The sequence below is a fragment of the Haliotis asinina genome, chromosome 5, assembly GCF_037392515.1.
Source record: "Haliotis asinina isolate JCU_RB_2024 chromosome 5, JCU_Hal_asi_v2, whole genome shotgun sequence".
Classification (NCBI taxonomy): domain Eukaryota; kingdom Metazoa; phylum Mollusca; class Gastropoda; order Lepetellida; family Haliotidae; genus Haliotis; species Haliotis asinina.
The window spans coordinates 47,189,668-47,333,846 of record NC_090284.1 but is presented as its reverse complement, the minus strand read 5'-3'; the positions used below and the strand labels follow the sequence as shown (position 1 = coordinate 47,333,846).

General features: G+C 39.0%; 5 protein-coding genes across 7 annotated transcripts; 2 read left to right on the top strand and 3 right to left on the bottom strand.

The window, feature by feature from the left end:
* Positions 1-32,066: 32,066 nt before the first annotated feature.
* LOC137284639 (uncharacterized) lies at positions 32,067-68,979 on the bottom strand. Its single transcript, XM_067816530.1, has 8 exons — positions 68,654-68,979; positions 45,827-45,941; positions 45,171-45,481; positions 44,541-44,568; positions 44,090-44,114; positions 42,781-43,118; positions 35,502-35,995; positions 32,067-34,614 (listed from the first exon to the last, which is right to left on the bottom strand). The coding sequence occupies exons 2-8, from the start codon at positions 45,916-45,918 to the stop codon at positions 34,538-34,540; spliced, it is 1,365 nt and encodes a 454-aa protein (XP_067672631.1). The 5' UTR covers positions 45,919-45,941; positions 68,654-68,979; the 3' UTR covers positions 32,067-34,537.
* A 5,234-nt stretch (positions 68,980-74,213) lies between these two features.
* On the bottom strand, positions 74,214-85,902 carry LOC137283554 (cilia- and flagella-associated protein 184-like). 3 transcript variants are annotated; one of them, XM_067815115.1, is made up of 12 exons: positions 85,860-85,902; positions 84,652-84,850; positions 84,187-84,360; positions 83,438-83,715; positions 82,771-82,912; positions 81,377-81,504; positions 80,572-80,722; positions 80,061-80,254; positions 79,810-79,929; positions 77,019-77,111; positions 76,303-76,440; positions 74,214-74,801 (listed from the first exon to the last, which is right to left on the bottom strand). In XM_067815115.1, exons 1-12 carry the CDS (start codon positions 85,872-85,874, stop codon positions 74,556-74,558), a joined length of 1,878 nt encoding a protein of 625 aa, XP_067671216.1. In that variant the 5' UTR covers positions 85,875-85,902; the 3' UTR covers positions 74,214-74,555. The 3 variants fall into 3 exon arrangements, with proteins under 3 accessions (XP_067671216.1, XP_067671218.1, XP_067671217.1); XM_067815117.1 differs by having other exon boundaries at positions 84,712-84,850; positions 85,860-85,891; XM_067815116.1 differs by having other exon boundaries at positions 84,703-84,850; positions 85,860-85,882.
* Positions 85,903-88,131: 2,229 nt separating this feature from the next.
* On the top strand, positions 88,132-95,145 carry LOC137283563 (thymidine kinase, cytosolic-like). The gene is made up of 7 exons (XM_067815127.1): positions 88,132-88,322; positions 89,757-89,788; positions 90,456-90,569; positions 91,178-91,271; positions 91,978-92,067; positions 92,750-92,869; positions 93,226-95,145. The coding sequence occupies exons 1-7, from the start codon at positions 88,260-88,262 to the stop codon at positions 93,406-93,408; spliced, it is 696 nt and encodes a 231-aa protein (XP_067671228.1). The 5' UTR covers positions 88,132-88,259; the 3' UTR covers positions 93,409-95,145.
* A 475-nt stretch (positions 95,146-95,620) lies between these two features.
* Positions 95,621-110,197, bottom strand: LOC137284637 (histone acetyltransferase KAT2A-like). Its single transcript, XM_067816528.1, has 17 exons — positions 109,983-110,197; positions 109,437-109,560; positions 108,918-109,063; positions 107,823-107,912; positions 107,210-107,391; positions 106,502-106,693; positions 105,912-106,021; positions 104,307-104,465; positions 103,583-103,728; positions 101,969-102,177; positions 101,590-101,716; positions 100,537-100,647; positions 99,819-99,962; positions 99,269-99,435; positions 98,897-98,963; positions 97,707-97,791; positions 95,621-97,342 (listed from the first exon to the last, which is right to left on the bottom strand). Exons 1-17 carry the CDS (start codon positions 110,169-110,171, stop codon positions 97,149-97,151), a joined length of 2,442 nt encoding a protein of 813 aa, XP_067672629.1. The 5' UTR covers positions 110,172-110,197; the 3' UTR covers positions 95,621-97,148.
* Positions 110,198-112,730: 2,533 nt separating this feature from the next.
* Positions 112,731-143,653, top strand: LOC137284210 (sphingosine kinase 1-like). Its single transcript, XM_067815939.1, has 6 exons — positions 112,731-113,148; positions 135,215-135,364; positions 139,923-140,017; positions 140,505-140,620; positions 141,134-141,354; positions 142,309-143,653. Exons 1-6 carry the CDS (start codon positions 112,731-112,733, stop codon positions 143,280-143,282), a joined length of 1,974 nt encoding a protein of 657 aa, XP_067672040.1. The 3' UTR covers positions 143,283-143,653.
* The last annotated feature ends 526 nt before the right edge of the window (positions 143,654-144,179 follow it).

The following is a 144,179-nucleotide window of genomic DNA, read 5'->3' as shown; positions in this document are numbered from 1 at the left end:
AAAAACATTCAAAAGCTTTTTCCTTTCAGTTTTAAAAAGTTAACGGGGTTGAAAGACGGATTAAGACGACTGTTGGGGAGGGAAACTACACATATGTAGCTTTCAGAAATTTACGTATTTCAAAACCATACATGAGCCCAGTCATGGTAAACCTGTTCATAGCAGTTGCATCTCTTCTGATGTATCTACAAGACGTTTGCACTGATCTCCGATTTGATCATTTCAAGAGGGTAATTGTTGAAGAAAGGACTGACATCTTATGGAATGTAGACAATGTGTCTAGTAAGCTGAAGTGTACAACACTGTGTCTTGCAGAAAGCAAATGTGCTACCGTTGGCTTTGTTGAGGCAAGGGGTTCATGTCAAGCATTTAGTCCTGGCGTACGAACGGCGATGAGAAAACATGGCCTCACTGCATACGATTTGCAAAGAAGTAAGTATTTGTTGTTGATCTTATGAGTCATTTGCAATGGCCGGGTACACACAACGCGTGTTTCAAGAACAGTGTAAATATCGCAGTCCACGGCGGCGGACTTGTGGGTGTTTGTCAACCTCTGTATGAATATAAGGAGCACCCACACCAACCAACCCTCGAATTGTTTTCCCAAAGGAACATTTGCCCCACATTTCGGACTTCATGGTTTATATGTACTCCGCCTACAATGGGCGATCTTTTTGTTGCGAGGGGCGATAACTCTCCTTTCAAAATGATATAAGCGACGGTCCAACTTCTCGCTTCCGATCTGGTGCCCCGAGTCAATGTGCGCTGCAACAACTTGTTACATGTAAAGACAGAACCACGCTTACGCGTTGCCGAGTTCACCTAAACTGAAAAAAAAACTTTTACAAGTTACACAGTTTACATGTATTCATATTATGTTACAGAACCTGGTGGGATGTATGATCCCTGTGTAACTAAAGACCAGTGCCTCATCGATGGTTCCGTATGCTTCAAAGGAAAGTGCATGTGTACCCCAGGTCTCAGCTTCCATAAAGCAGAGCAAACATGCGTCAGGAGTGAGTAATTAATGATAAAGAAATTAATGCTGCTTTGCCAATAAGGGTTGTTCTGGATAGGCACACGCAATCAGGTTCCTGACCTTGAGAGTGTAGGTCGAATTCCAGACTGGATTCAACCCCAAAAGTATTAGAATGTGTACTTCACTGAGACAGTCTAATTCCAAATATAACATGTTATATATGACCACATATTTAATGGAATAGTGTAAATATACATTTCATCTTTGCTAAATCACGCTTATTGATGCATCATTCCGATAACTACCAACTAATGTGGTTAATTGTATGGAATCGTCAACATTCATTATGCTATTTGGTATATATTCATTTTGACGACTTTTTTTATACAAAAGAATTTCTACTGGAACAATAAAGTTTTGTCTTGTCTTGCCTTGTCTTGTCACCATTTTAACGAATCAAGAAAAATAGTCAATTGTGGGTTTACAAAGCTGGATATATAACATTCAAACCACAAAATAGATTTTCATTCTGATCTTGGAAATTATACTTCTTCGAGGTATATAAGAATATATATAGAAGAAGGTGCTTGTATATATAATAATTATATGTCTGTCTATCTGTGTGTGTTTCAGAGTGCAGCCGATATGGGAAGACTATGTCGATTTATGAAGGGTTGAACATAATTGAACACAACACAGCTGGAAAGACATTGCTTTACGGAAAAGAAAGAATGACGCAGCTGTGTATTAAGAAGTGTGCAGCTATTAAAGCCTTTGAGTGTTTGAGTGTAGATATATGTCCCGCCGAATACTACTGCGCTCTCTCGAGCTACGGGTATCTTGATGTAAATGCAAGTTACAGATACACTGAACAAGATGGATGGTACTTTGGAACCCGAGATTGTGCTTGAAAATTTCTATAGCTTTCTAATTGTTAAAGTGTCCTTACATTAGAGTTCGGTACTGAAATCTCTGTTTTGGGCAACGCATTGTACAAACAATATATAATTATATATAAGTACTGTATATATATATATATATTATACAGTATACTTTGCAAAATTATACTATTAGGTTTAAAAACAAACCATAATGGAAATTATCTTTCACTTTCACAAGGATGCATGCGCTTTTTGAAAACGTGCATTTTGTTTTCCTCAAAAAGGTTCATTTCTTTCTTTCATCAGAAATGACTGTTATATGGTCACATGATTGTCACTTTTCACAAGTGAAACCTAAATCTAACAGTCTTGTGTAAGCACGACGCAACAGGAATAGTTACTTTGCTTTAAAAAGCAGTGTCATCATATCTGTAACAATATTTCCTTTAATAGTTAAAACAAAATTAATGATTATGACATCCCTAAATCAGTTACCAGATGAACCTTCTCTAAATGTGGAATTAGTTCAGCCTAACATTTTCACAGCTTCACATCTTAGTTTAACATAGGCTAGCGCTTAACTTTTTATTCCCGGTATATTAAAAAGATGACATGCTACCAATGTGAAATAAATTCGTAGAGTCTTTTGTTTTCCGGTTTGTCTAAACATGACTTCACAGGGGCTTTGTACAACGCTTGATTTTTTCTATTTTTTTTTCAAGAACGAGTACTGGTTCCAAATTAGGCGACCGCCAAATATGATGTTACTAGCAAGTGTAGGTCGTGTCACCTACAAGCAAAACTATAGCACAGATGATTAAATATATTAGAAACCAGCAATTGGGGCATTGCATAGTGCTTATCAGTGGTCCATAGCCACCTCGCGGGTAACGAGATTGGATGTGAGATACGAGAGCTCCGTCAAATTTGAACTTTTTCTCTGCTCATAGTAAGAAGAAGAGACCCTAAAACTAGCACAATCTGCAGTTCAGGGGTGGAAATATAATGGCGTGTGACCTTGTACATACAGAACTAGAATTGGCTATTTTCAAGATAAATGCATCCCCTTCACGTCGTAGAGAGTACAACGAAGGGCCGGCATGTATAATCTCGTGCTGCACGAGGAGCGATCTTAGGCTTTTCCTGTTCAAGTCTCGTCTGTTTATACTGGCAAGTGATGACATCCAGAAATTCCGGTGCCACCGAGGCCACATACGCAACTTGGTGGTGTGGTTTGTTTGTCTGAACTTTTTAAAAAAGTGAAAGATATGCGCCAGGAAATGAAAACCTCAGTAAACTCTCACAGAAAATGACAGCTCGAGGACAATGTCGTCGGCTTGATAGAAGATACCAACCTGAGGAAAACAGTTAACACACTTTCTGAACAACTTGTAATCCTACAGAATAAACACAGAATGAACAGCCTGATATTAGGCAACATTCCAGGGGAGACTGGCCAATCGGATAAGAATATTGAAAATAAAGTGCGGGATGTAATCAGATATTCTTTGGAAATCACAGACGACATTGATATCGTGAATATCAGACGCATATCATCCAAATCTTCAGGAGCTCGTCCTGTTCTAATCACACTAAAGGGCCGGTAACAGAAAGGAGTTACAGGAAAACTGAAAGGTAAACCAGTGAATATATCACAGAACCTGGGTGAGAAAACTGGAGAAACTCGGTGAATATTGAAGACGTGAAGATAAATATGCCCCACTGAGGCTTGACAACTTTACCAACTAAGCAGCACTGGCGAAGAAGTGGTGCCTATCAAAACGTTACCATGGAAACAACAAACCAACCGAGCGAACGCAAACATGAGATAGGTATGTGGCCGAAACCCAGGAGCAATAGAGCGCAAAGTGAGTACAAATATAAAATAATAATAATTTGGAACACGGAGGGCCTAAAGCGAATACTGACTGTTTCCGGAACCTTCGAAACGTCCGTGATTGGATTAGTCGAAACGCCCGTGACTGGATAAGTTGAAACGTGTTCATGGTTCAGACAGATTTGTGTCCCCTTGATACATGCAATTATTTAGTCAAACAGAAGAAGGTAAGAACCATAAGAAATTCAGGAAGTACTTTCCTACTAAGATCCTCTAGCACACAAAGTTACACAGCTGCAATCGACTTCTTTTAATATATTATGGAGACGCAGTTGGTGGGAAATAAATGTTTAAGTTTGATTTTAGGGAAAGTATATTGATAATCAGTTGTAATTGGGGGTACCCAATAAATATTCTGGTTTGTCGTTTTATGGAAGTAATTGAATTGATTCTGCTGTTGAGAAGTATTAGACAGAGGCAGATATTCCAGTCTACTGGATTTCATTACCACAATTTCGTTGGTCATAGTCGTATATCAGATGGTAGAAAGCTTAACATTCCAAGAAAGAAGATAAATGTCCCTTTTGTATTATGCCAGAAGTGGAAAATGAATTTCATTTTTGATTTATATGTTCCTTTTACAACGAAATAAGGCAGAATATTTTACCTAATTATTTTGGGAGTTATCCATCAGATAGATTGTGTGTTCAATTATTCTCTTCCACTAACCGATTGATAATACGACAAATTTTTCTTCTTAACCCCCAAAAGTGAGTGAGTGAGTTTAGTTTTACGCCGCACACAGCAGTATTCCAGCCATATAGCGGCGGTCTGTAAATAATCTGTAACATCCACGAATAAGGTCGAAAACAGGTGGATGTGGTTAAATGTTAATGCATGTCAATTCCATGTTGCATGTTTTGCATTTCATCGATGCCGTGTGCAAAGTGCCTTGTACAAAACATACTAAAGCCTACTTCCTGTAAATGGACATGGGGAATATGTTATATTGATGCATGGTAGGCTGGGTTTTCTATTTGTAGGCACACAAGCTGATTCTGCATTAAATCAGACTTTCTGAGTGATTACATCTGTTATTTCTTTGACAGGTTGATTCTGATATTAGAAAACTAATGCACATTTCAAGGTCATTGTTGGTTCTCTATGTCTTCATATAACCTTAAACGTGTGTCCTCTCTTATTTATTTCTTGAATATACGTGTTCTGTAATATCCATCTCCAGATGTATGAATATTGTATTATTTGCTATCGTAATAAAAACAACAACACACAAACAAACAAAAGCCATGGATGCTGACGTGACCTGGCCACCTACCATCATCAGCGATTATTATATGTTAACATTAGAATTGCACGGGATTACCGATATACTCAGACTGGAAAACTGCCATGCGATTTTGTATGAATATTGTATTATTTGCTATCGTAGTAAAAACAACAACACACAAACAAACAAAAGCCATGGATGCTGACGTGACCTGGCCACCTACCATCATCAGCGATTATTATATGTTAACATTAGAATTGCACGGGATTACCGATATACTCAGACTGGAAAACTGCTATGCGATTTTGAAAAGATACGTATTGCAACTTTTTACAAGTATTTTGGGTTAAAGAACATATATGAGATTCCTGTGATTATCTCGGTTTTGAATTAAAATCGACACATTTTTATTCGCAATAAATGTTTTTCTTCGTTACTCAGTGACAAAACGGCACACTGGAGTACTATAAGTTATATCAAAAAGAAAACCGAATCCCCGACTATTCAACCTAATGTCGAGAGTGTGGTTATCAGAACCAGAACATCCATGTTTAGACCCTTATAATGTAGAAATGAGGATTGACATGCACAATTAGTGGCACTTACTGTCAAGCTCCCAGTGTATTGCAATACGTATCGTAACACGAGTACCTGATTCGCAATATGTTGCAATACAGTTTATTTGCCAATACACAGTCCACGTAAGAAGGTAAACGCCTTACTGCTCTCGTCTTCCCGAGCAAACACTTAAAGGTGTGCCTTGCAACTCCAATTGGAAAATATGTTTATTTATTTTTTCGATTCATGACATTAACAGGAAAGTGTATTGTGTCATATCAAGATTATATAGTGTTTTTCTTTAAGCCTGATACGGGGAGACCGGGACCAATAGTAATATTTATGGGCGCAGCGCAGCACAGCTGTTGAAACCACTTTTTTCACCTAGCACTGGGGCAAATTTAGTGAATCGTTTGAACTCCGATTTCGCGGGCATATTTTCATCGGGTTTTTTTCAACTTTATAGGTTAAATTGGCATATTTGATGATTTGTTTCGGTAAGTGCATTCCGAAAGGTATCAGAATCTGCAAAGTTGTGTTTTACGTTGCATGTGACCTTTCACTTGTCATAAATGGATACCAGTCATTCGGCACTATATAGTACATTGGTATATGTTCTTTAAAATGCGTCGTTACATGAGTTTCCATATTATGTCGCCATTAAGTTATAACTAACTAAATGTGAAGAACAGGTGTTAACAATCGACCCTTTTCACGGAAAGTGCAACAGGTGGATGGGGCAATTATACACCGGAATGGCAAATTGAATAACTATTATAATTTTTAACCATCGAATACAGAGTATTCAAGTAGATCATATTGAGTCAGCCACCGCGACCTCCTCACTGAGAAAGTATTACCTTATGTCACATTTGTTGTAAATGATCACGTTCCAACTGGCATTGTCTGTTTATTGTCTGATCTGATGCTGACACAATATGTAGTCTCGTGTCCAACTACAGTCCACAGCTCGTGGTCTAAGATCACATGAATGACACTGGGGTGCATTATCCAGTATTCCATCACCAATGACGAATCGACTGGGAGCTTTTACAACTTTCTGGGCAGCACATATTGTTCAATGCCGAGTGTAGCAACCTCTTGTACTGATACAGGCGCGTACCCGGCGTCGAACTGTGTCTTCGGACGTCTTGCTTAGGGATCCTACGCCATTCCTTACTGCTGAGCACCTGCCAAAGCGTTCCTTGTTAATGACTAATTTTGGCATTTCTGAATACGATGTCCCAGTTATTCCCAAAGGTGCTCCGTTCGGACAGATATTGATGAACTGGAACTTGCTTTCGTCACGAGAGTTCACTCTTCGCCAGTTTCGCTGCTACCAGTGTGGCACACTCGGATTACATTAGGATTTTTTCACGAAATACGAAATGTACGAAAAGTGCAAATGTTCATAAGGAACAGACACTGTGTTCGAGAAATGTACTTTTAGCTATTATTTGACTTTATTTTGACAAATTTGTCGTGAGTTTTTTTTGTGTGTGTGGCGTTTCTTTTGGACGCTAGTTTATCAAAGGAAATGCTTCAGTGCTTGCAGCAGTTGAGGGACCACAAGTGGTGCTCTTGTTCCTACCTTCTAGTAGGGCTAATGATCTTGCATGAGACCAGTATTACATGTACGGTCGAACCCCGTTTACCCGGACGAGACGTCCGGTTAACTGGATCAAACATCCAAACCATGAAAAGTGAAAGCAAAAAATATTCACGTACGTCTATCAGTAAATCAACAGTCAGTAGTAATAACAGTGAATCATCATAACATATAAGTGTACCGATAATACATGGAAGGCGGAAGCGTGTGGAGCTTCAGATGGTAAGATAGATAGAAAACATAAATCGATGACACAATGTTTCTATTTTGCCAATTGCATATTCTTTTGTTAATTTTAAATGCCCTAAAAACATACGACATCGTATCGAATTTATACTGTCTGCAGAAAGTAAATTTCCGGACGGGATCACATGACTTAGATCATGTGGCAGACTGTTTTTAACTTGCATCGCGATAGATAGCAGGGGTCGATTTATAAGTTTTATATACAGTACAGTTACCGTGTAGTTTCCCTTAATCCTACTTAACATGTGTTTTCGTTACTGATGAGATGTTCTCACACACGCCAAATCCCAATGAACAACCCCCGAGTGACACGCGTCACTAGTGTTTTTAGGGCTAATTAATCAATTCACACCAAATGCCTTCTGATAGATTAAGAAATCACATAGTCGTGCGATAAACGGTACTGACGTGACACATACACATGCACGTTGCACAGATCTCTCCGTCCGGATAACTGGATCATGTTTCAGTGGAAATTAATGAGAATGGTTTGAAAATTCGCCTTCCGGGTCTGTAAGCGCGGGGTCCGGTTAAGCGAGTGCCGTTAATGAACGTAAGTTTCGTTTCACATAAAAATCGTCCGGAAGGCGGGGTTTCCGGATATGTGGGGTCCGGGTAAACGGGGTTCGACTGTACATACGTTCCTGGAGAAATAATGATAATAATAATGAAGGGTTGGTCAGCAAGGATTTTCCAAGCATGAATTGATAAACCAATGCATGACCCTGACACTACAGATTGTACAAGTACACACATGTTACGTTTACAGTACAGGTTGCATGACTGAGGCGGACGAGAAGCGAAGTAAACTATTAACTCGATCCGTGGTTGAACTAATATTAACACAGGAAAACTGTCAAACAAAACCTATATTTTACTGAACAGAAATCGAATAAATTATATAAATATTATACGAGCATATGTCGTGTTGTGTGATCCTAAGAGCACTGGTCACAAGTAAACGTCGAGCACGGAGCGTCATTGGATGAGTGACCTTGTTTGGCAGCTTGACTCCTGTGAGTTTGAGTGATAAATGAGTTCGTTTAAAATTGCCTCTTTTTACATGGGTACCCGGTAGGATAAGTCATGTGACTATTAACCTTCTAGGGCCTCACAGGCAGCTTGGGTTATCAGGGGTAATAATGTGTTCTGATTGTTAGCTATATAAACATTCGCCTGGTGAATGGAGTTTAGCGCACTGTAAAGGCATTTATCATTATGTTACTATCCTCAGTACTTGTCATCCAAAGATACTTTGAGTAGATAAAACCTTGCACAGTTTTCTGCTTCCACAAAATGAGATTAAACAAAATGTTCACCCATTCCTTCCGCTTGTAACAAGACAATCACATAACCTGCGTAGACTACTATTCTATGTCTTCAATTTACAATATTGCCACCAGCAAATAGCTTTAGGTGAAATAAGGAAACTTTGTAGGTTACTTTTAGTCTAGTCTTTCGGCTCCTAATTATATATTTCTTGTTCTATTTATTTTTTAACATACACCATAAATGCACCATTATGAGTACATTTTCCGCCAGTCACTCTTCATCAGTCAGGTTTGGAGAGAAGACACAACTCCCTACAGGAATACAATGTTCATGAGGCATAAATGGAGAAGCATAATTTAGAGACACAGAGGAATGTCCATCTATCAAATTGCTTTGTTAAGAAAACGATTGTAGCCGTTGACTTAAATACCCATACACCCATGACAAAGAAAAAGAAGAATGGGTCCCTGCAAACAGCACACACACCACCACCACCACCACCACAATGCACAATAACTACAAACATGGGTCTTGGTAGAATGAGATCCCAAATGTGTCATCAACTAGCTGAAGCAAAACATAACAGTATTCGAAGCATTCGAATCCGGATAGTTTTTCAGTTACAATGCTACGATACCTGAAAGACTGATCAAGTTTGTGAGTGAGTTTAGTTTCACATCTTACGGAAAGACAGATCGAAAGGCTGTGGAAAGAGGAAGACTGCAAACTCTTGAAGAGAGTTTTATTGATGATACTTACAACACCCGTTGGGCTAATACATTTATGTGCAGCTGACATTGTCCTACCTATTTTACTTTAATGTGGTGGATTTCCAATAGTTGTGAGGCTGATATATTTTCTTTCAGGAAGTGTCGGTTGAAACATCGGCTCTTTAAGATAGATTTACGAGGGGATGATATATGTTCTCATACAATAATGATCTTTAGTAGCCTTTCTATTTTATATGAAACGAATAGTTTAAAGACACACAGAAACCTCGGTAGTTACGCCAGACCCAAAGCTTTTTCCAATGCCGTGATTAAAAAAAAACAAAAAAACATTCAAACGCTTTTTCCTTTCAGTTTTAAAAAGTTAACGGGGTTGAAAGACGGATTAAGACGACTGTTGGGGAGGGAAACTACACATCTGTAGCTTTCAGAAATTTACGTATTTCAAAACCTTACATGAGCCCAGTCATGGTAAACCTGCTCATAGCAGTTGCATCTCTTCTGATGTATCTACAAGACGTTTGCACTGATCTCCGATTTGATAATTTCAAGAGGGTAATTGTTGAAGAAAGGACTGACATCTTATGGAATGTAGACAATGTGTCTAGTAAGCTGAAGTGTACAACACTGTGTCTTGCAGAAAGCAAATGTGCTACCGTTGGCTTTGTTGAGGCAAGGGGTTCATGTCAAGCATTTAGTCCTGGCGTGCGAACGGCGATGGGAAAACATGGCCTCACTGCATACGATTTGCAAAGAAGTAAGTATTTGTTGTTGATCTTATGAGTCAATGGCCGGGTACACACGACGCGTGTTTCAAGAACAGTGTAAATATCGCAGTCCACGGCGGCGGACTTGTGGGTGTTTGTCAACCTCTGTATGAATATAAGGACCACCCACACCAACCAACCCTCGAATTGTTTTCCCAAAGGAACATTTGCCAAGCATTTCGAACTTGATGGTTTATATGTACTCCGCCTACAATGGGCGATCTTTTTGTTGCGAGGGGCGATAACTCTCCTTTCAAAGCGACGGTCCAACTTCTCGCTTCCGATCTGGTGCCCCGAGTCAGTGTGCGCTGCAACAACTTGTTACATGTAAAGACAGAACCACGCTTACGCGTTGCCGTGTTCACCTAAACTGAAAAAAATTTACAATTTACACAATTTACAAGTATTCATATTATGTTACAGAACCTGGTGGGATGTATGATCCCTGTGTAACTAAAGACCAGTGCCTCATCGATGGTTCCGTATGCTTCAAGGGAAAGTGCATGTGTACCCCAGGTCTCAGCTTCCATAAAGCAGAGCAAACATGCGTCAGGAGTGAGTAATTAATGATAAAGAAATTAATGCTGCTTTGCCAATAAGGGTTGTTCTGGATAGGCACACGCAATCAGGTTCCTGACCTTGAGAGTGTAGGTCGAATTCCAGACTGGATTCAACCCCAAAAGTATTAGAATGTGTACTTCACTGAGACAGTCTAATTCCAAATATAACATGTTATATATGACCACATATTTAATGGAATAGTGTAAATATACATTTCATCTTTGCTAAATCACGATTATTGATGCATCATTCCGATAACTACCAACTAATGTGGTTAATTGTATGGAATCGTCAACATTCATTGTGCTATTTGGTATATATTCATTTTGACGACTTTTTTTATACAAAAGAATTTCTACTGGAACAATAAAGTTTTGTCTTGTCTTGCCTTGTCTTGTCACCATTTTAACGAATCAAGAAAAATAGTCAATTGTGGGTTTACAAAGCTGGATATATAACATTCAAACCACAAAATAGATTTTCATTCTGATCTTGGAAATTATACTTCTTCGAGGTATATAAGAATATATATAGAAGAAGGTGCTTGTATATATAATAATTATATGTCTGTCTATCTGTGTGTGTTTCAGAGTGCAGCCGATATGGGAAGACTATGTCGATTTATGAAGGGTTGAACATAATTGAACACAACACAGCTGGAAAGACATTGCTTTACGGAAAAGAAAGAATGACGCAGCTGTGTATTAAGAAGTGTGCAGCTATTAAAGCCTTTGAGTGTTTGAGTGTAGATATATGTCCCGCCGAATACTACTGCGCTCTCTCGAGCTACGGGTATCTTGACGTAAATGCAAGTTACAGATACACTGAACAAGATGGATGGTACTTTGGAACCCGAGATTGTGCTTGAAAATTTCTATAGCTTTCTAATTGTTAAAGTGTCCTTACATTAGAGTTCGGTACTGAGATCTCTGTTTTGGGCAACGCATTGTACAAACAATATATATATATATATATATATATATATATATATATATATATATATATATATATATATATATATATATATATATATATATATATATATATATATATATATATATATATATATATATATATATATTATACAGTATACTTTGCAAAATTATACTATTAGGTTTAAAAACAAACCATAATGGAAATTATCTTTCACTTTCACAAGGATGCATGCGCTTTTTGAAAACGTGCATTTTGTTTTCCTCAAAAAGGTTCATTTCTTTCTTTCATAAGAAATGACTGTTATATGGTCACATGATTGTCACTTTTCACAAGTGAAACCTAAATCTAACAGTCTTGTGTAAGCACGACGCAACAGGAATAGTTACTTTGCTTTAAAAAGCAGTGTCATCATATCTGTAACAATATTTCCTTTAATAGTTAAAACAAAATTAATGATTATGACATCCCTAAATCAGTTACCAGATGAACCTTCTCTAAATGTGGAATTAGTTCAGCCTAACATTTTCACAGCTTCACATCTTAGTTTAACATAGGCTAGCGCTTAACTTTTTATTCCCGGTATATTAAAAAGATGACATGCTACCAATGTGAAATAAATTGGTAGAGTCTTTTGTTTTCCGGTTTGTCTAAACATGACTTCACAGGGGCTTTGTACAACGCTTGATTTTTTCTATTTTTTTTTTCAAGAACGAGTACTGGTTCCAAATTAGGCGACCGCCAAATATGATGTTTCTAGCAAGTGTAGGTCGTGTCACCTACAAGCAAAACTATAGCACAGATGATTAAATATATTAGAAACCAGCAATTGGGGCATTGCATAGTGCTTATCAGTGGTCCATAGCCACCTCGCGGGTAACGAGATTGGATGTGAGATACGAGAGCTCCGTCAAATTTGAACTTTTTCTCTGCTCATAGTAAGAAGAAGAGACCCTAAAACTAGCACAATCTGCAGTTCAGGGGTGGAAATATAATGGCGTGTGACCTTGTACATACAGAACTAGAATTGGCTATTTTCAAGATAAATGCATCTCCTTCACGTCGTAGAGAGTACAACGAAGGGCCGGCATGTATAATCTCGTGTAGCACGAGGAGCGGTCTTAGGCTTTTCCTGTTCAAGTCTCGTCTGTTTATACTGGCAAGTGATGACATCCAGAAATTCCGGTGCCACCGAGGCCACATACGCAACTTGGTGGTGTGGTTTGTTTGTCTGAACTTTTTAAAAAAGTGAAAGATATGCGCCAGGAAATGAAAACCTCAGTAAACTCTCACAGAAAATGACACCTCGAGGACAATGTCGTCGGCTTGATAGAAGATACCAACCTGAGGAAAACAGTTAACACACTTTCTGAACAACTTGTAATCCTACAGAATAAACACAGAATGAACAGCCTGATATTAGGCAACATTCCAGGGGAGACTGGCCAATCGGATAAGAATATTGAAAATAAAGTGAGGGATGTAATCAGATATTCTTTGGAAATCACAGACGACATTGATATCGTGAATATCAGACGCATATCATCCAAATCTTCAGGAGCTCGTCCTGTTCTAATCACACTAAAGGGCCGATAACAGAAAGGAGTTACAGGAAAACTGAAAGGTAAACCAGTGAATATATCACAGAACCTGGGTGAGAAAACTGGAGAAACTCGGTGAATGTTGAAGACGTGAAGATAAATATGCCCCACTGAGGCTTGACAAGCTGCCAGTCGACAACAAACTTTACCAACTAAGCAGCACTGGCGAAGAAGTGGTGCCTATCAAAACGTTACCATGGAAACAACAAACCAACCGAGCGAACGCAAACATGAGATAGAGATGTGGCCGAAACCCATGAGCAATAGAGCGCAAAGTGAGTACAAATATAAAATAATAATAATTTAGAACACGGAGGGCCAAAAGCGAATACTGACTGTTTCCGGAACCTTCGAAACGTCCGTGATTGGATTAGTCGAAACGCCCGTGACTGGATAAGTTGAAACGTGTTCATGGTTCAGACAGATTTGTGTCCCCTTGATACATGCAATTATTTAGTCAAACAGAAGAAGGTAAGAACCATAAGAAATTCACGAAGTACTTTCCTACTAAGATCCTCTAGCACACAAAGTTACACAGCTGCAATCGACTTCTTTTAATATATTATGGAGACGCAGTTGGTGGGAAATAAATGTTTAAGTTTGATTTTAGGGAAAGTATATTGATAATCAGTTGTAATTGGGGGTACCCAATAAATATTCTGGTTTGTCGTTTTATGGAAGTAATTGAATTGATTCTGCTGTTGAGAAGTATTAGACAGAGGCAGATATTCCAGTCTACTGGATTTCATTACCACAATTTCGTTGGTCATAGTCGTATATCAGATGGTAGAAAGCTTAACATTCCAAGAAAGAAGATAAATGTCCCTTTTGTATTATGCCAGAAGTGGAAACTGAATTTCATTTTTGTTTTATATGTTCCTTTTACAACGAAATAAGGCAGAATATTTTACCTAATTATTTTGGGAGTTATCCATCAGATAGATTGTGTGTTCAATTATTCTCTTCCACTAACCGATTGATAATACGACAAGTTTATCTTCTTAACCCCCAAAAGTGAGTGAGTGAGTTTAGTTTTACGCCGCACACAGCAGTATTCCAGCCATATAGCGGCGGTCTGTAAATAATCTGTAACATCCACGAATAAGGTCGAAAACAGGTGGATGTGGTTAAATGTTAATGCATGTCAATTCCATGTTGCATGTTTTGCATTTCATCGATGCCGTGTGCAAAGTGCCTTGTACAAAACATACTAAAGCCTACTTCCTGTAAATGGACATGGGGAATATGTTATATTGATGCATGGTAGGCTGGGTTTTCTATTTGTAGGCACACAAGCTGATTCTGCATTAAATCAGACTTTCTGAGTGATTACATCTGTTATTTCTTTGACAGGTTGATTCTGATATTAGAAAACTAATGCACATTTCAAGGTCATTGTTGGTTCTCTATGTCTTCATATAACCTTAAACGTGTGTCCTCTCTTATTTATTTCTTGAATATACGTGTTCTGTAATATCCATCTCCAGATGTATGAATATTGTATTATTTGCTATCGTAATAAAAACAACAACACACAAACAAACAAAAGCCATGGATGCTGACGTGACCTGGCCACCTACCATCATCAGCAATTATCATATGTTAACATTAGAATTGCACGGGATTACCGATATACTCAGACTGGAAAACTGCCATGCGATTTTGAAAAGATACGTATTGCAACTTTTTACAAGTATTTTGAGTTAAAGAACATATATGAGATTCCTGTGATTATCTCGGTTTTGAATTAAAATCGACACATTTTTATTCGCAATAAATGTTTTTCTTCGTTACTCAGTGACAAAACGGCACACTGTAGTACTATAAGTTATATCAAAAAGAAAACCGAATCCCCGACTATTCAACCTAATGTCGAGAGTGTGGTTATCAGAACCAGAACATCCATGTTTAGACCCTTATAATGTAGAAATGAGGATTGACATGCACAATTAGTGGCACTTACTGTCAAGCTCCCAGTGTATTGCAATACGTATCGTAACACGAGTACCTGATTCGCAATATGTTGCAATACAGTTTATTTGCCAATACACAGTCCACGTAAGAAGGTAAACGCCTTACTGCTCTCGTCTTCCCGAGCAAACACTTAAAGGTGTGCCTTGCAACTCCAATTGGAAAATATGTTTATTTATTTTTTCGATTCATGACATTAACAGGAAAGTGTATTGTGTCATATCAAGATTATATAGTGTTTTTCTTTAAGCCTGATACGGGGAGACCGGGACCAATAGTAATATTTATGGGCGCAGCGCAGCACAGCTGTTGAAACCACTTTTTTCACCTAGCACTGGGGCAAATTTAGTGAATCGTTTGAACTCCGATTTCGCGGGCATATTTTCATCGGGTTTTTTTCAACTTTATAGGTTAAATTGGCATATTTGATGATTTGTTTCGGTAAGTGCATTCCGAAAGGTATCAGAATCTGCAAAGTTGTGTTTTACGTTGCATGTGACCTTTCACTTGTCATAAATGGATACCAGTCATTCGGCACTATATAGTACATTGGTATATGTTCTTTAAAATGCGTCGTTACATGAGTTTCCATATTATGTCGCCATTAAGTTATAACTAACTAAATGTGAAGAACAGGTGTTAACAATCGACCCTTTTCACGGAAAGTGCAACAGGTGGATGGGGCAATTATACACCGGAATGTCAAATTGAATAACTATTATAATTTTTAACCATCGAATACAGAGTATTCAAGTAGATCATATTGAGTCAGCCACCGCGACCTCCTCACTGAGAAAGTATTACCTTATGTCACATTTGTTGTATATGATCACGTTCCAACTGGCAATGTCTGTTTATTGTCTGATCTGATGCTGACACAATATGTAGTCTCGTGTCCAACTACAGTCCACAGCTCGTGGTCTAAGATCACCTGAATGACACTGGGGTGCATTATCCAGTATTCCATCACCAATGACGAATCGACTGGGAGCTTTTACAACTTTCTGGGCAGCACATATTGTTCAATGCCGAGTGTAGCCACCTCTTGTACTGATACAGGCCCGTACCCGGCGTCGAACTGTGTCTTCGGACGTCTTGATTAGGGATCCGACGCCATTCCTTACTGCTGAGCACCTGCCAAAGCGTTCCTTGTTAATGGCTAATTTTGGCATTTCTGAATACGATGTCCCAGTTATTCCCAAAGGTGTTGGGTGATATTGATGAGCTGGAACTTGCTTTCGTCACGAGAGTTCACTCTTCGCCAGTTTCGCTGCTACCAGTGTGGCACACTCGGATTACATTAGGATTTTTTCACGAAATACGAAATGTACGAAAAGTGCAAGTGTTCATAGGAAACAGACACTGTGTTCGAGAAATGTACTTTTACCTATTATTTGACTTTATTTTGACAAATTTGTCGGGGTTTTTTTGTGTGTGTGTGGCGTTTCTTTTGGACGCTAGTTTATCAAAGGAAATGCTTCAGTGCTTGCAGCAGTTGAGGGACCACAAGTGGTGCTCTTGTTCCTACCTTCTAGTAGGGCTAATGATCTTGCATGAGACCAGTATTACACGTACAGTCGAACCCCGTTTACCCGGACGAGACGTCCGGTTAACTGGATCAAACATCCAAACCATGAAAAGTGAAAGCAAAAAATATTCACGTACGTCTATCAGTAAATCAACAGTCAGTAGTAATAACAGTGAATCATCATAAGATATAAGTGTACCGATAATACATGGAAGGCGGAAGCGTGTGGAGCTTCAGATGGTAAGATAGATAGAAAACATAAATCGATGACGCAAAGTTTCTATTTTGCCAATTACATATTCTTTTGTTAATTTTAAATGCCCTAAAAACATACGACATCGTATCGAATTTATACTGTCTGCAGAAAGTAAATTTCCGGACGGGATCACATGACTTAGATCATGTGGCAGACTGTTTTTAACTTGCATCGCGATAGATAGCAGGGGTCGATTTATAAGTTTTATATACAGTACAGTTACCGTGTAGTTTCCCTTAATCCTACTTAACATGTGTTTTCGTTACTGATGAGATGTTCTCACACGCGCCAAATCCCAATGAACAACCCCCGAGTGACACGCGTCACTAGTGTTTTTAGGGCTAATTAATCAATTCACACCAAATGCCTTCTGATAGATTAAGAAATCACATGGTCGTGCGATAAACGGTACTGACGTGACACATACACATGCACGTTGCACAGATCTCTCCGTCCGGATAACTGGATCATTGTTCAGTGGAAATTAATGAGAATGGTTTGAAAATTCGCCGTCCGGGTGTGTAAGCGCGGGGTCCGGTTAAGCGAGTGCAATTAATGAACGTAAGTTTCGTTTCACATAAAAATCGTCCGGAAGGCGGGGTTTCCGGATATGTGGGGTCCGGGTAAACGGGGTTCGACTGTACATACGTTCCTGGAGAAATAATGATAATAATAATGAAGGGTTGGTCAGCAAGGTTTTTCCAAGCATGAATTGATAAACCAATGCATGACCCTGACACTACAGATTGTACAAGTACACACATGTTACGTTTACAGTACAGACTGAGGCGGACGAGAAGCAAAGTAAACTATTAACTCGATCCGTGGTTGAACTAATATTAACACAGGAAAACTGTCAAACAAAACCTATATTTTACTGAACAGAAATCGAATAAATTATATAAATATTATACGAGCATATGTCGTGTTGTGTGATCCTAAGAGCACTGGTCACAAGTAAACGTCGAGCACGGAGCGTCATTAGATGAGTGACCTTGTTTGGCAGCTTGACTCCTGTGAGTTTGAGTGATAAATGAGTTCGTTTAAAATTGCCTCTTTTTACATGGGTACCCGGTAGGATAAGTCATGTGACTATTAACCTTCTAGGGCCTCACAGGCAGCTTGGGTTATCAGGGGTAATAATGTGTTCTGATTGTTAGCTATATAAACATTCGCCTGGTGAATGGAGTTTAGCGCACTGTAAAGGCATTTATCATTATGTTGCTATCCTCAGTACTTGTCATCCAAAGATACTTTGAGTAGATAAAACCTTGCACAGTTTTCTACTTCCACAAAATGTGTTTAAACAAAATGTTCACCCATTCCTTCCGCTTGTAACAAGACAATCACATAACCTGCGTAGACTACTATTCCATGTCTTCAATTTACAATATTGCCACCAGCAAATAGCTTTAGGTGAAATAAGGAAACTTTATAGGTTACTTTTAGTCTAGTCTTTCGGCTCCTAATTATATATTTCTTGTTCTATTTATTTTTTAACATACACCATAAATGCACCATTATGAGTACATTTTCCGCCAGTCAGGTTTGGAGAGAAGACACAACTCCTTACAGGAATGCAATGTTCATGAGGCATAAATGGAGAAGCATAATTTAGAGACACAGAGGAATGTCCATCTATCAAATTGCTTTGTTAAGAAAACGATTGTAGCCGTTGACTTAAATACCCATACACCCATGACAAAGAAAAAGAAGAATGGGTCCCTGCAACCAGCACACACACACCACCACCATCACCACAATGCACAATAACTACAAACATGGGTCTTGGTAGAATGAGATCCCAAATGTGTCATCAACTAGCTGAAGCAAAACATAACAGTATTCGAAGCTAATACATTTATGTGCAGCTGACATTGTCCTACCTATTTTACTTTAATGTGGTGGATTTCCAATAGTTGTGAGGCTGATATATTTTCTTTCAGGAAGTGTCGGTTCAAACATCGGCTCATTAAGATAGATTTACGAGGGGATGATATATGTTCTCATACAATAATGATCTTTAGTAGCCTGTCTATTTTATGTGAAACGAATAGTTTAAAGACACACAGAAACCTCGGTAGTTAATAATGTATCGACAGAAAGCAATCCCAAATGTGTCATCAACTAGCTAAAAAGACTGACAACGCCAGACCCAAAGTTTTTTCCAATGCATGATTAAGAAAAAACAAAAAACCCATTCATATGCTTTTCTCTTTCAGTTTTAAAAAGTTAACGGGGTTGAAAGACGGATTAAGACGACTGTTGGGGAGAGAAACTACACATCTGTAGCTTTCAGAAATTTACGTATTTCAAAACCTTACATGAGCCCAGTCATGGTAAACCTGCTCATAGCAGTTGCATCTCTTCTGATGTATCTACAAGACGTTTGCACTGATCTCCGATTTGAAAATTTCAAGCGGGTAATTGTAGAAGAAAGGACTGACATCTTGTGGAATGTAGACAATGTGTCTAGTAAGCTGAAGTGTACAACACTGTGTCTTGCAGAAAGCAAATGTGCTACCGTTGGCTTTGTTGAGGCAAGGGGTTCATGTCAAGCATTTAGTCCTGGCGTACGAACGGCGATGGGAAAACATGGCCTCACTGCATACGATTTGCAAAGAAGTAAGTATTTGTTGTTGATCTTATGAGTCATTTGCAATGGCCGGGTACACACGACGCGTGTTTCAAGAACAGTGTAAATATCGCAGTCCACGGCGGCGGACTTGTGGGTGTTTGTCAACCTCTGTATGAATATAAGGAGCACCCACACCAACCAACCCTCGAACTGTTTTCCCAAAGGAACATTTGCCAAGCATTTCGAACTTGATGGTTTATATGTACTCCGCCTACAATGGGCGATCTTTTTGTTGCGAGGGGCGATAACTCTCCTTTCAAAGCGACGGTCCAACTTCTCGCTTCCGATCTGGTGCCCCGAGTCAGTGTGCGCTGCAACAACTTGTTACATGTAAAGACAGAACCACGCTTACGCGTTGCCGTGTTCACCTAAACTGAAAAAAAATTTACAATTTACACAATTTACAAGTATTCATATTATGTTACAGAACCTGGTGGGATGTATGATCCCTGTGTAACTAAAGACCAGTGCCTCATCGATGGTTCCGTATGCTTCAAGGGAAAGTGCATGTGTACCCCAGGTCTCAGCTTCCATAAAGCAGAGCAAACATGCGTCAGGAGTGAGTAATTAATGATAAAGAAATTAATGCTGCTTTGCCAATAAGGGTTGTTCTGGATAGGCACACGCAATCAGGTTCCTGACCTTGAGAGTGTAGGTCGAATTCCAGACTGGATTCAACCCCAAAAGTATTAGAATGTGTACTTCACTGAGACAGTCTAATTCCAAATATAACATGTTATATATGACCACATATTTAATGGAATAGTGTAAATATACATTTCATCTTTGCTACATCAAGCTTATTGATGCATCATTCCGATAACTACCAACTAATGTGGTTAATTGTATGGAATCGTCAACATTCATTATGCTATTTGGTATATATTCATTTTGACGACTTTTCTTGATACAAAAAGAATTTCTTCTGAAACAATAAAGTTGTCTTGTCTTGCCTTGTCTTGTCACCATTTTAACGAATCCACAAAAATAGTCGATTGTGGGTTTACAAAGCTGGCTACATAACATTCAAACCACAAAATAGATTTTCATTCTGATCTTGGAAATTATACTTCTTCGAGGTATATAAGAATATATATAGAAGAAGGTGCTTGTATATATAATAATTATATGTCTGTCTATCTGTGTGTGTTTCAGAGTGCAGCCGATATGGGAAGACTATGTCGATTTATGAAGGGTTGAACATAATTGAACACAACACAGCTGGAAAGACATTGCTTTACGGAAAAGAAAGAATGACGCAGCTGTGTATTGAGAAGTGTGCAGCTATTAAAGCCTTTGAGTGTTTGAGTGTAGATATATGTCCCGCCGAATACTACTGCGCTCTCTCGAGCTACGGGTATCTTGATGTAAATGCAAGTTACAGATACACTGAACAAGATGGATGGTACTTTGGAACCCGAGATTGTGCTTGAAAATTTCTATAGCTTTCTAATTGTTAAAGTGTCCTTACATTAGAGTTCGGTACTGAAATCTCTGTTTTGGGCAACGCATTGTACAGACAATATATATATATATATAGTGAATAAAAGGTTAAGCTCCATCTAGTATACTTTGCAAAATTATACTATTAGGTTTAAAAACAAACCATAATGGAAATTATCTTTCACTTTCACAAGGATGCATGCGCTTTTTGAAAACGTGCATTTTGTTTTCCTGAAAAAGGTTCATTTCTTTGAAAAGTGAAAATCAGAAATGACTGTTATATGGTCACATGATTGTCACTTTTTGACAAGTGAAACCTAAATCTAACAGTCTTGTATAAGCACGACGCAACAGGAATAGTTACGTTGCTTTAAAAAGCAGTGTCATCATATCTGTAACAATATTTCCTTTAATAGTTAATACAAAATTAATGATTATGACATCCCTAAATCAGTTACCAGATGAAACATTTCCACAGCTTCACATCTTAGTTTAACATAGGCTAGCGCTTAACTTTTTATTCCCGGTATATTAAAAAGATGACATGCTAGCAATGTGAAATAAATTGGTAGAGTCTTTTGTTTTCCGGTTCGTCTAAACATGACTTCACAGGGGCTTTGTACAACGCTTGATTTTTTCTATTTTTTTTTCAAGAACGAGTACTGGTTCCAAATTAGGCGACCGCCAAATATGATGTTACTAGCAAGTGTAGGTCGTGTCACCTACAAGCAAAACTACAGCGCAGATGATTAAACATATTAGAAACCAGCAAGTGGGGCATTGCATAGTGCTTATCAGTGGTCCATTACCATCTCGCGGGTAACGAGATTGGATGTGAGATACGAGAGCTCCGTCAAATTTGAACTTTTTCTCTGCTCATAGTGAGAAGATGGGACCCTAAAACTAGCACAATCTGTAGATCAGGCGTGGAAACATAATGGCGTGTGACCTTGTGCACACTGAACTAGAATTGGCTATTTTCAAGATAAATGCATCTCCTTCACGTCGTAGAGAGTACAACGAAGGGCCGGCATGTATAATCTCGTGCTGCACGAGGAGCGGTCTTAGGCTTTTCCTAATCGGGTAAGAATATTGAAAATAAAGTGAGGGATGTAATCAGATATTCTTTGGAAATCACAGACGACATTGATATCGTGAATATCAGACGCATATCATCCAAATCTTCAGGAGCTCGTCCTGTTCTAATCACACTAAAGGGCCTGTAACAGAAAGGAGTTACAGGAAAACTGAAAGGTAAACCAGTGAATATATCACAGAACCTGGGTGAGAAAACTGGAGAAACTCGGTGAATATTGAAGACGTGAAGATAAATATGCCCCACTGAGGCTTGACAAGCTGCCAGTCGACAACAAACTTTACCAACTAAGCAGCACTGGCGAGGAAGTGGTGCCTATCAAAGCGTTACCATGGAAACAACAAACCAACCGAGCGAACGCAAACATGGGATAGAGATGTGGCCGAAACCCATGAGCAATAGAGCGCAAAGTGAGTACAAATATAAAATAATAATAATTTAGAACACTGAGGGCCTAAAGCGAATACTGACTGTTTCCGGAACCTTCTCAATGACTATGACGTGACTGGATTAGTCGAAACGTCCGTGATTGGATTAGTTGAAACGTGTTCATGATTCAGATAGATTTGTGTCCCTCTGATACATGCAATTATTTAGTCAAACTAGACAGAAGAAGATAAGAACCATAAGAAATTCAGGAAGTACTTTCCTACTAAGATCCTCGAGCACAGCTGCAATCGACTTCTTTTAATATATTATGGAAACGCAGTTGGTGGGAAATAAATGTAACTTTAAGTTAGATTTTAGGCAAAAGTATATTGATAATCAGTTGTATTCGGATGTACCCAATAAATATTCTAGTTTGTCGTTTTATGGCAGTAATTGAATTGATTCTGCCGTTGAGAAGTATTAGACAGAGGCAGATATTCCAGTCTACTGGATTTAATTACCACAGTTTCGTTGGTCATAGTCGTATATCAGATGGTAGAAAGCTTAACATTCCAAGAAAGAAGATAAGTGTCCCTTTTGTATTATGCCAGAAGTGGAAACTGAATTTCATTTTTGTTTTATATGTTCCTTTTACAACGAAATAAAGCAGAATATTTTACCTAAATATTTTGGGAGTTATCCATCAGATAGATTGTGTGTTCAATTATTCTCTTCCACTAACTGATTGATAATACGACAAATTTTTCTTCTTAACCCCCAAAAGTGAGTGAGTGAGTTTAGTTTTACGCCGCATACAGCGACGATCTGTAAATAATCTGTAACATCCACGAATAAGGTCGAAAACAGGTGAATGTGGATAAATGTTAATGCATGTCAATTCCATGTTGCATGTTTTGCATTTCATCGATGCCGTGTGCAAAGTGCCTTGTACAAAACATACTAAAGCCTACTTCCTGTAAATGGACATGGGGAATATGTTATATTGATGCATAGTAGGCTGGGTTTTCTATTTGTAGGTACACAAGCTAATTCTGCATTAAATCAGACTTTCTGAGTGATTACACCTGTTTGACAGGTTGATTCTGATATTAGAAAACTAATGCACATTTCAAGGTCATTGTTGGTTCTCTATGTCTTCATATAACCTTAAACGTGTGTCCTCTCTTATTTATTTCTTGAATATACGTGTTCTGTAATATCCATCTCCAGATGTATGAATATTGTATTATTTGCTATCGTAATAAAAACAACAACACACAAACAAACAAAAGCCATGGATGCTGACGTGACCTGGCCACCTACCATCATCAGCAATTATCATATGTTAACATTAGAATTGCACGGGATTACCGATATACTCAGACTGGAAAACTGCCTTGCGATTTTGTATGAATATTGTATTATTTGCTATCGCAATAAAAAAAACAAACAAACAAAAACCATGGATGCTGATATGGTCACGTGACCTGGCCACCTACCGTCATCAGCCATGCGATTTTGAAAAGATACCTATTGCAACTTTTTACAAGTATTTTGGGTTAAAGAACATATATGAGATTCCTGTGATTATCTCGGTTTTGAATTAAAATCGACACATTTTTATTCGCAATAAATGTTTTTCTTCGTTACTCAGTGACAAAACGGCACACTGTAGTACTATAAGTTATATCAAAAAGAAAACCGAATCCCCGACTATTCAACCTAATGTCGAGAGTGTGGTTATCAGAACCAGAACATCCATGTTTAGACCCTTATAATGTAGAAATGAGGATTGACATGCACAATTAGTGGCACTTACTGTCAAGCTCCCAGTATATTGCAGTACGTATCGCAACACGAGAACCTGAATCGCAATATGTTGCAATACAGTTTATTTGCCAATACACAGTCCACGTAAGAAGGTAAACGCCTTACTGCTCTCGTCTTCCGGAGTAAACACTTAAAGGTGTGCCTTGCAACTCCAATTGGAAAATATGTTTATAATGTTTTTCGATTCATGACATTAACAGGAAAGTGTATTGTGTCATATCAAGATTATATAGTTTTTTTTTCTTTAAGCCTGATACGGGGAGACCGGGACCAATAGTAATATTTATGGGCGCGGCGCAGCGCAGCACAGCTGCTGAAACCACTTTTTTCACCTGGCGCTGGGGCAAATTTAGTGAATCGTTTGAACTCCGATTTCGCGGGCATATTTTCATCGGGTTTTATTTTCAACTTTATTGGTTAAATTGGCATATTTGATGATTTGTTTCGGTAAGTGTATTCCGAAAGGTATCAGAATCTGCAAAGTTGTGTTTTACGTTGCATGTGACCTTTCACTGGTCATAAATGGATACCAGTCGTTCGGCACTATATAGTACATTGGTGTATTGGCTTTAAAATGCATCGTTACATGAGTTTCCATATTATGTCGCTATTAAGTTATAACTAACTAAATGTGAAGAACAGGTGTTAACAATCGACCCCTTTCACGGAAAGTGCATCAGGTGGATGGGGCAATTATACACCGGAATGTCAAATTGAATAACTATTATAATTTTTAACCATCGAATACAGAGTATTCAAGTAGATCATGTTGAGCAATAGATGTCAATTACCAACTGCTTTTTGGTAGCTTTTTCAGTTGTTGTATTTGATTGGTGTATTTTAAATAACATGTGGAAATGATATTGAATTGCATCAAGGAATATATGGTCTTTATCAAAGCAAAGTCAAACTTTCTATAAGGCATACAATGTAAGTCAACACCTTAATTGTTATGTGTATACTAAGGAAACTATTAAAGCAGGAAAACTGGACAAAGTTTTACCAATATTTTACAACGGTATGTGTTATTGAAAACTGGAAATGTACAGACCAACTGACCACTCAATGTTAAAACTGTCAAGGATCACAGAAATAACGAGCATCGAGTTAATTCGTGGCCATTATCTCTAGAGCTAACAGAGCCAAGGTGCAATGTATCTGTCTTTACCGCTGTTGTAGTTCACCGTGGTCAAATCACGTTAGGAGACTTAGCTCGCTTGGCTAGAGACATGACTATACACAACACGACACCTGATTAAATAAACAAGGAGTTTAATGCACAGCAGTCACAGGATGATTTGTTACATAATCAGTCAATAACGGAATGATATACAATTAATTATTAGAATACGGCGACATCGCAATCAGCTGTTAAAGCATGTAAACATTACATGCAGATTTGTTACACATACAACACTAATCGCGATACACATTCAAAAGTATACAAGGGCAAACGAGGGCAAACATGTCGGGGTCATTTGTTTTCATGCAATGTGCACTTGGTAAAATTTCACTTAATCATGGTGACATCATGAACAATGTTATGACGTCACGCTGCTTCTAAGAAGCCGCCTACTCGATACAGCGATGATGAGAAGCCTGCCTTGAAAAGTAAAATATGACGTATTTTCATCACTTAAAGCCTTTGTTAGAATGCAAAATTATATTCGTTCTCATGTCATACGATGTCAACGGTCTAAGCATCAGCATATTCCTTGTTCAGGTTCAGAAAGTACCAGAATGTAGGCGGTTGTGTCGTAAACGTAGATGTGTTCATATTTATTTTCTATGAAGGTGTATGTATTCCAGTTACGAGAAATGTCGTCAAATAATGTTTTATAAAAGTTACCAACGTCACAGCAGTTTCCATGGAAACGAACCCCACATGTTTTAGAAATCAATGATAAATGATAACTTCACTGCTGGTTTGATAAATGATAATTATTATTATTTATTAAACGGTTTTCAGGCTTCATGAACGAAGGTCACTCTAAATTCTGTCGCCAGTGCCTATTTAATGGATGAGAAAAGGTTCGAAAATGTGGGTCATAATTTAGGTACGTTAGACATACCCGTTAGAACTAAAAAAACACCATTTAAAATTTGGGGGATTTTTCACTGTAAATGTGTAACCTTAGATCAGCTGATGAAGAGGAGAGTTGGCGATTTTAAATCGATTATATAAACTGATCAGCAAAACAAAGTATACCAAATGTTACCATTTCTCAGACTTTAAAGAAATAGTTTTGTAGGTAAATTATTCACTGAAGCGTGTCGCCTAAACGAAGCAATTTGATCGCTGCAGTGAAGTCACGTGCACGTCGTGAATAAAACACGGGAGTGCTGAATTGTATAAACCATAATTTTGGACCTCTGTCAGAGTTTCACATACACTAAGGGTATAAAAGTTAATGTGCGGACAGGTTACACATGCAGTTTGAGAAAGATCACCACAGACATGCCACGACTATCAGCAGCTGATGTGAGGGCCATGAGTATGCTCCAGGAAGGGTCGACACACGCCAAAGTCACAAGAACCTTCGTCAATAAACTGCTGCAAAGTTATAAGCAGACACAGGACAGACCAAGAAATGGGCCGGGAGACCGCGCGTTACAACAGCTGAAGACCGGCATTTGATGACGTTAACGTCATCAGCGGCGAATTGCCCTGATCACTGTGTCAGTCAATACATGGTGGTTAGCCGTCCTCCTGCAGGAGGCATCGATATCATAGCCTACAGACCCTTCAAAGGACTGGTGTTGACCCCTGAACACAGATTTCATGGACTGCGTAGGGTCGGACTTTTTCGTCGTTGATAGCGTCAAGACTGGGTTCGTGTACTGTTCAGCGACGAAAGCCAGTTTTCGCTATTCGGTTCTGATGGACGTGCACGTGATGGAGGTGAACGTTTGGCTGCTTGCATTGTCCATGAGGTTGCACCTTACAGTAGCGTAATCGCGTGGTCTTCCAGCATGGCCGTGTTCGCCCTCATACTGCCAAGACTGGCCGATTTTCTGGTGAAAAATGAACGTTCTACGTGACCAGCACATTCTCCAGAGATGTCCCCGATCGAGCACATGTTGGATGCACTAGACAGAAACGCGCGGTAACGCCCTAACCCACCACAGAATAGACAGCAACCTGGGCAAGTTCATCTGAACGAATGACGTAGCATAGCACCTTGTCTGACATCAAACGCCTTCGGTTAGAAGGAGGCTGTGTACCTGTATTGATGCAAGGGATGGACATCCTGGATGCGAAAGTGATGGCAGTGAGCATTTATTGTGTGTAAGCATTACCTGCGACTGAAACTGTTTTTCAGGACCCCCAGTGAACGTGCGCATGTCTGACTCCGCGCGTGTCTGTCGTATACGTGTAATGCTTAGCTCAGGTTGGGTAAAGATGCTGTTTAACACCACCACTGGGTTGTGTTTGTGTGCCTGGGTTCTCTGGGCCAATGATAATGACCCCTTGAAAACCTTGTATACTTTCTTTTGCTGGTCCGTTTATAAGGACGAATTTACATCGCAACAGACATGAATATTCCAAGGATCTTTTTCAAAGATAAAGAAACTGCTGTTGTCATTGAAATTTGCAGTTTGATAGTGATGTCGATTTTGCCACAAACATCTTAGATTTTCCGATCAAGTCGAAAAGATATAACAGTTACTCTTATTAACAAGTCAAAAAAGAATAAAAAGCCTGGGGTGGACAGGTTGTTTGATTATAGAATTTGTAAAATGATTTCTCAAAGTAATACGTCTGTACATGTAATAATTTTTACTGTATACTATGGCTATACGAACTTCTTAAGCCCATTATCAACACATTGGCTACGATCAAAGTTAAGAATTCTTAGGGCTACGAACATTTCGAGAATAAGGGCCCTTGTATGTTAAGTAGTGTCTATAGTTTCAGCGAGGGGCCATCCCAGAAACTCATGGCGAAGATCAACCATGGAGGAAATGTCAAAAGCTGGTAACTCCAAGGGCACCATTGTACAACACGTCCAGAGCCGAGTCAGATGGCGATCGATAGTCTGTGGCCTATGCTATACCAAGGCGAGAATGCATACGTCAAGGAAGTCATTGTTCAGTCATCAATACATGTGTAAAGTGTTTTTAGCAGCCTCAAAATAACGTAATATTGGAGAGGAATGTTGGGTTGAGAGATAATGATATGTTTGTGTTACATTGTGCGAGGTTAATTTTCCGCCACACTCAGCAATATTCCAGATATATGACGCTGGTCTATAAATAATCGAGTTTGTATCGGGCAATCTAGTGATCAACAGCATGAGCATCATTAGAAAGGAAGGACGTTCCCTTCAGTTTCTCTTCAAAGTTTCTGTTTCAAAAGGAGAAAGATGATGTGCAGTGTTTACGCAGTGCTGAATCCGTGCGTTAAGCCGAACGGGAACGATTCTGATGCACGTACTTCCAATTAAGTGTGTAGGTCCTGAGATATTGCCTGAAGCGGCGTAAAAGTAAAGCCACTCATCCAATCAAGTGTGTGTTGCACCAGGGATGTGTTCAAAGTTCCTTTGTATTCTGTTTTTTTATCCATTCATGAATACGCTTAACAAACTAAACAGTTGTCATTGTGGTATTCAACTTCACAATGAAACGTCCATGAAACGTTTAAGATATTTAAGTGACTACATCTTAAGGATAATCTTTAATTTGGCATCTATCGGTAAACAGATCCGGGTTTTGTTGAGTCCCTGTCGGTAAAACCATACGGGTTTGAATTTGTCCCTGTCGGTAGATTGATCCGGCGACTAAGGTCGACGAAAGCATCTGGCTCATACTCACTGTGGTGATTAACTCTTAAAACGAGACAAGGTGCCAAGAAAAAATTGAATTGTGGCAAGTACAGTCCCACGCTGCTGCATTTTATCAAGGTTCGACTAACCTCTCAACTATTCGCTGATGATATTTTTATGCACTGGAATGGCAAAAAGTGTTTCCAAGATTTGATATACCTGTTAGAATTATATTATGAGAATGGGAAACGTTAAGTAAACAGAGGAGAAACCCAGAATGGTTGTGTTAAGCAAGAAAAGCAAGCCATTAAGAAAAGAGATACGGTTTCGGGAAGGGAACATATTACATACTACTATGTCTTATAAATGCATTGTACATTAGATTTTGCATTTACAAAGAAATTATCATTGAATGGGGATACCAGTAAGTCAGAAGCTAAAATAGGGAATCTTTCCATAGCACACATTTTTCAAGATATTGGATTCTAAAATTTCTCCTCTTCTATTATATGACTTAGCAACTTGCAATTGTCTCTTTATGGCTCGAAAGCTGTTGCACTTATACACGTATTTGCTTGTAAACGGTTTCCTGACATAAAAAATGTACTTCATATGTTATAATTTGCTGTGAATGTGGGAGAGACCCTATTTGGGTTTCTTCAGTGTCAGAAAGTTAAAAAGAACTGGATGAAAGGAGATTACAAATCACATATATAGGTTGCATAGAAACTGTAACAACGTCTTTATTATATATATTATGTGCCGTGGTCCTGGCACGGAACTTTTTTTCACAGTGATAAAATAATACCTCTGTAAATGTTATCTGAGAATATATTCGATTTATATTCCCTCTTCTAGATACAAGTATACTGTCAATATATGTATGAGGAACTGTCAGTCTACACAGGCTGTCAGTGTTGGACAACAGGGTTAGTACAGCAAAACGTCAGATCCACTTCACTTCCACCTTTCTGTGTTCGTCGAACGATTCAGGAGCATTGCCCTTCTTCTCACTACACTGCACGAAAACGCGATGCAGGTATCGTTCACACAGGTATCGTTCACACAGGTATTTTCCGAAAAGCTGCTGCAGTCATTCACATCTATGTAGCTCAAAGCCACAAGTCAACACTATCACTGAGATTATATCCCAAAACTGTTTAATGCTTTGTTTTCACCACGAGTCTTGTCAAGAGGACCATCAGACTCTGAGTGCAAAAGTCCGACATGACAGGCACGTATGTGTGTGCTCGTATGTGTAGTTTCGTACCAGTTTGCACATTTAACGATCCTATGTCATTGCATAATCAACACCTCAAGACGACTTACAGAAGCATCATTTTAACTTATATACTCAGTCCATATGAACACGCAAGACTCACGAAATCTGGAATAGCTCCACGGATTGATATGTGAAGTATATACTTATGATGCATTTGAGATAATGATTCAAAATGATTTAAGAAGACATGTAAACATCATTAAATTTCATTCACGATAATGTTAATGCGCGAGAGAGGTTTAACTGGTGTAGGGGTCAAACAGGAAAGTCAATAACGGGAGTGACCGCCATTTGCATTGACACATGCGGTGCATCGTCTTCGCATGGAGTTTCTCTGGATAGTGTTCTGAGGGACAGCATTCCAGTCCTGACCAAGGACAACCTCAAGTTTTCGGATGTTGTCCATCAGGCGTCGACGTGAAAGACGTCGTCCAGTTTCATCCCATATGTGCTCGATCGTGGAGAGGTCGGGTGACAGAGCTGACCACTGAAGCACGGGGATGTTCTGCTGTGCAAGCTACTGCATGGATACCTTTGCAAGGTGTGCCCTAGCGTTGTCCTGTTGGAACGTGTGGACATCGTGGTGTTGGTTGAAGAACGGCACGACATGGTTCTGCAGCACCTGGTCCCAGTAGTAGACGGCGTTCACCCTTCCTCTGTAGATATGGAGAGGGGTTCTGTGACGGTAACTTGTTCCACCCCACACCATAACGCTTCACCACCCCAACGGTCCGTCTGAACGACACAATCGGCGTTATAACGTTCACCACGTCTCCGCCAAACACGTATACGGCCATCTGCGTTCCTTAAGTGAAATCGTGACTCGTCAGAAAAAAATGACACCGTGCCATTGTCGTAGTCGCCAGTTCTGGTGCCTGTTTGCCCACTGTAGACGCTGGTTTCAGTGACGATTCGTCAATATGGGGCCGAAATAAGGACGTCGTGCATGCAGGCCTGCAGCTCGCAGACGGTTCCGTACGGTGTTGGGGTGAATGAATCCACGTCGTCCTTGGACTTGAGGAGCCGTTCTTGTCGCTGGTAGTGTTCGGTCTCGGACATGATCCCGTACGATCTGACGGTCCTGACGTGCCGTTGTCACACGTTGTTGACCCGGTCGAGGACGGTCCCGAGTGCTCCCCGTTTGCAGAAATCTTTGATGGAGTCTTGCGATCGTTGTGTGTGCGCAGTGTAGTCGTCTGGCAATTTCCCTGGTGCTGGCTTGTGCTGACATGCTTATGGCACGTTACCGTTCAGGGACTCTAAGTCACGGCATCGTGTCGGCGTTTCACAAGTGCCAGTGAAGAAGTGAAATTTTATTCGGATTCACATGCTTTTAAAGGCAATGTGTGCACAAGTTCAGAGTGAAATTCATTTTTCCCGTGGTGTGCGTGCAAAATGTTGCGTTTTTGCGAAAATGCCTAGCGTTACCGTTAACATGAAATTCTCGCATTTCTTGCACCTGGCATGTCGGGTGACGTGACTGTAGTGTTGCTGTTGTATAAAAATTATATTGAAGTTCATTTGAACATTAATATTGACCTTTTTCAAGTGGTGCGTTTTCATGTGTACTCAGTATATTATATCTTTATATGGATGTTAGAAGGTATGAAAAAGCATAAAAAAACGGTGATTAATAAAATATTTTATTAGAGACTTTTGTTTACATGAAGTACACATTTACATATATTAGCAAATCATATATACGAGATATGTGGGATGCCTATCACTACGCATAACCGGAAATAGTTATTTAGGGAGTCAGTCCTTGATGAATATACCACCAGAGATATTTGACATCATCCTCATCTTTTCGGATGGTCAAGCTTTCGGCCATCAGCAGGTTCTGGCCTTTACGGTGAGTAAGTATGGTTTTACACCTCCTTTAGGAATATCCCAGCAATATCACGGTGGGGTCACCAGAAATGGGTTTCACACATTGTATTCCTGCGAGGAATCAAGCCTCGGTCTTCGGAGTGACCCTCGAAGGTAAATAGGTTTGACCTACAGAGAATCCGATGATTTCAAATCCACCAACCCCCCATTATAATATTATTGAATACGCTTCTTTTATTGGTCATCTTGAACAGGTAATCCATTCCGTATACAACTTCGAACCAATACGGCAAGGCTCATAAATGGCACGTGTTGTTATCGTCCTTGGATTGTCGTCAGTGATCTGAGATTATGCATATATGTGAGGGATTTGTTATTATGACTAAATGAACTACAGGAGATCACTATGCTGACGTATAAACTAAACCACCGGACATAAGAAGGAAAATGTTTGATGGAGACTGTCGCACCCCTCCCCCCGACTCACCCAACACGGAACATTAACATTACCTTAAATTACCATAAATGTGGCGTTCAGTCATTTTCAAAAAGGGGTGGGGTGTGTGTGTTAAAGCCCCATCGCCCACCCACCCCTTGGACCCCTCCACTGATTATACTAGAAACAAACATGACAAGGATATTTAATTTAATTCTCTTTCCGTGACCTGCAAACCTTCCGGAATGACACGAAGAGTTACGAATCTATGCGATGGTGATGTATGAGATGCAGGTATCATAACTGTGTTGGTTTCTTAACTTTGCAGCGTTCGTCTTCTTTTGTCCGACAGTTTATTGCAATAGTAATTCAGCAGTATTACAGACAGAAGTATATTCAATGGCATATTTAGACATGATGATCAGCTTTTGCTGCAGTACGACCGTATTATTGACATGATATCTACATACAAACAAAATTCAAAACATCATGAACATGTCTAATATGATACATAAAAGCCCACGTGTCGGGTTGTTTTTATTCTTTTCAGAACTGTGACGAATGGACACGTCTACATACAAGCTAGTTTCAGTACATTATGTACATGTCTAATATGATACATAGAAGCGCGTGTTGGAATTTTTTCAATCTTTTTCAGATCTGTCACCTGTTTTAAACTTTCGGAGTGCTGAAATGTTGCATTAACACCCGCAAATTATCTGCAAGGGTATTATTTTCCCATTATACATGTCTGTTCGTTTTGGCAGGTCTAACGAAGACTGTCAATCCAAGTGCAAATTGAAAATATACCTCGTGTCACTGTAGATTAAATATCTCTTATGATTTGGAAACTTAGCGCCAAATTTGAATTTTTTTAAATAACAGGAGGTGTATTTCCATCCCCAAACGGATATATTAAACTCTTTGGTGTTAAGGAAGATCTTGAAAAGGCACTGCATATGAGTCCAAACGTTTTGACAGGGATTTCAGTCTAAAGTAAGGAAGCACTGATAGCAATATATCAACAACTGTGGTGTTATTCTTGACACATTTTCAAGCACAGTTGAAGATTACTCATTGAACGTATGTAGAGCGGCCACTTTGACCGTAAAAATTAAATTAAGAAATAACACCATAAAGAAAAGCAGCAAGACTCGTAAGTTTAGTACTGATTATGACGTCACACGACCACTGTGACTCAGAAAATATGATGTAAGAGTGGGCTACAGATTCAAAGTTATCTATTGTCAGTAAACCTGAAATACGATCTTTTCGTTGATGTCTACCGCATTTTCTGAGGCAAATGATTCGTTATACTTTTGTGAATATTGCGCGCAAAGCAACTAACAATTGTGCATATTCGAGACTACCAACCGGCAGTGAGAGAGAAGTAAGCTGTGATGCGGATTTTTTTTATCAGAGGTGGTTATTGTTGTGATTTGAAACCTCTCATTGACCAATCAAAATCGAGTATTTTCCAAATTCAAGTTAGAATGTTAAATTGCGTAACAGAAATCTTTCATACCGTTCGCGTCACCACATTTGTTGAGTGAGTGAGTGAATTTTGTTTTAGGACATTTGGGGAGGAAATCCCCGAATGGCGCATGATCACATTTCTTGTAAAACACGTATGGCGACGCATGAAAAATAACCTGTGATGGATGCCGATTGCTTATCAGTAAATGAGCAAGTGAGTACGTTTTACGCCACTTTATGTGATATTCTTGCAGTTTCACGGCGGAGGTTTCACCCACAGTATCCATGTTGGGAATTACATTAAGAAAGGTACCATGTTCACTATTGTATGTTACCTCAGTACATACGTCAGTCTACTTGTTCCTCTTAGCTCTTGAAAACAATGCCCCGGCATTTCGTAGCCATGAAGGTCTTCGTTTAGACTTTATAACTGAAACAAGTGAAAATAAATAAGGGGTTATAAAATATGTACAACAGTTGACTTCACTTATGTCAAAGTTTCCTACAAGAAGAATACGTGGGCTTTTGTATTTTAAAAAAACACACCACCTACTATGGCATGTATGACACACCTTGTCTAAACAAATTAGAGTGAGTGAGTGAGTTTAGTTTTACGCCGCACTCAGCAATATTACAGCTATATGGCGGCGGTCTGTAAATAATCGAGTCTAGACCAGACAATCCAGTGATCAACAACATGAGCATCGATCTGCGCCATTGGGAACCGATGACATATGTCAACCAAGTCAGCGAGTCTGACCACCCGATCCCGTTAGTCGCCTCTTACGACAAGCATAGTCACCTTTTATGGCAAGCATGGGTTGCTGAAGACTTATTCTACCCCGGGACCTTCACGGGTAAACAAATTAGAGGACTCGAAACATAGCAGTTACTATAAATAGAATAGAAAAAAAATCCATGGAAACATCTCGGAAACAGAGACGAAACCAGTCTACAGGATAGCAGTTTCAATACACTGTGTCATATTCGTCATGATACAGACATGAATTTTCGGGAATCAGCAAATTGATGACGATAATAAATGTGAGCTCAAAAGTCGACCGCGATTTACGTTTAGAGTTGTGAATATAAATAAATATTTCTCCTTCAGGTTACAAAGTTTGATATATTGTATTTATTGAAATGATGGTCTTGCACACAACGAAAACGGAAACTGTGTTATTTTTTGTTATTTGTCACACGCTGAAAAACAACTCACATACATGAAAAAGTTTCCATGCCGTGACGGAAGTTTTCCTAGCGGAGTTATTTTCAATACGGGATTCATAATGTCGCGGGAAAGTAGCATCTACCTACCTCTATGGTCATAGCTGTGGCTTTCCTTTATCCTTTTCTTAGATCCCTGTTGATAATCACCCTCTACAGTGTACAGGTTCGGCTGAGTTGGCCCTACGCCACCAGCATGGAGGTTCGGCGGTGGCCACACAACGGACGGGTCAGTCACAGTGTCCAGCGGGTCAGGTAAGGTGTCACGAGAATATGGCGAGATTTGGTTCACATCCGGGGAACTTACTGACGGAGCAAACGTGCCCATGGCAGGATATCCCGAGGAGGGTTCGGCAACGTATCCGCCTCTAACATCTCTGTGTTTGGAGCTGACGGAGTACATGTCGTTGGTAAAGTAGTATTGTTTGACTGGATGAGTGGGGATGTTGTCGTTTGGGACTTGAGGCTCGGACATGCTTCTAACGAAGACAGCCTCGTCCTGTTCCATCGGGGGCGTGTATGCCCTGTGTGGAGTTTTGGTGTGATGTCTTGTCACTGCCGGGAGGAGTCCCTCCGGTAGTTCGCTGTGAGAAGAAACAGGTGGATGAATGAGTGAATATGACTTTACTCCTATAACCATTTGAGATTACTAAACGGGTTTCAAGCATTTTAACCCACCCTTATCCCACCTCATATGTTTTACATAGTTACCTTTATGCAACCTTTAGCTATATTCCAGGCTGAGTAATTCACAGCGGGTGACATCAGATGTGGGCATCATACATTGCACCTACATGGGAAATCGAAACGTCTTCGGCATTGTGAGCGCGTTAACCTCTAGGCTACCCCTACCACCCCGTGTGTTTTATATATCCATGTTATTTTGGATTGTCTCAAAGCTAAGCCAAAATGGCGAATGCCCTTACGGTATGTATCCAAATATACTGTAGGTTATGATACGCTGGGACCGAATTGTATACCGAATTGAACTGGGTATTCGACGTGATATCTCGAGCTTCAACGTGTCTGTTTGGTTCACAGTAATCAGTTCTCTTTTTTCATAGCAATAAATGAGCCTTTATGAAACGCCAGGTTGTGTAAGATTTAGACATAAAAATGTAATTATACTAGATACATGAAAGAAGCTGTTTGGCCAAACAAACAAGACAGAGCCAGCTGTCACGAGACACCTTTACACACACACGTACACACTCCCATTCTTTAACATTGCACTGAGGCAACCTTTACACACACACGTACACACTCCCATTCTTTAACATTGCACTGAGGCAACCTTTACACACACACGTACACACTCCCATTCCTTAACATTGCACTGAGGCAACCTTTACACACACACGTACACACTCCCATTCTTTAACATTGCACTGAGGCAACCTTTACAAACACACGTACACACTCCCATTCTTTAACATTGCACTAGGTTACCTTAGTGACTTACGATCACCTTCATGATTCGATGAAGGAGGCCCAGGTATTTAACAATAAGTGGCATCACATGTACTTCCTGCAGAGCAGCTCCGCACTCCCGGGAAAGAGTGTAATGATTATGGGACCGAAAGTGATTTGTCGCCATATTTCAATGACACACGTTGTACGCTATATGTCGTCACCATCATCATCGTCATCGTCATCATCATCATCATCATAACGGTCATTATCATAATTAGGATGATCATTTTCGCTATTCCTGCATATTAATGCAAATACATTTTCTATGAAATGTATTGAAACCTCTAGTTCTACGGTAAATGTATTTCCGCTGTAAGCTGGTGAATCCCCTCCAAGTTTGTTCATGGCAAGGGCCTCTTATCAAAATAAGTAATATATCTTGGGCATGATTGTGACATGCAGCACATGTGTATTGTTTCACTCAAATACAGCTCGTGGAACGTTAACGGAAGGAGATTTTATGGGTGTTTCGTTTACATCCGTTGTTGGTTGCAGCGATACATTCCACAATTAAGTTTTGCTTGTTGTTTAAAGCTGCGTTCGTCAGTCTTTGTAATGTTAAATAATAAACTAAATTGAGGAAGCGTGTTTTCACGACGTTATGCCACTCCTCGTTTCCAGTGGAACATGAGAATCACTTTATTCTGATAAAGAGTTCATCTAGTTAGGTCTTTAGAGGGACCAGAACCCTGGGCTGTGAACACGGTCTCGAATACCAGAATCCACTCGATAACGGTTCTTTGATATCAGTGCTGTTGTCCATGGATTTCCTGTGATAAAACCCGAATCAGCTTGAGGTTTCTTTCTCCATTAAACTCACCCGCGATGACATCACTAAATACTGTTCAATCCGGCGCTAAGCTCAACTCACCAACTATTCCATCACTTCCGGTACACACAGGAAACACTTGAGTAGTGATTTTACATGCTCGCTGTGGGCCGTCAGGAATATGTATTTCATGTCAAAATGCGGCCGTTGTGAAATATACCATTAGAGAAGTATGGGGAATTTGATTTACGAGACTGATAAAACGCAAATGATAAAACCAAGGAGGAAACAGGTGATGGGAAATGCTGAGAAATCAAGGGGAAATGTGACAATTTATTCCAGTCCCTTGGAAATGTTTCTTCTGTAGGAATACATATTACTTTTTCTCACATGCATTGGCACAGGCTAGCGGTATGCTCGCCAAATGGAATATCCCCTACTTACTTTGAGTGGTACATGTACTGTTGTGCTTTGTGAAGCAGGTTCAATATTTGAAGAGTGTGACGAGTAGTGCCAGGTTTTCAAATGCGACATCCACTCTTTACATGGCGGATTCCACGATGAGTGAGTTCGATACTCACCCGACAGTTTCGTACTTATACACCAGAGGAACTAGTCTACCATGATCACTGACTGCAGTGGTAGTTTGTGTTAGACTGTCCGAATTTACAACATGTCTCGCATCTCGTGCCCTCCCTGCATTTTCATTCAGGCTTAAACGTTTTCTCATCTCAGTATTTGCCCAGCTGTCGTAATTTATCCTCTGAGGCAGTTTCGTCTTTCTTCATCGACATTCGACATTAGAACATTGCTTCCGATGTACAACAATTCAATCTACACAATAAATTCATTCAAATGCTACATCTAAGTGACAAACATTTATGTTGTTCAGGATTTGTGGTTGGTTCGGGTTGGGGTTGAGACGAGAAACACTTAAAACATACGTATGGCCCAACGGAAAGTCAGACAACCCTGGCTCTGAGATCGCACTGCAGCTGATGTGAAGCACTCACCATAGACTTCATTCTAGCTAACGGTGTCGCTATAAATGACAAATGGAATCACCATTGTAGTTTCCGGGCATATTTACGTTGTCAACATGTTATAGCGGCTTTATTGAACATGTGACTTCATGCAAAAGCGTGCAACGTAATTTAAAAAGAAAATGACACCTGGTGTTTAGCTGAAGGTGCCAGGTAAGTACGAATGTGCAGTAAAGCTTTTAGATAAACATACATGTAATAAAAGCAACAAAAAAACATAAACCGAAGTTAAATTAGTTTTATTTAAGCAGCAGTGTCGGTGAGGCATACATAGATGTAGAGGTTATAAAATAAATATAATACACAGATGGGTTACTAGGAAATAAATATGTGCAATAATAAAATTATAAATACACACATGATGCTAAAAGGTAACATATGCAGAGAACAGTGTGGCCATGGCAATGCGTCGATGATGTCATGGATGGTTCTACAAATCAGTGAGATAACATCGAATTGATGCGGTCTTTATCACATATCATATGACTAACAAAGACATTGTATATTCGACTTAACGTACGCACGTGTCTCTCTCTCTCTCTCTCTCTCTCTCTGTGTGTGTGTGTGTGTGTGTGTGTGTGTGTAAAGACATTGTATATTCGACTTAACGTTTGTGTGCATACATACATACATACATACATACATACATACATACATACATACATACATACATACATACATACATACATACATACATACATACATACATACGATTAAATGTGAATTCCTTTTCGTCTGAAGTTTTAAACCTCACCGAACTGTGTTATATCGCAATTACAAATCACATTATTTGTGTCCTGTCACGTTTTGTAAAATACATACATTCACATTGTGTAGTTGAGTAAAATATAGTAATAACTGTATTACTAATGATGCCAAACTTCAGTTCCTCATCATATTATTTTAAAATATATACGAAAAATCGAATATAAGAATACATAAATATCAAATGTATAAATGAAAAAATATTTTTATCCATGACACAATACTACGTTTATATTTTGAAATTCAACTTTTGCTAGAGTTCATATCTGTAAGTTTTGGAACTTATACAATTCACTGTAACTGTAACTTCTGATTATCCTTTGTAGTTGTACAAGGGATGGGGAAGCATAGTGCTTGAAGTGTTCGCTCGTCATGCTAGAGGTCCATGTTCGAATCCATATGGCTACAATGCGGGAAGCACTAAAAATACAAGATGCCTTAGCTTGTGACACAACTTATTAAGTTACCTTTATATCATGGAAATATCGCAACATCTATTTATTAAGGCAATGGACATAGTATGGTATGTATTACCTCCTTTGAATCAGTTATCGACGATCGCAAAAGTAATCATCTGACATAATATACAGCGTAACCTCGTTAATCCAGACATCATGACAATGACTTTTCTGCAGTTTACAGGTGGCTGGATTTTCAATCATGTTGCACAGTAATATATCTAGAGAGAATTTTGTCAGAAATTATATGCTATGTGGGGGTGTCCGCTTTAACGAGATCCGTATGAACGGGGTTCAGCTGATTATGTATTTGCCTTAACGGATTGTACTGGGTTCCTCTCATCTGGGCCGCACTGACAAGATGGGGTTTTGTAAAGCTCTGTATTTGAGAAATTCCAGCTTAGGTTCATAGTCAGACTCCGGTAACGGTGCCTGTATTTCCTCGTTGCTGGAAAGAAAATATATCGACGTAACATCCGGGACCTGTCCTGGTTAGACGTTATTGTGCGCAAAGTGGATTATTAAGTCGCAAGTGAAGCAGTGTAAGATGAGACAAAATGCAACAGACGAGGACCCTTTCAATCATGTCATTACTTGTGTTCCTGCAGGGCCTTGATTATCGGACATTTTTCAACGCTAGGATAGTCGTAAGTTAATGTTAATATACGGCTCTTAGGACTTTCTTAACGCTAGGACAGCCGCTAAAATCTAGGCCCTGTTCATTTTTACTTTCTAGTCTTAGTGCAAGTGGCCTGAACCTGGTACGAGTTTGCAACTTCAAGTAGCCGAGAAGAGTTGCGTATCTTGGTAGCTCTTTTCAGTGGATGACTTCGACGCAACGTTTACGTTTACCATTATCCCTTGATGTGACAAAAGGTTACGATAGCTTTGAGAACCGTTGTCAAGACTGTCAACCTTGTTCAATCTGACTACTTATCGTTCTTGACTGGCGTCACACAAAACTTTAAGCTGACACGCTAACGACTGATACGGTTCTTACAAACAGATTAAACCTGGATTTGGACCAAACATCATCGGATCCTGACACATCAAAGTGAAGGAGGTCTGCACTGGAAATCGCAGCGCTCCAAACCACTCGACACCACCAAGATTCTTACAATAGTAAAATAAAGAGTAAATGTGATTGGATTCAAAGTATCCCCTTTCATAAAAAAATTGATATTCATATTTTTGAATGCATAGCGTCAGAATATGCAAATGGTAAAATACGAACCTTGACTTTCTCAGTATTAGGCCCTGAGAGGTCACAGAGGGATCAGGATGAAAAGAAAACAGCATTTCGTCGTTTTTACAGTAACATTAAGGAGCAATGACTGACGATGTCTGAAGTCATCGCACTAAAACAAACGCGATACATTAAAACCTACAGGAACGTAATGAGACAGACAATTCCAAAAGCACAGCGAGTTCCGATATTGTTTCATAGATCGGTACCGACCATTTTATCTTCCGATAGTCTTAAGATTTCGAAGGAGGAAGATATTAGACAAAAACTCTTTTTTTGAGAATAGAAATAAAAGTTATATTCTGTCCTTCCAACGGAGATCAAATGGACGGCCCTTAGAAGCCGCGGTATATATGAAGCAACAGATATACGTTATATACATAACACATGTGTAGTAGCATGCAGATTACTGTGAAAGTAGCATATGTCCCACTGTCAGTCTTATATGTCTTTAGGGAAGTAGTTTCCTTTGCAATGAAGCAAGGTCGAAATGATATAATCGGACAGTCGCATTAAAACATGCATGAAAGCAAATTTCGTAAATTCAACTGAGTTACGTGAAAGTGTTGCTTTCCAGTAAGCGATATACGGCTGGCAAAAGAAGCATAAACCAGGTTAGGCTCGCTCTTTTGAAATGTTTGATAGCCAAAACCTGATCGGTCGGGACTGCTAGAAGAATAAATTGAGTTGCTACTTTCACAGTTTAACAGAAGAGGCATTGTGCAAATGCAGTGAGAGTCAATATGAACAAAAGCCCATTGTGTCTGTAGTTTCTATGACTTCAAACTTGCACTGACTTGCCGTTCAGTCTCGATGATTTTCCCCTTTAGAACCTAACTCCCCGCTGGAGGCATTGGAGTAAGTGAGTTTAGTTTTACACCGATGTATCAATATTCCATCAATATTACAGCGGGGGACCCCGGTAATAGACTTCACACATTGTACCCATTTTGACATAAGAGCATCCTGAAGGAAGACCTGGGTTATTGACACGCGGTACCAGTCTGACTGTTTGCGTGAACGTTTCCACCAAGTCTGATTTGATGTTCATGCTATCAACCAATGGTTTCTCTAGTCCATGGGTGAAAATTCAAGGTCGGGACGATTTACCTCATAACATCTGCTTGTCACGCCAATCATCCTTCTTTTCACGTTCCCTCAAAGTACGAGGTTAACTACATATTCTATACGGTCAAACCCGATGTGTCGAACTCGTCGGGACCAGGAAAATTAGCCGAGTGTTTGAGAGATAAGTTCAACACAGCCGAGAGTTTGTCTCAACCGATTTCGAGACATTGGGATTCGACTGTATATGTTTTAAATCCACCCTCTGATAGTAAGACAAGTAGTCTACAGACAAAATGAGCTATTGTACATGTACAACACGGATTCAGGAATACAAAATCATCATGCAAATTACAACAGATATATATGCGTATGGGATAAAGAGAATATATACAAGGTGCTGTAAGGACACGAGAGGCCCTCATTAAACTGGACCCTTGCCATTCTGCATGTGTCTTTTTGTTAAGATTTCATGAGTAACTTACGGGTTAACGTCACTTTTCACGTCTAATCTAAATCGTAATCAGGGGGAGGTAAATTCAGCACTGACCCTTCCATTGGCCTCCTTTGTCTTGCACTTGTCACTTCTTGCCTCCAGTCATTGGCTTGTTCAATATCAGCGTAATGTTCTGATGTTGGTTGAGGCACCTCATTGGCTGCTTGAGAAGCAGACGACAGTTTTGGCGAAACTTTTTCTTTCGTAAACAAATATTCTTTGCGAGTCTCGTCAGGGGAGGGAATGACTATGTCTTCAGTGCGGGAACTTCTCTTTTCACGAAATGTAAATTCTTTGTCCGTGTTCACTGACGTGCGTTTGACACTGTCATTTCTTTGTATCTGGTCAGCTGACGCCACTGGACTTTCCTCACCCAGTGTCATCGTCGCAGTCTGGAAGGAACATTGGAGTAAAACTGTATTTCGGAATGTGTCAATCACGGTATAATCTCCATGTCTAGTGTCCCATCTCATCGAAGCAATCTATTCGTCGCACACAACACATTTGTAACACTACAAAATGAGAAACGAAAACAGTTGTGTGAACTGAACTGCGGGCGAAGTCCGCCTTTAAAGCAGGCTTATGACTAGATCTGTCTGTTGACTGCTATGCGAAACACGATCCTTGGAATGTTAACTTTTGTTTTACCTTTATACATATATGTAAACTCAGAAGTTACAAACCAGATATGACCTTAATGTTAATATGTTATTTATCATATCGTTTTGTGAGAATATATTTTCATGCATACAATTTAAATATGCCGACTTTGCCAAAGCTATACAATACATGTACTTGTACTGTTTCTGTATGCATATGTCAACAAGTGCAATTCTTTCATTGTTAGCAGGTATTTTCTGGCATTTTCAAATGTATGTTATAAATGTAAATGCATTCATTTGTGAAAAAAGAGGCGTGTGGTCACATCTACCAACAGAAAATCTAGACATCAGGTACGACTTTTTGTCTGCGACTTTCACATTCATCGTCGCCATATTTCTGTAATAACGACGTCTGTTATCAAACTACTGTTTTTAAACATTTGCTTGGAGCATATTTATCAGCTACTGCTTACCTGCTCCGGGTCAGATGGCATGTCAAATGTCGAATGATATATATATTTCCAAACACATCACAAACATCTAGTTTCCACTATTCTGGACTAAAGAAATTTGTTTATTTATGGGATACCGTAATTAACTGTTCAGCATCAAGAAGAAGATATTTCATTTCAATGATAATATGCCTTGTGCTATAATAAGCACAAACTACATAAATCATGTAAATAGTTTACATATTTTTCTAAAACTGAATGAAATGAAGTGACTGAATCATCTTTTCGCAACATGAGATGGGAACATACCGCTTCTCCTTGGCTTTTCTGCGCCCTGAAAAAAACATCAAAACAATGTCTGTTAAAGTCATAGTCTGTAATAGTTAATCTGTGAGCTGTTTATAGCTGGTATATGTAGTGTTGTCTGAGGTGCCGTGTAATCTCAAATTCTCTTTTTTCAACCAGTTTTTGGAAAGATGCACGCTTTCTTGTGGATGTTCCAATAATCCTCTGCATCAATGGGCTGTGAGTCATTTTGTAATGACTGATTTGATTAATGATTATCAAATCTGTTGGTTTGTTTACCCTCAGTTCGAAAGGTGTTATGGAATTATCAGTGGAACTTAACTGCTGGTTTCACATAGAGTAAGCATAACTGAGTCAGACGATTATAACACCTGATCCTGTTAGGGCTAAGGGACAAAACTCTACACAGAAAGCAGTGCTTTAGACCACTTTGAAACTCGTTCCCTGAACTTACCATAGAGGTAATCTTTCATTTCGCAAACCTGAAAAGGTAATATAATTGATTAACACCGTGTTGGAATACGTTCTTTTGAAACTAAACATAACTGTTGTATAGCGAAGATATAATGATTAGATTTTCAGGTGAAAGGTGTGCGAGTTAAACTGAGTCTGTTGAGGTCATACAGACCCTGAAACAAATATATCCAATAACCTCAAGCAAGTCTAGAATATGTGGCAAGACTAGATTACAATCGTTTCTGAAAATGAAGATAGTCCCTAGGATTCTTTTCATCATATTGTATGAAACTACATGTATACGTTGGTCTAGTAATAGTCACTAGCGGCAGTCTGAAATGAATACATCACTGATACACAATACACCAGTTCCGAATTGATCTGCCTCAGATCTATACAGGCAGAGTAATAACAAGTATCGTCCTTTATCGTGACTCGACCTCGACCTCCTTTACCAGACATCAACCTTCCTCTCTTTGGTCAGAGGGGAGTGTTGACAATTTCGCAACGAAAACAAGTTATTTCACTACAAATGTCATCATACATCGAAATCGCATATTCTTTTAAAAATCAACTAAAAAGGAAAAACAGAAAAGATGCTTCCCTGCTGGAATGTGTTGAATCCTACCTCTAGGTTGTGTGACATCGTATACGACTGTCTCCGGTTGTTGGTAAGGCCCGTTATATGTGTGTGCTCTCACTGCAATTCTTGTCCCGTCTTGTTTCGGAGAGGCTGCAGGTGCCCTCTCCTCGATATACCGTGGTCTGTAGGAAGCCATGTGGCGAGTGGGCATGGTAGGGAACTGGTAAAGGTCCCGCGTGGGTGGGGTCAACGGGTAGGGTATCGGGCGGGCTACTGTGGGAATAGAACCGTTACGGACGTTGCCATTGATGAGTGGATCTTCCTGGCTTTCTTTGTCAGAAAATCCTCGACACCTCCTTCAGATAAACAAAACCTCAGCTCATTGTATGTTTTACACAGATGAAGAAGACTATCTTAGCCAGCTATTTTGTCGTTGAGGCCTTGCGGACGTCAGTTTCACTTATGTTTTACATAGATAACTCCCTGCCACAGTCACGTGATAGATACAGACTAATTGAACTACAGGGGGAATTTATAAAAAGAGAGAGTGAGAGGAGGGGAAGAGAGAGAGATGCCAAGGTGGGAGAGAGAGCATGAGAGGAGGGGTAGAGAGAGAAGGGACAGGGAGAGAGTAAAATAGCGACTAATATTATGTGAGGGAGAGAGAAAGAGAGGAGAGGAAGTGAGAGAGTATCTCCTACCTGAAGGTGTAGTAGATAGCGACGATGGTGATGATCAACATGACGCAGCAGATGATGCTGGCAGCCACAACTCCACCCAGGGTATCCTCCATCTTCAAGTGGTACACCGTCACACCTGGAATATAGGGCTTCTTAAACAGGGACTGGCAGACATGGGGGATACATGTTGATAAATGATATCTAGTTGGGGTCCGGTGACTCGGGTGTTTAGATCCATCATCCATCCTAGTGATCCGGATGTGCATATACCACCATGCGTGCCATTAGTGACCCGAATGTTCAGATGCCATCATACATATGCCAAGTTTCCCGGATGTTGAGAAACCATCTTACAAACGCTTAGTGACCCGGATGTTTAGATACCATCATACATATGCCAAGAGACCCGGGTGTTGAGAAACCATCGTACAAAGGCCAAGTGCCCAGGATATTTAGATTCTATCTGGAACTTGGCAAGTGATCCAGATATTGAGATTCATCCGAGTGTTTCGACAACATCGTATGTGTAAGTGATCAAATGTCTATACCCTATGAAGTACACATGTTGTTAGAAGCGATTTCACACTTCTCATATGTTTTTTACATCTGTGGGCGAACCCGAGATTTGCGATACGGACTGCTATTTGATTCAGTCGATACGAGCTGAAAGATTATGTTTCTTTTTATATGTACCCTAAACATCTTGTAATTTTATGAATTTAAGGAGAAAGGAATCGTTTCGTTTGTCGTTGAACGTCGCACTCAGCAATATTCGACTATACTGAAGCGGTATGTAAACAATCAAGTCTGTACAAGACAATCCAATGATCCATAGCATGAGCATCGATCCAAGCAACTGGGATAGGATGGAGTGTGTCAACCACGTCGATGAGCCTCACCTTCTGATCCTCTTAGACGGATCTAAAACTTTGAGTACTGGGATTTAAAAAAATGTTTGGGTCTTGGACTAAGTTGGATTCTGGTATCTAAAACTTTGATTCTTGGCCTTATTTGGGTTCTGGGATCTGGACTCTAGGATCATGGTATGGGGTATTTGATTTTATGGAGTGGGTTAGGTTATTGGGCATCGGTTATATATTTTCGGTATGAGTTTTAGGATCTGCTACCTGGGTTTTGTACTAGAGTCTGAATCGTTGGTTTGGGCCCCGCTCAGGCATATATAAAAGTAGAAGAGGTAGCTAAAATGTATAGAAACAAGCGTGGCATGGTGGAGTTATATATAGTCTTGCTTCTGATGATTGCGTCGAGTAATTTAGGGTTCACAACTGAAAAGGGCGAGGTTGATATGCAGTCTGTTTTCAAAACATAAATTAATGCGAATGTTTCGAAACAGAAACCCCATAACCAGAAGGATGAATAGATTTCATTCCCGGCTGGTTTCTTGATATACGTGAGTACAATGCAGCTATTCACGTAGACTGGATCCACGCTCCAGTTGCGCTGTCTCGGTTGTATGATACATTTTGCACGATGCTCTTTACCCTACATAAAGCGACTATACCGTGACGATGAACAAAAGATACTGGGGCAGGCAAAACTATGCTTAGGAATGTAGTTTAAGTGCATGCTTTTTTTGTACAGTTCACCTTTACTCCACACTGGACATGACGGATAACTTTTATTTTTCATACTTTTGCAGCCACGAGTATCATCGTAATTAATATCACTGTGAGTTTCTAATCCGAAGATCAGGTGACGTCCCGGGTTAGAATTAACCTTCAGTAACCCATGCTTGTCGTAAGAGGTAACTAACGGGATGAAGTGGTCATGCTGACTTGGTTGACATAAGCCATCGTATCCCACTTGCTTACATCCATGTTCAGGGCGTTCATCGCTGGGTAGAATATATTCAGACACCATATACTAGTACCTGGAATATTGCTGGGTGCGGCTTTAGGCAACAACCCAAAATGAACCAAGTCCTAGGTTTCTTTAAGTTATGGACCTTCCATCTCAAAGGGCTCTCTTTTTCAATTTATAAGGAGTTAATTGTTTCTGTCAAAATGATAAAAAAAAATGTTTTCAAACTCTACAAAAAGATACAGCCTCACAAATTACTCGCAAGACAATTCTTATGTACGGATAAAATAATTTTAATAGTTTAAACTAGTGGCATCTTTAAGGGAGACTTTAATAACAAATGAAGAATGTGCACTGGATTATTCACAGACGGACGCCATATAGCTGGGATATTGTTGAGAGCGGTGCAGAACTTAACTCACTCACTCCCCGTTATCCTCAAGAAAAGGCGTTTATCTGCCACTATGTCCACCTAAGTAATCTGTGACCTGCTTCAGCGCATACCTTCATCGTTAATCTCATATGTCATGACATAACGGGAACACTGTGTATTTTAGTTTTTTTAAGGTAACAAACAATTTTGGTTTCCGTTTTTGACGCATTTGTTTGTCTGTTTGTGCGATTGCCTTTTTGATATTTTGTTTGCTTCGTTTGTTTGTTTCTTTGGTCTTCTATCGAACTTGAGCTCCAGAACCAGACATTCGAGTGATCCATATCCATATATCAACATCAGCAGTGTACGAGGACGCCGTGACGAGCAATAAGTCGCCTCTTTGGAACTTAACCAGTCCATCGGGAATGAGGGAAAGGTCATTTGTAAACTTTGTTACTAAACTGCAATGAAATATCTGATAGAAATTACAGTTCGAATATTACTTTTGACAAACAATCCAACTGCTTATTGTATGTGAACCCGAACTTTACTTTAAGTTTAGGACTTAGTAAGGGCAAGTGCACATCAACAACTTTGTCAGGCGCGTAGCAAGCCATTTTTGTGTGAGTGAGTTTAGTTTTACGCCGCACCCAGCAATATTCCAGCCGATGGCGGCGGTCTGTAAATAATCGAGTCTGGACCAGACAAACCAATGACCAACAACATGAGCACCAATCTGCGCAATTGGGAACCAATGACATGTGTCAACCAAGTCAGTGGGTGTGACCACCCGATCCCGCTCGTCGCCTCTTACGACAAGCATAGTCGCCTTTCATGGCAAGTATGGGTTGCTGAAGGCCTATTCTTCAATGGTACCCGGGACCTTCACGGGTACCATTTTTGTGTGTAAGCCCGATCGGTTGCAAAGCTTTACATTTAGATAGTAATGAGTGCTTGCACAACCTACTTAGCAACAATCATATGTAAGCTCCGGCTGTTTTATAATGGTCTCTACGCCCTTACTTTTCTCGACCTAAGGATGCATTTCCTTCATTTTGTTTGACTATTGCTAAAGGTTTTATAAAATCACTCATTAACTTATTCGAGCTTGATACTTCATGTGAACGAAGTTTCATTACATTTTATAAGTATCGTACCATCATGTTTATTCATTCTATCTAAAGAATATATTTTACGTGTACATGTATTAAAATAAAGACAAGTAAAACTTCAATGGTAACAATACCCCCACTGTTCAATTCACCGACAATAAACCTACGTATAAATTCTTGACAGTTTTTCTGTTGTTTACTAAAACACAATATTAGAAATATCTACGTCTTGTCATGTAGGTATTCTTAGGAATGTCAAGGTTGTACGTGGACACTCTATCACTCCTATCGCCCCCACACGATGAGCCTCCCTCACCCATCCTCCCCTCTCCTTCCCGATACAGAGGGTGATGAATGATATCAAGCTGAGGGACATTTATGGTTGTGGGTCTGTTCATACTGAGGGCGGTGGGGTAGCCTAGTGGTTAAATCGTTCGCTCGTCAAGCCGAAGATCCGGATTCGATTCCCCACATACCTTCAGTGTGTGAGGCCTATTTCTGGAGTCCCCGCCATGATATTGCTGGAATATTACTAAAAGCGGCGTTAAACCATACTCACTCACTCATTGTTCATTACGATGGGGTTGTACGATTATATTAAAACTAGCAAAACAACTTTAAAAATGATATGAAGCACAAGCTTGTTCGTCGATACAATTCTGTACAGGCTGTGGGGTCGAGTTGCGACCCAAAAGAGTGTCCCGAACCGATGTTTGGTGGTTTTAAGACAGATTTCCATGATTTATTGTCCAGATTTGTCACGAACGCGAGCTAGTATTTTTCATTTAAGACAGATAACTATAATAAGACAAATACCTATTGGGTCTTTCCTCTAACAAACGCCACGACAGAACAACACAGTAACGCTTGTCCTATATCCATGTTATTTTAACGTTTGTGATGCTATTTTCAGACGTTTGCATCAAGTATGTTAAGGATATAAAGTACGCACGTCTAATGCAAGATATGCAAATCGCATAATTTGAACTTACAGTCTCAATCTTATTTTCACTTTATTAGATTTATTTTTTTTGTTTATAGTGAAATTCATCAGTGCGTTTCCACTGCAACCGGACTATAAAGGAATATGTTATCCACCGGATCCCAACCATTCATTTTTTGACATTGTATGCTAGTAATTGTCCATGTTATATAATTTTTCTTAGGATCACCTTGGAAATAGCAGATCCATGGGTCATATAATACATTTCCATGACAAAAGGTGGGGTGAGCACCGCTGCACCCCACTGTGGGTCCGCCTATACACTACGTAGACAATCGATGCGGTGCGTGACAGTCGAATGCACTAACCACTGGGCCACCTCACTATTCGTTACCTGGCAATGAATCAGTGTTTAGTGCTTCACTCTTTTCTCGTGGCAGCTATCATGTCGATATCACGTTTTCATTCTGTCAGTTTCAGCCTGCCGTGCAGCACGTCAATCACAACACGGGAGATTGGCAGGACCCGGAAGTTGAATACACCTTTTGTTATAGAGGCCAATTAATACTGAATAGTTAAACAGATGGAGCATTATGATGGCGTCGATGCCATAGCAACAACAAAGCGCTAAAACGCACCGTATACCCGTCCAATTAAGGTCGTTCTGTTACCGTCTCCGTGCATTCGTAACATACTCGTGTCATTCCGGCAAGCCGGGTGACATCTCGTTCCCCTGTAGCCATGTTTACGACTGGGCCCTGTCTAAGCGCAAACGGACATTGAGATGAAAAGTGCACAGTGGTATTATTCCCAAGGAAAGAAAACTCTGAATTTCCAAACATGGCTACTCCCAAAATACAGAGGGCAAAGCAAAACAACGCAATCATTAATTCTGTAAATATATTTCAGTGTTGAAAGCTGCTGATCTATTTATTAGCTCAAAGTTTATGTTTAAATTGCGCTTTTCATAGTCTAACGATGTTTCAAAGTTCGACGGGGCCGCCATTTTGATGCTTCGAAATACGTTTCACTACGCATAATTTAATTGGTTTGCCACAATTCTTGGGAATAACGTCGCGCTATACGGGTACGAGTCTTCTTGTAGGTCACGGAAAGAGACGAGTAGTTATGAATGAGTCTCCGTTGTACAGTGTATACAGCCCATGCCAAGAGAGGAAGATCGGTAGTCCGACCCCCAGTCTGACCAAAAGACGTTAAAGATAGTACTTGTTGTTTCCAGCCTACCTCGACTATTGTACGAGGAAGTTATACACAGTTATACGACGCCTTAGTGGTTTGGAGTCAGCCTGCTGGGTCTGTGTAAATGCAGGTCACACGTCTTAACTGCGGTATGGTATCTCAGTGTGCACACGCATGCATGCATGTGCAGGTCGGCCTCGACGTTTACGCTATTCCACATCATCTCACCTATCATAGAAACAAGTATGTATTTGGAAGTTTACAAAAACGAGGTTTTTCAACGCAGACGGGATGGAAACTCAATGTGGTAAAACCGCCATGTCGGCCGCCGTGACATGTTAGGAAGTTATGTTAAAAACGAATGCACAGACACAAAATATGCAATGATATATGCAAGCCCATAGAGCATTCCTTTACACTACAGAATTTAAGGCAAAGGATCAGCATGCAGAATGTGCAATATCAGGTTCAGCCTGGTATGTTTACAACCGAAACCCATTAAAATTCGTTGTCAGGACAAAGGTGTATTTGGACTAAAGCCATTTGCCTAAGCAGACAGTCTCGTTTAATGACCTTTTTTTAGCTAAAATGGATAAAATTATCATTCATTATCCAAATGCTCTTCTTTGTCCGACAATGAAGACCTTGGGTTTCTGCAAACGCAGGTGCTTGTACGTATATAGACACTACCCTTGTACTGTATAAAAGGATCCTTTTATATAGTACTGGGGTAGGGTCTACACACCTATATGTCTTTCTAACATTGCTTCTGAGCGATACACGTCCCTGCATCTGCAAATGATAACAGCGATATAGTGATATTGCTAGAAAATTCCCAAAGGCGGCGTAAAACTAAACTCACTCACTCCATAATCATCGTCATTGTAGTCGTCATCATCACCGCCATTACCATCATTATTACAAAAAAAAATTATCATTCGGTTAGGCACACAGCTGACTGTTTGTAACCCTGCAGTCGTCTTTACCTGCTTGTACCTGTGATATGTACAGAGCCACCTTTCACCTTTGGAGATTATTCCTACCGGGGATGACCCATACAACTATCCCCTTCACTTCGCGATCATCAACATCAACTATATTTGCCCTTCACAAAAGCAGGGCTGGTGACATTGTCTCCTATAAAACCCATAACGCCTAGTGTGCGCTGAAATAACGGTTCTGACGAACAAGGATTGATTTGCCATCATGACTGATTCTCCGTAGACTATGTTGACACATTCCGCTTTAGCGAGATCACGAAAGTCATTTTGTCTCTGTAGCATGTGAATGACTATGTGGCTTAAGCAAAACCAAATGTTATCATGTGGTGAGAAAGAGATTCATTAAATAAGGCTTCCATTCTATCGCGTGGACAAATATTAGAAACGACTTAATTTGATGGCCACCTTTGTAATCGGAAAATGACGAGAAATAACTGCTGTTTCAAGGGAACCTATGCAATGCAGACTAGATTTCTTCCGAAAAGAACATTAAATACTATCGATGCTTATGTTTTCAAATTATCGAACCTACGGTACAGGAATTGTCCCAAACATTTACTCACTTCAGACACAAATGCTGACACGAAAAGAATTTCATCTAATAATACTAATGGTGAATATTCATAGTGCGCCTTTCCAGGTTCGTATCCTGCTCAAAGCTCACGATCATTATTACCCCACTTGACTGTATCGAGGGTTAATAGTCATACATCATATCCCACCGGGTACCCATGTATTGCTGGGTGAACAGAGGCAATTTTGAACAATTTTGAACTTGTATCACATGCGCTTTGTTGTGTTGCAGGATTCAAGCCCTAGAAACTCTCTAGTGTCAAGCTGCCAAACTCATTGGGGACCAGAGCTCTAAACACATGACCACATACCACCAAATCTATCGAAATGTTTCTAATTTGTCTCCTCTTCTTGACATGATGTCGAGAAGGAAGACCACTTTATATATACTGGCATACCTCCGCGGTCGTTGTCCGTTGCACAGGAGTCTATACCATTCACACAATAAATAATTGCTCTGAAAATGATACTGATTTTTTCACATAACTATTAATCTGGTCCCTGGGTTTTGTGTCTATTAGTGAATATTAGCTCGATACAGTCTTCAACACTACTTGAATGGAGTTTAAACTTATGGCGCTTTACCTACACCGCGAAGGAACTTGTGGAGTTTCTTTGAACTGGACTGGTGGAAGGTGCATTTGCTTTCAGAGTAATTGAATAACACGTGTAACGAGTGGGCGAGTGTCACCGGCCCACTAGCCCGTGACTGGTAAAAATCTAGTCGTTCCAGTCTCCACAGTCACTGGTCCAAAAAGCTAGTGAATTTTCAAGGGGCTATTAGGTAAACATATCACACTCTCAGAAATTCAGACGTGCTTCTCACTTGTTTTTGACGGTATTTTATCTTTTAACAGTCTGTTGCTTAGTTTCTACATTCATGAATATTTGTGTGCCAGTAACCCTCAGACAATGCTAGACCCACTGACTTGTACAGTTTGGAAACTATTTCGCACACTGCAAGTATCTGTTATATTAAAATGTCTGTATCGCTCTCATGAAGAAATTAAGAATGTATGTGAGTGAGTCTATGCATGTTTGCGTCTGTCACTGTGTCTTTGTCTGTTGGACAGCAGCCAGCTTCCAGAATCTGCCGAAACGTTCTCCTTCGGTGGAAAAGGCAAAGAAGTAATGGCATTTGTTTAAAATGACCACTGAAAATTACTATTCACACCAAGTGTTCGTGAAATAAGCAAGCTTGTCTTGCTCTGTGGGTTACACGCGCATCAAAGAGTTCTCTTTAAGGCTGCACTCTGCTATACACAGTGAACAAGTTCAATTTCAACCTTATTAATATAACAGCAGTGACACGTGAGTTGAGAATGTTGATTTCAGTTGTCAGTCATTTGTCAGTCACATCAATCATTGAACATGTTAAGCACGTGTCTGTAATTACAACATCTGAAGTCACAACAATCCCTAGTAACCTCCCTGTTTCAATTACTTAAGTATGACCTAGTTACCGCCTTGGACTGAACAGTTAATATGTATATGTATTACGTTCATAACAGACAGAGCGCCAAGTGTACATTATCTCGTACTTGGTACATGTCATGTATGGTGTTTATAGGTGTATACTGTTATAAGAGGAACAGACAGAGCGCCAGGTGTACATTATCTCGTACTTGGTACATGTCATGTATGGTGTTTATAGGTGTATACTGTTATAAGAGGAACAGACAGAACGCCAGGTGTACATTATCTCGTACTTGGTACATGTCATGTATGGTGTTTATAGGTGTATACTGTTACAAGAGGAACAGACAGAGCGCCAGGTGTACATTATCTCGTACTTGGTACATGTCATGTATGGTGTTTATAGGTGTATACTGTTATAAGAGGAACAGACAGAACGCCAGGTGTACATTATCTCGTACTTGGTACATGTCATGTATGGTGTTTATAGGTGTATACTGTTATAAGAGGAACAGACAGAGCGCCAGGTGTACATAATCTCGTACTTGGTACATGTCATGTATGGTGTTTATAGGTGTATACTGTTATAAGAGGAACAGACAGAGCGCCAGGTGTACATTATCTCGTACTTGGTACATGTCATGTATGGTGTTTATAGGTGTACACTGTTATAAGAGGAACAGACAGAACGCCAGGTGTACATTATCTCGTACTTGGTACATGTCATGTATGGTGTTTATAGGTGTATACTGTTATAAGAGGAACAGACAGAACGCCAGGTGTACATTATCTCGTACTTGGTACATGTCATGTATGGTGTTTATAGGTGTATACTGTTATAAGAGGAACAGACAGAGCGCCAGGTGTACATTATCTCGTACTTGGTACATGTCATGTATGGTGTTTATAGGTGTATACTGTTATAAGAGGAACAGACAGAGCGCCAGGTGTACATTATCTCGTACTTGGTACATGTCATGTATGGTGTTTATAGGTGTATACTGTTATAAGAGGAACAGACAGAACGCCAGGTGTACATTATCTCGTACTTGGTACATGTCATGTATGGTGTTTATAGGTGTATACTGTTATAAGAGGAACAGACAGAGCGCCAGGTGTACATTATCTCGTACTTGGTACATGTCATGTATGGTGTTTATAGGTGTATACTGTTATAAGAGGAACAGACAGAGCGCCAGGTGTACATTATTCCGTACTTGGTACATGTCATGTATGGTGTTTATAGGTGTATACTGTTATAAGAGGAACAGACAGAACGCCAGGTGTACATTATCTCGTACTTGGTACATGTCATGTATGGTGTTTATAGGTGTATACTGTTATAAGAGGAACAGACAGAGCGCCAGGTGTACATTATCTCGTACTTGGTACATGTCATGTATGGTGTTTATAGGTGTATACTGTTATAAGAGGAACAGACAGAACGCCAGGTGTATATTATCTCGTACTTGGTACATGTCATGTATGGTGTTTATAGGTGTATACTGTTATAAGAGGAACAGACAGAGCGCCAGGTGTACATTATCTCGTACTTGGTACATGTCATGTATGGTGTTTATAGGTGTATACTGTTATAAGAGGAACAGACAGAGCGCCAGGTGTACATAATCTCGTACTTGGTACATGTCATGTATGGTGTTTATAGGTGTATACTGTTATAAGAGGAACAGACAGAGCGCCAGGTGTACATTATCTCGTACTTGGTACATGTCATGTATGGTGTTAATAGGTGTATACTGTTATAAGAGGAACAGACAGAACGCCAGGTGTACATTATCTCGTACTTGGTACATGTCATGTATGGTGTTTATAGGTGTATACTGTTATAAGAGGAACAGACAGAGCGCCAGGTGTACATTATCTCGTAGTTGGTACATGTCATGTATGGTGTTTATAGGTGTATACTGTTATAAGAGGAACAGACAGAGCGCCAGGTGTACATTATCTCGTACTTGGTACATGTCATGTATGGTGTTTATAGGTGTATACTGGTATAAGAGGAACAGACAGAACGCCAGGTGTACATTATCTCGTACTTGGTACATGTCATGTATGGTGTTTATAGGTGTATACTGTTATAAGAGGAACAGACAGAGCGCCAGGTGTACATTATCTCGTACTTGGTACATGTCATGTATGGTGTTTATAGGTGCATACTGTTATAAGAGGAACAGACAGAGCGCCAGGTGTACATTATTCCGTACTTGGTACATGTCATGTATGGTGTTTATAGGTGTATACTGTTATAAGAGGAACAGACAGAACGCCAGGTGTACATTATCTCGTACTTGGTACATGTCATGTATGGTGTTTATAGGTGTATACTGTTATAAGAGGAACAGACAGAACGCCAGGTGTACATTATCTCGTACTTGGCACATGTCATGTATGGTGTTTATAGGTGTATACTGTTATAAGAGGAACAGACAGAACGCCAGGTGTACATTATTCCGTACTTGGTACATGTCATGTATGGTGTTTATAGGTGTATACTGTTATAAGAGGAACAGACAGAGCGCCAGGTGTACATTATCTCGTACTTGGTACATGTCATGTATGGTGTTTATAGGTGTATACTGTTATAAGAGGAACAGACAGAGCGCCAGGTGTACATTATCTCGTACTTGGTACATGTCATGTATGGTGTTTATAGGTGTATACTGTTATAAGAGGAACAGACAGAGCGCCAGGTGTACATTATCTCGTACTTGGTACATGTCATGTATGGTGTTTATAGGTGTATACTGTTATAAGAGGAACAGACAGAGCGCCAGGTGTACATTATCTCGTACTTGGTACATGTCATGTATGGTGTTTATAGGTGTATACTGTTATAAGAGGAACAGACAGAACGCCAGGTGTACATTATCTCGTACTTGGTACATGTCATGTATGGTGTTTATAGGTGTATACTGTTATAAGAGGAACAGACAGAACGCCAAGTGTGCATTATCTCGTACTTGGTACATGTCATGTATGGTGTTTATAGGTGTATACTGTTATAAGAGGAACAGACAGAGCGCCAGGTGTACATTATCTCGTACTTGGTACATGTCATGTATGGTGTTTATAGGTGTATACTGTTATAAGAGGAACAGACAGAGCGCCAAGTGTGCATTATCTCGTACTTGGTACATGTCATGTATGGTGTTTATAGGTGTATACTGTTATTAGAGGAACAGACAGAGCGCCAAGTGTGCATTATTCCGTACTTGGTACATGTCATGTATGGTGTTTATAGGTGTATACTGTTATAAGAGGAACAGACAGAACGCCAGGTGTACATTATCTCGTACTTGGTACATGTCATGTATGGTGTTTATAGGTGTATACTGTTATAAGAGGAACAGACAGAGCGCCAGGTGTACATTATCTCGTACTTGGTACATGTCATGTATGGTGTTTATAGGTGTATACTGTTATAAGAGGAACAGACAGAGCGCCAAGTGTACATTATCTCGTACTTGGTACATGTCATGTATGGTGTTTATAGGTGTATACTGTTATAAGAGGAACAGACAGAGCGCCAAGTGTGCATTATCTCGTACTTGGTACATGTCATGTATGGTGTTTATAGGTGTATACTGTTATAAGAGGAACAGACAGAGCGCCAAGTGTGCATTATTCCGTACTTGGTACATGTCATGTATGGTGTTTATAGGTGTATACTGTTATAAGAGGAACAGACAGAACGCCAAGTGTGCATTATTCCGTACTTGGTACATGTCATGTATGGTGTTTATAGGTGTATACTGTTATAAGAGGAACAGACAGAACGCCAAGTGTGCATTATTCCGTACTTGGTACATGTCATGTATGGTGTTTATAGGTGTATACTGTTGTAAGAGGAACAGACAGAGCGCCAGGTGTACATTATCTCGTACTTGGTACATGTCATGTATGGTGTTTATAGGTGTATACTGTTATAAGAGGAACAGACAGAACGCCAAGTGTGCATTATTCCGTACTTGGTACATGTCATGTATGGTGTTTATAGGTGTATACTGTTATAAGAGGAACAGACAGAGCGCCAAGTGTACATTATCTCGTACTTGGTACATGTCATGTATGGTGTTTATAGGTGTATACTGTTATAAGAGGAACAGACAGAACGCCAAGTGTGCATTATTCCGTACTTGGTACATGTCATGTATGGTGTTTATAGGTGTATACTGTTATAAGAGGAACAGACAGAACGCCAAGTGTGCATTATTCCGTACTTGGTACATGTCATGTATGGTGTTTATAGGTGTATACTGTTATAAGAGGAACAGACAGAGCGCCAAGTGTGCATTATCTCGTACTTGGTACATGTCATGTATGGTGTTTATAGGTGTATACTGTTATAAGAGGAACAGACAGAACGCCAAGTGTGCATTATTCCGTACTTGGTACATGTCATGTATGGTGTTTATAGGTGTATACTGTTATAAGAGGAACAGACAGAACGCCAGGTGTACATTATCTCGTACTTGGTACATGTCATGTATGGTGTTTATAGGTGTATACTGTTATAAGAGGAACAGACAGAGCGCCAGGTGTACATTATCTCGTACTTGGTACATGTCATGTATGGTGTTTATAGGTGTATACTGTTATAAGAGGAACAGACAGAGCGCCAAGTGTGCATTATCTCGTACTTGGTACATGTCATGTATGGTGTTTATAGGTGTATACTGTTATAAGAGGAACAGACAGAGCGCCAAGTGTGCATTATTCCGTACTTGGTACATGTCATGTATGGTGTTTATAGGTGTATACTGTTATAAGAGGAACAGACAGAGCGCCAAGTGTGCATTATTCCGTACTTGGTACATGTCATGTATGGTGTTTATAGGTGTATACTGTTATAAGAGGAACAGACAGAACGCCAAGTGTGCATTATTCCGTACTTGGTACATGTCATGTATGGTGTTTATAGGTGTATACTGAGGAACAGACAGAGCGCCAGTTGTATATTTATTCCTTACATATTACATGTCATTTATGAAATCCCAATGGGCATATTTACCTTATTCCACTCTGTCATTTCAACATTGAAAAAATATACCTTTTTGGAAGATAACTTACTTGAGTTAGTCAGGGCCCCATTAACCAACATTCGCGCAAGCACATTTAATATCACAAACTGTGTACAACAAAATCTTACATCGACAATAGCATTCCATGAATACTCCTAATATGGGCATTAAGTATCACACTCAGAGACTGCCATGCGAGCAAATGTGTACCGATTATCATGTCCATAGTGTCAACAGGGAAAGTTCGCCCTGAACGTTGTCCGGTGCCTAGAACATTGTCAATGAGCTTTTTAAAACAGGTCGTTAATGTACCTGTGCCCACTAAAAGCCTTTCGCTGTCGAATAATAAACCCTGCTTATTAGAATTAAATCTACAATGCCAAGATTCGATCACAGCCTATGATTACGGTTTCTAAGCCGTCTCTCTCAGTGATATCTGATGTGAGAGCAGTAGTCAGTCAACTGATCCGTTATCGATTCATTGCTCCCGGTGAGATTAGTTAAACGGGCAAGGTGCTGAGAACAGTCGAAACTGCAAGACTAGGTATATCTTAGAATGGTTATGGGCATAATATTTCGTTTCGTTAGCACTATTTAAAATTATGGTATGTACATACTTTCTCTGTGACATGTCATGGTTAACTAAACAAATGAAAGAGTTTAGTGTTCAGTTTATGAGATGCTTATAAAATGACGTCATGCTTCCCATCATCACATTTATTTATTTATTTATTTATTTATTTATTTATTTATTTATTTATTTATTTATTTATTTATTTATTTATTTATTTATTTATTTATTTATTTATTTATTTATTTATTCTGAAGTCAACTTAAAGGTATTTTTACTGCAAAATAAGGCGCCTGAATAGAATTCTGGACAACATAGACCAACGAACGGACCAACCGGGTTGGGCATTGTAATCATTTTTTAAGTAGCATGTTACATTTTCGTCACAGAGCAATCATCCGTACAATGATGTGTACAGTGAAAATTAAGGTGGTTTTAGATTTCGAAGAAAGAACAGGAACGTGACTAACTGAAGAAATACGTCCGGACTTCGAGCACTGTGTGAAGTAAGGATCAATTTCACATTATAATATTTTAGGGTGTGTCGTGAAAATTATAATGAAGAAATATGTTTTCATTCGATTTAATGTTCACATGGGAATATATATATATATTCCTGGACAGCACAGACCAACGATCGGACCAACCGGGCTGGGCATTGTTACCATTTTTAAAGTAGCAATGGGTGCGGTATCTGAATATATATATATATATATGGCTTCGCTTTCATTGCCTGTGTTTTCCTTTGTGTTCTGACTAACTAAAGAACCTAAGTCAAACCGTCTAGACAAACAAATCAAATCGAGATAAACACGAACCATCACATGTAATGACCCAGTCAACAAATACGCCCGTAACTTTTATCTTGGCCCTGGGTTTGATACGACGTGTTATTGCATACGTAATGGAAGATATAGCTGAGATAACCTTATTCCGCGAAGTAAATGACAGACCTAGGCTTCACATAATCCATCATTATAAAGTAAATCATGGATTTTGTTTGACAAATTTTTTGTCCCGCTTGTGCAATGTAAATATAGAGACGTCATGGTCTATAGTCTATTAAACAGATGTTGGCTTGGTCAATAGGACATGATAACACGCCTCCCGTTGACTTTGTCTCGCCTTCCCACGCCCCCGTTCCACCTCTAAAAGTGTGTTGGTTATATCAAGTGCAAGCCAACAAGTATAAGTCCCAGGATCTCCTGTGAACAGCGGATAACAAAGGCTTGAATGTGCACTCTTTCCTTCCCAATGTACCGCGGTGTGGTTTCAAGCAGGGTCGTATTACAACACGTATATACTGTATGTCTCTGTGTTATAGCCGTGTAACGAAATACGGCATTTGTGCGCCATGGAGGAGAGTGTTTTGTCAACAGAATGTGAGCCAAACAACATATGCTATTATCGCCCACAAAGTTTATAATGTCGAAGAGAAGTGATTTTGTTCCTGGGTTTTGAAGCACTCTTTGTGACTCGAATATGTACAATATATTTGACATAAAGTAAATCGTAAAGTGACATTCTGGTCATTATTCAGACCACATGATTTATAACACGTATGACTGTTATCAAAAGGTCTATTTTTTAAATGCCGAGTTCCAGCGAGGCCGCTCACAGCCCCCTTTGTTTTTTCCTTCGATCACAGGGTGTCAGTCTCAACGCCATTTCGTATTGTCAGTCTCAACTCCCTGAGGATCATACAACTCTTGCAGTCACTAGGCTCACCAAGTTCATATTCACATAACAAAGTTAAATATGCTTTTACACCTGGGTGGACTGGGACACATAGTCAAGGTACTTTTTTCATGTCTACTGCACGTCGCTGTACCCTCAACTAGGTGTTTGCGGGTATCTATTTGGCAACCATGTGGATTCGTGGGTTCTTTAAGTGCACAAGGGTGCGTACTGTACACAAACGGTTGTGACACTCTGGAAGAGTCTGCACAGAAAGCTGACACCAAGGTTTTTACGCACGGTCACAGGTGGGCTCGATCACGGCACCTCAACCTCGTTGGATCACTAGCCATAGACAGCTCGCCCACTAGTTTGATTTAGATTTAATTTGGTCATTATTTTATGTATAGGAAATGTGGTCTATATATGTTGATTGATTGGTTTATTCTTTTCGCCATATGGCGAATGTCTGTAAATAATCGAGTGTGGACCATACCTCGCTAGAACATCGGTCTATGACCTTCCGTACACAATAAATGGAATAAAACGAATTTAATGTTCAAATTTTGGTATATGATGTCGATATCAGCTTAAAGGTCTCTATAGATACACCTTGATCATGCGTACCGTTCCATTCAACGCCCGGGCACGTTGTGGCCAGCTTCATAGTAAGTGTCGGACGTCGAGGCAATGTGTAAAACACATGTATTGTGATGCCCACAATAACATTCTGGGCGTAGCAATAAACACTGAAGTCTCACAAGAATAGGTATTTACAGTCTTAAAGCTTAACGCCAGATTTGGCTCCTGTCAAAGGTGCTTGTTCGTTGCGAATATCGTTTAATGGCAGGTTGACACGAACTGGCTTGGCTAATGCGTGAATGAAAATACCGGCATTCTATGTTATAAACATTTTGTTGTAAACATTTTAGATTTCCGACTGTGATTGATAGTGCGGTTTTGTTATGTGAGATGGGTCCAGCTGGTTCCAGCTGGAATTTGCTGAGTGCGATGTAAAACTAAGAACCCAAGGATTGTCAGTCACTACCTGTTATAGCTGGCCTCCAGTTATAACTGTAATTCAGTAACTACAAGTATTTGATAAAGACTGACACACGAAAAGCAAAAAGAAATAATGTTTATTAATTTCTATTTCTTCAAATAAGGAAAATACTTTCGTCAGTCTTTTTTCACTTGTTTCTTTTTGAAACACGGTAAATATGTCGTATGGTTTTACTTTTACATATGATCTCCTAAATGCTTTGTTGTGCCCATGTCTAATCCATCAATCGCCGATACATAGCCTAAAGACATGCCATGTTACAGATGTTCTATCTGAAATAGCAACCAAGGGACATACTAGTCCCATGACAATGTCTCAAGCATGACAATGGCTGAGCTATTGCGAATCAGCTGTTTACGACTTTATTATCATATTTCTGCATTTTGTTCATTAATGTTACTTGTCATTGTTATTTTTGCAATCACGTCAATATATTTACACTCATCAGGAAAATGTATATATTTTCATTTTATCTTAATAAGTAAAAATATGTTTCCAAATAGCGGTGGCTGTATCATTATGTGTCAAAATACAGAGACGCCATGAATCAAACTTAATGTGTCATCAATCGACATTCATTTGTCAAACTCGAAGTTCATGTAGATGTTGGTGGACAATCACGGCAGATACCATCAATTCCAGATATGATGAAGCATTATTCAGAGATCTGTCTTTAACAAACTTTTACAAAGTAAATGATACTGGCCATAACGAGAACATGTGTCACGCACATCAGACATCTCTTAACTCGATATCTGTTAACTCCACATGTTCTGAAGATCCAATACTGACACACTGTTTATCTCTAACTACTGATAATTTGGCACTTATTCACTAAGCTATGCTTCATACAACGTGGCTTCGAAATAACGACCTACAATTTTCCAAATATCCTTGCTTCGTGGGCTTGACGTGTCATACAGCGGTGATAAGTTTTCAACAACGACACCAGAACTTCGAGATAGCGAAGTACAACTTTCCACATATCCCCGCTTAGTGAGGTCTACGTGCAATATAGCTGTGCTGTTTTCAACAACGTGGCCAGAACTTCGAGGTAGCTAAGCACAACTTTCCACATATCCCCGCTTAGTGAGGTCTACGTGCAATATAGATGCGATGTTTTCAACAACGTGGCCAGAACTTCGAGATAGCTAAGCACAACTTTCCACATATCCCCGCTTAGTGAGGTCTACGTGCAATATAGCTGTGCTGTTTTCAACAACGTCGCCAGAACTTCGAGATAGCTAAGCACAACTTTCCACATATCTCCGCTTAGTGAGGCCTACGTATCACACAGTGTTGACAGGTTTTGTATAGTGTGGCCAGGATAAAGAGATATAACCATACGCATAGTCATGTTCCATTGCAATCGACGTGCCATTCAACGATAACAAGTTTTGAAGTACTGTACCCGTCGCACCCACTGTACTTTCAGGTAAGTAACTGTACTGGGAGGTGTGACGGTGTTGAACTGACTGTTGGTGACGCCCTATCCCTTTGATGTAACCACCGCCCCGACCAGTATCTAATCCTTTAGACAAGATACTAAACACTGCCTGGGGCATATTCATTTTGAGAAGTAGTGACAGCAGCATCTAGTATCTAGTGCCAACAAAGTACACGCATAACGCATTCTCATTAAATTACTTATAAGAGAACACAGTTCAGTGTGACATTGATGACACTATTCCTACGGGTATGGTTCGGTTAACGAATTTCTTACTGGGACAAGGGGATACGCCTACCTTTTCGCGAACACATGGTATCATCACTATTTAGTGACGATTAATAGACTCATGCTCATCAAACAGCCAGAATGGTACATTGATGACACTATTCCTACGGGTATGGTTCGGTTAACGAATTTCTTACTGGGACAAGGGGATACGCCTACCTTTTCGCGAACACATGGTATCATCACTATTTAGTGACGATTAATAGACTCATGCTCATCAAACAGCCAGAATGGTACAATGGATACTCGTGAGTATTGAAAGAGTTTTGGCTGTTCTAATGACAAGACGGGAGCTAGAGCTACTGTAACCTAAAACAACTACCTTGTATAACATGTTATAGTGAGTGAGTGAGTTTAAGCACTCAGCAGCATTCTAGCTATATGGCGTCTGGAGTCCGGACCAGACAATCCAGTGATCAACAGCATGTGCATCGATCTACTCAATTGTGACACGATGACAGGTGTCAACCAACCTCAGCGGGTCTGTCAACCAACCTCAGCGGGTCGCCTCTTACTCCAAGCATGGGTTGCTGAAGATCAATTCTAACCCGGATGTTCACGGGTTCCCTATGTCAGGGATTCAAACCGGATACCATAGATGATGTGCTACTGGACGATGTGCTGTGGTTTATATTGTGGAACACATCCGACGTGAACGTAGTTCGTATACAACTTTGCAACGTGAAGGATTTGCTGTACCCATATCTAGAATGAACGTACCCGCAAATCATCTATAGCTTTTGTAATGTAAAGCTTGCACTAAACTGCTACAACCCCATAATTGTAGCACAGAGACGTGTCAAACTTACTCACGAGCTTGTGACAAATATCATCTGTAGCATAATGGCTTCATGCAAGGGTAGGCAACGGTTCAAGTACATGATGACCCACCTGAAATCTAACGCTAAAACTCAACACACCCGTTTGTGAGTGTAAATAGATACCACACGCATGCGGCGTGACGATCTAAAAGTGTGAATGGGGTTGTCGAAACAAACATATTCAGTTTACATGTCAACGTAAAGCATCAGCCATCATTGTCATACTGCATCTGCGTCAACCAAAATGCCGGGGTTGATTCTAAGGGAGTATGCCAATGGTTTGTCTCCCTCGGTGTCGATTTTTGCTTTTCTCAAATGCCACCTTTTCGTATAAAGTTACGTCTCTTTAATTTCTGTCCATGTAGTTCAGACATGTAGTTTCTCGGCCCCAGACAGTTATTACTCACCATTTGAAGATATCACTGTTTAAGTTTTTTTTTAACTGTCATTACACATTTAGGAGATAAACATCATGTGTTGGCCAATTTCAGTGTGTTACTGAGTATTTGAAGCAAGGAAAAATTTCAGTTGAAACCTCCGGCTAACGCCGTCGGTTCCAAATGTATTCCTGTCGTTCAAATACTCAATAACACCCGGAAACTGGCCAACACACGATGTTTATCGACATTGTAACCATTGCCTGCACTCGTTTACATCGAGTATGGATACAGCAGTGAAGTGTCATCAGCTTGCCGTTTCAGCTGGTTCCCACGGCAGCATCTGGAGCTGCTCATTTGTGACGTCATTCTAACCTTACGTCACAATATGATTTGAATGACGTCACCACTGCCGATGACACAAACAAAACAATTGTTTGCGATGTTTCTACGTGTCAATACGCAGTGGACAGTCTTGTAATTTAAGGGAATCAAGTACCATTGTAAACCCAAAGTCACTGTGTTCTGTAATCTGATTGGTTGAAAAACATGATCAAATGGTATTAGAATCCCGGAAACTGCAAGACTATTCACTGCGTATTGACACGTAAACAATTGTTTTTTGTGTCATCAACAGTGGTGACGTCATTCAAATCATATTGTGACGTAAAGTTAGAATGACGTCACAAATGAGCAACTCCAGACGCCGTCGGTTCCAAATGCATTCCCGTGCTTCAAATACTCAATAACACCCGGAAATAGGCAAACACATGATGTTTATCTCCTAATTCGATGATGTTTTTCAACCAATCAGATTACAGAACACAGTGACTTTTGGTTTACAATGCTCAGTATTATTTTGCTAATGGTGGGGGACTAATAAATAAAATAATGAACAGTGTCCCGTGTAATACCATATTTATGATAACTCGTACATGGTATTGGTATCTAACGACGAACATGACACATCGTTGAGTATTCTCTATGTATCCGTGTATATCGGTCCTAGGAATGCGATATGTTAGTGATCCCACGTAGTCGATCAATATATGTTGATCATTTTATAGAGCGGCTTTCTATATTAATGAATATTTTATATCACAGACACGCTGTACAAAGATTTGATTAAGCTTTATGGCTCGGGTTGTGAGGCTATGAAGGGTACACCTCATCATGAACTACATGTATGTATATGACTGTATCGAAGAGGACTGAATGCACATGTGTGCTACCCATAAAAAATTTAGACTCACTTAAAACACTCACTATGTCTATAGTTATGTATATTTACATCAAAGATGAATCTCCCCACCAGCTTGGGAAACCAGCTGCAAACTTTATGCAGATAAATTTCACGATTATCAATGCATCAAAATTGTGGAAAAGCACGTGCAAATATTATGCATGTGAACAGCTATGTTTTGGTGAAAAGTTTTAAGAATATTCCCTGAAATTTATCATTTATTGAACTCATGACAATAGGCCTTCAGTGTTACGAAATCGTTTTCCAACACATCAGTACATGCGAAAACAGTACCCTTAAACAGTATGGGATATCTTGCAAAATCTAGTTGAGACCAGTTGACTGAAGTAAGTGGCTACATTTACACTAGTGAGTAGTAAATATGTAATTTAGGAGATAAACATCATGTGTTGGCCAATTTCCGGGTGTTATTGAGTATTTGAAGCACGGGAATGCATTTGGAACCGACGGCGTCAGTTTACATTGTAAACACAAAAGTAAACCAAAGGGGTTTTAGTGTCTGCACTCGTTTACATCGAATACGGACACAGCAGTGAAGTGTCATCAGTTGGCCGTTTCAGTTGGTTCTCATGGTAGCATCTGGAGTTGCTCATTTGTGACGTCATTCTAACTTAACGTCACAATATGATTTGAATGACGTCACCACTGTTGATGACACAACAAAACAATTGTTTACGTGTCAATACGCGGTGAATAGTCTTTCAGTTTCCGGGGATCTAATACCATTTGATCATGTTTTTCAACCAATCAGATTACACAACACAGTAACTTTTGGTTTACAATGCAGGATATCTGTTATGAGGGAGAACTGATAAAGATTATTATATGCAGAATACACTCATAGAAAGTTGTAGAAAGAAAGTTGTCATCCAGTAGTATTTTTGTCGCATACGTTCACCTCTTTCTTGGCTCGCATATACATTAATAGGTTTATATATCAAACAATAACATAATAATGATAATAATAAACGAACCTGATTTTGTCAGGTCCACAGTCCCCTCTGTTGCATTTTATATTCATCGGTAAAGCATAACAAGTATTAATATATTCTGTGAATGTAAACAAATGTACTGGATCTTTAAGACTTCACGATGGCGTTGATCGCTTGCAATAACGTCAAGGAATGTTTTGACCGGTCAAAGCTCGACTACACTTAGCTCAGTGTTAATGTTATCGGCACAGTTCTCTCATGTGTGGTACTAATGGTTTGTCTATTATTGTCAAATCCTCCATCGAGGCGAATCATACAATGTCACTTGTCACCTCGTCTTGACAATGACAGATATAGGCCGATCTGAAGGGAGTACGTCTGTCTGAGATCACAAATAACTTCTCGACAACTATAACATATATGTGGCCATATTGATGGTTTAACAGTCCCGTTACAGCTTAAATCCGTGTTGAGCTGTTGACAACCAATTCATCGTTATAGTATTGATGTTTAACAACCGGCCGTTAAAGTCTAATACTCGTTAATCCGTATGCCCGTTATACTATAATCTCGTTGATATTTGACGAGCTAATCCACCAACTCTATAATCTGAGTGGCTTTTTTACACGGATTAAATAAACGTCCATCGCCTGAAACGTCACACACCGTGACGTATTTGAATAAAGAATTAGAATTATATCATCTTACCGGTGAAGGGGGTGGGGCCTGCCCGGGATGGCGAAAATAACTGTACCGTTTACCAAGGTGCTGTGATTATATAGATAACACACCAACAGTAAACACGGGTGGAATTACCCGTAATATTACCGATTAGATACCACCAACAACATAGCCACGGTAAACACGGATTAACATTACAGAACGGATTAACGTTACAGATTACATGCATATAAGTACACTGCTTACCTCGATCACAGAAATGGCAGGGTTATGTTTTCCCATCAGATGTAAGTAATCCTATATTCGGAAAGTTCTGTGGGGGACGGTCGGGGTTACCCCCTAAGTGTCCTCACGACTCGCCCCTCGGGTCTTAACCTCACTCGGATACTTCGAATTCCCTCTGACCACAGTTATCACTGAAAATGACGGTAAAAATCCAACCCAACTGGTTTCCCAGCTCGACGCTCTCCCCAGCAAGACTGGTTTCAATGACAGAGCGTCAACTAATATGCGCTAAGCAGGCACACCGCGTTCGATAACATACATGAATAAGCTTTCAAAAACCCCGTCTTGTAATTCGCAGTGAAAACTCAACGGGGCGTGACACAAAATTGTTTGCTTATCTGCGTTCGTGCGATTTGCTCTGCTCTCTGGGACGCTTGAACACGTCGGCACGCCTCTGAAACAACTTGCTCAGATTGATAGCTTTCTTGGCTGATTGGAGTTCGATCAGAAGCGGTACAGGAAACGAGTTCGATTTATTGATTGTCAGATCGATTCCTTGCACTGTTATATGCGCATGTAAAATTACACGTCAGTCATTAAGTGTTTGACCAGTACATATAAATTTAATGAGTGGAAATGCTCTTTGGTGGTGAATGTTTATTAAAAAGAGGCATTCACTCTTAAGATTCTGCAGTCATTTGCTCGACATGTGGAATTTTTAATGCATCGGTGAATTATTAGAGCGAAATATATTGCGTAATAACTACAAAACAGGTTTGAGGTTGGCTTTTGTCGGTATACGGGACTAGTTTAGAAAGTTACTCATTCGTGAAAGGTACACAGTACAATTTACGCCGCACCCAGCAATATTCCAGCTATATGGCGGTGGTCTGAAAATAATCGAGTCTGGACCAGACAATCCAGTGATCAACAACATGAGCATCGATCTGCGCAATTGGGAACCGATGACATGTGTCAACCAATGTCAGCGAGCCTGACCACCCGATCCCGTTAGTCGCCTCTTACGACAAGCATAGTCGCCTTCCATGGCAAGCATGGGATGCTGAAGGCCTATCCCGGGACCTTCACGGGTGATACCATATTTATGAAACGTGTGAATGGTTTTGTATCACATGTTTTATACATATGATATTACACGGGACATAGTTTAGTATTCTCTATTTATAATCGCGGGTCACAATTTGGAGATAAACATCATGTGTTGGCCAATTTCCGGGTGTTATTGAGTATTTAGAATAACGCTAACGCCGTCGGTTCCAAATGTATTCCCGTGCTTCAAATACTCAATAACACCCGGAAATTTGCCAACACATGATGATTATCGATATTGTAAATACAAAAGTAAACCAAAGGGTTGTACTGTCTGCACTCGTTTACATCGAGTAGGGGTACAGCAGTGAAGTGTCATCAGCTGGCCGTTTCAGCTGGTTACCATGGTAGCATCTGAGGTGGCTTTTTTGTGACGTCATTCTAACTTAACGTCACAAAATGATTTGAAGGACGTCACCACTGTTGATGACGCAACAAAACAATTGTTTACGTGTCAATACGCAGTGAATAGTCTTGCAGTTTCCGGGAATCTAATACCATTTGATCATGTTTTTCAACCAATCAGATTACAGAACACAGTGACTTTTGGTTTACAGTGACTTAAACGTTATGCTTTCCTGACAACCCGATCTATTTATATACACATATGTTTGCATAATTCAACATTCAGGGTTGGATGGTTTATTTTTAACGCCGAACTCAGCAATATTTCAGCTATAAGGAAATACAGTCTGTACATAATCGACCAGAAAATTCAGCGATTAACAACATGAGCATCGATTTACACAAATGAGATACCATAAAATGTGTCAACCAAGTGAGCGAGCCTGACCACCCGATCATGTAAGCCGCCTCTTATTACCCGAAGAAGACCCGTACCTTCAAGGGTGGAGACAAGCTTGGGTTGCTGAAGATCAATTCTAACCCGTACCTTCACGGGTGGAGACAGGCATGATTGCTGAAGACCAATTCTAACCATTACCTTCACGGGTGGAGACAAGCATGGGTTCCTGAAGACCAATTCTAACCCGTACTTCACGGGTGGAGACAAGCATGATTGCTGAAGACCAATTCTAACCATTACCTTCACGGGTGGAGACAAGCATGGGTTCCTGAAGATCCATTCTAACCATTAGCTTCACGGGTGGAGACAAGCATGGGTTCCTGAAGACCAATTCTAACCCGAATGTTTACAAAGGGACATGACCATGAACACGGTCACAATAATTCCTGGCACGGGTTATTTTGGAAGGGGGTGATATAACCAGTCATCTGGGATTCTCTTCATCATTTGTGTCAGACTGTGGATTCAGCTGTCGGACGAGTATGGCGTCCTCAACAATATGCTATTCTCTTGACCCTTCTTGATTCATTTGGCCAGTAAAAACAAGCGATTGTTAATAAGTCTTGGCTTCTGTAAAAGAGGATACCTTTGTTTCCTAAAGAGTATTCAGTTCACGTTTGTTTCAGAAAGTGATAATGTACCTCAGACTGAAGAATGCCCAGTTGAAATCTAACTGGGCCATAGCTGAACCCCATTTGTTAATGGAAATATCCCAGGTGAAAAAGTCCCAGTATTAAAGTAACAGACTTCAGGGTTCGGAGGTGTAGGATGGGGTGGACGGTGAGGGTGGGTGGTTGATGAGGATACAAAGAACACTTAATACAATGTTATGGCTTGTCGTTTTAAGTCAGTCTAAGCAAACTTAGGCTCAATATTATTCGTTACACTTCTATACTAAGTCTAACAAACCCGAGTAGAAGAGGGTAACGAATAATACTGAGCCTAAGCAGGGAGTCTATATAGAAGTTGTAGAGTATCCCTGGCCTAAGTTAACTTAGACTGCTTTTAAGTATCAATATGGAGATGTAACTGCTATATGATCACTTGGCACCAGAAAACACAGTTACAGCATAACCAGTTATTGGCGGACAGGCGGACAGACGGACGGACAGTACATGTATGAACTAGGAGATATTCATTAACCAGTGGAGAATGCCACTGGAAGATTTGGGTATCAGGGTATTGGAACAGAACAACATGCTCACAATGCCCACTTTTTGGGTCAGAGCGGACACCCTGTTAACGAGGTGGAAATAAATGCCGAATTTATCGTATTTAGTTTCTCCGTACAAAAATGGTCCCCTGCTAATTTTTAGACGAATGTCAAAGTAATCCAATTAGGTGGCCTTACTTCAGCCTTCGATATCATAGATAGGATGTTAGTCGTTACCACGAAGGTTTTAGATTCGCTGACGTTCGAATCAATTGTTTTCCTCTTCCGCTCAATATCGAACATTAAAAAATACTTATTATTTATGGTTTCAATAAGCGGGACCATTAGTACATTTCTGAATGAGTGAGCTCAGCTTTACGCCGCTCTTAGCAATATTCCACCAATATTATCACGCTGAAGGACACAGAAAATGGGCTTCACGCATTGTTCCCGTGTGGAGAATAGGGCCTTGTGTGTGACGAGAGGGCGCTCTAACAACTGGATACCCATCGCCCATGTAACTTTCTGACATACAGCATTGTTAACCTAGGTACATATGGTTATGAAATAGTCATTTTGATTCAGTTGACCGAACTAAGTTATGGAAATGTCTTCGGAAAGCTGGACTACTGGGGAAAAGTTTTGCAATTATAAAAGCAATATACCGTAATGTGAGATCACGTGTTCGTTGCAGGGAAGGTGTGACAAATCTCTTTGATTGCCCTTTGGGTCTAAGACAGGGCTGTATTCTGAGTCCAATCTTATGTTCACGTTTTATTAATGAATCATACCTTGAAATGGCTTCAAATGGTGAAAATGGCATCCAAATGTTTCCAGATCTAATAGAAGTTTTGATGTTACTGTTTGCAGACGATGTTATTTTAGTGTCAGATACTTGACTGGTCTCCAAAAGCAACTCAATATTCTAAATGCATACACAAGTGAATGAAATTATATGTGAATCTAGATAAAACTAAAATTGTAAATTTTAGGAAGGGTGGTCCAATAGCTTTGAAAGAAAGATGGGTATTAAATGGTCAGTTGGTCAGTGTAGTGGATCATTATTCATATTTAGGAATCTGGTTTTCACATACTATGAACTTAAACAAATGTACCAAGGATTTATCATTGCGTGCAAAGAAAGCCCTAATGAGTGTAATTTCAATTGTTCATTAAGTTGGACCCATGCCACATAAAATATTCTTTAAACTCTTTGATACCCAGATACAACCAATTTTATTATACTGCTCAGAGATGTGGGGATTCCAGCGGTATGAATGTTTGGAGAAGGTCCATTTATTAGCATGTAAAAAAAATCTTAGTGTTGGGTCTTCTACACCAAATTGTATAGTATATGGTGAATGTGGTAGATACCCTACATATATTAATTCCCAAATTAGATGTTTAAACTTCTTCATATGCACGAACAGCGCCTTCCTAAAATAGCATACAATATGCTTTTACATTTAGATAACATGGGGAAAACTACATGGGTAACGCATATAAGGACTCTTCTATTTTCCCATGGTTATGGTTTCATATGGTTATGGCAGTCAGTTGGAAGTGTAGACATGTTTCTTAAGGAATTTAGACCGCGGTCTGCAAATATGTTTTACCAGGAATGGCATTCAACTTTAGAAGATAGCTCATGTTATGCTTATTACAGAACTTTCAAGACTTTACTCCAACCAGAAATTTATTTATCAATACTCACGACGGAAACATTAAGGAACCATTTTATATCGACTAGGTTTATTAGACACATCATGCAATATAGAAATAGAGAATGAAATTCACTTTGTGTTCGTCTGTCTATTTTATAGTGACCTTCGAAAGTAATATATTAAAGATCATTTGATAAAGATGCCGCCATCTCAAGCTTTCGTATATGTTTCAACTGCTAAGAACGAATCTCAAATATTAAACCCTTCACTATATATTAAACATGCATTAGTTAAAAGAAATGACTTGCTTAAAGAACGTGTTGCTCCCTGTGTGTAACTTTTTGTTATATACATACTCTCTTGTATATGGGCCGGAGGCCTTTTGTACAATAAACCTTTTGACTTGACTAGTCATAGCCAGAGTCGTCCATGGGTTTTGAAATCGAAGGCATGCACACACGTGTATTCTGCACTTGTACACTGTGGTGTGGTGTGCCCGATGGGAGTGTTTGCAGGTCAGTGGTTCTATTCCCACCTCGAAATACCTCAGGACTTTGAAAGATGATACTTGTTTTCGCTCTGTTTGGCCAGCTGCAATATTGGGATGAATCACTGACTGGACTGAACTTAAACATGGTCTATGAAACCAGCATGTCCTCTAACACCACAACCTCAGGTCTCTTCCAGTTAATGTATGCACAGCAGTGAGGCACGCCCTTGTATCAATGACATTAACAGCATCTAGGAAGTATTGTAATATTCTGATATATTATTTAGTAGTTTTTCACCCGTTTTCTTATACCTGACACTTCATCATGTCTTTATAAAAAATCAACATAACAAAATATGTATAAGTAAACACTCTCTTTATATCATATACAAATGATTAACAAAACAAATGTTCATTTGAAATATTTATAATACTGTACATATAATACTTAGAAGTCAGGATAAGACTGATCATCTTGCAAATTGATGTATTTACAATAAACAATAAATGTGGACGGAATGGGAATTGTCATTTGTAAAACTTTATTTTGTCTTTGAATTAAACATAAAATAGATGACCTGCATCTGGATTTTCTTTCATTTCTTCTCTTCAAACAGGATTTATGAGGTGATCACCGCATTCTCCCTAGGGCAGCATTTGGCATGTTAAGTGTTGAAGATTGTGCACAACCTGGGGACACATCATGGACGCCCCGAGCGAGCTTGTTCTATTTTTCTGCGCACTTGGTTACAGTTCAGGGTTAATTCTGCATGCAGCATTCTGAGACTCTCTAACTTGTCCTTGAGTTCATCACTTTCATCTTTGCGTTCCTCAAAGTCTCTCAATAAAGGCTCATTACCGAGGAGACCACAGTTTTGACGTAACCGCTGGTTGTCTATACGAAGTGAGTCTCTTGCCTGTTTTGTTCTAGATAGAATATCACGTCTCTGGAAAAGGAAGACATCTTTTTGTAGAGAAAAAAGTTTCTATTGTTATTTATTGGGTCAATAAGTTCTTTAATGTATAAAATGACATGTTATCAAACCTGCGAAATCAAACTATCTGAATCTATTCTATCAGCATACTCCAGATTCTGTACATGGTTCTCACCTAAGCTTCATAAGCCCCAATCTCCTTCAGGCTGCCTTTCTGTACATGGTTCTCACCTGAGCTACATAAGCCTCTATATCCTTCAGGCTGTCCTTCTGTACATGGTTGTCACCTGAGCTTCATAAGCCTCAATCTCCTTCAGGCTGCCCTTCTGTACATGCTTCTCACCTGAGCTTCATAAGCCTCTATATCCTTCAGGCTGCCCTTCTGTACATGGTTCTCACCTGAGCCACACCAGCCTCTACATCCTTCAAGTTGCCCTTCTGCATATCTGTACATGGTTGTCACCTGAGCTTCATAACCCTCTATATCTTTCAGGCTGTCCTTCTGTACATGGTTGTCACCTGAGCTTCATAAGCCTCTATATCCTTCAGGCTGCCCTTCTGTACATGGTTCTCACCTGAGCCACACAAGCCTCTACATCCTTCAAGTTGCCCTTCTGCATATCTGTACATGGTTGTCACCTGAGCTTCATAACCCTCTATATCTTTCAGGCTGTCCTTCTGTACATGGTTCTCACCTGAGCTTCATAAGCCTCTATATCCTTCAGGCTGCCCTTCTGTACATGGTTCTCACCTGAGCTTCATAAGCCCCAATCTCCTTAATGCTGACCTTCTGTACATGGTTCTCACCTGAGCTTCATAAGCCCCAATCTCCTTAATGCTGACCTTCTGTACATGGTTCTCACCTGAGCTACATAAGCGTCCATATCCTTCAGGCTGCCCTTCTGTACATGCTTCTCACCTGAGCTTCATAAGCCTCTATATCCTTCAGGCTGCCCTTCTGTACATGGTTCTCACCTGAGCCACACAAGCCTCTACATCCTTTAAGTTGCCCTTCTGCACATCTGTACATGGTTGTCACCTGAGCTTCATAAGCCTCTATATCCTTCAGGCTGCCCTTTTGTACATGGTTCTCACCTGAGCTACATAAGCCTCAATCTCCTTCAGGCTGTCCTTCTGTACATGGTTCTCACCTGAGCTTCATAAGCCTCTATATCCTTCAGGCTGCCCTTCTGTACATGGTTGTCACCTGAGCTTCATAAGCCTCAATCTCCTTCAGGCTGTCCTTCTGTACATGGTTCTCACCTGAGCTACATAAGTCTCAATCTCCTTCAGGCTGCCCTTCTGTACATGGTTGTCACCTGAGCTTCATAACCCTCTATATCCTTCAGGCTGCCCTTCTGTACATGGTTCTCACCTGAGCTACATAAGCCTCTATATTCTCCAGGTTGCCCTTCTGTACATGGTTCTCACCTGAGCTTCATAAGCCTCTATATCATTTAGGCTGTCCTTCTGTACATGGTTCTCACCTGAGCTACCCAAGCCTCTATCTCACCTGAGCTACATAAGCCTCCACATCCTTCAAGTTGCCCTTCTGTACATGGTTTTCAGCAAACACAAACTGCAGTTTCTCCTTAAGGTGGGTAAGAACCTGTACTGTGCTAGTGATCTTCTTCCTCAACTTCAGCAACTCCTGCAGAGATAATATGATGAGGATGTCAGTCAAATGGCTCTATATGAACTTATGATAAAGACTTCCATACTGCAAATTTTCTGTCTTAGGTTTGTTTAAAAGACCAGGTTAGTACAGTATTTCAAACCTAACACAATGTGTCAGCTTTAAATCAGGGAGTAAAGGGTAAGTGATGCTAATCTCTTACAGCTATCACCTCAGAGAAACTAACATGCATGTGTTTGGTCCTTGCAAACTGAGGATAAATCTGACAACCATTATCAAAATAGTTCGTCATTCACTGAATTTGTTTCAAACAGCACATATTAAACTCAGACATAGACGCATATTAGCAATGGATCAGGGATGTCAAGTTGAAGAATCTCTGGTGCACTAAAATGTGTGACATGTGTGTTCCGTATTGCTGAAGTGTAATGTCATACATGTTGGCAGTCTGTACAAATCAGGGTACGGTCAACATATTAATTGTGCTTTTGATCATGATCACCTGTCAGACAGGCATGTAACATATCTGCAACAGAATTTTGATGTTGCATTTTGCAAATTGATCTGGTTTGAATGTAAGTATCAGTCAGTACCTCATTTCTCTCTTCAATCTTCTCATTGTACGTCTGGTTCTCAATCTTCAGCTGCTCAAAGTCAATCAGGTGAAGACCCTCAGCAAGCTCCTCCTGTAGACAGAGCAAACACCACGTTACTAGACCAGAAAACAACAACTATCATACAAAACACCATGTGACTACACCAGAAAACATCAATTATCACACAAAACACAATGCTACTACACCAGAAAACATCAACTATCATACAAAACACCATGTGACTACACCAGAAAACATCAATTATCACACAAAACACAATGCTACTACACCAGAAAACATCAACTATCATACAAAACACCATGTGACTACACCAGAAAACATCAATTATCACACAAAACACAATGCTACTACACCAGAAAACATCAACTATCATACAAAACAACATGTGACTACACCAGAAAACATCAATTATCACACAAAACACAATGCTACTACACCAGAAAACATCAACTATCATACAAAACACCATGTGACTACACCAGAAAACATCAACTATCACCTCAAAACACAATGCTACTACACCAGAAAACATCAACTATCATACAAAACACCATGTGACTACACCAGAAAACATCAACTATCACACAAAACACCATGTGACTACACCAGAAAACATCAACTATCATACAAAACACCATGTGACTACACCAGAAAACATCAACTATCATACAAAACACCATGTGACTACACCAGAAAACATCAACTATCATACAAAACACCATGTGACTACACCAGAAAACATCAACTATCACACAAAACACAATGCTACTACACCAGAAAACATCAACTATCATACAAAACACCATGTGACTACACCGGAAAACATCAACTATCACCTCAAAACACAATGCTACTACACCAGAAAACATCAACTATCATACAAAACAACATGTGACTACACCAGAAAACATCAACTATCACACAAAACACCATGTGACTACACCAGAAAACATCAACTATCATACAAAACACAATGCTACTACACCAGAAAACATCAACTATCATACAAAACAACATGTGACTACACCAGAAAACATCAACTATCACACAAAACACAATGCTACTACACCAGAAAACATCAACTATCATACAAAACACCATGTGACTACACCAGAAAACATCAACTATCACACAAAACACAATGCTACTACACCAGAAAACATCAACTATCATACAAAACACCATGTGACTACACCGGAAAACATCAATTATCACACAAAACACAATGCTACTACACCAGAAAACATCAACTATCATACAAAACACCATGTGACTACACCAGAAAACATCAACTATCACCTCAAAACACAATGCTACTACACCAGAAAACATCAACTATCATACAAAACACCATGTGACTACACCAGAAAACATCAACTATCACACAAAACACCATGTGACTACACCAGAAAACATCAACTATCATACAAAACACCATGTGACTACACCAGAAAACATCAACTATCATACAAAACACCATGTGACTACACCAGAAAACATCAACTATCACCTCAAAACACAATGCTACTACACCAGAAAACATCAACTATCATACAAAACAACATGTGACTACACCAGAAAACATCAACTATCACACAAAACACCATGTGACTACACCAGAAAACATCAACTATCATACAAAACACAATGCTACTACACCAGAAAACATCAACTATCATACAAAACAACATGTGACTACACCAGAAAACATCAACTATCACACAAAACACAATGCTACTACACCAGAAAACATCAACTATCATACAAAACACCATGTGACTACACCAGAAAACATCAACTATCACACAAAACACAATGCTACTACACCAGAAAACATCAACTATCATACAAAACACCATGTGACTACACCGGAAAACATCAATTATCACACAAAACACAATGCTACTACACCAGAAAACATCAACTATCATACAAAACACCATGTGACTACACCAGAAAACATCAACTATCACCTCAAAACACAATGCTACTACACCAGAAAACATCAACTATCATACAAAACACCATGTGACTACACCAGAAAACATCAACTATCACACAAAACACCATGTGACTACACCAGAAAACATCAACTATCATACAAAACACCATGTGACTACACCAGAAAACATCAACTATCATACAAAACACCATGTGACTACACCAGAAAACATCAACTATCACCTCAAAACACAATGCTACTACACCAGAAAACATCAACTATCACCTCAAAACACAATGCTACTACACCAGAAAACATCAACTATCATACAAAACACCATGTGACTACACCAGAAAACATCAACTATCACCTCAAAACACAATGCTACTACACCAGAAAACATCAACTATCATACAAAACACCATGTGACTACACCAGAAAACATCAACTATCACCTCAAAACACAATGCTACTACACCAGAAAACATCAACTATCATACAAAACACCATGTGATTACACCAGAAAACATCAACTATCACACAAAACACCATGTGACTACACAAGAAAACATCAACTATCACACAAAACACCACATTGTTAGACCAGAAAATATCAACTACCAGACAAAACACTGTGTTACTAGACCAGAAAACATCACCTACCACACAAAACATACCAACAACTATCACACAAGACATCACCACTCAGTAACCAATATCCGAGCATTTCCTAACAACTGATCATAACATGGGTTTATATAACCAATCTTTCTCTATATAGCTGATTGGATTCCGTGTATATTTCAGCCACTTTCGATTACTTACCTTTGATTTCAACTGTTGCTCCTTCTTCTTCAGTTTATTTTTCAGCTTGATGTTCTCAAGTCGGACTGTCACAACCTCTCCTTCCTTCCTGTTGGCATTGGACAGATACTGCTCGATGTCCTGGAATATTCAGTAGAAAGTTATGGAGATAAAGAAAACAAGTAGCTTTCCATGGATAAATGTTATGAGCAGGACAATTAAGATACTACTCGATATGAGTAACAGGATTACGTGTTTCTTCTAATGCTGACCTTTGGTGGGATAGGTTTGCCAGAGCGACTGTTGATGGCATTAAGTGCCACCTGCTTGCGGAAGTCCATAAACTTGCTCCTCTCTTCATCAACCTTGGCCTTCTTCTCCTCACACCTGTCCTTGAACTCCTCAATCTGCAGCTGGGAGTTCTCCCGCTCGTGTTGCTCCTGTCTACGCAATTCTTCCAGCTGAGCTTTAATAACATTGTTAAGTGAACAAAGTTATAATGAGATTAGACAAAAACAAACTAGCTCTGACAAAATACATGTACATGTAATCACTACCTAAGTGCATATTCCATGAATACTTGATATTGTTTCTTGTATTCAAGTTAAAAACACCAAGACCAGGGATGGCAAGAGGAAAATCTATTTCCATCTGAAAACTTATATTGTGTCATCGAATGGGGGGATAGGGATTCAAACGATTCTAAGAATGGATAAGATTGAAAAAATATCACCGGAAATCTGCCAATCAGCAGAAATTTGCCATAACTGCAAGACTACCTACCCATATATTTGAGGTATCTTTGTTCCTGGTCAGTAACGTTTTTGTCGTAGTCTTGTCTCTCATCTGCCTTCTTTTTCCTGAAGTACTCGGCCAGCTTGTGCTGCAGTTGGTAGTTCAGCCCCTGCAGCTGTTCCCGGTCCTGGAGGGCAGCCTACGACACACATTTCACTGTGTACACCTTCTCACAGAATCTCAAACATACTCAAGTGAGTGCAGCTTTACACTGCTTTTACCAGTATACCAGCGATATCCTGACATGGAACACCAGAAAGGGGCTTCACACATTTTACCCATGTCTGGAATAGAACCAGGGTCTTTCGGCGTGAGGAGCAAATGCATTATCCAGTAGGCTACCCCACCACACCGCAATGCTGAAGGTATTAGATACTAGGGCTTTTATAATTCACTCTCATATTCACTGAATCAAAATGTATCCCTTCTTGAAGCCAATTTTTATTTGTGATCACTAGAATTAATATTCACAAAAAATTAAAAGGAGCACTTTTATATAATTTGGGCATTATTTATTAAAGCCAGATATGAAGATCATATATATCCATGTCAGGCAGGATAAAAGTCAACACTCTCCTTCATTTAATTTGACAGTAGTGTAGTCACTGTTCCTCACTGTGATAAATGAACACTGTCTAAATGGTCAAAACATGTCAAAGAATCTATTTGGTTACTTGTTTCTCTAAATATATTAAATAATACAACTGCTGGCTTCATATTGCATTTACTATCCAATATTCATAGGTGTGATATTTGTGATTTGTTTGCTATTCACATCATCGTAGATACGTACATGATACTTCTCTATGAGTAGATCTCTGTCAAACTCTGGTTCTACAGCTTCCTCTTCATCATGTCCTTCCCCTTCCTCCTCCTCTTCATACAATGTCTGCTGGACAGTCTCCCCAACCTCTGGGGATGCTGAAACACCAAAATCAACATCCTGGGAATTTCATTGTTGAACAGTAAACGGTACATCTGTCTGTCAACCAGTTTTCTGTTACCAACAGAGCAACATCTTTGCATTGATGGAGAGGTGTATTTAACTTGTGCTACTTGTGAAACCAGCTTACCATTCAATCCTGTCAAATATTCATGAAATACAAGAAAACATTTTAACAAGTATGGATTATTAGAAAAACCTGGGACACAGACTGGAAGGTACAAAGTATCACTAAAAAAACCATCAAACTCGAATCATAATGATAATTGCTCTCAGTCAGTAATTCTAAGATGCTTCAGCGAAAGATCAAAGGCACCGACAATACTTTATCAGACGATAACGTGCACTTTTTGCAATACGTCACAATGTGTTGACGTCGCCGCACCATTCCAGTCTGCCCTCTCGTAATTGAACTTTTTTGCATTACGTCACAATGTAACTGACGTCACGATGGATGTCAGTTGCCATCGCCTCGCACAACCTCCCACAGTAAACTGCTTCGTCGCATCCCGTTTCTTGGTTTGCAGTTGCACCACGCAGCCAACATCACTGTGGAAACATTACGTTTATGTTTTCCGACAGATAAAATGTCTCATAGTCCGACTCAAAATCTTACAGAGACACGGTAATGTTGGCAATGTTTACATTCCCATAATGCAATTGTGGAATGTCACTTGACTTGTCAGCTTCCTCTGAATGTACTGATCTAAACTTTCATTGGTAGTTGAAATGAGGTGGTCATATTGCCTTGTATGGTTTAAGAGAATCACAGATGTAATTAAAACGATCTAGAGAAGATATTTAACCCGAACATAAACCATCATCAAACTGTTCATCATTTGTTTTTCTAGTAACCTTTGTCTTAACATAGGGGGCTGACACGTCAAAAGAACAGCGCGTCAGTTAGCCCTGTGCGAGGAATCTTAATTTAGGTCACAGACACCGTTGTTTGTTTTCTGCCATACATTAATCGAAATTAGGCTTAGAAGTTATTGAATACGGCATCTTAGAAAAGAAATACAGTTCGCCTCTAGCACCATGTATAGAGTAATAAAGCACACTTTCGCCTTGAACTATTATAGTTAAAGCACGAGGACGCTCGCGTATTTCTTAATTCAAGCATTCCTTGTGTACCAATGTGAAAATGCTGGTATGTTGGAACTTTACTAAGAAACTCTTTAAATGCTTCAATATAATTTATTATGCAAAATATTAACAAAGAGTATGGTGAAAGATGAATTTACCTTGTCTGTCTGGTGTGGTTGGAACCAACATGTCTGTCTGGATTATCTCCCCTTGATCACCAGTTGGAGTGGGCTCCCTTGATAGTTTCTCCCCAACACCAACCATACTCTCTGGCCTCTCTCCATCAGCAAATGTGTCACTCTGGTTAAAAGATGCATAGTTTCAAATCAATAATTTTTTTTATTGATATTCAGTCTGCAGATACATTAATTACAAAAATGAAGAACTTTCATTCATTGTTGAAATAATGATAACTATAAACTATTTAGTTGCAGGTCATGTTTCCCAAATTTCAACATGCAATAACATAAAATGTGTTTGGAAGCCAGGATTTAAGAATGTGTGATATAACAGACACTGTGTTTGCATCTCGACTGTCTTGTCAATGGTCTTGTTTTCATGAAACATGTTTTTTTTAAGAATCTGATGCTATGGATGTTTTGTTAGTCAAAAGAAACAATCCAAAAGAAAACTGACCTATTCTATGGGAAAGAAATTCTATGACGTCATATCACTGATCTTAATAATAACGATGATGGAAAAACTCAAGGATGTTTTGTGGACTGATAAAATACAAAAAGAGTTATTACACTAAAAACAGGCAACAGATTTCAAGAATGTTATATTCTTACCCTTTGAAAATGCAAAAGCATTGAAACAATTTACCTGGGGCAAGGGTGATTTGCCTTCCTCTTCCCTTGGAGTGTCAGTCTGTTCAGCACCTTCCTTCTTCACTTCCCCATCTGCCTGAGCTTCCCCATCCCCAGCTTCGGATGGCCCCTCCCCAGCTTCAGCAGGTGCTTGTTCTCCCTCAGCTGCCCCCTCTGCTCCACCCTCTCCCTCTGCTTCCCCTTCAGGCTTCACCTCCCCTTCAGGTGCCTCTTTCCCCTCTGCCTCGCCCCCATCTGACTTAGCCTCGCCACCTTCTTCCACTGCTGCTTCACCTTGAATAAAAAGATCATCTAGTGGTCAAATACAATGACCATACACACAAATATCTCAAAGGTGCATACTTGGAACAAGGGAGATAATTCTAATTACACAAATGCTTCATCACAGTGTATATACAGCTGTATATCCACAGAATTATCTCTCCTGTTCATCATGCCAGTTTCTTATAGGCATATAAGAAGGTGCATACTTGTAAACAACATTTAAGGCCTTTTTCCTAACATTCCATCAAAATACATCACTAAGTAAAAACAAGCACAGACATTGGAAATTTACTATTCAGTTGCATCTCAAACTCTCAGTTTTGACACGTATCTGAATGTAGCCATAGATGTGCTAGTGTGGTACTGCATGGTGTACAAACAATATGCTGTGGAAGAAAACAGCCAACATTTGAACTTTTGTAATGATTTTCAACCAAAGCATCATAACATCACTGACATCATTTCAAGACACAGTCATACCTTCTTGTTTTTGTGCCTCTCCCTCAGCTTGTTGCTCCCCCTCTGCTGCTGCTGGGGTTTGAGGTTTCTCCTCTCCATCTTCCGTTTTCTCTCCCTCACGAGCCTCTCCTTCACCAGCAGGGGGTGCCTCCCCTTCCTTTAGTTCCCCTTCGGCTGGGGCTTCAGTTACAGGTGCTAGAAATGATTACCGTACACTAAACTAACAAGCCTGACCTAACACAAGTAATCGTGTGGTTTGAAGATATCTTGAAATTTTCAACCTTAATTATCATCAAAGCTACAGTTAAAGTTTTCAATTACCATAAAAATATTATAATGCCATCAAGACAAGACCATTATTCAACAAAATATGAACATTCTGAAGATGGTATAGGAAATATTTTCAATTTTCATTATCCTCCTACATATTTCCTCCATGTGAAACGAGATTCAAACAATGGTATGACTAGCAGGAGAACTTTCTACCTGAATCCCCATCAGGTTGTGTATCCCCCTCCTCCTGAACTGAGATCCCACCTCCATCACCTTCTGTTCCCTCCTGACTCTCTTCAGGCGCAGCACCATCAGTGGGTGTTTCAGCAGGAGCAGTAGCAGCCTCTGGTACTGGAGTTGTTGCCTCCTCAGTTACTTCAGCTTGCTCTGGAGTTGCAAGAGTCTCTGCTTCCTGCAAATATTACAAGAAAGTTTCAGATGTAACACGTTATATTTGTTATTACACTTTCTCAGAAAGGGTAGATTCTAGTGCCTTTGTTGGGTTGAGTCCTAAACTCACACCTTCAGTCAGGCAACTACTCACCAGCAAAGTGACAGTCATCTAACCCACTCAGCCTCTGCTTCCACATGGTATTTTGTATTCAGAGTATATTTCAGAGTTAATTTGAAACAAAGCTCTGGGCTGCCTGCATTAGCCCCAAGGAACCTGTTTCAATCATTTACATAGAAAGACTGAGTTGTCTACTATAGCAACTTCAATAAACTGAATAAAGTCTACATTTTCTTCAGGTCAATGTTCAGAATTTCATATCACACTTCTGCTCACTTTTTCATTTAAATGGAATCATTTGTTGCTGTCAAAATAACATATTTTAGGCAGGTTCATGTTAAGCTATAAGGTTGAAACCACTGGTGATGTTATTCTATATTCATGTGTTTTATAGGTCCAGGTCTATTGAGTGTTCAATACAGGTGATAGGGGACTATTTCGAAGTATCTGTTTCATCTTTCAGTATTAGTAAAAGTATACTTTAGGAAAAGTATTTATAATTCATAAAACTAACACGTTGGAGATCCACATTTCGCTGTTCTCAAGGGGCGGGGTGTCTCATTTAGACATTGAAAATATCCGGATGATGCCACCGTTGACGGATTGTGTCTAAGATAAAGTTGCCTTTAATATATGTCTTTGAAAATGATAGTGACACATTTACAACTGTTTCATTCGATAATGAAGAAAAACAACGAATGTCTGAAAACCCGTAACAGTAGCATGATTCCTCAGTTGTTGACATTCGATAACGCATAGATATATTTTTTTCCATGAAAAACAAAAGGATTTCTGTACAGTGTACCCCAGTTGCAGCTATATATCTAGATGGGTGATGCCATCATATTCATCATTTATATACAAACGTGCGATGAAATACCTTATTTTGGTTTAGGTTTGTGCAACTTACTTGTGTGTCCGCCATCTTGGTTGTCAAGTAAACTGTACACTCTGGGGATGCCGGGAAGTATTGACTGGGCTCCGCCTTAAACTAGGGCGAAAGCTTCTGCACAGCACCTTCACATAACTGGATGTAAGCAATTGTCGATGTGTGGAGCTGGTACCTAATCCACCTGTCCTGTTATAAAACGGGAGTTTTTATTGATGAGCTACATACAACTGTAAAACGCCATAAATGATGGATCGAATGGAAGAAATGTAGACTAACCCCTTACTCTGAATACAAATGATTTAGTTAGAAACAAATAATTTCAATTGTATAGAATAGAGCCCCAATGACATGGGACATTCAAAGAGAAAATCCAGATTTTATAATAGTTTATATGGACTGAAAAGGGAGAAATGTGTTTCGGGGGATGTGAGAGGAGGAATTTCATAGTTGGGATGGAATATGTTAGGCACTGTGAGTGTGGAACCAGCGTTATATGGAGAGTAGCTATAGAGAGACGCGGTGCGAATCGTGAATTGTCAGTACATATTTCACCAAAATGATCAAAGGTGAAATTTCACGACTGCACGCATACCACATATACATTAACTTCACGTGTTTAAATTGATATGTAGTCAGACATATGGGGGAAATATCAGTGCAGGACAACATCCCCCCTATTTATCTTCAAGATTAAAGAGGGTTGTAGTCAAAAGGGCCGATAAGAGGGCCAAAAAGGCCGAGGCTAAAGGTCAAATGAGCCGAAATGAAAAGTCAAAAGAAAGAAAGGGTCGGAAAATAACAATTTAATGAATAACATAGTAAAATAGTGTTTGGTTTCTTGTTCTGATTTTAACTGGAATCTCTACATGACTCTTCTTGAACCAGTGTCATGACTAATCCGTATGGGATGTTTGTTTTTGTTGTGGTTGCAAGTTATTAATCCAAATCTTATTCAATGTCTGCTTCTGGAGTAAATATTTAATGCAAATCTATTTAAAACAGAACCACAGTCACACAGCAGAGGCAGGCAAAAGTAAGAGCTATGGTGAGTAGTGCGTCCTGTTGATTGATTCCTAATATGAAGTGGCTAAATTGTTAATGGGACTTCCTTAAATGTTATTTGGAGATGTTAACGAATCGAAATGATTCTTAATTAGATCAATCAGTCTTCTTGTTAAAGGTGGAGAAGAACGGTGTCAAAATGATGAACTTGTGTACATCATGATGTATGATGTAAATGATGAACTAAATGTATTGCCATTACATAAAACCTGGCTATACATTACGATGCCATTACAAGTTTTGTTAATATTATGATGATAGTATGTTTCAATGCTATGTGTATCAATAACTAATGTAAAACCTTTTTAAAGTTGTTAAGTTTTTTTGTTTGTTTGTTTTTTCGGCCCATATGACTAGGAATAAGGCCTGTGTGACTTTTTGTCAAGGCCAGTTTGACTTTCACCTCGGCCCATTTGACATTTTACGTCGGCCCTTTTGACTTCGTACTTCTCGGCTCATTTGACTAGTTCCCGATTAATGAGGTTCCGTAATCCTTGATATCATGTTTGAATAGAACAGCTTCATTAACAATTGCAGAAAAGTTTGAGGAGATTGTTTCAGCTATGTAAACTGGCATAGAATTGTCAAACAACGAACAAAACTCCCCCTACTCATCTTTAGCTTGGGGGCATGGTGGGCGAGCTGGCTAAGGCGCCAGGCTATAGTGATCCAGCGAGGTTTCGGTTTCGGGATCGAGCCCACCTAGCTGTGACCGGGTGCAAAAACCTTGGAGTCAACTTCGTGTGCAGACTCTTTCAGTGTTGTCACAACCCCTTGTGTACGGCACACAACCCTGTGTATACTTCCTGGGGAGTTGAGATTGAAATACGATGAGCTGTTGAGATTGACATCCAGTGATCGAGGGAAAAATACCAGCGCCTTGAGCATGCACTATTGCGTGGATATGTGCGCTATATAAATATTCTGTCTATCTAGCTTTAGATTAAAGCAGGGATAATCTACATCTCTATATTGGCTTCCTGGTTAAAGGTTCTGCTGATCTTTGATCAACAATTAATCCCTTTTGATGTTTTCCTAGACAATTCTCAATATAGTTACTAATAGTTATGATTGTTCTTTTGTATCCACAAGACAAATATCTGAAACCGACACTGACCACGCCAGTGGTAAAAATATTGTTCAAACGTTCAAGAGTGGTGTCATCAGTTTGCGAAGGAAAATGCGAATTCAAAGTAGCGCCCGCGCAGCATATCCAGAAAACCAGGCTGGGATAAACTATGCCAATGGCCTTTGACCTGACCTAGAATATTTGGAGGGAACATTCAATGACGCTAAGTTGAGTGGAGGCAGTTATTGTGGTATTTTTTTTCCCCAAACACCGATTATATCAAAATAATGTCTTCAAACCACCTGATCCCTTCACCCACCGTCGTTACCAGCAACAGAGGACAGATTCAGGTAAAATATCACTTGCATGTGAAATGTGTTTAGATCACATCATGTGCTGATATAGTCAATATACGTCTTTGGTCAAATTAGTGTTTTCATGTTTATTTCCAGTTAATGATTGGGAAAGAGAAATTTGACAATGGGCCATTTTCCAGATTGTTAGCCATTTTCAGGATTTAGAATGCACCATTGCCCTTGTATTAACAGTAAACTTCAAAATTTTAATGGGCCGTTTTTCATTCTTACGTGCAAATTGGCCCATGGCCTTTCCTAATCCCTACCAGTTCATCTGGTCTCAGATATATTTGAAGTTCAGTAATTGATGAATTATGTTGTGTCGTGTTGTGTTGTGAATATCCTTAGTGATATAATTTTCTATCTGCTACAATAAAGATTTAGTACAATTTGGATTACATATGTTCTTAATTTTATGGAGTTTTTTTTCATGGCAGTGTAAATTTCTGTATAACATGCATATATCTGGAACAGTAAAACGCTTTCCTTCATGTTTTGCTCATAAATTAGACTAGAATATATTTGCAATATTTAAAAAGATTTGAAATATTTCACTGATTTACTTTTTTTTGTGCAGATGTGTTCATGCAAGTGGATTTCAACTTTCTGATTTTATCTTTCAAACACTGCAGTAGAACTGATACTGCAATACAAATAATTAAGAGTTATATATACAGAGATGAAAAGACAAACAGGATTGACTAAGGGATGAAGCCTCTGGTTTGGTGACTGACTGCATTGTGAAGTTGCAGTGCACACTTCAAGATGATAAAAATGACGTGATGAAGTCACACTCTGTCCTTTGAACCATCAAAATCACCATTGAACCAATAAGGCGTTAAAATATGATACTTATTGGTCCTTGCCTGATGCTCTGCATTTATAGGTACAACAAGGACTGGTTGGCTCAGTATAATATGTCTGCATCTGCGTGAGGTATTCATGCTTGACTGCAGCATAGTATCTTAGTGAGCCATTACTATAAAGCCAGTTTAAGTCTGGGCCTAGTGCAAGCTGTCACACATACACACGCATGCAAGTCGTCATATGAGCGAAATGTTCTTAAGTACGACGTGAAGCCCCATTCACCTCTGTCAGTTGATTAATGCTGTGTAGGGGTAGTTTCTGTATGCTTTGACCTCTCAGTCTGTAGCTTTAGCCAGTACAGTAAAATCCATGTCTGCACTAGGAATATTTCCCCCAATCTAATAGTTAACATGAACAATAATCATGATAATAATCCATTTATACACTAAACTCTACTCAGAATAGTGCTCGCTGAATCAAGTATTTTGCACAGACCAATACCCTGTCGTGTTTATGTTTACATTCTTCATCATTGTTGATTGGTGTTACGATGATTACTGTATATCCGACAATATACAGAGTTATTACCATGTTTACATGTGTTTGTTTGGAATTTTGCAGGTAATCTTTGGGCCGATGTTCTCAGGGAAAACGTAAGTGATCATAGATTAATAGTTCTGATTTCGTGATATGTTGGTATTTCCATGTTCAGGAGTGTACGTGAGACTGACTAGCTTCTAACAGTGGAAATTTGATGCAAATCCCATAATGGGTCATGAGATCTTCATTTTTATTGCATTTTGCCCGCCAAGGTCACTTTCAAATCCAGGGTATACTGTTTGTTTTATCATTGAGTCATAAATACCATATTCAACATGATTTAGTGCAGAAATATTGATATGGTTCATGTCAATGCAGCTTGTTTTTTAGGGGAAAATTTGCATTTGACTGTGGGGTTTATTCAGAGGTTGATCTTTGGTCCCAAGTCTAGAGCTAATGTTATTAAAAATTCCCCAAATGGAATCAAAAGGTTCCCAGTGTATGGTATTATATATAGAACTAGCTATTAATGTTGTCTTGTAGAAAAACAGCAGCTGTACTTCACTGACAGTAATGTGCATTGTGCAGTGACATCATCAGAGGCATCCATGGATCTGAATTATATTTTGATGATATGAATTTCAGAAAAAGTTCAATAACTTATGAAAACACAAATCAATCTGAAAAGCATAAATGTGTTTTTTTTCTGTGTCAGTGAGACATCTTGTCGTTTTGATGAGAATGTTTGTGATCAATAAGATGGTTTGTTTGTTTATTCAGCACTGAGCTAATGAGAAGAATGAAGAGATACCAGGTAGCTAACCACTCATGTCTAATAGTGAAGTACGCTAAGGATGATCGCTACAACAAGCATGGCATAGCTACACATGACAGGTAACACTGCTAGATATTAACTCAACTGTCCTAGCTCAGGACTGACAGAAAAAGTGATCCGGTTGTGATTTCTCATCACCCTTGTTTAAGGTGATGAAGATAACACTGTTGTTTTAGTCATGAACCTGTTTGTGAGTAGATTGCACATGGTAATATGTTCCAAACACTTTACACCTTGGAAGTGGTCTTCCAATATTGTTGTAACTTTGTTCCTTTTGTGCACTTTAAGATGTCTACTTGTTCCCACTCTCTATAACTTGGATTGGAATCTAAGATTGTTTTGTTATAAACTACGAACTAGGTGTCAAAGATATGTAGTAAACTAAGTACCAGTTGTCAGCTCTTTTAAGCCACAAACAACTATCCATTGGGCAGGTACTTCATGTAGGAAACTTGGAATATGTAGTCAGGAATGTAAAGTCACAAACTGGGGATCTGCAGTCAGGAATCAGGTCTGTGGTCTGTGACTCTCTCAGTGAACTGCTACTTCAGCAAATGTTCACGGTTAAAAATGTTAAACATTTCCCTTCTTCAAACCCTCAAGAGAAATTCAGACTCACTCATGCAACGTTATTTTGTTTATGCCTTCTAACATATGTCTATCACAGACAGGTGCTGCCGGCCATTGCTGCTGAAAAACTGATGACTCTAGCCAATGACGTTATGAAGTATGAAGTCATCGGTATTGATGAGGGACAGTTTGTAAGTCTCACTGCCATGTTAAATCAGATTAAACAAGTACTAGTCAGTTACTATTTCTGTAACATGGCAACTATTTGATATGATTATGCCATCAAGTAAAGTATGACTTGATAAGATTTCACAAGGTGTTATAGAAAATAGAATATCATAGAACACTGACAGTAATTATCAAAACCTATTCTGCTGTGACCAAGTTAGATTATTTTAGATGCTATGGCCACCTCTTTACTCAAGTGGATAAGGCCCTTAAGGGGGCAGGCCAGCTTTAACCCAATACACTGTAATTGTGTGGGGTATCAATCAGCTTGGTATCTCAGTAGGCTTGAACTATATAACTGTTAGTATTCAAGACAAGTACGTGGAGCTATATTGCCAAAAAAGGCGACTGTGCTTGTAGTAAGAGGCGACTAATGGTATTGGGTGGTCAGGCTCACTGACTTGGTTGACACATGTCATCGGTTCCCATTTGTGCAGATCGATGCTCATGTTGTTGATCATCAGATTGTCTGGTCTAGATTCAATTATTTTCAGACCGCCGCCATATAGCTGGAATATAGCGGCATAAAACCAAACTCACTCACTCACTCACTCATTCACATAGAGCTATATTTAAATGCCATATAAAGATATTTGATTTCAAGTTAAGAAAGTTTCACTGTTAAGACAGAGACCTCTATTTATGCATCTGCTTGGTATTCCGGTTTAGTTTCCTGACGTGGTGACTTTTGCTGACACCATGGCTGAGAAGGGGAAAGTCGTCATTGTAGCAGCACTGGACGCTACATTCCAGAAGAAGGTTAGTAGGTAACCAGCATATCCAGGTGCAAGGGATAGTATGTAAACTAGTTGGCATATCTGATGAATAGTTGTGGAACCAGAATTTTCGGACATTAGGAGTTATCTAAGGTAACCATCATTAGCTGATAACATTGTTTGTGATAACCATAAATATGCGAAGATGAGATGTACAGTAACCAGTCTATACAGTGATAGGTGTACTGTAACAGGCATTTTCAGTGTCAAGATGTACATTAACCAGCATATCTGACAAGGTGTACAGTGATCAACATATCCAGTGTCAAGATATACTATATCCAGCATATCCAATGACAAGCTATACTAACCAGCCTATCAGATGACAAACACAGTGTTCAGTGACAAACACATCCAATGGCAATATGTACTGTAACCAACCTTTACAATGATGAGGTGTACTGTAACAGGCATATTCAATGTCAAGATGTACAGTAACCAGTCTGTGAAAGACGAGGTGTACTGTAACAGGCATATTCAATGTCAAGATGTACGGTAAGCAGCAAATCAGATGACAAGGTGTACAGTGACCAACATATTCAATGGCAATATGTACTGTAACCCGCCTATACAATGATGAGGTGTACTGTAACCAGCATAACCAATGTCAAGATGTGCTGTGGTCAGCATTTAGACGACTGTGGATCATACTTTCAATGTTTCAGGGTTTCGGAGACATCTTAAATCTTGTGCCAGTAGCTGAACATGTGATGAAGTTGTCTGCTGTATGCATGAACTGTTACAACGAAGCATCGTTCACAAAGAGGAAAGGGAATGAGACAGAGGTGAGTTAGTGCCATGGTTTCATCATTTCTTTAGTGGGGTGGTGGGAAAAAAAACGCAGGAATAGTGACAACAACTAGATAAGTATGCTTACACAAGAGTTTCTTACTGAGGAGAAACACAGGTGCTTTAGCTTTCTTTTTTGTCTTTAAACAAGGCCTAACTGTTTCAAGTGTTTTCATAATCAAATTTACATGATGCAATTTACATGATGCTGTCAACTATTGGTTTGATTGACTCAGGCTGTTATCTATAATTTTCAGAAATTGAAGGTCACTCGTCATGTCCGTAGACATTACTTTGTCCAGTGACCCTACGCTGAATGATGAAAGACTGTTTATTTTTTAATGCATCCTAGGTGGAGGTCATCGGAGGATCAGACAAGTATTTATCTGTGTGTCGAGCATGCTTCAAGTCTCCGTGTAAAAAGTCTCCCAGACGCTCACCACTCAAAGACATCAACAACACCCCACAGTCAAACAACATCCTCTCAGAGAAGACCTACATCAACAGACAGCTGTTCACGTCACCACAGATGTAAATGATCCACAGTTCTGTACAGCTTATTGCTAACCTGAGTTGAATTGATCTTCAACAATCCAGGCTTTTTGTAAGAGGCATTTAATGGGAAAGGGTGGTCTGGGTCACAGAACTGGGGTTGCATGTCATGGTATCACAATCTCATCACATCACAGGCTCATCTGGTCTGTACTCCATTATTTACATCCTGTCGTCGCATGGCTGGAATATGCCTGAGGATGTTTAGTAGTGAACTTAAAACACTGATAACAACAGACTGTTCATTATTTGACAAAATCACTGATAGAGGAGTAACAAATAATGCTTGTTCACAAGTGTTTTGTGTTTAATGGCTACAGACAAATTATGTCATGCATTGTCCTGTCACGTGGAAACTTTGGCTGCACCTGTCCACCAATGTTCCATCCCTATAACTGGATGTTTTACTTTTTAAACATTTTGTGATGTTTGTTTCATCAAAATTTTAGTCAACTTCTGCTAAATCTTGGAGCTTGGCATTGAATAATACCTTATCTTTTAATTTTCAAGTCTATTAAGTAACATAGGTTATAATTTGGATTATACATTCTCAATTTGACGGTGCTTGTCCCACAGGTGTGAAATTGTACTTTTTTATTTACCCAACATTTGGACAACTTGACATAATGATGTCTCCACTTCTATCATCCCTACAAGTCTCCATTTTGTTTCTTCATTTGTGATACTGCCTTGGGCATTTTTCAGCATGTGTTCAACTCTATTGCGTTAGTGATTAGTGATCGTGATCGATACATTTACAGAGGTTAACTTCTGTGTGCAAGTGCATCACGTGTTGGTAATGCATCGTGTGGAATTTCATTGTCATTGGATGTTGTGTTTGGGTGCAGCGCTACGGTAATGCACCCTTTCACCTCAACGTTTGCTGCATTCAGTTTCTTAGTTCCCTTATTTTATGTCGATAGTATATGTTATATTTGGGATTATACTGTTTCAGTAGTCTGTAATCAAATTCTGTTTCCAGGTACTAGCACACCCTCTATTTTAGTGTGTTGATCAACAGATCATAAAGAAAGCTTCAAAAGTAATGAATGGAGACTTTCAAATATGTTGCAAACCAGACTTCCAGTTTCCCTTCCCATCATTTGCAAGTTGTGAATCCATGGCATGATCAAGTATTGAAGTAACTTTAAAGTATATGTGGACTACCATGGTGTGTATGTTGCTCAACACAGATTTTTTACAAATGCTAATCGATATTTTTAACAACAAAATATAACACTACCCCATGCTATGTAGGAGCAGCTTTTCTTCTACTTTTAAAATACTTTTGTACATTCATTTGTATTGTATGTCCCTGTCCCTGAAGTGAATGAAATATATCCTTATGTTACGGGTTTTCATATCTGATGATTCAATTACCTCATGAACACTTGTAAACTTGTCATCAAATTATAAATGAATACTACATCTCAAACACAAGCCATCATTCTAGAGTTAACAATGTCTGTGAAGTCACACTCTTTGTTGCAGCCGAAGTGAGAATTCTGTCTGAAATTGTATGATGTGTGAAAAATGAATGCATACAAGAGTTTGTATGATTTTAGAGTCATCCATAAACACAACTTTGTTGATTTGTTCGGTTTTTACAAGTGTTCGGTCTGTTATCTTAGTTCCTCCATTTTATCTTTTTATTTATGGACCTCTAATTGTAAATAGATATATTCATCCTGTCTTAATAAACAGTGTAAATAACTTGGAAGGTTGATTTTTATTTGACGATATTATACAGGAAACAATGGCCTTTTCTGTTTGTGACTGATTATCTTTACACAGCTGTTCACAGTACTGTAAGAGATTGAGTATGGGAAATGCAAACAGGTGACTGAAAGTATGAGCCTCAATACACATTCTTGGGTCAGGATGACCAGCAGTTGCTTGTCACAGCTGACAACAGGTTCCACTGTTTCAACCTTTACACCATAAATAATTTATATCTTTAAGTCTCAGTATTCCTAGAATCAGGCTACAGGTAAGGAAGCTCATATTCAGTTTTAACTACAGTGCATTTCAGGATCCGTCCCAACCATGCATACTCTGGTGTCCAGAAGGAATGTTTGAAACACTCTATCCCCATTAAAACACCACACGGATAATACTTCATCACTGGATTGTCTGGTACAGATTAATGCAATATAGCTGGAATGATGATGTGTTAAAAAATGAAAAACAAATTATGCATCTTATATTGTTTATTATGTTTGTATATTGTACAAATTTACATATAAACAACATAAATAGACGAATGGTTGATGGACTTTGTGCAGGTGAGGAAGATGATGATGATTATGATGATGATGATGATGATGATGATCTGTTGTACACCATACCACACCCATTCAATGAGACATAGCTACTACAAAGAGATCTCAGTGTGGTCAAAGGGCTGCCACTGGTGTAAAACTTTGTTATATTAGAATAATGATCACCTTAGCACTAAGATCACTTTGAGTAACAGCCTTAGTCCAAAAACACACAGTAACCTGTACAATTTGTCCACCACACAGCCTACTAAACTGAGACAAAAAAACACTGACTGGGAACATAAATGCACCAAATGTAATAACATATTCTTTGCAAATGAAAATGTTATACATGTTAACACAAAGATCTGAGTTGTATGAATATATAAATGTGCTCTGGGACGTGCTGTAGAAATCTAGGATCGCATGGTGTGTTATGACGTGGGTTTCATACAACGATCACAGACTCCGACTGTCGTAAATAACTGTTGGAATTATGGAAGCAATGGCAATTTCTCTGGAGAAAGATCCTCGTCAACTGTGATGCAGTGAGTGAGCAATATGTTGATGCTTCTGGTCACACATCGACAATGACTGCACCCCACCTTATATGTATGGGATCAAACTCAGATCTTCAGCATACCAAGCCAAAGAATAAGCTACTCCTCCACTCCACAAACTGCTACTTAAAAATGACAAGACCTTCTGATTCACCACACACTCTAGTATATTCCATTCCACATGATAAAGGTATGTGGTCCACTGATGTAGAAAAACTGACCAAAATAACAACCCTCTCCCCAATACTTTTCGTGTTCCCTCAACATGTCTTAGTATATTTCTTCAATCACCCTTCCAGAAAACATAAAAGCACTTCATATTTTTTTATATCCTATGTCCATTTTTCTTTGAATATTTTGATTCAAAATTTGAATACTTATTTAAGTTACTTCGACACAGCCAGAACAATATCTTAACTCAAACTCAGGCTGTTTTGAGCATTGAAATAAGGTGATGGTTGATGCCAGGATACTAGAACAATAAAAATTGTTAGCAGACATTGCCAAGTTGATGATGGATTTCACGCTAAAAAAGCCGACTCTGACACTCAGATGAAATGTGATGTTTTTACTTGTATGAAGAATCAAATTGAAATAGATTGAATTCACTGTCCAACAGTGAAAACTGGCTTGAATCGAGGTCTGGGTGAATCGTTGCAGCCCCAATTACAAACTTTATGAAATTCTGATCTTCTTTAATTTGTTGATGCTACACAACACTGGCATATAAGGTAAGGCTTTTTGGCAAGCAGTTTCATCAGACTCGGTCAGTATTGCTGGACTGTATTGCTGAGCAGGTATGTCCACCGGTACATGTCACTACACGCTGACAGAGGAGGTCCACCAGGTGATAATGCATGTTGTCAGAGATCAAATGATGAGCACTCCCTGCTAGGAAACATTCATTTGTCCAAGAGACCTGCCTCCTTCATTTTGATGGTGAAGAACTTTTCCACTGAGTTAGCACACTTGTAATATTCAGTGTCTGGTTCATTGTATGCTCTACAGTTTGTGAATATACGGGTCATGTCAGCAATAAACAGTTTCTTGTGACAATAGTATCTGTTCTTTAATCTGTCGGACATGGTTTTCAGATCTGTAATAGGAAGTGATGTCTGTGCAGTCATAATGTATATTCCTCGAAATACATACTGAACAGTAAAAGAAACACAACTTTTTTCTTTTTTTAAAAGATTTTAAACAGAAAACATAAATATGAACACTTACTTTAACTTAGTTTAAGCAGATTTCATTCTTTCAAAACTTGCGTTTCTTTTGTTGTATCTTAACAATCCAGCTCTTCAATTTACAAGTTATAGAAAAGTAAACGGATGGAAGTAAACGTCAGATGGACAATATGACATGGTGTATATTCAATAAATCATGTTTACAGTACAGGTACTTCATCAATTACAACTGTTAGAATAAGTTCAGCAATAAAAGGATATGTTTTTTCTTACCCATAGGAAATTTAATATGATCATAATAATCTGGAGCTTCAGACTTGTCCACCGGCCTCTGGAATGGCCAGGCTGAGCCATGGTTCTGCAAGCAGGAACAATGAATGCTGTCATAACTTCACACAAAGAACAATATTCTACAATCATCATAGCCACATCCTAGAATAGCGAGTGTGTTGGGTTTTGGCAGGGGACACTAGAAATAGGCATTATACATTGTAACCATGTGAAGAATCAAACCCAGGCCTTTGAAATGACAAGAGAAAGCTCATCCATGAGTAACACCAGTGACCTGTGCGTGTTTTCTTTGATTAACATATATCAACTCACTTGCACTATTTGATTTTAAAGACCTAGAGGGGAGGTTTTGTAAACAAAAAGAAATGTTCTGTTATTATCTTTGTCTTGGAAAAGTGTAACAATGGTTGGTCAAAATACAATGTGTATCCCTATGGCAGTCCCAATGGAACCATTATGACTAACATCTTGACACAGTCTTCATATTTCACAAGATGAAATTCTTTCTTTTTTTCAGGTGAATCAAACACTGATAAATTTCTACTTTAAACTTCTGGGATTTAAGATGGTACAGTTTACAGTAAGCACACACATGCAAGAGGTCACAGTGAATGTCCTCAGCTAGGAAATCATAAAACAAAAGTGTGAACTGAGTAAGGAGGTTGTTGAAGTGTCCCTTTTATTGTTCACCTTTTGACTCCACTGTAACTTGTTATAAAATGTATGGCATCATAAAACAGGGCAAGTCAGTCAATGTCTTATAACTGTATTCGGATACAATATAAGTTGTTCACTGGTCACGAGGGTACATAAGCCCATGGATCCCGAGGACCAGTGAACAACGTATTTATCTTACCGAACACCTGAATTTTAACTTTGAACTGTTTGAAGCACTCCTGTTGAGTGCGAGGCGAATCGCCATTTAGCAGACAACACATGCTAAACAGATTTAGAGTTATCTCCCTTCCATGAAGCACCAGAAGAGTTTGAAATTCCCAGCGGTGTACATTGAAAATAATACATCGCCTGTAAGTGGGGTACATTGAAAATAATAGAATAGCGCTTAGCCAATCAGAAAGCATGTGTGAGGTAAGATAATATGGTATGAATGTACTACACCACAATCGTATTGTACTGCTTCAACTTTGGAACAAAACTGGTGGAGTACTGACCTTGACTTGCTGCAAAACAGTCTTGAAAGCATTGTACAACTGGTCAGGGTCAAGGGCATTGTCTTTACTGAAAGATAATTATAACACATGTGCAATATTCCAGCAATGTCATGACAGGGGACTTTACACATTTTATCCATCTGGGGAAATGAACCTGGGTCTTTGGCGAGGCAGCAAACACTGTAACCGCTAGGTTACTCCATGAGCCCCTTATCACAAATGAAAAGCTGTGCAGCATCAAGAACGACACTAGTGACCTGTACACGGTTTTCTGAATTAACACATATCAAGAAAAGAGCAGTTCTCAAAAAAAAACTATTTAATTGACCAAAGCTACTGTGAAACACACCAAGGCGTTAAAGCCCTTCCTACCATTTCTCCTTCTCCTTCTCTGGGCTGAAGGTTGGCTTCCAGCCTGACTCATGGAGTCCAGGGATGCTCTCTATGGGGATCTGCCGCACTCCGTCCTTAAAACAGGACAGACCGGTGTAGATCTTCCTCAATTGCTCCTGCTTCTTCTCCACAATCTGCTTGATGATCTGGAGAAAAGAAACAACTATACAAAGCACAGAAGTCTTTCCAGAGGAAAACTATTTGTAGCCTTTACATATGTAGGACACTACTTGTAACAAGGGAAGAAAGACAATCTTTACCTACAGATTCATAGCACCAAAAATGGCTAACCTGTACCTAAAATTCCTGTCCTACCTGTAATTGATTTGCAGCATTCATACTTCATTGAGAAGACTCATACAAAATATACCATATGCATGCATGCATTTCTGACAATAACGGGCAATACATGCTATCATAAATGAGCAACACTGACTACGATAATGATTATACAGTTTTATCACACGCTAAAAATTTCTCCAGCCAATGTATTTACAGATGAACAAAGAACAACAGATGAGTCACGCACCTCTTTCTGTTTCCTGATAACCTGGGAGAACTCGGTGTACTTGATTCGGGGGTTGAGTTCACATCCCATTAGGGTGGCTCCCTCGTAATCCTTGATGTATCCCAAATATGCTGACTTTGGTAGTTTGATTTCTTTAGAGAAGCCCTGAAGTAAACAACAACAAGCAAGTTTAGGATTTCATTTAGTTTGTTGTTTAAACTCAGCACTAAGCAATATTCCAGCTCCTTGACTGTGACCAATGATCAATACATGCATGTAGTTGAGACACCTTTATGAGAGTGACGAGATTCGACCTTGACCTTTATCCATACAACCAGTTGCCATTTTTTCGATGCTCAACATTAGAGTACCAGTCAATGTTTTCATTGCTGCAATGTAATGGCCCGACATCAAGCAATTTAGAGGGGCATTATCAATTTACAATTGCCTGCTCATTTCTGATAACAGGGGACTATTTTAATAATAATTCTATCCATTTTGTCTATGATGATATGCAATCAACCAATTCACCGTCTGACAGCCAGATCCATTATCCTGTCTCTTAAGACACAGGTTACCTGTTCCAATAAAAAATCTCAACAAGTTCAAGTTCAGAAACCAATATTCACCAATGAATACTTTACATTTGTTTAGACAAAATGTAAGTGTGTTTGACACCAAGTTCTTTAAGTGAAATAGTGACATGATGGTAAGGAGTTTAATCACACTGTAGCCCCACCTGCTTCTTGAAGTATCCTATAGCATACTCATCAGCGAATGTGAGGAAGTGACAGATGTTGTGCTTGATGTGGTAGTCTTTCAGATGGTTCATCAGGTGTGTTCCATAACCCTGAAAACAATTCAAGTGTGACAAAAGTCTTATTCATAGGCTTATTCCAGAGGTGTGCAACCTCCCCCATTTGTCCTCAAAGTATATTATATGACTTGTGAAAACGGGTGAAAATGAAGTGTGCACCCTCCTTTCTCAAGTATTTACAACTGTAAGTGAAAGAGTTGGGTTCCATACCACAGTATTCAAGTCACCTCATGGACCAGCGGCTCAGTGTGGGAGGAAAACACAAAGTGATGAAGATCTTAAGACCATACCCTGACCAAACCTACTGGGTATAATACTGAGACAAATCTAGTGAGATTAGTTCTATGCCACCTTTAACAATATTCCAGCAATATCATGCCAGGAGAATGCCAGAAATGCTCTTCACACATTTTACCCATGTGGGGTACAAATCAAGAGCCATCATCATGAAGAATTGAGGAAATAAAACCATGATCTCGCATGCACTGATGCAGCAATTCATATTCCTGTTTTAAGGCAACACATCACCAATTCTATAGCAATATAAATAGTCCCTCCTCTGAAACTGATTTCTCCTTTTTACAGCTCATGTGTATGACAAGATAGCATGAATAATCAACATCTGTATAATCATCTTGTTGTCTTCTTTCACAAACTTACCACTCAGGTTTGCATGTTTAGAATCCATATGAAAACTTAACAGAGACTTTATTTACAGATGTATGTTATTTATACTACACATTTAAACTACCTTGACACAAGTGAGTTAAGCACATTGCACATGAGATGCATAACTGTGAGTAAAATGTTTGAAGATCACTGTTATCAGCAACATAACCAAATGGAAATTTGATTGACTGTGAACTGAACATATATTGCTCCTTGTTTGATCTCTCTACAGCATCAATCAAGTGACATTGTCATGTTTGCTCTGTTGACCTTGACCTTTTAGTATGACTACCTTGACCTACTCACCTTGACCTGTTCATTAGATGTCACAGCACAGAATACTATCTCTGTGAACCCCTGGGTAGGAAACATCCGGAAACAGATCCCACCTATGACTCTCTTGTCTTTTATCAAAGATAAACATTTGTGTTTTCTGAAAATCAAACAAAGATCACAGGAACTTACAAATCCTTGATTGGAAAAGGAATGTGCATCTGACATTTACAATGTGTGTCAAGTGTATAATATGTGTTATCTGTTATTGGTACAATACACATAATCTAGGCAAGAGTTAATCATGTTAATGACAACATAAACATCTTCATTGTATGTGACCACCACAGAAGATCACAATATCCACTTAGAATGCAAAATGGTGTGCCCAAAACAGTCATCAATCACTCACGGATCGAACACAAGTCTTGTGATGTACTCCTTGGGCATCCTAGGCAGCTGGTGTGAGAAGACGTTCTGTAGACCAATCAGCCACATGTAGATCTGTTTAGAGGGCTTCTGACTGAGAGAGTTGCCAATGACATGGAAGTTGATAACCCCCTTGTTCTCCTCCTGTCGTGCTGCCTCATCCCGGGCCGTGTGGGTAGGGAAAAGAGTCGGCTGGATCAGACAAATGACAGATGAATGTTTTGTAACAAAGAGCTTCATCAGAGTGTCAATACCTCAAGATCTTTACTTGTTTATTAATTTAATCTGTGGCACTGTGCCACAATCAGCATTCTGCTATGACTTCAGTTAATACTTGATTGTGATTGGTAAATCAAAGTCATTCAGAGGTATATAATCACATTATATACCTCTGATTTTCCAAAACAGTATGTACTGTTTTTAAATCTTAACAACACGGTTATGGTAGAATGGAGACAAATGTACTGTGATGGAAAATCAGACATATGTAACACAATTATAATAGCTCTAAATTTTTAATTTAAAACATCATGCTACATGTTCAGTTTCAAATCAGATTTAGAGCTATTATAATTTCGCTATATACCTCTGATTTTCCAACACTACCATGGAATCCTTTAGACAAGTGTTTCACATCATGAGTAACACTCCTGCCCATCAGGATAAAATGAATTGCATTCACCCAAATGTGCCTGACCCTTAGTTATCTTCTATGATCAGGAAACTGGGTACTCAGTATAACCCAGAATCACCACTTGGAAGACATGTCACATCAGACACTACAACCTGGATATCTCCTGGGTATATATTCTGATAAATCTCCACTAAACCCTGGATGCCCTGGATGATGAATTTATTATCTCCCTTGGCAGGCTTTTTACCCAATGAGGTGTCTATGCTGGGAAGTTGAGCGACCAATCACAACTCACTTCCGTTTTTTAAATTATCTAACTGATTAAACTTGGCAGAACAAAAGATGCAGAGGTACTCTGTAAGAGGTAGAAGGGGTTTGTGCATGTATTTTTTAAAAACATTTCGGACCAATCAAATTGTCTGAATTATTTCCCCAAAATCAGAGTCTCACTGCGAACAAACCTTCGCAGTTGCAACTGCTGTCTTTGTTGACACTGGCAAGCTCGAATGTAACATTGGCTTAACTGATTGGCTCCTGTGAGAATACGGAACCAGCAAAGGGAGGTAATAAGATTGTCGGGCCAAGCCGTAGATGCATCCAGGGTATAGTGGAGATTTATCGGACATTATAATGTCCATACAAGCTTGATTTTCACATGGGAACTGATAAAGCAAACACTCATATTCTGTAAAGAGAATTTATAAACTGGTAGCTGTAGTATAATGAAAAAGAGGAGGACAATATTGATTTCAAAACACAGCTGAAAATAACCAAAACCGAGGTAAATTCTTTAGTCAATCCTGACTTCGTAAGTTGCAATCTATGTGTAAGCCCTTTCTCTATTAATATCCCAATCTCAAATTCACATCCCTGCATTTGTTCATATCTTGAACTATATTGTGCTCAGCTTACAGTTCTAACTTTTCTGCTATCAGTACAATTTGATCCAAACATCTGACTTACATCAGGTCCAACCATTTGACCAGGATCTGTAATGGTGGCAAGTATTTCAGCAACCGTGTCTGATGAAACATCGCCTTCAATCTTCTTCCTCTTCAGTTCGTCTGCCAGCAGACTGTCCTCATGTTTTCTCTTCTCCCCTGTTTGACCTGCACAACATACAGGCACATCATCCATATTACCGTCACAATTCTCCAATTCTACTTATTGAGGTTAATCACTAAAGAAATGTCTATACTATGTACCCATGGTGACCATCCAATCTTCATTCAAATACCTCCTGTGAGTTAACAGGGACTATGATTTTATGCTATAGTCAGGAACATGACAGACAGACAGACAAATCACTGGCTGACTGCTTGAGTATCAATGTTGAGTTCTGAAATCAAATTCCAAGCTCCAACTATGCCCTACAATGTCCTTCAGTCAGTGAGTGATTTTAGTTTCATGCTGCACCCAGCCATATTCCAACTATATGGCAGCGGTCTGTAAATAATCAAGTCTGTAGCAGACAATCCAATGATCGACAGTATGAATATCTATCTACATTACTGGGAACCAATGATGTGTCAACCATGTCAGTGAGCATTGACCACCCAATCCCATTATCTGCCTTTTACAACAAGCATGGTAGACGAAAAATGAATTCTAACCTGGATCGTCACAGGTCTGACAATGAACACTACACTGGGGACAACTATTCTGTAGTATGAGCAGGTAGGATTACCTGGTTCTGTTTTGGAAGGCCTTCTTGGTGTGATGAGACCTGGTGTGATGTTGATGGATGTGAAGCCTTCAGGCCCAGGGCCAGCGGAGTTGGCGCCAGTTGTGAAACGGTTGTAACCGCTGACCCCTGGTGCTGAGGATGGTGTTGCTGAAATTTCATCTACACCAAATGTCACAGACATAAAGACTACATACAGCATGACAAGCAATCTGAATTTAAAGTGAATGAGTGAGTTTAGTTTTACGCTGCACTCAGCAACATTCCAGCTGTATGGCGGCAGTCTGTAAATAATTGAGTCTGGACCAGACAATCCAGTGATCAACAACATGAGCATCGATCTGCGCAAATGGGAACCGATGACATGTGTCAACCAAGTCAGTGAGTCTGACCACCCAATACTATTAGTCGCCTCTTACTACAAACATAGTCGCCTTTTATGGCAAGCATGGGTTGCTGAAGGCCTATTCTACTCCGGGACCTTCACGGGTAAATCTGAATTTAAAACTACATTTAATTCAAACTGTATAATCATGATAACATGAAACTACAAAGCAATACATGATTTCTTTCATCAAATGGGGGAGTAGGATTCATGCCTCTTTCACCACCTTTCCTGCGAGGTGGTGGAGGACACCAGAAATGGGCCTTACACAATGCAATCATTTGAAGAATTTAATCAGGGCATTTCACATGACAAGAGAATGTTTCTATCACTAAACACAGATCAAGTACTTCCATCTCATTAGAAATAAAATAGAGCCACATTCTGTTCATCTTCCAGTTTTTGCGTGCAAACATACACATACAAAGTTTCACTTTCCTCAATCCCCTAATTCTAACCATTACAAATGCACACAGTGGAAGAAACACCCACATCGATGAAGGGGTTAAGTAACAACAGCTAAATGTTATTTCAGTTTCATTACAATCTGAGATTTTAATTAGATAAGCATATATTTGAAACAAGTAAGAACTTGTTAAAAAACATAACATTTAGAAATCGTCAGATCTGTACAAATAATTCCTCATTCAATTCCCACAGAGCCTACTGGCCATATCTTCCTACGAACCTCTGTTCTAATACGGCCATACTTTGCGGTTCTCGTAAAAATCCCCTAGCGGCAAAAAATGGCAGCAGATTTATCTCCCTCTTTTTCTGTCCAATCAGAACACGTGTTACATCGACCTAGATTCAACTTGACAAATACAAGCAATGTGGAGAAACAAATATGACATGACATGAGTTCTGTCTAGAAGAAACATTTGAGTATCGAGGTTCTAGTTTTCATGATGCATCCGGAAATTACAGAGATCTTGTGAACGATCACTTTTGAAACAAGGTCGCTGATAGCACTTCTAAATCTGATTGCCTCCAATCATGAGTCTTAAACACTCGCACCATGAAAGGGTCGTATTAGAACAGAGGTTACGTAGGAAGATATGACAAGTAACCACTGTGGGAAGAGAATGATAATTCCTTTGACTCTGTTAATACTTAGGACGGAGACCTCACAAATTCTGATTATGTATCTTTCAACATAAGTACAAAGTGGTATCTTGTGCAAAAGTTTTCTTTGATGCTGAACAACATGAGGATCCTCTTACTTGGTAGCGGTGTTGGAGATATTGGGATGTTGGCTGGGTTCTGGGAGAAGTCTGGATCCCATATTGGGGAACTGGAGCCATACACTTCCTCCTCAAGCATAGACAGAAACCTGCAACAAGACAACACCATAATCTCAGAGTCTGGTGATGCCTTCATTTCATGCTTCAGCCAAAATTAACACTTGATGGTGACTGAAACAAAAATTGTCCTTTTGATTAGAGAAACTGGAAGTTCTCCCACACTGGGTTTTATATATACTTTCTGCACATCCAGAATAAGACTAAGAATTATAAATGACAAAACCATATTCTGTATTTTAACTGAAAAGGCTGGCTTACATTCAACAGATCTAACTTATTCTAGTACTACTACCCCAGTGAAGATCCAGGTTAAAATTGGTGCTGAGCAACCTATGCCGCTTGTTAGAAATAACCACTGTAACAGGATTTGGGGGTCAGGCAAACTGACCTGGACGACGCATTTCACCGTTTTCATGTCACATGAATCCGTGATCATGATGTTGATCACTGGATTGTCTAGTCCAGACACATTTTTTCACAGAATCTCATAACAGAAAATGACAACTCACCTGGGAAAATGGGTGAGGACAAGAGTCTTTTTGTCAGGGGGCATTTTGTCTTTTTCAGCTCGGAACTTGTCCAAGAGTTGTCTCCTCATGGTTTGGAAGACAGACCTCAGTAGAGTGCGGCCGAAGATCAGAGTAGTCTCATACCTTGGCAGACTGTCGCAGAATGCTGGTACATGGCAGTAGCATAGCCATCTACCAGTGAAAGTATCACATATATATAAAACATAAGCACATCAACAGTATAGCATAAACTTTGTGTAATAAGTCTGTTGCACAACAAGGTCTGAGTTCTAAACTGATTGTTCACACATGAGAATGAAAACATTTCATCACAAACACGGGTCCATCCAGACTGTAGTTGTAACCAGTTATAAGAATTCATCATATTCAGATGGTCAGTATTTACTGTAATTAAGTAAGTTTGATAAGAAAGACATGATAACAGAGTGGCTTCTAACATGACTGCAAGTTCTAGAACAACACTGTATAAAATATTTTGCATTAGACAGGAAATACCCAGGTATCCAAACTAAGGACCCTTGGCCCACTGTTTGGGAAAAACCCATGGTTTTCAAAATTTGATATATTCAATGTGCATATTTTCTTATTACTGTCATTTCACACAGTCTTGGACTCAGTCTCTGAGCATGTCCAGATTAATCTCTGACATATCACCAGCATTACTGTGTCAGCAGGTCACAAACCCACCTTGTGTAGTTGACCTTGTAGGCATTCATGTCCTCAGTTCCAGCATGCTGAGCCCGACTAGCTGGTGTCTCTAACTTCCAGTGATTCAGACAATGTAAAAACATTTTGGCCAGATCATACATTGTCTGCCATTCCTTCTGAGCAAGGTGGCCAAACTTGTACACCACAAAGTTAGTAACACCCTGCAATAGACACCAATAACACCTATAGATTAAATGTGTTGTATACAATAGTAGGAGACATTTCAATTATTCATGATGAGCAACTGATTATAACTATTTATCTTCTTTGATAAACATAATAATGATGAAACCACACAATGTAGGGTTAAATCACCAATCATAAGAAACATGTAAGACACAGGACCATTTTTTGTCTCCAATATTATCAGGATGACCAGCATATCATAATTACGTGATAAAGATCAGACTAGATGAGTGTGTGTTTAGTTTTACACCACTTTTAGCAATATTCCAGCAATATCAATGGGAGACACTAGAAATGGACGTCACATATTGTACCCATGTATGGCCGCCCTGGGTACTTTGGCACGTAACATTGTGTATGGTAGGAATTCTTATACATGAAATATGATCATATTTCTCAAGCATACCTTTGCGATGCTTGGTTTTTCAAATGGAGGATTTCCTAAGGGCCCCTCTATTGTGGGGTTGCTCATGTTCAGGATACATTTCCGCAGCAGCTGTAATAAAAACACCAATGTTAAATGTGATTTATTGATATCTATATGACTACACACTACACACAGCTGACTTTGAAGCTGGCTAAGAATGGGTAATGTGGGGAAGCTGTAATGCAGTCTTGCTTTGAAAGCACACAAACACAGTCAGTTCCCTGAGAAGACAATACCTTCAGGCTATAGTAACACCATTTCTATATAATAACATGTTGTTCATGGTAAGAAATGGGTTCTGCCTGCTTCAAACCTCAAGATAAATTATTCATAAACAAGAATACAGTCGTGCCCCGTTTATCCGAACCTCAGATATCTGGAAAACTCTCCTTCCAAACCAAAATTCCTTAAAATGAATTCATAACGTTGTAAAATTACTCACCTATCCGGAAATCCGGTTTCCGTAACCGTATGGTCATTTTTACATACAAAACACTAAATTATGTACATTTTTGTCTTGTATATCCGGATGGCTGAGGACCTATACGTTTACACACACGATTACCGTGGGTCTCGCGTGACATAACAAAGAAGTCGGCAGTCTTTGAAGCATGAGAAGATTAAACTACCTCTGAGAAGCAAGGTGACACAGAGTTAATTTTGAGGACATGGCCTTGTCTGAACTTCGCGATGCACTACGATCTTATGCACAAGTTGCAACTGTGACTGTTACTGCCGATGATCTTGTGAATGTCGACAGTGACGAACTGACCGGCGAAAGTCCTCGCTTTTCTACACAGCCAGTGCAAAAAGCTATGACTGATTTCTTCAAGCGAACATTACTGCAAGAGCAGGTATGAGACATTTTTGTATGCACTGATATTTGTTTATGTGTACTCAATAAAGATTATGTCTGATACCTACTATGTTCGTCTCTTTGTACGTTTCTTTGTACACATGGCTCATGATTCAGATATCCGAAAATCTGCTTATCCGGACAATTTCAATAAAAACATAAGTGTTCGGATAAACGGGGCACGACTGTAGTTAAGGTTTACTGTTTCATGTATTTACCTTAAAGAGATAGAAGTACACTTGTTTCGTTTCTGCATCTTCTTCTTTGTGTACACACATAAACAGATTTTCCACATCCACCACAATACGCAGCAGGCGATTCAGTTCCTCCTCCGCTGTGTTTTCGAGATGTGATACATGGGCACCTATAGTATAGGGTAGTCCAATGAAGACAAACATAACTTTACAAGGGAACATTCACATTATTGATGATACAACCAATCAGGGCAACTTCTATCTGGATACTTTTTATATTCAGTAACAGCATTTCAGAAAATTAAGCATAAATCTGTGTAGAGGACATACAAGTAAACTAAAGACCTCTTCATGTAGTTCTTGCATTGTACTTTGGTAACAGTCGACAATTTAATGTATCCACAAAGGTCGATTCATGCTTTAAATAAATACTTTCCCACCTCTTTTTATTGATATAAACCCCTCATATGTCGGGTTTTACAAAATCCTCTGGGTGTTCTATCCTTCAATTGCAAATTAAAATCCAGATGTCATATGACGTACCAAGGGCATGGTTACAGCTGCGACATGGGTCTGTGAGGCTGGCAAGTGGTTGTGATACATCCACTCGAGGTGGCGTTGGAGGTGGATTGGGATTCTTCCAACCATTGCATTTGCAGTTCTCTGACTGAAATGAACCATTAATATGCATTACATTTTCAAAATGTGTAAAATTTAGAAAACATAGTACTGATATTTTGACTTGTTAATATGTTCTGGGTTATTTTTATCTAAGGCCACTGTTCAGCAAATTGTGATGTCTAACCGTCACAAGTCAATGATTAAAATTGTGAAAAAAAATTTGAGAACTAGAGATACTTCGGGGTAACTTAAATTGCATAATTTCGTTATCTTGTGTCACTAAACATAACAATTTACTGACAAGGATGTAGCCAATAAATTAACACATTGAAAAATTATAAGAAATAACACGTGATCAAAGTCTGAGAACAATTCAGGTTCAGCATGTTTCGGTATAATCTGTTTGTTACTTCCTGTCCATGCTGACATTGTTTACAAACACTGTTCTGCCGCTAGATAGTGACCTACTTTGCACGATGAATAAACTGCTAATTTCTCAAGTTTTTTGTTGCGTGGGAAACTTTTGACCAGTAATTTCTTCTGAGCAATTCTTTGGAAGTTGTTTGGTCGGCTCATTTCTGCAGTTGTTCCCTGTACTGATGTCTGTTTATGATGAGAACCATCATCATCGAGCGTGCAGTCCTCCGAGGACGCCATTTTGGTGTGTTATCAAGGGGAGGACACTCTTCCAGGCATATCCTCTGTCCACAACTTGCACTAAAACTTTGATGAGCGTATCGGTACGAGTCGAAGTATGAAAATCGCGATATTCCAGTATTGTCTTGATTGCATTAACAAAGTTGCCTTCTGCATCGATAATACGAAAAACCAAGAAACAAAATCTATTCTTGTAAAATTCTAATCTAAACTGCATTTGTACACATGCTTATATGCTTGGTTTCTGACTCCTTCTATTTGCAGGGGCCCAAAAGAGCCCTACCTTTTTTCTGTAGATTGATCAGAAATATTGTCAGGTAATATGTCGTTACAAAGCTAAATGAGTAATTGATGAATCTGTGTATCTTGTTAAATTTTAACGATGTATAGCCATATCTGGATATCTCTGATCAGTACACTGCCATGTTTTCACAAGTGGCCATACAGAATAGTCGATCATGAGTGAGTCGGTTTGGTTTTGCGCCGCTTTTAGCAATATTTCAATAATATCACGGCGGGGGACACCAGAAATGGGCTTCACACATTGTACCCTTGTAGGGAATAGAACCAGGGCCTTTGGAGTGACGAGCGAACACTTTAACCACTAGGTTGCACCACCGGCCCAAATAGTTATGACGAATTCACATGTTGAATGTGAATTATATTTTTATCTAAGGACACGCCTTGTCAAATGTCAGACAGATTAACTCACCACTGGACACATCATTTATGTCATTCAGCTCGCTTGGTTACGTTCTTCGGTCGCCTCGAGGCCATTGCATCAAATGAGTGAATGAGTGAGTTACGTTATCCGTTGCACTTTAGCGATATTCCAGAAATATCACGGGGCATCATGGGAACCAAACTATGGGCTCCTCACAGTGTACACACGCGGGGAATCGAACACAGGTCTTCGTAGTCTAAGTAAACTTAGTCTCAGTATTATTCGTTACACTCCTCTACTGAGACTCAGGTTACATATATACTTGGGTCTCTATGTGAACACGTTGACTACTAGGCTATACCCTACCTCCTCCAATGCATACAGGACATTCATGCAGAAATCGAGCTAATGTGATTTATTGACAATAAAAGTAACCTTCAAGATCTGGGATAGACATTTTCATTTGTACTAATGTGGCAAGTGACGGGACCGGGTGGTCAGGGTCGTTTGCTTGGCTGATAGTCAGAAGTCCGCAGACTGATGCTCATGTTGTCAGCCATTGGATTGTCTGCAACAAACAGGACCGTAGCTTAACTTTTGTTTACGGAGTAGGGGGGTGTTACATCAATACCTTGATGCATAAAAAGATCAAAAGTAATCCGTAAAAAAGCTCATACACTCCAGTCCGTAATGTTGATCACTGGATTGTCTGGTCCAAACTCGATTATTTACAGACTGTCGTCATATAGTTGGAATATTGCTGTGCTGTGTTAAACAAACACAAAACTAGCGCTGCTCCTCTAATGTAACGACCACCTATAACACGTCTACGGGCTAGGTTTATGACACTGCATGGTTTGGATATGTTCCTGTAGTTGTAACGGATCAATCATATATTGATGAGCAATGAAATTCACGGTGGTACATCGCTCCAGGCGGGGAGAAGCGTTTACATGACAGAAAGCGGAAGTGGTAGTTGAATCTCAGGCGATGGAAATCACTGCAATGTTAGAAGAGTCAGAAGGAGTCATACCAGGCAACTAATTAATCTTCGGAGAATTCAAGTCTCTCAATGCTCTGGGTAACCTGCTAAGTCTTTCCTGGTGTGCTTCTGTCAGTGTCGCCGATAAACGAGTGAGTGAGTGAGTTGGGTTTAAAGCCACATTGAACTGAATATGTTACGGCGGTTCAGCTTTTGCAGGGGAAAGAACAATCAACGTTCACCCCTTGTGAAACTCACAGCTAGGTTTCTCCACAACCTCTTACTGGTAGCACCACCACCACCAACAACAACAACCACAATTATAGCAACAACAGTTCATGTATTATAGTAATATGTACATCTATACAGCTATATCCTACAATGTGTTGTCCTGTTTGTAACTTCTGATGTTTTGAGTGTACATCTTTATTTTGAATAAATCTTAAACAGATTTTTGAAAATTAAATCGCATGACTGATGTCGATTTTTGTTATTAACATGTTAAGTAAGTTTGTGTATAATATTCAAATGGTATATTTAAAGAAATATGTTAAAACAAATTGAAACAGTCCATGTATTTTCAAGGTAAATACCTGTCATGCTGAAATACAAACGGGTATTTGCCATTTTCGAAATGAATGGATTGACACCTCCTGATCAATATCAAAGTTCGTAATAAAATTCATTTGAATTTCTTTATGGAATGGAAATAAGGAGAGCAACTGCATTAGTTATTGTTGATAACGCATGGTCTCATCAATATGAGTGCTTCAGTTCTGAGATTATCACAACCTACATCTATCAGACATGATATATCGTCCCATCAGAACTAACCACTGAGAAAAAACGTCGTATCTCTCTCAACGTGAACCCCTGAGGTCAAGAAATCACGTGACCAAGAACATTATATCACATGACCGAACATGCTTTGGTGATGAAAATGGCGACTATACGCGGCGAAGTTCTGCTGTCAGAAGAGTTTGGACTTTATCCAAAGAAACGAAATGTGTACAAAGTCTCGCTCAGTCGGACGGGGATTTTCTACAGTCTTCAAACGGACAAAGAAGGTGCAAGTGAAATACAAGTCGTTCATTTGAGCGATGTAATCGGTTGTCGGTGCCAGAGATCGGTTGGATGTGCATCGGCTTTCATAACTATCTTCTCTTACCCGTTCAAACAGAAAGTTTTCAGTTCCAAATCTACGCGGAAGAGAGTACTTGTCATCTTCGAGGTGAAAACATTCCCCTCCTTTGATGACAATCTCAAAGTCGCAGAAAAATGGCGGAATGTCATCAACTGTTTGTCACGGAGCCTACCATTGAACGTCGAAGGTAAGCTCTCCAATGACAGTATATAGGTTTGTTGGCTATTTGTTCTACACTATGATTTAGAATCAACTTCAATGTAAGTAAAATTCCATATAAGGATAGCATAATACTATTACTAAACAACACACTGTCACCTTACATTCAAGATGCGGCCCTGTAGTATTTATGTCAAGTTGTATTGTATAGCAGAAGTCAAAATTATTGATCAATTTTAGTGGTCCAATAAAATAAAAAATATCTATTGTTATGCCATCACTTTTAGAGGCATGTAATACACATTTTAACTTCTCTGAGGGGCATTTAGAAGTTGGGGCAGTAAGGAAGGATGACTGTACATGTATATGGATGAACAACTTTTTCATTGCTATAAGAGCGATGTTTCATTGTAGATTATTATTATAGAAAAAAATAATGCCAATCATTGATTGTTTCGCAGTTCAACATGCTTGTAAAACAAATCCTAAAACGTAGTGTTCCATATTCGGATTTGAACATACAGATTCAAATTTTGCAGGTATTAATATAGTTTCATATTATTGGATGTAAAATGGATCTAATATCATGTCAGTTGCTGATTTGAGAGAAGATATGAAGAGCATTTGTCATCAATTGACGGAAAAAATCGAAGATTGGTCAGTGACATAACATCTAAGCAATCGATCACATTTTCTGATAATTGAACATAAACGACTTGGGAGCTACTGTTTTAGTGTTTGAAATACTTAAAGGTCACATGCAACCAAAAAATCAAACATAATTAAAACACATTTATCACTTATTCGTGACATATAATATACATTGCTGCTTTTAAAAAACAAATAAACACAATTATAAGCGTATAATCGCGGTTCAAAAGTGCAATATTTTGTACTTTAGCTTACTTCCCCCGAAACGAAGCCCTCGGGAGACCGAACCCAGTCATAGCGGGTGGATATGCATTCAAGTGTAACGACGGCTTCCGATTGGCTGTTTCATTTGCTGATATGCTGAGGGTTCATTGTGTGTACAGAAAGATGATCTGTTTGATGGGCATTTTAGTCACAAGAAAGTAAGATTCTTTATGGATAACAACTTCTTTTTGTGTACTTGATGCGTCGTTTCAGTATGGATTCATTTACTGTTGTCAAACAAAATCATATACACGAAAAGAAGCCGTTATCCATGAAGAATGTATATAGAGATGTTGGGTTTGGAAAATACATGTTCTCTGAATTTGCACTCGATCCAATAAAAAATCATGTCAGTAGAGATAGTAAACTACTGCGTGGCTGGAATCTGTCATTCGTCCAAGTACAAAGCAGGACTTGAAACTGACAAGAGTTTGCACCAGTTTCCGTCAGATCCAGTCATCCGAAAAAAATGAATGTAGTTTGTTTGAAACCCACAGACATAAAAACGTCATGTGTATCACACGTGCCTAATTACATAATGTGGCAGACACGGGACTCGGGTGCACGAGTCATAAATCAACTTATTTTCTTTAAGTCGTATAGTCTGATAGGTGTTAAGTTCAAATTGCACGTGGTCAATGACTGAAGCTGTGTATTGCATGTTGTCTTTAGCAGACAGGCAGACAGACATATAGGTGTGAATAAACCCGACATTGAGCTTTCTCTGTGACAGAGACTGCTTACCACAATTAGCAAGTTGTTTTACGTAACGAGTAGATTAATTACTTGTTTGTGTACACATCCAAGATTAGACTACTGCTCACGACCTCAGACGCTGGGCATGCATACTGTTTCATGCTCCGCGAACCTATTCACTGCGCATGCGTCATGGACGCAGCGCAGCACAGCTGTTGAAACCAGTTTTCCCCCCAGCGCTGGGGGGAATTTAGTGAAACGTTTGAACTCCGATTTCGCGGGCTTTTTTTTCATCGCGTTTTTTTCAACTTTATAGGTTGAATTGGCATTTTTTATGATTTGTTTCGGTAAGTGCATACAGAGAGGTACCAGAATCTGCAAACTTGTGTTTTACGTTGCATGTGACCTTTAATGAAATGTATCTTAGAAGTTGTCATGGCCTGAAAACATGTTTAATTGTTGGAAAATTCACTTCACTTGCTGAAAAGTCATGACTGAATATTTCTTGAAGACACTGGGAACCTTATGCTCTGAGCTTCATACTATAATAATGATCACCTTAAAGAAGTTAGTTACGTCATCTTACAATGGGTGTGAAATTCGCAAATGCAATTTGAGCAGTTCCTGAAAACAAATTAACAACAACAGAGTACTACAAGTTTTTTTCTTTATACTTATCTGCAATAACAACCTGAATAGGAAAATCTGAGAAATGATGCCAACCAATTATTTTCGATGATTGCTCCTTGGAAATGAACCAGTAATCGTAAAGTTGTGAGATTTCAACCAATTCCCCAAACTAGTTGCACTACATAGTGCAGTATATTGTCAATGTACATTTCCATGAGTTTATCAGAATTATACCCAGAGAATTATGCCCTGAGTCAATGCCGTCACTAGTTACACCTCTTCATCCAGTAGGCATTTGATTAAGAATGTAAAACATCATTATTACTCACCCATGGAAGATACTGCAGTGTACTATTTTTACGGCAATATTACAATACCAAGTGTAGTGAAATAAGTGAATGGTTTGGCATCCATCTCGCTTTTGCTCATTTGATACCAAATCATTCACTCGTTTAATAAAAATGGTATTGCATGGAAGGTCATGTAGTATCCTTTATATACAAAACAAGAAATCTTTCTGACTTAATACTTTCTGTTTGTCAATCACTGGATTGTCTGGTATAGACTCAATTAATTTCAGACTGCTGCTATATGGCTTCCATACTGCTAAGTACTTCATTAAAGAACAACAAACAAACATTTCTATTTGGATTGTAAGGAGTTAAAATATATTTCTATTTACCCCCAAATGCATTACAAACATTGCAGTCCATATTGCCGAAGATTTGCACCACAACATTCCACTATACCATAAATTCTACATGCACTTATTTATCCAGGACCCAATGTGTGTATAAGCATAATAAATTGTGTTTGCCTAGCATGTGTCTGCAAGTTGAAATATGGCTTGGGAGCCTGGTTTCAGGAATAATTAAACCATTAATGTGATGATGTTGTGCTGTTGTCTTGCTGTTGATTCTCATTCTAATTTATGAGCCATTCTGAACATGCCTTTCATGAGTAAACATGAATAAGTAAAACCATCACAGGGTAAATGCATTACTGGTATATGAAATTATATAGAAATTGTTTTCAACCATATCATGGTTCTTAAGTCAGTGAAATCATTCAAATCTGTTGATTCTAAATTGACTGTAGAATCAGGGATGGGTGGATCAGTTGTCTAAAGTGTAAAACTTTAATGCTGAGTTTGTATCCAAATTAAGTTTTCGGGTACATTTGTATGGGTGCCTTGTATGTGGGAGATGTCATGATCTGTGCCATTTGAGATTTCCTTCCTCGTCAAACTGAAGACCCGGGTTCAATTCCCACACGTGAACATTGTGTGAAGCCCATTTTTGTGTTCCCTGCCATGATATTGCTCAAATATTGCAAAAGACAATGTAAAACCACACTCACTCACTCACTTACTCTCACTCACTCACTCTCACTCACTCACTCACTCACTCACTCATCATATATAATTCAATGTTCACTCACTCAACTTTCACTCACTCACTCACACACACGGGGTAGAATGGGCCTTCAGCAACCTATCCTTGCCAGAAAAGGCAACTATTCTTGTCGTAGGAGGCGACTAATGGGATATGGTGGTACAACAGACATAAGTCATCAACAAAAATGTTTCAGTAGAAAATATTTAAGAAGTTGTCCTTTCCTTGATTTAAACATTATCAATAGAAAACTGGAAGAGCAAAGTGACATATCGAATAGCTGTATGAAATAATAAAAAGTCACCCATCCTTCAGACAGTTAATAGCAGAAGAGCTTTATGTCTGTTTGCCTGACGGGCTATCATACCTGCAGCTGTGAATGTTTACACGTCCATAAATGTAACCTTTCATGTGAAATTTTATCTCAGCTTCCAGAATGATGTCACAAACATTCTCTGACCACATCAAGAATTCTGATATTACCATTATCTCTAAGTGCAGCTATTAGACTCTTTCATGCTTCTGAAATTTTTCATAAAAACTGAACTTTTCCAACTTGATGTTTTGAGGATTTGATAGTTTGTCATGCACAGCCTGAAGAAGAACAAATAAAACAAATTATTTACTAAAATATATTTCTTATTATGTGGTATCCCTGAACAGCTGTTGTTGTAGTCACTTGTCTGAAGTCTCTGTCTGTAGTCTGTATAGCATTAGACCTGTGAAGGTCCCGGGGTAGAATAGGTCTTCAGCATCCCATGCTTGCCATGGAAGGCGACTATGCTTGTCGTAAGAGGCGACTAACGAGATCGGGTGGTCAAGCTCGCTGACTTGGTTGACACGTCATCGGTTCCCAATTGTGCAGATCGATGCTCATGTTGTTGACCACTGGATTGTCTGGTCCAGACTCGATTATTTACAGACCGCCGCAGCGTTAAACTAAACTAAACTCTCTCACTCACTGTATAGCATTATTTTCCCTTCTGCCTAGCCCTTTCTGCAGCGCTTAAACCCATGAGATCTGGTTAAATTCGGTCTTCAGCAGTCCATACTAACAGAATCAGGTTTTACTTGGTTGTCAAGTCATTGCATCCCAAATGTGTAGATCGATGCTCATGATGCTGATCACAGGGTTGTACCTGGAATACTGCTTTTTGCAGAGTTAAACAGCAAACCATCCAACCCTAGATGAAGCATTAGCCTAGATTTCTCCATGTTCTGTACCTTACATCTCACAGGGGATCCTTTCCAGTCTATAATGAATGTATTTGTTTCTGTCAAAATGATATAGTTAGAGACTAAGCAGTGTCTTGTAACCTCAGCTCTCAACAGAGCCCTTAAGAAAATGAGTTGAGTGCAACCAAACTATTGAACGTGTTCAAACTTTAATAGGCACAGCCTCACAAATCACACACAGGAGGCAATCCCTATAGACCCATGAAGTTTTAATTTTGATAATTTAAACCAGAAACACTGTTAAGGAAAACTTTAACACACTCAGGTTTTTGCAGTCTGTGTGATTCACTGTGGCTTGAAAATTTCATAACCAGGGTTTACATCATTACCATGCATACTTACCCTGGGTTTGTGATATGTGTGTCATTTTCTGCTTGAAGATTTCATAGGTTGGTTGTTCTCCTATACTTTCTGTGGTCTCATGGTATCACTGTCCACATTTACAGTGGAATCTTTGAAAATGATAGCAGTCTGTGATATCACCACCTGTATTATTATCGTTTTGACACAACCTTATTCATGATGTGTTCATAGCAATTGTGCATTGATGCCTTTCAACATTATTCTCCTTTGCCTCTGCTCTGTATGTTCAATAGTGATTTTTCAGTTTGATGAAAATCCAAATCAACTGAGGAAGTCATGTTTGCATAGTTAGGTGTCTCCTTTGTTATTTGAGATATACTGTGTTCAAACAGATGTAGGAAGATCTGGGTTAGAATTTGTCTTAAGCAACCCATTCTTGTCTTAAAAGGTGTCTAATGAAATTGGGTGGTCAGACTCGCTGACTTGGTTTACAATTGTCATCATATCCCCATTGTGTAAACCGATCTTCATGATGATGATGATTGTGTTGTCTGGTCCAGACTCGATTAGTTACAGATTGAGAACCCTACTATACAGCTGGCATATTGTGCAGCGTTAATCAGCACACAAACGAACAGACTTTACTCAAAGACTTCAATGACTGCATGAGATGAACTGACACAGATAATATGATGAATTTAATTGCATGTGCACAGTTGGTTTTGCCCTATATTTTACCAAAGTGAAAAACATATCACAAAAGCACCCTGTACTAAGTAATAAGTGATTTCCATGTTATCCAACCATGCTACCATGAGACAGTGTGGCATCAAGGTTGCATATGATCAATGCTCTGGTAACAGACACCATTGTAAAGTTGTCATACCACTCATACAGTGTAATACAAGATGTACGGAATGTTCTTTCACCATGCTGGCAGTGAAAACAGTATTGTTGGAATGAATTTTCAGTGGGATATGTTTTGTTTAGTGAACTGTGACAGTTAAAGGAAATCTGATCTTTGTACTTAAATGAAGAATCAAATTGAATATGATCAATTTGAAGGTCCAGTATTGAAAATTGAATCAAATCGAGGTGAATAGTAGTAGATTTCCATGTTATCCAACCATGCTACCATGAGACAGTGTGGCATCAAGGTTGCATATGATCAATGCTCTGGTAACAGACACCATTGTAAAGTTGTCATACCACTCATACAGTGTAATACAAGATGTACGGAATGTTCTTTCACCATGCTGGCAGTGAAAACAGTATTGTTGGCATTTTTACATAGGATTGTAAATTATGTGTTCTTGGCATATTTTGGGTCAAAAGTGTTTATTGTTTAAATTTTTTAATTACTAGTGTTTTGAAATTGTATTGAATGTAATTAATATTAAACATGAGCATCAAAGCTTTTGTCTCTTTATTGACCCTGCGATCAGTCATGTACTTGTTACTTCTGTTTCTGTGCAGCACTATTTATGACCATATTGACATGAACTGGGACATTTATTTTTCCTTTGTGGGAGTTTGTACTGACATACTTTGCAGACTTGGGAAGGGTTGCAACAATTCAGTTTGATTCATCGATTTTCAGGTTTCGATTTTCGATAACCATTAATACTATTTTGATTCAATATTTGAATATCTATTTAAATTATTTCCATGCACTTGACTTGACATTTTACTTAATGAATGTTTATTTTCCTTAACATGGGGACAAGCAAATGAAACTATTGTTCTGTGTTAGAAGTGGCCATATTTTATTTGTTTGAAGAGGGTTACGTCATTTATATTCCTTAGTTCCGTGTCAAACGTTGGAATGAATTTTCAGTGGGATATGTTTTGTTTAGTGAACTGTGACAGTTAAAGGAAATCTGATCTTTGTACTTAAATGAAGAATCAAATTGAATATGATCAATTTGAAGGTCCAGTGTTGAAAATTGAATCAAATCGAGGTGAATAGTAGCCCTCAACCTGGGGTGAATGTAGTCCTAGAGGTAGGTCCTGAGAAACCTGATACATGATGTCTGATTACTTTGAACCTGTAAAAGTTGATAGCATCTTCTTTGTTACACTGTAGCCTGGTTGTTGGTTTTGAGATTTCTTTTCAGCTAAATTTCAAATTCAACTATCACAGCAATATCTTATTATAATTGTAAGTGTAACCATAGTAACTCATTCTTTTAAACGTTCAGCTCTTTGGGTCATGTTTGGTCTGAGAATTTGTTCTATTTGTTCTAAGCACAAAAGAAAATAAATTTCAGTTTCATTTTCAATGCAACAATTCATTCCTTCATTAGTTTCAGAGAAGTCAAAAGTTATTGGGTGGATGAAAGAGCAGTTGTTATGTCTTTCACCATGCAGCATGGCTTATACAGCAATAGAAGGTAGCCTCAAGATATTTAGTCCAAACTAGTGGACATCCTGTATAACATGAAGTGAAGGGATGTTACAACTTCAGCTCACCAGGTTCATTTAATGATAAAGACTATCAGCTAGCCTTGTGATTACAGCACTGACAACTCATGTTCAATTCTTGAGAGAATACTGCTGGAATATTAGTAAAAATGGTGGAAAACCATATTCACCTGTTTTAAGGATAAATTCAGTGTTCAGTGTGTATACTGCTACAATCATGATAAAGCACACTCTCATCCCAAGCTGATACATGAACGTATATAATGAGAATAGGTGAACAAAATCATGGCCATACTTTTGGACATGGTATTCCCAGCATGTCAAGAATCTGAAATTAATTTTATTAATTTTTTGTAATTAGTGTAAAACGTGCTCAGAATTTGTACCATTTACTTCTTGAAATTTGTAGTTTTGTCACGTTCACTAAGTTCTAATGGCACATTTTGGCCTGCAGTGGTCATTATCCATGACACATAAACCTGATGGTGTATCATATTTGCACACTTTATTTGTGTCTCAATAAATCATCCAGGTACATATGTCCCCAATTTTATTATGAAGTTGTTGATATTCAAAACCCTTGTATGTGTGATATGAATGATATGTATCCATGACAACAGTTGTGATAGAAATGGAAGTTAATGCATTTTATTGTAAAAAACAAATATCCCAATTTTATTCTCTTATAGAATGTTTACATTTCCTTGTAAAATAATTTAGTTGTTTCATCTATTGGCTTATGCAAAAACAGGTGAAAATGTCAACTTCATCTGGTCTTGAGATTACTTAAATAGGTACTTTGAGAAGAATAGAAAAGTGATCTGTGTGTTGAATAGTTTCCTTCTTATGACATCACAAAGGATGACTGATTGTAGTTCCCTCATCGGGATTTTTTTATTCATGCTTGATATCAATTTTGTTTCAGATAAATGCATTATTTCATTACTCAGTACATGATTAAAAGTTATATATTGTCATCCACATTTTAAAGATTTAAAAAAGACATTTACTCTTCATCAGTGGGTATATACACGTATATCATATGCTTTATCCAAGGTGAAAAAATTATCCTTGTTGGGGCTCATGTCATAAATCAGCAGCTACTGCTATTTACATGTTAATGTGAAAGAAACACACTGATCGTTATGCAACAAGGAAGTTCAAGCGGGATGTCATTAAAGTATGTCAGAGAATGTAGCTGCTGATTCTGAAACATATACTGTTCATTTCCATCATTGTAGACATCAATCTTGTATCAGGTTATCCGAGAGTCTACTCAGGTTTACCACATGAACTGGGTCAGTGGAACAAGCCAACAGAACCTACCTTGCATAGGATAGTGTTTGAACAGTAAGAGGGTCCTCACATGTAGCTGTGCTTTATATGGTGTTTGTCATTGTGTACTTACTACTTACATGGTTCCCTCTGTTTGGGTAGTTTATAATATTTATCTTAGGGCATTCAATGCTGTTCATGTGATGGTGGGGTAGCTTAGTGGGTAAAGCATTCTCTTATCTCATTGAAGACTTAGGTTTGATTCCCCACATAGATACAGTGTGTGAAGCCTATTTCTGGTGTTCCCCACCATGACATTGCTGGAATGCTGCTACAAATCATATGAAACTCTATGCACTCCAAAAGGTAAAAAATTATGGTTAATATATTTCTTGCATTTGTTTTATTTGGCTAGATGCAAACTTGAAATGGAATGGTCATCAGGCATTTACCTGAAGTCCTGTTTGAGAGGGTCGCAGGGATGCTTATAATTTTCAGGGGTCCCGGACAACAAAATAAGGTCCCAGACAGTTAAATATTGTTAGTAATACTGTTATTGTATTGTGTATTATGATCATCACAATGTTAGAGTAATGAAATTAGATACTGTCAAACTCAGTGATAACTAATTTTTACTTGATTGGAATTTTTGCAAAAGTATTTGGACTTTTTCTGCATCCCTGTGGGTGTGCTGATAAATTTTGTTGCATTCAGTCAATTCTTATGCATATAGGAGGCAGGAATTCTCATACTGTGAATCCCTGGTACAGATGTTCATGGAATGGTATTCCAAAATGAAAATTGACCCTGGAAGCAGATGTAGAAACATGTCAAATTAGATCTCTTTTGAAAATGTTCTGTACAAGGGATTTTACATTAATACTTGAGGAAACTAAGTTTGTATTCTGAACAAAAATGTTGTGATCCTGAATACTTTGTATAATATGTTTTTGTAAGGAATACTGAGCTAATTTTTTACAAATATAAATAAAAATATTCAGTGTCTGCAACTTCATTTGTTTTCATTTTTTTAATTACAGAGTTAATGTAACATTGCTTTCAATAGAATTATGCCTCTGAGTCTTTGAGTCATTCAAGTTAGCTTTAAATTGAGTAAGTTAAGTTTTATGCTGCCTTTGGGGACACCCCAGCAGTATGACAGTGGGGGAACATTAGAAATGGACTTCACATATTGTGCACATGTACGCATCAAGTCAGAAAAGTTATGGATGCTATAACTCCATTTCGAACACAATGATTTTTACTACCAATTTAAGGATTTTCACCAACACTTGCTATGTGCCTCTCACCCGGACTAAATATGCCCCCACTGTATTAAGTGTTAAATGTCTTTGCTGTTGCTATGGCATGGTCTTTTAAGCCTTTCACAGTTTTCAGTTTCCGTCAGTAACTATACTACATGTGTAAATAAGTGACACATGTGACTAAGTGTTGTATGAAACAGAATTTATGACTCAGCTTAGGAGACAGTTTCCTATTTATAGGGATGTATAGTCAATGAAGAGGGAATTTAAAATATGTTGTCAAGTTGTTGTGTATTACCTGCCTGTGAAAAACTTTGAATAGTAGCATTTTTGTGTATTCATTGTGGCATACTGGATACAAAGAAACTGCATTGTATTCTTTTGAAATTTGAAAATATGACCACAATGAAAAGTTACCTTGTGAACTGTAATGGGTGGATATCAATATCATAAGAGGATGACAGAACAGCATGTTTAATGTCCATGACATTGACAATAGGAGTCAAAATGTCAAGTAGGGTTAAGCATGACTGTCACAAACTCTGAATTGCCAGTGCATTTAAGTTTATTAAATGAGCTTGGATTTGAGCGACTTCAATTTTATGCTGCTTTTAGCAACATTCCAGCAATATGATGGTGGGGGACACTAGAAATGGGCTTTACATATTGTACAGATGTGGGGAATCGAACATGGGTCTTCAACGTGATGAACGGAGGCTTTAACCATTAGGCTACCCCACTGCCCTACATAGGCATGGAAAGCTTGTGGAATGGTACCGCATATTCTCTGCTACTCTGCAGCCAAATATGTACAATATCTTGTGGATCTGGTATATAGCATAGACATACCGGGAAGGCCGGGATTCACCATGGTGCTTTTGAAGAAAAACATAGCAACCATAGCCATTGATCAGCAGCTTAATTTGTATTTAAATAAGGTCTTAACTTTTCTGAAATGACGTTGGAAATACAAAGCCATGTTCGTACCATCCCTATTGCATCATGACATTGTGCAGGCATGAGTTGTGACAAGATAATGTAGTCCATTACTACAATGTTTTGTACAATCAAAAGTCAAATAATTATACTTCCCTAATTGATGGCAGTTCTGACATTCATATGCTCTACACAGGTTATGCTCTATTCAATAAAATATCCACTATAACTACTTTTTCTGTATATGTGTGTATATGTAGCGCTCATGTTTTGATTTCCTGTGTGCACAGTTTGTTTTTGTGTATGTGTCATGTATGTATGCAAATACGATACAGCAAAGTCTTCCAGGAAATGATCTGGACCTGCCCTTTGGCAGTGTTCAGCCCCAGCAGGAAATGTCATAAAAAATTGCCAAATCAGAATTTGCAGTTCCATGTTAATTATTGATTTGCTTTTTAAAGAGAACCAGTGTTTCTTGAGCAATAAATATGTTATTTCATAGTTTCATATTACTGCATTGAATGCAATCTAAATATCCAGTAATAAAATATGTCTGATTTATCATGAAATATTAACTTAAAATAAAAACTACCTCAGTTTGATTCTTAGTTTTTACTCCAAAATAAATCACTGTTTCATAGTCTTGCTTGTCTCCTGTTTCAGCTCATATTGAGTATGTAATCTGAAATTGGTTCTTTCACTGAAACCTTGTTTTTAAGTGATAGTTCGTATCCTGATAATCAGCATAATTTAGATACCCCAATCTGTATGCTGTTGCTGGCAGGAGCATTTATATACCAGGTGACATTACTCTGAAATGAGTTTCTGTTAAGCTGGAAACATGTCAAACCAAATGAATTCAAAGCTCACATCAGTATTTTCACTGTAGGCACTTATTTCTCAACTCATGTTCAGGGCTGCTGTCATTTTCTATGATCAGTCAAGCTGATGTATGCATACTGAAACTATGGAGCACACTGGACATGGGTCAGCTGGCCTTATCCTGTGCTTCAAGGGATGTTTAAGGTATTCTTCCCATTACCATGCATGTCAAGCCTGACATTCATGAATCTGTGGGAAACTATTAGTTTCTCTCACATCCCCTGAACCCACATCATTTTTCCATTTGCCAGTTTCTTTTGCACCGTGAAAGAACTAAAAGAATCAGTCAAGATTTTTCTGAGGAATCTTCCATTTCACTAGGGTTCTTTTCCAATTCTAAATGGAGTTGTTACGAAAATTACACAGGTGTTGACAAGGTGTTACAAAATCATTTGTATTGACAAAAAGATGACTTAAACACCAGCATAAAACTAAAATTACTCACTCACTCATCAGCATAAAACTAAACTCACTCACTCATCAGCATAAAACTAAACTCGCTCAAACCCACCCACCAACTCACTCACTCACTCACTCACTCACTCACTCACTCACTCACTCACTCACTGAAGACTAGAGAATCAAGAGAGAAACAATACACTGCGACTAGGAAGGTTGAAAACGGGATGGTTGGAATTGATGTTTGATGATAGGATACTTCGGCAACTTGACATCAGTTCCAGATCCTTGAGGAAACTGTGGAATCATTAGCATGTCTGTAAGGAAAGAGCACAACAGTGGCCAAGATGGAGCGTAGTCAAACATCATTTCACAATGTCAAGCATGCTTAAATACTACATTGGTAAAGTCACCAAACCTCATAATCTATGTGAATTCAAATTTGTGCTCATGGTTGACTGTAGCATCAATTTCCATCTGAAGCAGTAGAATATTTCTTGGTACAAAACTTCATTAGGCAAGGAAATACAACCTGAAATTGTAATTTTATGTGAAATATACAGTGCCTAAAGTTACCAAGAGTCGTTAACCCTTGATACAAATGTGGTATATTTCTTATCAAAATGTAACCCTGTTCCTTCATTCTGAGTAAATTGTGTACTTACGCTGCTTTTAGCAATAATCCAGCAATTTCAGTCTGTGGAGACTGCAGAAATGGGATTCATTCATTGTATCCATGTGTTGAATCAAACCTGGATTTTCGTCATGACAAACAAACAACTTAACCACTACCCCACTGTCCTGCCATCAGTATCACAGATACATTATGCGACTTGTCACAGATAAATACTTCTTTCAGATACATACTTGTCCCAAATAAATACTTGTCTCAGATACATACTTGTCATAAATACATACTTGTCACAGATACATGCTTGTCATCGATACATCCTTGTCACAGACACATACTTGTCACAGATACACGGATACTTAATTCTTCTACTTAAAATAAACACAGTAATTGGCATTTAACATACAATTTATGTACGTATGGTAGTGGGAATGGGTGGTTGAGTGGTGTGGGGCCATTTTGGATTGAATATTGAATAACACATGTTACAAATATGTAAGGTGATATGTAACCAGTTTGTCGGTCTGTTGTCATGACCTGTTTTTCCTTAGGGTAGCTGGCAAAGCCTGTAACTTCTCAAGCATGTTTAAAGATCAAGTGCTGATAACCTCATACAGGGACTCTGATTTGACTTCTACAGTAATGAAGTCACCTTGTAAGCTATATGAAATGTGTATGCTCACTTATCTTTGATAAATAAGGCAACAGCATAATTGTTAACAAATAAACTAGTGATAGGTAACTCTATCTATTGTTGTATTATGGCTATCATAAGGCTTAGCACCTGCCTCAGCAAGCATGAGATACAAGTATCAGGTAAGTGGTAGGTCCTTATGTCTAGTGATGTTTATCTGTTATCTCAAATTTTTGTTGACCAAGTATGTTATTATGTGTTCACTGATACCTGAATTTGCTGGTGTGTGTGTGGAGGGTGAAGGTGGAGGGGTGGGGAGGTGTATCTTTTGCACACAGGTCTGAAAAACTGTCAGTACATGTATTTAGGAATAGACGTAATGTCTTTGAGTATGAATTATTACCTTCGCTGTGAAACCAGACTGCTGTCATTTTATCATTATAAGTGGGATATGACTGTCATCACTTGGTTTTGTTCTTATACCTACTAGACAAGGTTTCTAATTCACACTGGAGAATGCAGTTGTCACATAGACATTGTAAAAAGATTGCAACACAAGAAAGTTTATGATTAAACTTTCTCCAAAGGTTTTAACAGCAACATCTTCAAACATCCGAGGAGCATCTCCAGAGTTGGGTTCTTATTTTAGTCAAAATGTGGAAGGCAGTAGTGCAGTGGTAAGGTGTCAGCCTATTATGCTGTATGTCTGGATTTGATCCATGATGGACACACCTGGGTTCAGGTCCCCAGGTGGGTACATTTGCATAGCATCCTTAGATAAAATACTTAGATCTACATTGTCTCTGTTCACCCACTTGTAAAATGGGCACCTGTGAGGATGTGCTGGCAATATGAGTGTTTAGTTCATTGTGCCAAGCAGGCAGCATGGCTGTATGGTCCCCAGAGAGTTGAAAAAGAATTGGACAGTATGATAGTGACAGTGATAGTAATACTGTATGTAGCACTGTGAACAGGCAATGTGCCTGGATGTAAGCGCCATATAAGCATACTATTACTAAAATATGTCAGAGGTGAAGGTCACTGTTCAGATGATCTTAGAACATGGCATAGTCAAGTGTTTAAGGCATGGTTACCACTCATTCTGGACAGTACTCTTAATCCTCATCACAAACAGGACACAACAAGCAATGTTGATAATAATAAAGGAATAGCTTTTCTCAGTATGTTTAGTGAGATATATATTAATGTATTTACTTTCATTATCAATAACTTATTTGTTTCTTCGTGGCATCTTATCAGATTTGGTATACATAACTATTCAACTTTTTGCACCACAATCATAATGTGATTGTTTCAATTTCTGGTGTAATTTATGATACAGTCAGTTATGAAGTAAACATCACTTTGTAGTGAAATAAGATCAAGGATTTTTTTCATTTCTTTTGAACACAAACACCATAATATTTATTTAGAATAATATATTTGATACAATGCACGATCCATATAACAAATTTCATTTCTGTGAACATGTGACTTTTACATATTTAGAACCAGTTTTCAATTCACATGTTTAATTTTTGCAGTATACAAAATTGTTTCCAATTTTGAAGCCACTCGGGCTAAGCATTGCCTAAAAGTTACTAGCCCTCAAAATAATTCAGTAGCCCAAAATTTGAATGTAGACACAGGTTTAGTCATTAAGCTGCTAATGTGGTGAACTTAATTGTATCAGACGAGAGTTGGAGAGAGTGATATATTTACAAAATGACCTTATGAAAATTCAGACCAGCCAGTCAGACCAGTGACTGTGGAGATTTATTGGCCCAACTGGATATTCACTAGCCATGGGGCCTGTGGCTGTTTTGCACACTGTTTTTTATGAATTCTACATAAAATCTATATCTCAAAAAAGAGATTTCCATGGAAAACAGTGAGGACAGTGCTTACCAGGCTTTGACCTGAATTCGTCATGCTGTGTGGTATTTAAATTGCACTTGCAAGCAAACAATCCACCACAGTTTTGTTCCCAGATTCAGTAGAGCCTTGTGAACAGGTGACATGTTGTAAGTGTGTGTCGGTTCAGATAGAGGTATCAGGTCAAACAGCTAACAAATTGTCAAGATCAAACATCCAGTGAATTATGATCAAACATCAGATCAATAGTAATGATCAAGCATGTCATAAATTGTCTAAATGAAACATTAAATAATCATGATCAAACATGCAATAAATTTTTATCAAACATACAAGAAATGTCATAAATAAAATCAAAATAAATTATGATCCAAATATCCAATAAACAGTCAAGACTCAAATTGCTGTTTTCATGCTTGTCCATTTTTTCATAGACTTTTGATATATTTGTTTGGGAGACCTGAGTCCTTTGCTCCATATCACAAAGCTATCGTAGCATTACAACTGTTGTACCTCCTGCTAAACTGTAACTTAGACTAACAACAGTCATTGGCGCTACAATAACTACGAAAAAGGGCCCTGGAGTCTAGATGTTATGGGCTTACTAAATCACTGGATGATAATATCTAAATATAGTCTGTGTGCAGTGACTTTCACGCTGCATGTGGGAAGGATTATGTAGGTTTGTTCACCTTTGGAAAATCATGTATGAGAACATGGCTACTTAATGCTGTTGACAGCTGATATCACTCCAGATACCTGACTGCCAGTGAAGCATAGTCACCTTTAGTCACAGACATTTTATCTCTTACTTAGAATCTGTACATTTTGGGACCAAAGATTTGAAGTAGATGGTAAAAATTTAAAAAATCAAGCTTCTAAATGAATTTTGTTGTCATGAATATAAATTGAGATTGCAGGTAGTAGATTATCAGACATGTAGAAGTTTCACTAGCACATATCTTCAACCAGTGTGTCAGCTTGAATAATGACAGATGTTTGTCAGATCCCAGATTTAGCAATAAATTCTTGGTTATTTTCCAATTTTTCCTGCCTGTCTTGTTACCCAGCTGGTATTTCCTAAGAAGTTTCACTCTGTGTGCTGCAAAGACCTGGCTGAGCATGCTTCTCTTGCTTCTCATCAATATGTAGTGTATTGATGGACTTCCAAGCCTACAAAGTTTCTAGTTGTGGTATGAATGTTTCTGTTTTGAAATATGCAAAATGATCTGTTGGCTAAAGACATCTCATGTACTTGCCCAAGGACGCATCGCCATAATCCCAATCCATACCACGCCTATTTACTGCCGCTCTGGGATTAACATTATGGTTAGGACTGGGTGTTAGTTATAATCAATATGTAGCTTTGTCTGACTTATTTGTTTCCAGTCTTGACTCAGGTCTGAGGCAGTAGAATTGTTTTGGAAACCAAAATGTGAAGTAATGAAACTTCAGTATTAGGTCAAGGTACGTATCACTGGCTAAATATATCAGTGGTGTATTCTCTACATGACATATAAGCATATAAACATAATGACACAATGTGCATGTACACATGACATAAGGCCATATGCACATGATGACTCAAGGATCATATATACATGATAGCTCACAGAGCAACAATATCTGCATCAGCTGACATCATGATTATATACCAGATATGCTATCATTGAAATGTCCACCAGATGATGTCATAGTCATTGGTGACACTGCAGGCCCATACACAAGACACCAGAAGCATGCACAGTAAAGTTGGCGTCATGGGCATATACACAAGACATCAGAAGCATGCACAGTAAAGTTGGTGTCATGGGCATATACACAAGACACCAAAAGCATGCACAGTAAAGTTGGCGTCATGGGCATATACACAAGACACCAAAAGCATGCACAGTAAAGTTCGTGTCATGGGCATATACACAAGACACCAGAAGCATGCACAGTAAAGTTGGCATCATGGGCATATACACAAGACACCAAAAGCATGCACAGTAAAGTTGGCGTCATGGGCATATACACAAGACACCAAAAGCGTGCACAGTAAAGTTCGTGTCATGGGCATATACACAAGACACCAGAAGCATGCACAGTAAAGTCGGCGTCATGGGCATATACACAAGACACCAAAAGCGTGCACAGTAAAGTTCATGTCATGGGCATATACACAAGACACCAAAAGCGTGCACAGTAAAGTTCGTGTCATGGGCATATACACAAGACACCAGAAGCATGCACAGTAAAGTTGGCGTCATGGGCCCATACACAAGACACCAAAAGCATGCACAGTAAAGTTGGCGTCATGGGCATATACACAAGACACCAAAAGCATGCACAGTAAAGTTGGCGTCATGGGCATATACACAAGACACCAAAAGCATGCACAGTAAAGTTCATATCACGGGCATATACACAAGAGGACAACAAAGACACATACAGTAAATATTACATCACGGCCATGTACACATATTTACTTTTAACAATATCATTACCAAATCGTATGCAAACATGCTGAGTCTGCTTCCAGGATGCAGCCAGTAGCTTGGTCCTGCACCTCAGCATTGTATCCTAATACACAATCTTAGGCCTAAAAAGTTCATTTTGTGGTTCCAAACTCAGCTGACCCTTGAATAGGCGTGGTCATTCTCATAGAGAGAGTGAACATGATGTCTGCAAGCATGATCAAGTAAACAATTACACATTGATGAATGTGTTAATAGTTTGTACCATACTTCTTAAAAAAAGATATGTGTGGGACTGATTTTTAGCTTCATCAATATTCATTAAGAGTGAGCGAGTTTTTATGCTGCTTTTTAGCAATATCCCAGCAAAATTGTGGTGGTGGGCACCAGAAATGGGCTTCACATGTTGTACCCATGTGAGGAATAGGACCTGGATCTTCAGTGTGATGAGCAAACGCTTTAACCATCAGGCTAAAATACTGCCCTGTGTTCATTATGAAATACATATAAATTGAAATGTGCAATGGATGATCAGCATGAGTCCTGCGAGAAGAATTTAATGCTAAAATAAAATGCCTGGCATAAATGTTGTTTTCTAAAAGCTAAATCCTGCATCAGTTTATCAGTTATCAGTTCATTTTGTGGTTCCAAACTCAGCTGACCCTTGAATTCTGGTGATGACCATATTTATTTAAACAGTATGAATGAAATAGGCTTTCAGATACCACTAACAGACATCAGTCATTCTCATAGAGAGAGTGAACATGATGTCTGCAAGCATGATCAAGTAAACAATTACACATTGATGAATGTGTTAATAGTTTGTACCATACTTCTTAAAAAAAGGGAAGAAATTCCTACCCACCTTAAACTCTAAAGATCTGTAAGTGGACAATTTTTTTTTTTAATTGGCCTTATGTGCATGATAACATTATTATCATGTCATTTACTATTTCTGCTTTTAACATTTGATGCACATTTTCGTATCCCTAATTCCCATGTATGTGATATCTGACATATGATATCATAGTTGATATTCATGCAGAAAATATCTGTGGAGAGCAAAACCATTGACCTGTGAGGAACTGGAGATTGTGTGACCTGAATGAGCAATATTAGTTATATCAACATTAATTTATGAGGAACAGATAATCTATTATTCAAATACATTGTTGTTATTATTACCCGTGGCATGTTTCTTTTGTGAAACATATAAAAAGTTATTTTTTTTATCTCACTAGGAGATCAGTGAGGTTAGTAGTTTTGTTGGAATGGCATCACGTTTAATTCAGGCATTCTGAACTATTGATGTCACTACCTTCAATAATTGCCTGTAAAACCTATGATATTAAGCACAAACATTGATACTTACTTTGAAACTTTTCATAAGATTTGAAACAAAAATATACATGCAATACATCCAGCCATAATCTCTTGCTATAGATTTACACCAAGTATTCTTATATGAACCTGCATGGCAATAAACATTGTAATGAAATTCATTCAGTTTAAGTGGCAGAAGTAACTGACAAAGGGGAGTGACTGTTTTTAGTTTTCTATTTTAGTTTTGTATTTTAGTTTTGTACTTTAGTTTTGTACTTTAGTTTCGTATCACTGGGCCGTGCTAATAACTACTGATATTGACAGTTTTGGGTGGTTTTTGACAATGTGAATGTAACCAAGCCAAGATTCATATGTATTCCGATGTATATAAGTCAATATGTCAGTTAAAGAACTGTCAATATTTTGCACCTCATGGAATCATTAGGTTGATTGGTTTGTTGTTTAATGCAGTTGTTTAATGTTTAAAGCAGTTCCAGGTGGGTATAAATACAATCTAGATAGATAGCATAGCACAAAATTATAATACCCAGTCAGACTCACAGAAAACAATTTCACCAATATCTGGGCATCTTTGGACTGATATGCTATTCAAAAGATTTTATGAGATTGTATATGTTGTATGTTACATGTTATAAGAATGTTTCATATATTTCTTGTTAATCTGTCATAACACAAAAGATATATGTAAAAAGCAAATGTTCTGTAACATTTTTTGGGTTGTATATTTAACTAATACTAAATCTTGGGAAAGATGTCACCTGTTGCTATGGTTACATAAATCAGATAACCCAATCATTGATATGTATCCTATACATGTTAACATTCCATTGGTCATGTCAATATCTTTAGCAGTGACAGAGTGTGTTGTTCATCAAGCCAATAACGCATCAGTTATGTGGTAATCATTATTCTGTTAGTATCGTAACACAGCATATTAGTATTACATGTCCGTAAACAGCCTCTTCCCACTTGCTCTTTGAACACAATCCATAACTGTTACTTGATGATTATGTATGGACGATCATGAACAGGAGTACGGGAAAGCAGAGAAAGCAGCGATCTCACGACATGAAGACTAATGAAGTAGATAAAGCATTAGGGAAGACATTAGTAAGACATTAGTAAGACATTAGCAAGTCAATGAAAGACTGCTGTGGAGAATTCATAGCCAACAGTTATATCTATTTAATGTTTTGTGTGACTTGATGTGGTTTGGAGTGAAATCAAACACAGATATGTGCAGGACTGATTTTTAGTTTCATCAATATTCATTAAGAGCGAGCGAGTTGGTTTTTATGCTGCTTTTTAGCAATATCCCAGCAATATTGTGGTGGTGGGCACCAGAAATGGGCTTCACATGTTGTACCCATGTGAGGAATAGGACCTGGATCTTCAGTGTGATGAGCAAACGCTTTAACCATCAGGCTAAAATACTGCCCTGTGTTCATTATGAAATACATATAAATTGAAATGTGCAATGGATGATCAGCATGAGTCCTGCGAGAAGAATTTAATGCTAAAATAAAATGCCTGGCATAAATGTTGTTTTCTAAAAGCTAAATCCTGCATCAGTTTATCATAAGTATTCAAAATAAATGTTTTTTGTTGCCTTCAGAAACAAAATGTCGTGTTTGATCATTAAGATTGTGTGATTGTGTAACATTGAGGCAAATATACGTTACCTTTTTGTACAATCTTTTAGGCAGGAATTTCAACAGTTCTGTGCAAAGCCTAACAAACAATGCATGATTAACTTAGTACGCTGTGCACACATATGTGAGACAATTTCAGTGTATTGATGTCTTGAGTTTTGTTTGTTTGCTGTCCTCGCTCAGCAGATCACATGCAGGTACTGTATCGCAGTGACATATTTAAGAGAAACAGATCTAAGATAGACAAACCATGTGAGCTGCTTGATACCCAAGTCTACCAGGACTAATCTGCCTCATTTTGACCAGAGAATTGCAACAGTTTGACCAAACTTAACCTTGCTCCAAGGCTGTACTGAAAGCTAAGCCCATTGATGAACAGTAATAATATCCTTTAAAGAGGCAAGTCTAGATAAGCGGACAGTAGAACACCAAGTCTGTTAGAGGGATATTCATATCTTTGTAGAAATTATCATTTGAACTGTTAATTGTTATCTCGGAGACATATGCAAGTCAAGATCAAACTCTCTAAGGAGTGTCCATTGCAACTTGTATCATTTGCAGACATGCAGTGCCGTCCATTCAGATGTTCACAGTCATGGTGCTAATCAACGTTGTACATGTATGTAGGATATTTTTGAGGGGTACAAATCTTCAGTCCTACATAACAGATTCTTTTTGTTTCTAAACATTTCATGACTATGAAGTAAAGTGAACTTGACAAATCTACCTCTCAGCAAGTCTATGAGGTATGGCTAAGTATTTACCACATCTTTGCACTGATGGACAAATCAGTGATTGATATCATGAGCACCATGAACACTTCCCACATTATGTTGATGTTAGTGTCAACAAACCTTCTCTACAGGATGTGTTAAGCAACTGATTATAAGCTGATGGTGACACATTTTGCACCTAGCATTAGAATCCTTGTGGGGTTGGGAAGCATCGTTGTTTTCTGTCTCCAGTGAATTAGACACAAGATGTATCTGTGTTTCTTTCCAAAGGGATGTTTTTGTCAGAATACCCTTGAATACTTGTGCACATATCATTGCCATTAACACTTAGCTTCTGTAGCAAATGCTTTGTATCTGCTCTGACTGGGAGGGCTCACTCGCTCACTCGCTCGCTCACTGTTTGTTCCCAGATCTTGACTCCTGCTGCCCCCCAGCCCCTGGGCGACTCCTCATCCTCATCAACCCCCACAGTGGTCCAGGGAAGGCACTGCAGATCTTCAGTAATGAAGTCAAACCAATGCTGGAGGAGGCCGAGATCCCCTACAAGATGCAAGTCACAGGTAGGAGTGAGCTTCAGGCAACCAAACAGGAGATATCAAACATATATGCTACCTACATGGGAGATATGTCAATCAAGGAGCTGTGATGGCTTATGGGCCAACAACCAGGCTCTTCATAAATAAAATGCTACCCCTCTTCACAAGACCTGTACTTCTTCACATGTTAATTGCTTTCATGACACATTATACTTGCATGCTGTCATATAACTGGAATCTTGTTCAAGGTGATGTTGAATCTTATTCTCTGTGTTACAACCCTTGTTTGAAACACTTGTATTTTGTATTCAGAAATGTCAATTCAAAGTCCCTACAGAGAACGGATAGTAGAGAGGCATGAAAGCAGAGACAACAAAGATAACACTGCGAAAGGATGTTATCTCTTTTAAATGCTTTCAGTTTTGACTGTATTTTCTTTAAGTTGAAAGTTAAAATGGAAATTAAATTTAATGAAAAACACTTTGTTCTTTCACATTTTGAATATTTTTTTGTTCATTTAAGTCGTGTACCCAGTATGTCTGTGGTGGAGGAGGGTACCAGTAATTACTTGAATCAGAGGAGGGTACCAGTAATTACTTGACTTACTGTTACTTCATGTGTATGGTGACATGTGAATTATGTGTGCATTTACTGCTACACCGAAAAAACTGCAATCTTAATGCTCATTTTAACATATGTGATATTGGGCCCTTTACGACCGTAAGTGAAGGTCCATTCTTTGTAGCAGAGTTTCAGCAATGAAATATAAGTATCAGTTTAAAAAGATCAAAAGTAATTTTAAATGTTTGACCTTCAACTTGGGACCACACGAACTAGAAAAGACCAACCCAAAATATGCTAACAACCAGTTGTTGTGTATGTGGGGCATGTAGTAAATATTGAGTAACCTATCTGATCTTCGTGATTCCCTGTCAGTCAGGGTGACATAAGCCCTAGCACTGGACTGTCATCATGGCCGTTATGTAATGTGTAGTGGCAGATGTGTGAAGTCCAGATTAACAGAAGCATCGTACTATCATATTAATCCTACATGTCACAGTTTGGCCATGCTCCTTCTATTTCAGAATAACTATGACCCCAGATTGTCTGTGTGCACTTGTGTGTGTTTTGTGTCTTCACTTTCATATGTAAGCACCAGTTTGTTGATTTGCAGGCAAACTCCATTTTAATACAGTGGAGGCAAAATGCCTTTCTTGCATATTTGCATACTTTGATCCAGTCAGTAGAAATGTCAGAGTGAGTGAGTAAGTTTAGTTTTATGCCACACTCAGCAATATTCCAGCTATTTGGCAGCGATCTGTAATTAATCGGGTCTGGACCAGACATTCCAGTGATCAACAGCATGAGCATGGATCTGCTCAAACAAATCAGAGCGATCCTGACCAGTCAGTCCCGTCAGTCACCTCTTACAACAAGCATTATTGCCTTTTGTGTCAAGGATGGTTGCTGAAGACCCAATCTAACTCGGATCTTCACGGGTCCGAAATGGCTCTGAAATCTTATGTAATATTTGATATGGTCTCTTTGGAAAAATGAAATTGGATGCATTTTCAAAAGTTGTAAAAATTATCTAAAGCAGATATTCCTTTTGTGTGATGCTAAAGTAAAAGTAAGAAATACTGCTTCAGTTGTTAGATTCTTAGAAGAGAACATGGTGAGGACTAGAGTAGTTAAGTGCAAGTTAATTTTGTTCATCAGAATATATATTTGTTTAAATCCTGATTTAAATGTAGATCTATATGAGTCTAGACCCATTTTATTTCAGAGAACATTTTGCGTATATTTGTCCTAATGCAGGAGGGGAAAAAAAGGGGAAAAAAGAAATCACCTGTCAAAGCAAAAACCCATCTTCGGTTCTTAGGTCATTCTTGAAAAAATACAAGTGGCGGATCCATAAAACATATATTTGCTGGCTACACATCCCTGTGTGAATGTATAGCATATCCCTTTCATGAGGACATATTTACAGTGTTGACGCCTGGCAACAAGTGATACGTATAATCATCGTAATGTTACATCCTGTCTAGTAATATGAGCTCTTATATACATGTTTAACACTCCACATGAAACGTGTGTCACAATATTTCTGGATGATTTCATGGTGACTGTCTCATTGCAGTGCTAGTTCTGGTTTAGAGGAAAAGTGCCAACAAAGCTGTCACCTTACTGACTATTGAGAGTTAATGTTTGCTGATATGGTAACGTGCTATTAAATCTCGAGAGTTTTTATCCCCTCGGCATGTAATGTAGGGGAATATAGTCGACGCCCCGTCTGTCTGTCTGTCCGTAATTCTTTTGTTTCCAGAGCATAACTCAGAAACCATTCAATATTTTTACAGCAAACATGATAGATATAATAATCTCAACCTGTAGTTGTTCCTTTTGCTATTTACAGAGTTTTGGCATTTTTATTGTTTTTGTTTTTCCATAGAACATTTTGGTGTTAGTCTAATGGTGGGGTGGGCTTTGATTCCGGAGCAGAACTCAAAAACCCTTCAATATTTTTCTGCAAAACTTGGTAGATATATCAATCAGAACCTGAAATGGTGCCTTTTGCTATTTACAGTTTTTTTGTGATTTATTCTCTTCTCGGTTTCCATGGAAACATTTCAGACAAAAAAGTGAGAGGTGTGTTTTGTTTCAGGAGCACATCTAAAAAAATTTGTAATATCTGTCACCAAAAGTTGTTAGATATGTGTAGCAGATCCCAAAGTGGTGCCTTTTGCTCTTTACAGATATTTGTGATTTATTATTTTCTCTGTTTTCATGGAAATGTTTCGGACTTCGTCTCAAAATGGAGGGACGGGGTTTGTTTCCGGAGCAGAACTCAAAAACCGTTCAATATTTTTCGGCAAAACTTATTACATACATCAGTCAGAGCGTAAAGTGGTGCCTTTGGTACTTACAGGTTTTTGTGACATATTGTTTTTCTCGGTTTCCATGGAAATGTGAGAGGTGTGTTTCGTTTCCAGAGCACATCTCAAAAACTTTGTAATATCTGTCAACAAAACTTGTTAGATGTATGTGGCAGACCCCAATGTGCTGTACAACAACACTTGTAAAATCACTTGCCCTGATAATTTTGCCGCTATACCAGCTGATTTTTTGTTGATTTTTTATAAATAAACAACTTAATTAACATTGGAAAGGGAACAGGAAACCAGTGAAATACAAACTGCTTGCCTGACAGAAAAAAATACTGGACTGGGGCGTTAGGCAATGGGATTTTTCCACCCCTGACAATGTGTGTGTGGACTGTTGATAGAACAGCATGGTATGAAATAGCAGTGGGAACAAATTTAAATGCACTTTCTGTTGAAATGAATAAGAAGTGATGATGATTAATAAATTGGTAAAATTGCCAAGAAACTTCCAGCACAAGACTTACCATGCATATGCTTGATATTACTGTCAGTGCAATATCAATAATCAAAATGTTCCTAAGATTATGAAACAAAATATGTGTTATTGACCCATATGCAACAGAAATTGAATTTTAAGAATAATGAAAGGTATGACTTGATGATTACATCTGTGATTAGACCCTAGAAAATGTAACATGAACGTGTGTTCTGATTTGTGGTGGTCACAAAATAATTGAAATAAATGAAGATTGGTTGCAGTGACAAAATGACCAAGCGATTGATAATGTTTTCTCATAACTGACCACAAACAGTTTTGGAATGCTTGTTTTGCCTTAACAATATTTTTCACAAGGCTGATTTTGTCTGTGTCATTAGATTTACTTTTCATAAGAACTACAAGTTCCTATTCCGTGGTAGAATTTAACATTCTAGGAAATTTATGTTCCTGTCATACTAATCATCCTGTAAAGATGTGAAAATGCATTTTGTGCAATTTGAAAACTGGACTCCACAAAAACTATCTGTTGTTTCTGTATTGATTTGGTTCATTAACAAACGTAATCAGGAGAATTTGATAAATGATGCTAACCAATTATTTTCAATGACTGATCGGTTGTAATGAACCAGTCATCAATTGTGAGGTTTAAACCATTGCTCCTAACACTAGTGTCCATCTGACTGGGTAATATTGTTGATTGCTTGTCCTTACACATGACATGGATTGTTGTTCATTATATGAATCACTACCTATCCTGGTCCAGAATATACCCTTTAAGATCTTGACCCGTGAAGATCCGGGGTAGAATAGGTCTTCAGCAACCATACTTGCCATAAATGGCGACTCTGCTTGTAGTAAGAGGCGACTACAACGAGATTGGGTGGTCAGGCTTGCTTCCTTGGTTGACTCATGTCATCGGTTCCCAGTTGCACAAATCAGTGGTCACTCTGTTGATTACTATATTGTCTGGTCCAGATTTGAATTATTTCCAGGCCACTGCCATATACCTGGAATATTGCTGAGTGTGGCATAAAACTAAAGTCACTCATTCATTCACAGGTCCAGAATCATTAATACACACCCATTTTCTATAGGACAGTAATATTAGAGAGTAGCAGTATTGACAAAAGACAGAAAACATTTCTCAGTTAAGAGTTCTTGATAGAGTCACCTCAGTAAGACACTTCCTGTATTTCAGAGTATGCAGGCCACGCCCGAGACCTGCTACAGACACTGGCACTGAGTGAATGGTATGCAGTGGTTATTGTGTCTGGCGATGGCTTGATATACGAGGTATGGATATTACTGTGTTAATCAATACTAATACTACTTCTCTTTGGTTAATCATACAATCATGTTTGCTTAGTACAATAATGGGAAAGTGGTTTTTTTAAGGGTGTGGGATTACCTAAGGTATCAGTAGATCTTGGACTTACCTCATATCTTCACAAAATGACACACATGGTGAAAGAATATCTCACAGGCAAATCCCTGTACATTAACTGGTCAGATGTAACAGTGTTTAATGTAAGATTGTAGTTTGTCAAAGCATAATTGATCCAGATTTGAACTTTGAGTTAATAAATCTCAATCTGATGGTATTTACGAGATACAGGAATTTGTCATAGAACTCAATACATCTTGACTTCTTCAGCTAACACACAAAAGTGCTGCGTGTTGCACACATTGTGCTTGTTTGTTTTTAGCTTTGAAGAGGGTTTTTTTTCTTCTCTTTTTAATGAATGCTTATATGATTAAATGTCATTGTATTGTCCCCAAGGCTATCAATGGACTGATGGAGAGGCCGGACTGGGAGAAAGCTATCCGACTTCCCATGGGATGTATTCCTGGAGGCTCAGGCAATGCTCTCTGCTGCTCCATCAACTATTCAGCTGGGTGAGGTTCTTGATGCTTCACTGCTGCACTGAAACATCGAACAATGTAGTATAGTGAGTTAGTTAGGTTTCACGTTGTTTTTAGCAATACTCCAGCAATATCACGGCGGGAGACACCAGAAATGGACTTCACACATTGTACCCATGTCAGGGATCGAACCAGGGTCTTCAAGACGCTTTCACCACAAGGCTACGTCACCACCCCAACAATGAAGTAGATGAAATCATTGTAGTTGATAGTTGTTGTAAGTAGCATGCAGAATGCATGCAGAAAGCATTTTGTATTTGAGAGTTTCTGTAAATCACTGTCTGTTGACATGTAGGATAGAGTCCTGTAGGACTGTTTAATGTATAAGAAAAACAAGGTGACATACATGGGGATTTTTTCTCATCTGAAGGTGCTTTGGGTCAATGAAATGGTGGGAATGTTTGTTAGCAGGAGACCAGGATGAGTTTCTAATAAACTATCAAGTCTTTAGTGTCATATATATTGATTGCCCTTACTTCTCCTCAGAGAGCCAGTGACCACAAATGCTGTGCTACACTCCACCTTTGTCCTCATCAAGCATAAAGTTGTTCCAATGGACCTAGTACTGATCCAGACACCTTCACAGCGGATCTTCTCCTTCCTGTCTGTCACATGGGGCATCATGGCTGACATTGACTTTGAGACCGAGAAGTACCGCAGTATCGGGGAAGCAAGGTTCACTCTCGGGGCCATCAAACGGATTCTAAGTGAGTATGAAACCAGTGCTGACTGTGCGGAATGATTACCTTGCCTCCAGTGCTAGTCATCTGGGTGAATACATGAATTGGTTGGTGAGGAGGCGTATTGACTTGCTACATGGCATGTCATTCACCGACACCCTGGATCAGAAACTTTGTCAAGTTCTCCTAATGTGTTCCCCTAGAAAGGTCAAGGCATATGTTTTGGTTTCCATTTTTATTATAAATTCTGTGACTGGTCATCAACTATCAAGTATTCAGATGGAATTAATGTTATTCTTAATATTCTTTTCCCTAGACATTTTGACTTTGTATCATTTACACCTACCCAGGCTCACTTCCACAAAGAGATCTTAGTGCTACAATGATTGTAACTCTCATTCTCCAACATCGGCTTAAGATAGTCACAGCGCTAAGATCGTTTTGTGAAAGTGCCTCCTATATGACACATGGCTACAGTCCTTGGCCCACTTACACAAAGAGATCTTAGTGCTACAACTGTTGTAACTCCCATTCTCCAACATCGGCTTAAGATATTTGTAGCGCTAAGACCGCTTTGTGCAAGTGGTCCCAGGATGCCAGTTCAGAGAGTCAGATGAGCTTCAGCTCTTATTTATTTACAGTGGTATATTTTGCCTCACCACAATAAACGTGGTAAACATTTGCAGTTAAGTATGACTAAGTAGGATCCAGTGCTTCCATGAGTAAAAATATTACATGTACAAACAATCCTTTCATTCAGGGGGCGGTGGGGTAGCCTTGTGGTTAAAGCGTTCGCTCGTCATGCCGAAGACCCGGGTTTGATTCCCCACATGGGTACAATGTGTGAGGCCCATTTTCTGGTGTCCCCCGCCGTGATATAGCTGGAGTATTGCTAAAAGCGGCATAAAACCAAACTCACTCACTCACTCACTCACTCACCTTTCATTCAGTTTGTCTTTTCATGATCAATTTGATTTTCAGATTTACGCTCGTACAAAGGAAGAGTTTCATTCCTCCCAGTTGCTGAATACAGTCACAAGGTTGAGAATGGAGAAACTAAAAATGCTGTTTTGACAAAGATCCGTAGATTTTCCCTCCGTAGTAACAGTAACAGTAAAAGTACACTAAGTTCTGGCAGCAATGACAGACTGTCTGCGTTTGGCTCCCAGGACCTTGTCAGCTCGGATCCAAACCTCGGCTCCACCAACTTGAACGGGAGCATGGGTGTGGTGAACAGCAGCATGACCGACCAAGTGCTGAACCTACAAGAATCTCAGGAACATTCCACTCTGACCGACTCTGCTAACAGATCCAGCATGGACATCAGCGGGGACTTCTCCCCAGACAACAACAAAGGATGCGGAGATGCCGTACAAACACTGGAACCTGTCAACGGTACGACAAACGGTCCCTTCATGCATGGAGCATCCGGTGGTGATAATAATCAGAATTTGGGCAATGATGTCAAATTGGAGAGGAGTACCTTAACAGCCTCAGGAAGCCACGGTGATATTGAAATTGAGACAGAAACGGTTTCAGCCAAGAAATCTGAAACCCATGGTATGTCTTATGCTCTTCTGCCACCTCTAGATCAGCCGGTTCCTGACAATTGGGTTGTTATAGATGATGGGTTCGTCTTAGTAAGTGCTTTATACCAAACCCATCTTGGTAGTAAGATGCTTGCTGCACCTCATGCACATCTTAGTGATGGGTTTATGTACCTTATGTTTATCAGAGACGGTATTCCACGTAATATGCTCCTAAGTTTGTTTCTGTCTTTTGGTCAGGGCGGACATGTAGATTCTCCCTATGTGGAGATTGTCAAAGTTCTAGCATTTCGGCTTGAGCCATCTACGACAAGCGGGAATATTATGATTGACGGTGAACGAATTGATGTGACCCCTCTCCAGTGTCAAGTTCTACCTCAGATTAGTAGAATTATGGCAATTCAGTAATCAAGACAGTTCCTGAAGTACGATAGATGATGTCAAGAGGGATGATGTCAAGATGGATGTTCATTGTTAATAGCAACTGCCATGAAACCGCCAAGCTGTAGTGGATGCCATTAGTGTGTATTTATTCCAGGTTTATGTGGACCAGATATACTCAATATACTCGTAATGTGTACTGGAAGATGACGCACAGGTTGCTAGTTTGTGGAGAAGAATACACTAGCATGTAGCTGGATTTATTATAATGTATTTCATGACTAGATATGCATTATTGTGTATTGCAGCTAAATACATAATGCATCATGATGCATGTCAGTGGGTGTATTAATGTTTTTTGTTTCATTTTTGAAGCATATTTTGGATAAATGTGTGATATTGTGACTAAATGAAAGCATGGTTGAACTTAATATGGTTTTTAGTGCATAATGGCTTGATATGCATCATTGTTTATGTTATGTTGGCTGAAGATGCTACAGTGGATCATAGCTATGTTGGCTCTGCTCAACATATTTGGGCTTGAGGTGCACCACGGACAGATATTGTGTCTACACAATATTGTGTAGATGATATTTGTTAGATGTACATTGAATTCAGAGTTATATGTACGTGGTATTTGATCTTTACATCACTAGATATGCACTGTTGTATGTATTATGTTGGCTAAGATGCTATGTTGTATTGTTGATGTCGGTTAAGAGCGTTGCATTGCACAATGGAACCAGATGTACAGATAGTGCATGATGTGACTGGAAGTGCATGATATGCTCTAAATACACTACAGTGCCTAGTATATATTGTGTTTGCCATATTAAGCGCCATGGGTGGTTGGAAAATTTAGCAGTGTGTGTCAGGAGGGGAAGGGTTGGGCTCTTGAAACCATGCACATTAAGTCAAACTGTT

Excerpts from the sequence above, each read along its gene's own strand:
- LOC137284639 (XM_067816530.1), bottom strand. The coding sequence starts at position 45,918 with ATGGAGGATACCCTGGGTGGAGTTGTGGCTGCCAGCATCATCTGCTGC. Across the intron at positions 44,569-45,170 it reads CGATGTCACACAACCTAGAG|GTTTGCGAAATGAAAGATTA; the intron begins GTAGGATTCAAC and ends TTACCTTTTCAG. Across the intron at positions 44,115-44,540 it reads AATGAAAGATTACCTCTATG|GGCGCAGAAAAGCCAAGGAG; the intron begins GTAAGTTCAGGG and ends TGTTTTTTTCAG.
- LOC137283554 (XM_067815115.1), bottom strand. Across the intron at positions 80,723-81,376 it reads TACTCATAGAGAAGTATCAT|GCTGCCCTCCAGGACCGGGA; the intron begins GTACGTATCTAC and ends TGTGTGTCGTAG. Across the intron at positions 74,802-76,302 it reads TGGAGGCTTATGTAGCTCAG|AGACGTGATATTCTATCTAG; the intron begins GTGAGATAGAGG and ends TTCCTTTTCCAG.
- LOC137283563 (XM_067815127.1), top strand. The coding sequence starts at position 88,260 with ATGTCTTCAAACCACCTGATCCCTTCACCCACCGTCGTTACCAGCAAC. Across the intron at positions 90,570-91,177 it reads GGCATAGCTACACATGACAG|ACAGGTGCTGCCGGCCATTG; the intron begins GTAACACTGCTA and ends TGTCTATCACAG. Across the intron at positions 92,870-93,225 it reads GGAAAGGGAATGAGACAGAG|GTGGAGGTCATCGGAGGATC; the intron begins GTGAGTTAGTGC and ends AATGCATCCTAG.
- LOC137284637 (XM_067816528.1), bottom strand. The coding sequence starts at position 110,171 with ATGGCGTCCTCGGAGGACTGCACGCTCGATGATGATGGTTCTCATCAT. Across the intron at positions 107,392-107,822 it reads AAAAACCAAGCATCGCAAAG|GGTGTTACTAACTTTGTGGT; the intron begins GTATGCTTGAGA and ends TGTCTATTGCAG. Across the intron at positions 104,466-105,911 it reads ATCTCCAACACCGCTACCAA|ATGAAATTTCAGCAACACCA; the intron begins GTAAGAGGATCC and ends CATTTGGTGTAG.
- LOC137284210 (XM_067815939.1), top strand. The coding sequence starts at position 112,731 with ATGACCGAACATGCTTTGGTGATGAAAATGGCGACTATACGCGGCGAA. Across the intron at positions 113,149-135,214 it reads CCTACCATTGAACGTCGAAG|ATCTTGACTCCTGCTGCCCC; the intron begins GTAAGCTCTCCA and ends GTTTGTTCCCAG. Across the intron at positions 135,365-139,922 it reads CTACAAGATGCAAGTCACAG|AGTATGCAGGCCACGCCCGA; the intron begins GTAGGAGTGAGC and ends CCTGTATTTCAG.